Genomic DNA, 142,984 nt, shown 5'->3' with positions numbered 1-142,984 from the left:
TGCAGCTCTGTTGATTATGGACACAAAATTGCTGCAGTTCTTGACCGTTTTTGCATTTCTTTCAGTGGTGGTGCATTTGAATGGAGAGTCCTCAGAGGTGATGGAGGTCTCACATGCTCTCATATTAATCCTCTTCTATCTAAACATCGCCAGCATCTTACAGTATCTCCTATCCTAGCATTTTCATAGCAGCCTGTTGCTTCCACAGCCTGGCAAAGTGCCAGCGCTGGGCAGATACACACCCCCGCCACCATCACCACATCCCCCCTCCAACCCTTCCTCATTAATTTACCAACAGATTGCCGAGGGCTGCTCGCAGTTCACAGACGGGGAGGGTGTTTACAACACTTAAATGACGAACTGACAGCCATTAAAGCCTTAATGTAGCACAGCATCATGGAGCAAAGCCTTGGCTGCCCCCCATTTTGTCTGGCACACACGCGACGATACAACAGCCAGCGCATCGCCTGCCTTGTTGGCATTTCGTCTTAATTGGAAGCCCTGGTCTCCTGCCAACACAAGCAGCCAAGATACAACAGGTCCACTCAACAAGTGAAGTACGCATACCATAAAAAAACCTGATGTAGGTGCAATATTCTAATGCAACCGATTCATAAGGATGTATTTAAATCATTTTTCTAGCTCTCCATTCATTAATACAAACAAAGCACAATTTGCTTTATAAACTGTTATTACTGAAGCAGGGTTCCTGATACAACACAGTCCAATGTGGTAGTGATTTGCAGAGTAAATGTTATTGCACTCACATGCATCAACGCCACATGTTTTTTGGTAGGAAATTTCTCTGAAAGGCCGGGGTGGAGAGTTTTTCTGAGTGGGTGGGGGTATAAGATTCTTTCTCCAAAAAGGGATCATGTTAAATTACTCCAAAGCATTTAGTGTCCGATGCACAATGGCGTTTCACAAACATATGGAACCCTTTATGTAATGTTTTCCTTGTTGATATACAGAATCTGTAACAAATGATAATGATTTGCAGGTGTGGGACGGATGAGGCGTGGTGTCGGCTAACATCTTGATGGCTTCAGCCTGGGACTGATGTCGCTTCTGTCCGCCTTGCTACCTGCCGTGATATAAAGTTTATAAGGTACTTCATTATATATCCAGTTAGGCAGGTTGATTTAAGGTCAAGTTAGGATCAAATCAGTCAAAAATTTGCTTGTGATCTTGATAATTCATGCAACAACTGATTGATTTTTAAGTAGCCCGGAGCTCTAATTAAATTGTGTGAAAGTATCACAATGGTGCAACTATTGTCTGTATAAATATATAAAAAAAAATCGAACAGCTGCCGACCGGAAAAATCACAGATTTATGTGCATATAAATCCTGTTTTCGACAACAAATTGCAAACAGATGGATACATATGTTCATCATAATGTGACAGCTCCTCTGATGTCACCTCGAAGAAGGCGAGATGTCTGGAAGGAGGATAATCAAACTTCCTTTGTCAATCACTTTGAGTGACATTGTTTCTGAGAGGGAAACACGCTGGATGAAAGAGCAAACACTGCAAAACAACAACAACAAAAAGGTCTGCTGTATGTGTGGAAAGATGACATGTCGTCATTGACCACCAGAAAAAAAATGTAAGCAAGGTAGTGACAAATTGCATTACAGGGCAAATGGCCGAGTTTTTCAGAGGGCCCAATTTGTCGTCTCCAATAAAGACCATTGTTTCTCAACAGTCTGGGCTCATTGCCCACTGGCTGGTTAGAGCCAAACTGATTGGATGTAATGTCTGACAGCTGTCGGCTGGGCTACATGAATTGAGTCAACTTCTACGTGTCACGCCAAGTTTCTGTACATCAATATGTATAAGGTGAACAGAGATGCCGACAGGGCAGAAGGAGAGTGAGAGGCAAGAGAGACTGCTTTACAAAAAATGGATGACTGCCTGTTGTGGTAACAAGAGGCCCCATCTGGCGCTGCTTTAGGTTCCCCGGGCTCCATGTGTAGACAGAGAGGAGGTTCGGCAGGGGGGGGGAAGTGGTGGTAGTATGTGAGATTAGGGAGTGTTGTGTGGTTACAGAAGGGACACCCCAGGCTTTGGAAGCAGTTGGGTGAGAGAGTGTCTGGGTCAGGAGGGTTGGCTCTATGGACCAAAGCACCTCGGGCGCCTGGAGTGAATCTGACGGTAGGGCTAATGTCATAATGTGTGAGCATGACATTAGCCCTGTGGAAAGGTGCTTATATTATATCTATTGGACTTTTTCCACTGCAGGAACTTGTGGGTGTTTTTTTTCTTCTGATCCAGTACATCAAGAAGACAGCTGATTCACAATGTATATGTTTTACAGTAATGGTGCCACAATGTTTTGTAGATTCCAAGAGTTATCCCTGCCTCCTTCAGCTGCCATTTTCAGGGTGAAGTTCCTGCACTTGGGTCGGTACCTCAGACTAGGCGGGACTTCACACTGATAGGTTACACTTTTTGGAATTGTGGTATTTGCTCACAAGCTACGGTTAGAACTGTTGTGTGTCCAATGAATCGCACAACACAGTGGAACCAGACAGGCCCTGAGTTCCTGCAGTGGAAAAGTGCCTAATGTCACTGTGTGAAGCCTTTTTTGAATCATCATTTTCTGGATCTTTTGCTATCGTTTCCTTTGCTAGAGCCTATTGTTGTTCATCAAGATGACAAACCCCACCCTTTAAAAACTGGTAGAGGGATTTTCATTAAACATTTAAATCAAAAGATGGATTGAAAATGAGGCAGCAGTCTTCGCTGTAATCTTGTACTGACAGTGTGTTCCCAGGTGTAACACTGGTGCGATAGACCTCTCACAGCAGACATCTTAACTCATAGCAGAAAGCTCACATGTGTAAGTAATAACAATAATTACAGCCTCATTCCATTTAAGTGTCTTAGTAAGCCTTTCCAGTGAGCCAGCGTGCACAAAGCCAGGGCTCTTTACCTGGCTGACCTGAACGGAGGGAAAGCAGCTGTAATTAGTTTTATTAATCACACCTGCAATGACATGTCAAAATGTCTGCTACAGCTGAGGCCTGTGATGATGGAGCTGTATGTTATTACACTGAAAATCCACCATTACTGTTATTATAGCCGTAACTTGTGCTGTTTTTAATGGGAGGCAGGATGCTCATGTTGATTAGGGTTACACATTTATTTCAATCCTTAACCCTGGCTTGTGTTAGTCTTAATTTAAAGGACCTGCGTGCAGGCCATAGTGACATCTAGTGGTGATGTAGTTGCTTCGTCTTGCTAAAAGTTGCCATGCCAATCAATCATAATATTTTATTGCAGTGTTTTTTTTTCCTCCTACATGTGTTTGGAGGTGTTTGTGCATGGATGTGGAGTCACTAGTGCCACACGTCTCATCCGTCGGGTGCGAAGTGGAGCAAACCCTTTGAGCTTTTTAGTGGATTTCTGATCTCCGCCGCTGATCATCCAGTCATTAGCACTTGTCTGTTTGTTTGATTTCCTCTATCGATTCAAAGGCAATCCCCAATCAAACAAGCTTTATTGATGGAACAACACAACCTCCTCGCCCCCCATTGTAAACACGGCTTGGCTCGTCATGGGTGTGCATACCTTTGAAGGGTGGGGTGGTGGGGGCGTTGACACCAATCTGTGCTGGAAAAAAGTCTCCACATTCCATCACGTCTGAACCGAGCGGCAGCACTGTGGTTTCCCATAAGAGACGTGCAGAGGAATTATCTCTGACAGCACAAGCAAAGACGAGTGATTAGATGCCATATTGCTAGTGCTGCCATCTTTAACATACAATATTTATCCTATTGATTTCTTTTGATTAAAAATCTAAGCAGTTAGTGTCGGCTTGTCACTGTGAAAATCTTTCACATTTCCTCTCCTTTGTGAGGGATGTGTGTCGTGCGGATTAATTTTTAAAAGTCTGGTGATTCATTTATGACGGGCTGAGCTTGTTACAGATGGGGAAAAAAATAAGTGTTTTCACAAAGCATATTGAGAAAGAACAACAGCCATGTTGCCGTGTTGATGTGTTCATTTATGTGTTTGTCAACGAGGTGCCGCGAATTGGCAACGAGGGAGTCGGAGAGCGCGATGAAACAAGAACGTGTTAAATAATACAACAAATTACGCTCCAACTTCCTTCCTCTTGTGTCGGGAGAACAGATTTAAATATCTATTATTTACACAACATCGTGTTAGCAAAGGAGTAAGCAGTTTGTTTACTAAATATGTGTTTTGGGTCGCATGAAAACACTGCAGTTGTATTATTCATGGAGCCAGGAGTTGTTTGTTCACGTAACTCAAGCATCGCAAAATGTTGCGGTGTCAGGCACATCCCTGCGCATTAAAAATAGACTAGTGCAACAGAGCAAAAGCTCCTGCTTTCCAGTCTCTTATTCAGACTCGCTTCTGCACATTAATATTGCAGATTGTACACTGGCACGACAAAGCTTGTTGTGTGAGTGTGTGTGTGTGTGTGTGTGTTTTCTACCCCTGCTAATGCGCCTTGTCTTAGAAAACAGATTTTTCTGTTTCTTCTAATTCTTCTTCTTCTTCTTCTTCCCCCGCCACCAACCCCCTAAAATTAATCCTCATTTTAAACGTCTGCTCTGGTAGCAGATCAGGCCAGGTGAGAGATTGTCTTCTCTTCCCGCCTTCAGGGCATCTCAAGCTCCATTTAATCCAAATGCCAATTTGTAGCACACAAATAGGAAGAGGCTGGAGCCAGCTGCCTGGTTGGCTGGCTTGTTTGGGCATTTTGTGCACACACAAAGGTGTGTATCTATCCGTGTGTGTGTTAGCCCACATAAGTTGTCTGTATGAGGGTTTTACACGTGGCCCTCTCAGCTTGGTGCATCTATAATTGGAGAGCAGGGAGCGTCCAGAGGTGTGGGGTTGTCAGTCACTGTTTAGGTTGCCCCGGGGCCCCTGGCACTCCTGTGGGTATCAAAGTGGCGCTAATTAAATGTGGGCCCCGATGTACGGCCCTCCACATCACGGGGGCCAACGGAAAGCCCCCGCTCGGCTGTCCTCCTCGTGCCTTTGAGATTCTGCTGCTTGCACTAATTACCCATTGTCCAATTGACTTGCCCATTCTCACACACAGACACACACATTTCATCCCTCTCTACCAACCCCCATCCACATGACTGAACCCCACCACCACCACCCTTTCTATATTTATTATTTTATATTTTCCCTGCCCACTCTGTCTTTGGCTAGCCAGCCTAATTAATCTTATGGAAATCTCCTCCAGCCAAGGTTGGCCTCCGATGTTTGTAATTTGATTTGGGGATGATAAAAGTGAAAGCCTGGGTTCTGGGATGGTGAGGGAACAGTGTCATTTCTCTGTCCTCTCGCCCGTCCCCCTCCACATCCCAACACTCGGGAGACGCGCGGGGGCTATCAATCTTTCCCACGTGCCCAGCAAACTGATATCCCAGAAAATTAACTTCAATTAATAACAGAAATCCCCTGATGCGGCCGTGGAGGCAAGCCGGGGCTTTGAAGGAGAACCTTCAAAGATGTCTCTCTGCAAGTCTTTTATAGGCCAGCTGGGGAGGGGTTTTCTTTTCATTATCATCAACCACCATTTGAACACTCACTTTTTCTTTTTCTTTTTTTGTCTATGGCTGTGGACATTTAAATAAAACTGCTGTCAACACACACACATAATGAAATCGATTTGATTCCCTCTGGCTAGAAAAGCAAAAAACAAAATGGCTGTTCATTATGAAACATGGCCTTTGCCTTTGTGTGCTCAATAAGTCTGTCCAACATGGCCTTGTTTGTATGAACTGAATAAGCACTAAGGTCAGGCATCACATTATCTTATTGCTTTTTAGAGTTATGATGAGAAGCTTTGGCTGAAGATGAAGGTTTGACTTTAATACAGTACTCTGACTTCCGTGACTGTTCTGGGTATTAACACATAATTTATTTATTATTTAAAAAGCATATTGTATGTGTTTTGAAGTTTTATTATTTATATGGAGGCTAAAGATATATGAGCTTAAATTAGGGTGACTGTTCAGTACATCATAAAGTACATCATAAAATAAGCCATGTTTGGTCGATATTACATCTGCCAGATATGACACTTCATGCTAATGCAACTATGGACATAATGCCTGACGTCATCCGATCATGGGACCAATGCTGCCGCAAAAGTCTGTGAAGATAGGGTACATACAACATGTCACACTTTAACTCAAGAGTCTGGTTTTTAAGTCCCCCTGACACGGCAAGCTGTTTTGTTTTCAGCCGCGAATAGATGGGGGAGGTAAAGATCATCTTACAACACACAAATTCATAACATCGCTCTCAATAGAGTGGTCCCCAGATGGTCCCAGCTCAGAGAGATGCGGCCTGAAAAAGTTCTGTTTTCAAGGACTGATATTTTGACCTGAGGACAGGCCCGATTTGCACCCAAATCTAATTGGACAGAGACAATTCAATCTGTCCAATCAGTGGTCAGATAGATTCTACTGCATCCCTGCTGTAGGTACTGAAAGATGAAGCAGATTTTGCTAACATGCAGCTTATAATTTACCTGTAAACTGTGGGATGTTTAATGACTTTCCATAATGTTTTCTTTGATTTTTTTGCAAGAAGCGTTCCTGTTGTGTTTAAATGTAGCATAATTAGCCAAAATACGTGGAAGTACAAGCCTTAATATTAATTAACGTAGAAGGCTTTTAGATTTCAAAAGATTAAAATTTTAATTCTTAAAATATCATATTTTATCAATAAAGAATACTCTTTTTACTGTGTTTAAAAAAAACTGCTTGGAACTATAAATGGGCCATGCTCTAGTAACAAATTCCTTCATGCTTGTTGTGTCCTCACACACCCTCGTAACATCTTTTCCCACAAAAGCAGCTTTACTTTAAGTGGCACAACAAATACACCGTGCTTATCAAGTCACACTCCCCCCTCTCCTCATACCTCCCTCCCTCCCAGCTCTACAATAAAATACAATTCAGTTTTCTTCACGCCGTCTTCTGGAGTGCTTGTATGCCATGGCGGTCACGTCTGGGGAGAGAGAGAGCTCTCTGCTTATTTATTTGTGGCTGTTTCCTCGCCTGTCAGGATAAAGAGGGCAACACGGAGCCAGTCTGAGAACATAATTTCACTCTGAGTGCCTTAGCCTGAAGCACTGCACACACAAGCAGACACACACACATACTGTACACACAGGCGCACACACGCACACACAATGAGAGTGGCTGTTGACCTGCTGAATAATGCTTTTAGACTGGTGAAGCAGTACAATGTGCGAGTGTGTGTGTTTGTGTGTTTGTGTGTGCCTCAGAGTGGGTGGTTAGCAGCTTAACCCTCCCGCTGACTCCTGTTAAGGGCTAAAGGGATCCATGTCAACAACAAGCAATAAAGAAGATGCCTCATCCAGAGAGATACGCAGGAGACAGAGTACACACACACATCCATAGCACACAAACACACACATAAACACATTTACACACAACAGACTTGTCTCAAATAAAATATAGATAGAGGTAAGAGTGTTTGAAGGGTCTATTAGTGCGGGCTGTAGGGGAGTGATAGGGGTGGGATCAGTGTCACACCAACACGCCGCTCGCTGTGGGGAGCTTGGAGTTCTGCCAGCTGCCTGTTTACAAGCCAGACGTGTGTTTGATACTGGGCTGCTACCACTCGATAGCAGCCAAATCCCCCTTTCAAGGAAAAATAAACTAGAGGGCTTCCTCTGAAGTGGAATAGGCCAGCCCAGAGTAGCTCCGCTAAGCCAGGATGCTGTCTGAGAGCTGCTGAGTCAGAGAGTTTGGCTGCTTGGGTTACCGGCTCATTGGATGAGCGTTTGTTGACTGGTGGATTGACTGAAAAACTGACTTGGCTGGCTTGTTTGATGAGGCCTAATAAGATTTGCATTTATTATTCTCAATGATCAATTTAGAGCCTTAGTTAGGCAACAATTTTAGAAATTTCAGTTTAAGCGTGACAGTTTGTTTATTGCTTTTTAATTTGTCATATTCTTTATACTGCAGCTTGTTTTGTGGATGCTGAATTGTAGTTGGGACCAAAGTAATCAGTAAATAATTCTCACACTTGTCTGAAGTAAATTGTAGTTTTTTATGCTTCCACTCCACACAGCTCCTCACTCTCCTCTCTGCCTGAGGCAGGCCTCTCCTCTGGGATGGTTTACAGGCAGCAGGAGACCCTCTGCTTATTGATCACTTGTATTATGTCTCAATAATTCTTCACCTCATTTTATTGGCCAGAAGCTGTTCATACATTTACTGATTGACACCATGTGAGCACCACTATCAACTGATTATATGAGGATATGAGATTTGTGCAGAGAGTGTCTGCATATTGTACATCTGCATGTGGTTCCTAATCTCGCTCTCTCTCTCTCTCTCTCTTTGATCTATAACCGCTCATTAATTAGCAATGATGTTAATTAAAAAGCCACTTCCTTTACATTCTGTGGAGTAATGGAGGTTTTATTCAGTTACATCTGATGTGCGCCTGCCCTCTCTTTTCTTCACAGTCAAACTTTTGTTTCCTTTTTTCCGTCTCTCTATATTAAAACATGTTATATTGAATTAAAGGGGTTTTGATGTGAAAGCTGCCATCAGATATCAGATTCATGATCAGTATAATTTTAACCCATTGTTGCAGAAACGTAGCACATTGAGCTAAGAAAAAACCTGGATGGTAAGGCCTCTGCTCTCTGTTAGGAGACAGTGCAACACTTTTTTTTCTTCCTCCTCCTCTTCCTCGTGCCTATGTATATTATAGCATTAATCATTTTCTCCAAGCTGAATGTCACAGAGTCTGCCTGCTAGCCCTGAATAAACACTGTCATCCCTCTGCAGGAATAACCTTCACATATTGCCTCTGCTGTGTGTTTGTGTGTATACTGTACAGTATGTGTGTGTGTGTCCTCTAGCTGCACTAAAGGTTAGGAGGGCATGTAAATATAAGAACAGTACATGGCAGGCTCTGTGAGTTTGCTTATGCATCTGTACATTCTCAGCAGCCTTTTATAGCACTGTGTTGTGTTTGATTAGTCTGAGGCAAGACAGGCACACACACACACACACACTGCATTTTTCCCCTTTTTTGTGTATCTCTCCCCACATCCCTTCCTCTCATTCCTTCTCTCCTCCGACTATCCCTCGTTTGTTTTCATTAGTGTGATTGCCTCAATGTCTCCCTGACCTTCAGCCATCTTCAGCACTCTCTCTCTCTCTCTCTCTCTGTGTCTTTCTCTCACAAACACACACACACACCCCTCTGGATGATCACTTCTGATTTTAGGCCTCATCATTTTATCCTATCTCTCATTTTCTTTCTGGTTGGCAGCATGTTGGTAAAAGCAATAGTTCCTTCCTGTTAACTTTCCCCGCTTCTTTTTTTTCGGACGCAAAAGTCAAACAACGAGGGTCCTAATTATGTGTCTTTTGAAGATTTTCTGGTTCCAGTGTCTTCTTCTGTGAAGGTACAGTGGTACGGTGGCTGGAGAAAAAAGAAGGGAGATACTGGAAAGGAGAGAGGAGGGGGGTGGTGGGAAGAGGAAAAAAGAGAAGAGACGAGAAGGACAGGCCAGAGGAAGGGAGATGTATTGCTGAGTAGCCATGACCTTCAGCTGTGATTAGGGACAATTAAGTCCTGAACAGCCATTTGAACCATAAAGCCAGTGAAACAGAAAGACACGGGCAGAGAGAGATGCTGAGGTGTGGTCATTGTCCATATATGACTGCTTTATTTGCTGGCTCTTTTCACATAATCAGCATCAGGGGGACTTGCCAGGCTTGTTGTGTGGTGGTGGTAGTGGCGGGTGGGTGGTTGGGGGCTGGGGGGGTTGGAGAAATGATTAATATTAATTTGAGGGCTGATTGAAGGCAGCACTCGAGTGAAGTGGCTCATGATGATGTCTCCTGAGCTACTCCCACGCACTGCTCCCACCATGAGTGGAACGAGGAGACGAGACTAGGAAGGGAGAAAAGAGGATGGTAGAAGTGACAGCGTGAAGGAAGATGTGCAATGTGGCATCTTCTCGCCACTGTCTGGCAAGTCTTGCCCAGTGATGACCTCTGATGTCAGGGAGAAGCTGCTGTCTTAAGCCTGAAATCAGGTACAGCTTGAAAACAGTGGTGGGGTCTTGTATTTATGAGGCCATTACCTTGTATGTTGACTTCACTCATTTAGCTCTCATAGGAGTCAGAGATTTGAGTGTTGTTCCACTGTTTGGACTATTATTTCCTCTGTAATTGGAACTGCTGGACACAAGTGTTATCCAAGTCCTTTGACATGTTGTGACGACTAGCTTCTCATCAGGCCCCTATGGCTGTGCCTAAAACTAAGATTTAACTAATACATTCTTGAATTTGAAAACTTGTTAGGGACCCTAAACAAAGGAGTCAATAATACTTAATAAACTTTAAAACCTCGTAATGTCCTTATTCATTTATTTCTCCATGTTATGACCCTTTAGAAGAGTGCATTATTAAGCATTCTCTCTCTCTGTAGTGACTTATAAAGGCTGACCAGAGGTGCTGGGTTAAGTTATGTTAATGTTAGAGGGATCATCAGAGTGCACTGTGAGATAACATGTTTTAAAGTCCACATTGCTGCTGGGATGAATGGTGCAGAGGCTTGGGATTGATATTGAGACTGGCAGCATTTCCAGGCCAGGGAAAGACAGGCCAGAGGGGCCGGATTTGTGAAAGCAGTGGGCAAAGGAAGGGCACCCCGAGGTGTTATGTGAAATTAAGAATGATTAAGAAGCAAGAAAAGACCAGAAGCATTGCTGTGGAGCAAGGTGGACTTAATGGACATAACTGGGGGGGAAGAGAGAGTAGCAGAAGTAGAGGCATGCAGAAAGGTTACTCCGCCAAATCAAAAGAGTGATGGACAAACACACAAGTTTCATCAGAGCATTTTAAATACATTTTCCAGTGGCTCTTGGAGATAGAATACTTTGCATAGGTTTGTATCCAGGTCAATATGCTCGGGTATCTAACTCAAAGCAGGTGGAGTGCCTGCTGAGAGGCAAACAAGAGTCGAGGAGGTGTTGCAGCGTCCATCAGGGGCTGACATTTATTTTGGCTCGGACAGCTGATGTAATTAACTTTTAGACCTTCCTGTTCATGGCTGCTTCTCCGAGCAGGTGCGCCAAGGAAAACAAGCCAAAATTACCCACCCTCCCTTTCACCCTTTCGAACACGTCCACATTAATTTGCACGCACACACTTCTTCTCTCAACATTATGCCTCTTTTTCTTCCACTTTCCTTCTCTTCTTTCTACCTTCCAATCTGCCCTCGCTCCTTGCTTTCTTGCTCTTTTTTTTCCCTTCGCTCCCCGGCAGTGCAGCGAGGTCTCTTCAAGTTCTTGTAACCAACCGTAGTGGCTTTCAGTTTCACTCCATCAACACCAAAGCGCTTCCTTACTTTGTAACAATTTTGTACTCTGGGGAGAAGTGCTCAGTAGGCCTACAACTTAACTTCAACAGCCTTGACACTCCAGAGTTGCTTAATGCAGCAGTTTTTTTTTTCATCAGTCTGGCAGTTTTGCATTGAAATGACTGACAACATACAGCCATCAGCCACATGTTTGTACCTTGTAAGTGTCAGGAAAACTACAAGTTTTCCATAAGTTAGGAGTTTTCACAGGTTATGCTCGCCTTAGACTAACTTTCACTTGGCTTTTGTGTTTGATGACATGATGAATAAATGAATAAAAATGAACCAATTCCACATGAGCAGAGCTTAAAGTGCGGCGTGCACCACACCTGTGTGCAGCACTGGCATCTCAGGTGAAAATCAGGGTACATAGACTGAGGTCAGTTTCATCGCATCGCTTTAATAATGACTAATGATGTCCGAGGTCTGCTTTGTTTATTTGTCCAACTGGAAACTGGATCCGCCTTTTTTTTAACAATACGAGGCAGATATGAGGTCGTAATGGTTGGCAGATGCACCGGCCCACGGCGAGCAGGAGGTGTTTGTTTGCACAGGCTGATTTCTCAGACTAAACGGGTATCGCGTCCTACCAGCTGCTTCGGATCAAAACAGTCAAGCCAGAGCTGGAGCGCCATGCACCTGGCAAAACAAAACGGGACAGAGTGTAACATCTCTGCTGACGAATGAGCTGTTTACAGAGATGACACATCTGAAAGAGCCACACTCTTAACTGTAAATGTAGGCACAATTCACTAAGTCGCTAAGAGGAGAACCAGCTTTATCTTCAGATCGGGGCCAGACTGAAATATGGAGGTTAGATGCTATATTTAGAGAGGAACCGTCTTCACCTCCTCTTCTCTTTACTTTGTCTGTCTTTTCTGATACACACCGGGTGATTGTGATGACAGCAGCATGGTCACACAAATCAACTTTTCATGGAGTTTGTTTTCATTCCCTATAAGCGCTTGTTCAGGCATTTGGTTTACATTAAAGCAGGCTTTCATTGCACATGTGAATGCGTCGCTGTTTTTGCTGTCATGCACTGTTGGCCGCAGTCAGACGCCATCAATTCACTGTCTTCAGTTCTGAAAGAAGCAGTAAATCACGTTAGTTATTCAGGTAAACAACTAAGGAACGGTACCCCAGAGAACCGTTGAGTTTGCTGGAGAATGGCACGACGAGAAAGAAAAACACGGCCAATGTGCTCGTTTAATGGCAAGTCATATGTAAATTTTAATGACGGGTTTTCCCGGGGCACAGGTGCGTCGAAGCAGAGGTTAATGTTCTCGCACAAACTTTTAAGTACAGAGGAGAGGAAGAGGACAGGCAGAAGAGTTTGAATGAGCTCTGTGTATTCCAACAGGTTTAAGCATCTCAAGGAAAAACCTGCTGCTCTCATTGGCCAGTGGGCCGTTGCCTCTGGGAATACAGAGGAAATGTCCTCATTTTCTGTGTGTGTGTGTGTTTGCAAAATCACCCAGGTGCAGGTGGAGATTTTTCATTCATTAAAAAATGTGTAATTTGTGCTTTTTCCTTACTAAAGTTTGAATTTGAAATTTTTACAAACATATCAAATATATCAACATGTAAATTTGCATGCTAAAAGCGCTAGCCACTACCATATAACATATTATTCTAACTTCCTTTCAGTCATATGTATAAGTAGGAAGCTAAAGGGTTTGTTTTTAGCGTAGCGTGCACATCTTAGCAGTAAGCATTGCAAGTCATGTACCAGGTTGGTTGTTGGATGATTTCTTTTGCTGTAGCAGCACCTGCTAACGATAAGCACGAACACCAGGCATGCTGAGGTCTGATTCTTTTTATTATTTATTTATGGATTTATTTTTTACAAATTGCTCCTTTAAGTAGTATCTGTAACTGAGGTGATAAATCTCTCACAGACTCCTCCAGTGAAAGAATAATCGCCTCCTTTACCTCCTCCTGCCTCTTTACTTCATCTCTCCTGCTCATCACTCTCAAAATGAGCGCACAACGCCCAATAGTATCAATCTTTTGTAAGCCATGAAGATAGCACAGCTGCAGACCTCGACATGGCATGCAGCTTTACTGCAATCTCCCCCCTTTATCACCTGCCTGTTACTGCTGGTGCCACTTCATAAATAAAGCCATTACACTGGAGAGAGGTGAGGGGATGGAAAGCAGGGGGTGGGGGGTGGGGGGGGGCTGTGTGTTCACATCGACAGACACACACAAACAGCCTGACATGCCCACTCTAGGCAGGTACTCAGTCTCCCGTCGCTGGGGAGCTTTAACCCTGAAACCCTGACCAGCTTAGTTCAGAGGCAAGGGGGGCTTTATGGGACATTGGGGAGCAGCTTGCATGGAGTAAATAGAATATCCAGTGGTGTCTGTCCCAATCGCAGATTAAGCCACCAAATCTCTGCAGTTTCTCACTCTGACAGAAGTGAATGTAAAGACACACAACACACATAAAACAACACCACACACACAAAAAGGCCCATACAGTCTGTGAGAGGGTCCCAGTGCAGCTAAGGGTTTTATGCTGACTCTAAAGAATGTGTTCATCTAGGAGTGAAGGGCCCCTCTCTGCCTGTCTGTTACCTGCGGACAGACAGACTGACTGACTGACTGAAGTGTAGTGTGGAGGGGATCTGACAGGGATCTCAGTGTGATCCGCTGCAGTTCCCAAAGGAGCCTTTTCCCAAGCACATTGGCAAAACGCTGCTCCAGCCGAGCAGAGCCAGCTTGCCGGGTGGCCCAGCACTCAGGCAGCTGAAGAACAAGTCCAAAGAACTTGTGTGTTTTGTCAAAATGTACTTCAGCAAAAGGAAACACCAGTCTTCCTCCAGTCCGGGTCTGTGAAGGTTGTTTTGGATGAAACACTGGCTGGCTTTTCCTCGAACTAGTAAGTGAATGATTCAAAGGCAAGTTAAGAATTGTTTGAAGTGGACAGACCTACTTCGAATCTGTGGATTTCTCAGTGCAGCATTAAATGTGTGCCACTCTCTCGATGTTCTCTTCTGCACTGTCCTGGAGAGCGCGAGGTAGAGGAACATAATTTATAAGTACACGGAGTTCATGAACTGAAAGAGCTGGTGCAAAAAAATAAAAAAAGAGGCAGAAATCACAAAACAGAAAAGAAAGGAAGATCAAGGACAGGAGGAGATAAAGGTAAAACAGACAAAGGACAAAAAAATCCACTAACATCTGGCTTTTGTCAGAGAAGAGGGACATTTGGCAGTCATTCCCAGGTCTAATGACTGTAATAGTTGTAAGTATTTATCAGCTCTTCCTGAGCTTGTCTTTGACATTAAATGCAACAAATAAGACAAACAGCAGATATAAACTTTTTAATTTCAGTTAGATTTTGCATTAGAAAAGATCTGCTAGTTAAGGTTAGGCATTGAAAACAGGGGTAAGGTAAAGGCCATCTTAAAATACACATATTCATAGCATTTTACAAGGAAACACACTAAAATATTAACCGTTAAGTTTCGCTGGTGAGGACGGGGTGTTTTTGTGGTACCGGGGTCATAACATTAAGACTTTACATTTCCCATAATTAGGGACTCCACTAATACTGCTGTTGCATGTATTAGGAGTTAAAGCAGACTATGGTAATGTCAACATGGCATCAACTGGAGCCTCCCTCAGGGGCTCAAAACAACTATACAAGTATCTTCTTCCATAGTTATACTGTACATATTTATATATATATATATATATATATATATATATATATATATATATATATATATATATATATATATATATATATTCTATGGTTGGCACCAATTTCATAGTGTAAGATAACAACTGTACCATACTCGCAGGCCTACCGAGGTCATAATGTTGGGTTTCCTGTGTTTAAAGAGCTTATTATATACACTCTAATTTTGGTGTAAAAACATGGTGTTGTTGAAGCAGGTATGAGGACATTAAATGTAATCTGCCTCCTTGTTAGCTCTGGAAATCTGCTCAGCAGCCATTGATGAGATGTATAGTTTTTACATATGGATGTTGAGAAGCAGCTTGGGTTTCTCTGTGACGTGGATTTCACACAGTGTACGGCCATGATTGAATTCCAGCCTGCACGCAAAGTGTTTTTTGATCTAGTCGGCTTGATCCTTGTGCACCAAAGCGCCACACTTCTTGCCACACACACACACACAGGCTATAAGCACACATGTGTACACACACATACACACATCACATTATACAACATCAGCCAGGCTCAAAGTGGATCATTATTTACTAAACAGGTTGCCTAACAAGAAAAGACGGATTCCCCTGCAGGCTTGTATAAAAACCCTGGAAGCATGGCGGTGGAGCAATATCCATCATAATTGATGTGTTGCAAAGCAGATTACACACATTAGCGCACACTGTTCTAGCTATGACAGCTCCAACTGAACATGACAAATTCCATAATATGGAAAAAGGTATTTTACCCTCTCTGGGTATTAAAAAAAAGAAAGCACAGCAACTAACAAAGAAGCATTTGGAGTAAATGTGTGAAATGTGTGTGTGCATCCATGTCTAACTACGCCTCCTCCATGCTCTCATCTTGCCTTAATTACATTCTATTTGTTCCACTTGGGGCGGAGGGTCCCGTAAACTGTTTAGGAGCTGCTTAGAGACGTGACTAAATTCAACACTGCTAATCCCAACGTAGCATTAGCTTCATTTGAGACCACACTGACAGCTGCAGCATTATTTACTGAACACAGCACAACAGATAAGCCCATTGAAATTGTAGCAGCTTGTTCATTGTGAGCATTAAAAAGTGTCTAGAGGGCCGGATGCTGCAGGAATAAATAAGCTTTAAGGGAAGAGGGGTGGCTTGACTCGCTCGCTCACTCCCTCCTCTTTTTCTGACTTGCTCGCTCGCTCCCTCAGTCACTTGCCTCTAATCAACTCAACAGCATTACAGCACATCTGCTGCTATAGTTCCTGCTGCTTCTTCTATTTTCAGTGCAATGGTTATTAAATTAGAAAAAAGGTTGTAAATAACGTCATTGATTTATACTTTCGAAGTCTATTTTTAATTTTTAAAGTATGTTAATATTTCTTATAATCTTTGCCTGTAATTTAAAATTACAGTTGAAGAAAACATCTTCATATTTGAGCCATAATTCAAATAGATTCTGAATTGTTTAAACTGCAGTTATATCTATATGAATGTAAACCTGAATTTAAATATATATTATATATATAATATTTTCCAGCAGAAATTATTTATGTGTTTCTGCCTTTGCTCACGCAGGTTAAATTATTTTACTTAACACTAATTGTCAGATTCATTTTAAGGCCTTAAATGAGGCTGTGTGTGTGTGTGTTTATGTGTGACCGAGCCACGTCGTTAGCCACACACACACACACTCACTCCTGACGACCCACTAATTAACACCCCATGTTAATCACTCTCAACCCAGCCAGTAACCAGTGACATGCCATCATGCAGATCACTTCATCATAGCACAGCGGCATGTCCGACATTTTTTCCCTTTCTCTTCTCACTGTTGTGTTGTAGAGATCTCAGTGAGTATTTTGGATTTGATGACAGAAAGAGAGCTGGTTTGTCTGTGTTTTTTTTTCCTGAACAGGAAGTTTAGCAGGACTGATAGTGATATGATATAAATACTCAAACAGTGTGAAAGAATCAACCTCACACCTCTGAAATCAATCCTGTATGTTTCCACTTCTAGTAGCACATTTATTTTTGTTACCATACCGAGCGCCACGTGTATTAGATCTAATCCATTTGCCTGATCCTGCTTTACATAGTCTACTGGAAGTGCATGTTGGCTAAATATCTTCTCAGTGAATCTGCCGTTCAGACTGAAATAATGATTTTGATATAAGTTAAGCTGATTTGCCTAAGCTACCGAGTAATTAACTGAACTTAATCATTTCATTTCTATTCATTTCCATTACCTGAATTATTTTTCCTTCTTTTGTAATGTCTGCTTTAAGCACACTGTTGTTTTGCTACAGAGAGAGTCTGAACTCTGTTACAACACTGACCTCTAGTGTCCGTTTGGCCCAGCTCCGGCCCGCTGTGTGAGACATTTCAGCAGGCTCATTGGCAGTCCTATCTAAGGTAATGAATCCGCTTTGGACAAAAACTGCCTGAGTTTGAAGCTTTAGCCTGCAAACGCCTGCAGCGGGGATTGCCCAGGATAGGGCAGAGGTAGATTAGGAGTCAGTGTAATGAGAGGCAAAGCATCTCTTTAGCTCACCCTTTGTCTTTGCCTCCTTCCACCGAGCCTTGGAGGAGAAGGAGAGCGAGACTTTGGCCAGTGGCAGCCGGCACGAGGCATTGGCTTTATTTTTCATCATCCTCTCCTCTTTGCCGACTTCCTTCTTTTTTCCTATCTCTATCTATTTTTTTTTTCTTACTACATGCTGACATTCACTCATGCCAAAGCGGCCTCACGTCCTTGTCAGATCTTCTACAATATGGACTAAAAAACACAGACACTTGCCAGCCACACTGGTGTGCAGCACATGGGTAATAGGCATAATAGGGTCAGGCCTGCATTTAATAAACAATTACCCATCTATAATAGATGAGTCCAGCTCCTAAGGCCCAGCGCCTGGCCTGGGTCGAGAGAGGGAACAGGAGAGGGAGAACAGGAGAGAAAGAGAGAGAGGGAAAGTGAATGAATAATGCAGACGAGTTGCCCATCAGAGCGCCCAAAACGTGGCGCCAATTATCTTCCCCCTGCTAATGATGATCATCTTGACGCCCCCCCCCCCCCCCCTTCCAGCCGCCGCCTCCCCTCTGTGCCTAAATCTGACAGCTGCTCCTACACTGTCCCTCCACCTATAGATTCATATTTTTGTTTGCAGATTTTTTTTTTGGAGGGGCGGCAAAAAAAGGTTTCCTGTCAGCGGGGGCGAGCACAGTGGCCATCGCTCCTCTTTTGAATTACAAATCAATCAGGGACTTTTTTTTCTCATTCAGTCCAAGGTCACCCAGATTACACAAGGTTAAAGTGTGTGTCTGCTCAAATGTGTGCGTGTGCAGAGAGACCTGAGGAAGGGAGGGAATGCTGGTAGTGGTGGTGATGGAGGAGGGTTTGGTAGTTGGATTAGCATACAAGTCTGGCAGAGCAAGGGAATTAAAGGCAGCACAGACGTACGATGGCCAAGCAAAATGGTCCCCCCACTCCCTCTGCTGTGTTTGAATAGACAGTCTAAGATTCGTGAAAACAGAGAGGAAGCGAGGAGAAAGCTCTTTGGCCCCGAGGATCAGAGGGTTGGGTGTGGGAGAGGTGGTGGTGGTGGAGGGGGGGGCCTGTGGTGCTCAAGCTAGACTGCTAGTGAAGTAGATAGAGCCCCAGCAGACTACTTCGTGATGGGCTCTGGGAAAAATACATAGCCATTCTGGCTCCCTCAGGGCCTGGGTCTGTGGTAATAATGGGATCAGAGCCATGACCCTCCCAGGACACCATAGCATTCTATTCTGCAGTGAAAAGAACTCTGTGCTCAGCTACTTTTCTCACATTTGTTTTACCTTAAACAGTGACTAATCAAATTATTTCCAAGAGGAAAGTGCTTCTAATGAAACCTTCCGGTGTATAAAACACTGATGTATGCAGGGATATTATAAGCTATTAATGTACAGTATGCACACAAAAAAGCAAGCTCCGTAATAGTTCCTTTTTACTATTTAATCCCTGCACTGGAAGATACAGCAGAGATCACATTAACATTTACATTTCTGAATCTTCTCCCTGTCCCTTCTTGATATGACTCCAGCTTTCTGCCCCGGCATCTCATCTGCCTTTACATAATATCAAGCCATATTAAAGCTACATATGGCCTCTCCCCTGTCTGTGCTGTGCAGATTTACATTTTTCCTAATGATGTGCTTTCATTTTTCCTCCTCTATCCCCGTGTCCTTCCCTTCACCTCCAGCCCACAGCCCACTGTGATTTAAAACACATACAACTGTACCGCTGTTTTACTGCGGAATAACACAAAGCGTGGACCGAGACACCTTTGGTCGCCCCGGCTCCATCTGTTGCACATCTGGAAGTGGTGTGCGGCACCAATAATTGGAAGTCAATTTGTTTGAAGTTATGTATTTGGCATCTGGCTCGATTCATAAAAACCCTGGAAATCGCATTAATTTTATAGCATCTCAAGAAGGCCTCGTTTTTTTTTTTTCATCATCTCCCTTGTGTTGCGTCGTTAATGCACGTGAGGCCTTTGCTGGTCCAGTGACGTGGGAGTTTGTTGAGAACTGGTTAGGGTGTGGTCCTTAATAAAAGCAGCCCTGGAAGAATGAAGGAATGAATTAGTGTCAGGGAGACAACATTGATTGTTAATACAACGCTCAGACTTTTGGCTCAAGTTTTATAAATTTCACCTTTAACTTTTGACCTCAGATCATTTCGTATTTTTTCCCTGAAGGAAGAGGAAAAAACTCATCCCAGCTAGGGCCTTTAGTTTGCCACATTTCCAGTAGACGGGGCTGACTGATTGAGAAGCAGCATGGTGTTGTTTGTCACACAGCTCTGAGTCATGGCTGAAAATAGATATGACACTTGATGTTTGGTGCCTCACTGCCGGCTGTCATATTGTTATTCCCACTCAAATTTCACCTAATTTGTGCACAAGTCTTGTCACAGTCCAGATCCTGATGAGGGCTTTTAGGTGGTTATTTTTTTCCCCTCTCTCTTCCTTGTGTGAAAATGAGTCACACACACACACACACCTGTGCATGTATGTGCAGGTGTGTGTTTGTGTTTGCACACAAGCACATTTGATTAGGGTTGTTTGTGTGCGCGCAGGGGGCATATGTGTGTGTGTGTGTGTGAGATTGCCAAACTGAGTCACCTCAGCGGGAGGTGATTAAGAGTTGCCAATGGCAGGCTCGACAGGTGAGCGCATTGTAGCACACTGGCAGCCGTGGCATCTGCACAGGTGACAGCTTCTCCTGCTCAGTGGTGGTGTCAGTGTTGGTGGGTGGCAGGGAGGTCTGACAACGTTGTTTTGGTGACAGAACGACTTCGCTGTGAGGTTCACGACATCATTTGCCTTCTTTAGATTTGTCAGTTTATACTGGGGAGTATCACCATGGACTTTAGCATTAACTGCCACGGCACAGTAACACATGTGAATAAGCTGTGTTTACCATACACTTAAAGGCATTACTTTATTGGCTTTCTTAACTAATCCACCACAAATGTTCTCTCTTGTACCACAGACCTGCATTGAATTTCCTCTTATTAGGTGTGATGACAAAACACAGCCCACTGCTGCCACCTGCTGGCGGATATATGACCTAGCAGCTACCTTTTTTTTTAAACCCAGTCAGTGAGGTCAGTCATTGTAACACATAGTGTGGAGTTTTTTGTGGAGTGTTTTCCCTTTTTGCAGCTAATCTCTCCAACATGCATACACACACACACATATATATATATATATATATATATATATATATATATATACGTTTTTATAATCCAGAGCAGGCACATCACTTCCTGTGAGTTTGATGAGCTGTGATATTCCAAATAAAAAGTCGCTTGTTCTGATGTCACTCTTGCCTCATTCGACCACATTTTCCTTTTGAAGCTCGCACATAGCTGGCCTTGAACTTTGCCCACGATAGCGTTTGATATGGAGAAAATGAAGGAAGTTTAATCTCAGACTTTTTTTGTGGCTTTGTCTCTCATGGCAAAGCCTCAAAAGTGTGTATTAAATAAGTGTGTGTGTGTGTGTGTGTGTGTGTGTGTGTGTGTGTGTGTGTGTGTGTGTGTGTTTTAGTATCCTGTCAATACTTTCATTACTTTCATCAAGACTAATTGGATTTGTTTTCCCAAGTTTAGTGCTACAAGAAATCTTCGCTGCTCGTCTTTTTATTCCTAAAAAAAAAAAAATCTATATTTACCTTCCATAACTGCTTTGGCCAATTACCCATAAACATCACTCGCTGCTTTGTAGTTGGAGTGGCTGCTCTCCATGACGATTGATTGGCTCGGTCTTATTTGCGGCTAAAGAGGAGATGCAAGTGGGGAATGTTTCGATTTCAACAACACTCTGAAACATTAATTCAGCAAGGCTTTTGATGAGCAATCCATTTGGGAAGTATTGGCGTGTTTTTATTTTTTTTATTTATTTTTTTATTCTGTTTGTATTATTAATGCATGACATCATTAGAAAACTGCATGTTGATGAATGAGATGTATAAATATAGGAATGCACCTTCTTCTGCTTACCACAAAGGAAACTTTCCTTCACAGCAACTTATCCCTCAACTATTATTCATCCTCGAGGGCTCATCAGCTCACATAAGGCTCATCAGAATTATTACTCCTTCTCTCCTTGTCTTTATTATCCAATTCCCCTCCTCTCTCTCTCTCTCATTCATTTCTGCCACTCATTGCCAATCGGACACATTGTCAACCTTAATCTGTGAAACCTCATGCGTCTGAGGTTCTATTAGAGGGGAAACATGTTATTTTTGCTGGAAATATGATGTAATTTGACTGAATTTGAAAATGATGGATGCATCAGGTGGAGGACACAGACAATCAATCACCATTATATTTTGTGTATGAATGCATGAATAAAATAGGAAATAAGTGATATCAAAAACAGGGGTTTATTATAGTTTTCCCACCCCTTTCTAAGAATAAAAAAGGTAACATGTTAGATAATAATATATATCCTTTTTTATGAATACATGGATTAAAACATATATAAATACAAAAACATTTAAACACACAGACACAGACAATGTTAGGCATTGAGGTGAGTACAGAACGGTCAAAAGGCACGTCATACCATGCAAATGTCTGCATAAAGTAGAATATTTTTCAGTTTTTAGTGATTATTTTTGTTACAGTGTTTGCTTTATAAAACAGTAGTCATTTACATTATGTACAGATAAATGTCTCCCTTTTTCTTACAAGTCTGGTTCTGCTCTGTCTGGGGAGGCAGAGAAATATAATAATTGTCAGTAGTATAAAAAACAGCAGTTGGTGGTTGTGATACTGATGGACAATAACTACACACTTTATACACAGGTGGCACTGGCAGGTGTTGTGTAAATTGGTTACAACCCTGGAAGTGGTCTTGTATGTACGCCCAGAGCTGTGAGTCAGTCATTTAAAGGCTCTGCGTATGCCCTTTACCACTTGGGGATTGTCACAAAAGTGATAACAAGAGGGCGCCCTTATAGGTCATCGCCCTCGCCGGAGCTGAAGCTGCTCCTGCGACTGCTGTCCTTGGATGCGGCTCCGGGCGACCCAGCAGAGAGCAGTGGGTCGGTACCGAATGGCGACAGCGGGTCGTCCATCAGGATCTCGTCTAGCTGGTGCTCCTCCTTGAGAGTGGCAGTGAAAAAGTCTGTGAAGTGGGACAGTGGGTCGGAGAATGTGGTGCAGGCGTCGGCACCGGCGATGTGGTCCTGTGGTCCACTGATGGTGGCGATGGAGGGCACGCCGGTCACCACGGCTATCCTCTGGAGGTAGTCACTGTTGGGGTCCTCTTGGTAGAGGGGCGGCTGCTGCGGTTGCTGGGCCTGTGGAGGTGATTGCTGCTGCTGCTGCTGTTGCTGCTGTTGCTGCTGCTGCTGTTTGAGGAGGTGGGAGGATAGTTCCACTGTTCCCAGGGCAGTCGCCATGTTTGGGAGTCCATGTGCTCGTGCTTGGATCTCAAGCTCCTGGGAAACAAAGAGAAAGAACCCATGAGTTATCTTATGTGCTGAGAAAATGTCCTCGGTTTCATCACCTCTCCTCCACATTACTGAGGTTAGCTTGAGATGGGTGGTGTCAAGCATATGTTCTCCCACACACACTCTCATCATAACCATATAAATCAGTACTTATCAGGGTCATCACCAAGCCCTGTTAGCCGTCCTCCTGTCGTCATTGTTTCCTGGATAGTTTTGTCATCTTTTAAGGTGATTACAGTCACTGTCACTGAGGTAAACTACGTGCAGGTGTGTGTGTGTGTCACTGAGAATCTCTTCATCTTTTTTCAGCCTGCTTTGTTCCCCTCTGAAAGAGCTGACGTCATTGTCTTTATTCATCAGGTAATTAGCTCTGACCTCTGTGAGGTGGAAGGACCTCTTGTAAACAATACTGGCGGTGGGGGAAGGGAGTGTGGCATTAAGCTTGGGATTTTACTGTTCAGTTTTTAAAGGTAGTGTGAAATACCCAGAGATGATGAAGGAGTGGCTGCTAACACGTTAGCATGTTGTTTTTGTTTTTGTTTTATTACCTGGATCCTCAGCAGCAGCCTCCTGTTCGCCTGCTCCAGCTTCTTCTGTCGGCTCTCCAGCTCCCGAGCGTGCTGCTGCTCCTTCTGCAGCCACCTTATGTACTCCACCGAGGCCTTCAGGATGGTGCCTTTGTTCCACCGCATGTCACTGCAGAGAGGAGGAATGTTAAAGATAACCTTTTTATACAAAAAATCTCAGATATCGGCAGAATATCCTTCGCAATAAAAAAAAAAACAGGGGGAAAAGTTTTAACAGAGGTTTTACTCCTTCTTTTATGATATGAATAAGAAACGCAGATTTACATGGGGCAATTATTCATCCTTTGGACATTACATGGGGACACTGAATGTGAATTTTAATAGAATAGTTAAGTAGCTATGTGGAAAGTCCATTCTTGTACCTCCTTGTTCGGTAAAATTAATCCTCAAGTAAAAATAGGTGAGGGAGAAATGAGCTAAGTAGGAAGGCAAGGAGAAAAATGGGAGCGCTGGACTTAAGGTGCTAGAGTGCAAGTCATTCCTTTGCAGATATTATTACTTTAAAAAAAAAAGAACAGGAGGAGCTGTAGTAAAATTGTCCTTTTCCACAGGAGTGAGACGTCGGTCTGATCAGCGCTAATAATCTCTTTTTATCCTGTGTTAATGGCACAACGACAACGCCAACCTCCCATTTAAATTTGAGGCAAAGTTCAACCACGAAAGATGGCCGTCGGATTTCAATTCAGTTCCATCTCCGTGTTCCAATTGTGCTTCAAACTTTGATTCAAATGGCGTGGCCTGCTCCTTTGCATTTGACCCTTTTCCCCCCTCATCACTCATGCTTTGAGCTGAACTGCCGGGGACCCAACGAGGAGGGGATGTACAGCTCTTAGAGCATCGACTACAATGGAAGTTCAAGTGCACCCTTGAAAAATGACTCATTTGAATTCAATGAACAACGTTTAGAGCGTCTTTGTGCTGTGAATTTAATTCCCCGTGCTGTACGAGTTCTTGCAGTAGCATGAAGTGAAGTAAAAGCAGTGGCGTTGCACAGTAAATATAGTTTATTTAGCGACTTACGGGTCATTCGACTTTGGTATGAGCGTCCCCAGCTCCTTAATCCTGTAGTTGATGTTGTATCTTCGTCTTCTTTCAACTGTGCAGAAGAAAAGACATGATTAGAGCACTTGTCAGGCGCTTAAAGGCCAACCATAACTCATTGATAAACTGAGCAGGAGTTGAAAGGCAGCGGGGGGAGGCACTTACTCAAATTATGGTTGTCTTTTTTCTGCCTCTCTTTGGCCATCACCCTTGTGTCGTGTTCTGTTAGAAAAATAAATCAGAGAGGGGAGGGGAGGGGGAGAACGAACGGATTAGCAACGCACACTGATTTAGAAGCTGAACGACAACGAACACAGAACACCACAGACGCTCCAGACAAGGAGACACACAGTCAGTTGTTTTGTGAGGGAGTTCAGCGCTGGGGTCAGAATGTGAAAGTTTGACCTCCTTACACACACACAAACACACACACAAACACACAGAACCCAGATTATCCCCCCAAGCATGTCTGAAGCTCATTGTAAAAAAAAGTGGCCACTTTTAAACTGTAATTAAGACAGTTTAGCAAATTCAGTCCTGGAGAGGGACAAAAATGCCAGTGCTGTCCATATTTGTATTCACATTCTTCCAAATTACATAATTAGGGACCTGATATTGGATTCCCCAATTTGTCTCTGTTGATTCAATCAGGACAATTGAAACTCTGTGTAACAGCCCATGCCAATTTACTTATTTTGCCCATTGAGAGTGAAGAAGTCTTCAGGCATCCTTTCTATTTCCTAAACCAATTAGAATTTTTTTTTTTCCTGCACTGTGATTTAAATAAAAAGTCCAAGAAAATCAGTGACGAGCAAGTGTTTATCAAACGCTGGACACAAATAAGCGCACACTTTGTTTGCCTGACACATTAGATTTGAGCAAAACCAGTTTGCTTTTTTTAGCTAACACAGGTACTCTGTTCCTCGACCCTAAAATAACGCCTTCTAACAAAGAGACCCCGTTGTGATTATTTTACATCAATGCGACAAATTGGATCAGTTAAATTGGCTAGTGGTTTGGTCAATACTATGGTATGAGTTCATACCTGTGTATTCTCTTTTTACAGTGAGCTTTGTAGGGTTAGATGTGGGACTCATTCCACCATTAGGGGCGTTCATACCTTGTTCACCCCCATAGACGTCCAGCATGCTGCTACTGAGGGACACCTGGGGAAGGAGGGAGAGAGAGAGAGAGAGAGAGAGAGAAGGAGAAAGGTTAAAAGGAAGCACATTTGCATTTCACACTCCTTTCACCCTTAAACAAAAGCACACAAAACAAACAGTTTTTTAAGCTGCTGTGTGGCTTTGTTTAGTGTTGACAAAGAGGCGAGTGGAGTGATCAGAGGAGGTTGTCATCAGGCCCCAGGGGGTGGTCTGGCTCTGGTTGTCCCCCTGCATCATCATAGCCACAGCACAGTGGGACACACACCCTGCACTGTGGGCCACGTTCATGACTGCTTGCATGACAAAGAGTAAAAACAACTTAACAAAAATGTAACTGTAACCTGGTCAGATAATGCCTGACCCTGACCTCTGTGCTCGCTGCTCTCTGAGGGAGGGGTGGGGGTGTTGAGGGGGGTGTTAATGGCACCATTTTTAGTTGAAAGTGCTCCCAACACTGATGCGCTCTGTGTTGAAAATAGCATCCCATTAGATGAAAAGGCTAGCTAGGTCAACTGCTTGAACAGAGGCAAAACTGTTTTCCTACGGGTCTCTTCTTGTCTGGGAAAGCATGCACCACTTGTGCAATAATAACGGCTTTTCACGGAGCGCACGGGGGGGGGGGGGGGGTGTCAAGATATAGCGTGCTGACACACATGTGTGTCTAATTCGCATTTGTGTATTTATGGGAAAATACTACAGAAGCCACCACGGATTCCACGATGCGCACGGCCAATTTTATCCATGACATGTGTGTCAAATGTAACTACTAGACTGGTGAATGTGGCAAGACTGCATGTCAAGTAGAGAGATGGGCTGGGAAGAAGTATCAGTAGTTGGTTTGTGTGTGTATATATTTTTTTTCACCATTTTTAAGATGGGTGAAAATGAGGAGGAGGAGGGGACAAATCAAAATGAAAAATTGCAACAATTCCCCAATGATCACTATTGTAATCACTTCAATCCCTCTCCTGTCTGTGTTCCTGAGTGTGTTGACACGGCGAAACGATGTGATGCATTGTACTGTATGACTAATTAGGATGAATTGATCCATTTAAGCATGGTATCATTTCTGAACAAGCCCACAGGGAGTATATGCATTAGCCCAATCCGATGGCTCAGTAACTCTCTCCAACAAAATCTCTGACTTCTATCTACATTACACCAGCTCTCCCACTCCTCCTCCTCCTTCTGTGTCACAGTATCTGTCTGTGTTTTCTGTCTGATTAAGTCCCTGTTCAGACATGTGTAATCAGTCCGAGCGGGATTCAGGTCGTATCCCACTCTAGCCAGATTGATTTTTTCTCAATCTGAACAGCGCAAATCTGCTAGATCCACCTCTTGGACCCCTCGGCCAGATTTTAAAATACCGGTAGGTCTGAACATATCTGGCTTAAAAGCAATCCAGATTGGATTGACTGTCCCCAGTCTGAAGAGATCTTAGATTCCAACACACAAACTCCCTCTGTGTTAGCTTAAGGTGTAGCTATATGTGAATTCCCATAATCTGCTTTGTTAATTTGACAAAAGCTCAAGTGAACTTTGACTCATCTCTAGACTTAAGCTGACCTCGGACTAAGTCAGGTCCCTGTTTTCCCAAGCAAGTCAACCCTGCTCCTAAATGTCTTGGCTGCCTTTTAAAAGAAGAGAAGTCATTAGCCAGGAAAAGTAATCAATAGGAAAAAAAAGCCTGAACAGTGTTTGCTTGTTAGAGCAAAGAGTTAATGTGATTTATACTTACATTGTTTTGCATTATGATGTTAGGCTCCATGCAATCCAGGCCTCCATCATTGAAGCCGGATTCAAGACTAATTAGGTCATCAATAACTTCATCCATTGGAAACTAAAAGAAAACAGTGGTTTCAGTGTACTCATGGACAGACTGATGATGTTTGTACCAGGATGTCAAAACTGTCCAAGGCTTTTGAAATCTCAACATTCAAAACTATTAAAAATAGAAATGGGGGAGTGAAAAAATGAGGGGGGGGGGGGAGGAGCCTTTGAGAGACTAATCCAATAACAGGTCCGAACCGCCATGTTCTGTTAGCAGCGATGGCGGGAAAAATCTGTTACCAAACTAGTTTCCTCCTTTTTGAAAGGGTTCTCTCATCAGAGACTGCATGTCTGAAGTTATTGATGAGCACATCAGAGAGAGAGAAAGGGAGATCAATAATGGCATCACTTTGTTTGGATGATTAGTGGGAGCCGCTCTCTGCATTAAGATCCAAACTCAGGCATAAATGTAGCTTCTGTTAAGTGTGTTAGCTACTCATCCCAACAGAGTGTCAGCCATGATCTATCACTCTAATTTGAAAGGATTTACAATAAATCTCAGAATAATCAACACAGGAGAAGAAGTAAACTAACAGGAATGTGGAGTGTTGATGGGAAAGGATGTTATGAAACCTCCCAAAAAAATTATGACACCACACTTTTTTGAGTCTGTGGTTGTTGCAATTTCACTGTTTTCCCGTCAGCACCAGACAATTTCAGTTCCATATATTCACGGCGTCGTCTCTCACTCACCTCGCCGTCGTGGTTGGCCATGGTGAGCAGGGTGACGGGGCTGTTAGGGTTGCTGCTGTCGCTGACGGAGGGCATGTGTCCGTTCCTCATGATCGGCACCGTGGCCGGCGGCTGGCCCGGGGTATGCGGATGTGGCACGGCAGAGGAGGCCAGCTTTGAGCCCAGCGTCAGGTACTGCTTCACAGGCTGAGTCTGGCTCTGGTGGAGGTGGAACTTGGAGTTCTCCAGGTGGCTCTGTACCTGTAGGAAATATAGGGTAAGATCATGTTGGTGGAATAGGGAGATGGGAGAATGTTTGTCATAGTCAAAACACACGCTGACTCAGAGTTCACAAAAGCAGCTGTTAGCTTTACGAAAATATTGTTTCATACCCTGATATAATTTTTCCCTTGTTAGTCACTTATCCTCAGCATATGACTCATTTTTGGGGGCCTTTACGAGAATTTCTTTGTCAGTAATTACAAAAAAATAATATAATAAAAATAAAAATAAAATTAAAAAAAGTTTTTCCTGGTTGAAGATAAGTTTTGATCCCTTCTACCAACCCTGCCTAATATAAGTGCTGTCATGAAAGCATTACAAATCCATTTTAGAAACAAACTTTTTCTTTCTTACATTTGAAGCTCTGGTTGCATCCCGCATTGTGTAGTAACTGCAGTCACTTAAGTGTGGCATTCTCAGAAAAAAAGTAGGTAATCTTCAAATTGTTGTTGCAGCAGGTCAACTTTAGGAATCCAAGTCTGCTCCTGCTGCTGCTGCTCTGCTGCTTCTGCTATCCTGTTGATCTGCTGACTGCTCAGTGAGTGTCTGTCCCCTCTAGTCCCCCTACCAGGGCCTTATAAAGGGCCCTAAGTGAACTAATTAGACCCAAAGCTGGGCGTAAGCCTTTATGTTGCATAGCATGATAATCACTTCAAACACTGGACTGTCAGATCATCCAGGGTTTCATCACTGCAGGATATCTGCCTTTAGTGTTTATCACTAATTCATTTGGACCGCCCTTTTTCTCTTTGGCTGACCAATCAGTGGTCATCTCCTTAAAGTTCTCTGCAGCCTGCTCCAGGGGTTGTAGCAGCACAATTGACCCTTGTTCCCCAAAGAGGGTTTTAAATAACTCTTCTAATGCCATTTTTAACCACGTCTTTTCATTCATTCACTGATTTCAGTGTAGATGGATTAACATTATCTCATATGATAACTGCAGTAAAGTTATTTTGAGGTCCTTTACTGTTAGTTGAGGGCTATTTTCAGAGGGAACATATCACCTAAAAATGCTTTCTTGTCTTGTGCTCACAAAGAAGCTCATTGTTGCTTTATTTGTTTATGGCCGGCAGAGTATTTTTGGGACAACTTGACTATAAAATATGAAATGTTAGCGATGATTTTACAATGTTAGTCCTCTCAGTAGTTTGCCTCAGACTTTATTTATGTCCTGTTTAATGGGTTAAAATGAAACTGGCTGCTCTGAAGTTTTTCTTATCACTGAACTTTTTTCCATGACTGACCAAAGCTAATCAATTGTAACCAGAAAAAAAACTCTTGTAGTAGGAGTTGTTTGTGAAATATTACTTAATTGACTGGAAAAATGTGACATTAAAAAAAATATAGATTTATCTGTTCCCATATTCAAGGTGACACATTTAAAGAGACATTATAAACAAGGTACACAGTCATGTGTCAGGAAAACAGTGAAAGGCAAATGTTTAAAACTAATTAACAGTCACTACTGCAGGACTTTTAACAGTAAAATTAATATGCATATGCAGAGTTCTTTTGATAGTAGTCTCCCTTTCTGATTTATTTACATCCAATGTCATGAATTTACCTCCAGAAAAAGCTCACAGAAACTGCAGGTAGTATGTAAAAATGCTAATAAACATAGCAGTCGAGAAGGTTGTGGCTACACACATACAACAGAGTAGTGTTTGCATTTTTCTGTCCCCATCGCTTTAACACAGACAGAATTTGTGGATGAGATGGTTTAAAGCTGTGCACGTTTTTGAGGAAGTTTATAAAAGAGCTCAACACGTATCCTAAAGATACTAAAAAGTTACTAAGTAAGCTACCAGAAGAGGTATTAAATGTTAACGCTGCTAAACCACAGCAACGTTTAGCAACTTGACATTGCCATTAAATTCCCCCTGTCAGCCGGACTCGCTGGCCTTATTCAACACTCAGTCGTCTATAACTAAGAACAGCCTCGTCACAATGCTCATCTTGTCAGCGGTGACTGAGAGCTCTTATCTGACTTCTCCCCCGGCCAAACAAGATGCCAGTTGTTTAGCCAATCAACATTTTTTTCCACTACGGATAGCGGGAGGAGATGCCAGGACTGCTACACACCACATCTGCTTTGTGTGATGGCAGATTGTCCTGGTTTCACTTCAGCTTTCTCACTACTGTAAATGCCGGAGACACGCTTGTTATCCACTTAAGGGAATCTGATTAGATTTGAGAGGTAATGGCGCTTCAGTCACCAAGGCCAACCTCCACAATGGCAGGCCTGTGCATGTGTGAAGTGGACATGCTGAAAAATTATCAGTGCCCGCCATACACATGGGACAGGAATGAGATAAGAATCTAATCAATCAAGGCTCAAGTTTGGGATTGTTGTGACTATTCAGTTTTCAGTTTTTTTCCCTCCCCAATATGGCTGCCACACCTGCTACAACAATCAAGGCAGTGTTTGAGAATACTGGTAGAGCAGAGGTCACAGGTTCACTTACTATTTACACACATTTGCACAGTTATACCTGACATGCAAACCTATAGCAAACGGCTAAATGGATTTTCTATATACTATATATAACTAAATGTTTGACCAACCTTTAACATTTATTTTAGTCATATCATAAATCTCAAATTTTGAGTACTTACACATGAGTGCAGCAGGTTGCTCAAATCCAACAAGTACTTATTTGTCTTCTATGAAATCCAATCACATGCATGCACATAACTGCAGCTTAACACAGCAATGCATCTGACACTATCCCCATATACTGCATTACATGACGTTCTCTATATTCCCAATGTTTCATTCACCTTGCAGTTAAAAGCTGTTTTTTCCAGCACTCACAGCACCATTTTAGCACCGGTTTCTCTTCCAAATCTGTTGCCTAACTCAGTTTCAGTCTTGCCCAAGTTCTCCTTTCACTTCAGAAAAATTCTATCAACTTATGAAACACTGGGTGAGGGTGACATTAGGTGTAGCTGTACAAATTATGGACAAAACCTTGTAGGAGGTTTGGATTCATTTCTGCAAAACGCTGCGCTGTTCAGCATGTGGACACAGTTATGGAATGCAGAGCAGCGATGTTAAATGATCTCTCTTTGTTTGATCTATAGAGATAAGATGAAAGTGGAACAAAAAGTCATGCTTTCTGTAGTTTCTTTGGGTTTTTTTTTGCTGAGCCTGCTAAACAGTAAATGGCTGTAACCACACTAGATTGTGAAACATGTGGGAAGATAAGACCGGGATAGCGATCACTGATCACAAAATTTGCATTCCACGGTGGCTACTAAGTTATTCTTGTTGTAAGTGCATGTCTTTTATAAAAGGGCAAGCAATCTGTCTTGCATGCAAACACGCACACAAACACACCACTATATGTACCGAATTTTCCCTGGCCTGTAGATAAGGCATTACCTCCCACTCCTCCCCCCTCGCCCCTACCTGTAGAAGCTGGATCTCTGTCAAGGTGATCACTTTAACCACACAACAACGGCTCATGGCTCTCCCAAGAGTGACAACGTCCCCCACCGCAGGAGCAAATTCTTACAGAAGAAGAACAGCTGTCACAGCTACAGTTGTGTCTCGCGGCATAGACAGGGGGGAGAAGAGGAAGAAAAAGAGAGGCACCGCAGCCTGAGCTTTTGCAGAAATATCAGAAAGGAAGGCATGACACATCAGCTTATTTAGGGACCTGCACGGGCTGTTTCCTGTGTGTTAGTGCGTGTGTGTTTTTTGGTCAAGAAAAGGCCTGACAGAGGCAGAAATACAAATGGCAGCAAGTGTGTGTGTGTGCAATAAGTTGACAGAATGTGAGTTCCTGCCTGTGGATCGCTACACTTTTCCTGCCTGCAGAACATCCAGCCCAGCTCAGCACATTCTCCGAGGTTATCTTCATGACACCCACTCTTCCCCTGGAAGGCCTCCAGTCCACACCACTCACAATTTCAGCACAGAGATCTCTGCAAAAGTGTGCTAAATGCATCACACATGCAGGTACAAACTTCTACTGTATGTCCCAGTCAACAGAAAGGGCAGCACAGGGCAGCTCAGAGAACTCCCAGACACAGCAGAACTCTAATGTCCTCCCTATTGTCCTAAAAACGTTATTATTTTTGGTCAAATTTTTACTCACTAGTGCAGATTACTGATGATCTCTTTGTCCTGTCATGTAACTGACTGCATATTTAAATTAGAGAACCATTGCAAACAGCAGCTGGGAGCTTTGTATCTTTCAATACACTGCAATAAACATGGCAGAATTAATAATTTAGGACATTGAATGTAATAAAGTTAAATTTAATCACAATGATTCAGTTAAATTGAGCCGATTATGACAGATTATGTTTTTTAAAGAAGATGTCTCCTCTTGGCATTAAAGTGCAGTTTGTCCCGCATGTCTCCATACTGAATGATTTCATTACACAGTCCTGATATCGTATGTATAGTAAGACGATTGAGCATTATTCACGCTGCTCTGCTATTCGAAGGTGGTCTTGTTGTCTCGTCTGTTATTATGGCATTAAATAGCACGCCACTTTGGATATAATTTATGTGTAATGCTACAGCTTTCCAAGTATTGGTATTAATGGCATAAATGATATGCTGCTAATCAGCTGAGGAAGGGCAGTCTCAGTGGCACTACACAATGTATAGTAATTACTCCTCAAATAAGTGTTTCCTATAGATGGTTTATGGATCATTAGCTAGTTGTTTTTACTGATGTCTGTTACATACTCTGTTTTATTTGTTTGTATGTAATTAGCTAAATGACTAGCAGCCAAGCAACACAGAAGCGACACACAGTGCTCGACGCTGTGACACTGTGCAGATTTGCTTTTGGGTCATTCTACCAAACGGGTGCCATTTGAGTCCTCAACATTTGATGCAATGTAAAAGTTATAAAAATATATCAATCTGCATGTTCTACAGTTTATATTTGTTAATTAAAGTCTCCTTAATCACACAATATATGAATTAATGCTATTTCAAAACAATAAGATATAATTTTTAATCATTTTTTAATTCATAGTGGCATTTTTGCCATGTCCGCAATGGCCAACATAGACTTTGCATCCAACATTTCAACAAAAACAACAAAAAATAAATAAAACATTTGTCATTTTCAGAATTAAATACATGTCCCTGATACTATAAATGATATAAATTCTTAATAAAAGCATTAATTTTATAAAAAATGTTAGGATTTTTGTGCATCCCTTAGTTTGTCTTACCACCCTGTCACTCATTCCCTGTCTGTCTATAAAAAATGTACTGTTCCTTTAAATGACATTTTAAAAAAAGAGGTGACATCACTTAAGCCTTTGGACCAGCAAAATTCAAAAGCAGGCAAGTTCCCACCTCATTTTTTGTTGATTATTTGTTGCTTTTGTATTTTAGACGGGGTCCGTCGAGCTTAACCTCATCACCACCACCACCACGTGGAATTGATAGGGAAAACTTTCCAGTATTAATGAAAAGAAGATCATATTTCAAGTTGAAAAGTACATATGCTAAGTTAGCTAGCTGACCACATGGTGAACTGCAGCCATTTTAGATTGAAATTTACCACCCTGTCACATTTTTTACTGTGACGGGGTGGTATTACATGCAATCTAAACTAGAAAACTAGTTAATTGGAGCCCACAACCTGTAGGTTAATATGCCATGAATAGGAAATATCAATGGCATATATTATTAGTGTTTTTAATGTAATATAATCACTTTTCTTAACTTATCTGTTTTGTTCTTCTCTCTCTCATCCATTCACTCACTAGCTTTTCACAAACTCACTCAATCAACAACACCAATTCATCAATTCATTTTATTGTCTCACTCATTCACTCACTGAGTCTTTCGCTCACACATTTAGTCAGTCAGTCACTTATTCACACAATACCTGAATCTCTCAATAACTCACTACAGAATAATGATAATAATAAAATATTTGCAGATAGAGATGTCTCCATCATGGCATCACATTTTTATTCTTGCTATTTTATCAATTACCATAATTTTTTTATCAGAGTTTCAGACACTGTTAATGTCACGACCTGGTGTTTATTTATGGTTTAGTTTTCCTTGTTGTGGGTTTTTAGTTTAATCTGTGTTTCGTTATTGTTATTTTCCTGTTGTTCTAGTGTGTTGTTTAGTTGTGTCTTGTGCTTCTTGTTTTACTTTGATAGTCCTGACCCCCTGTGCATTGTCTGGAGTTTTACTTCCTGTGTTTTGGAACGAAACATGGAACGAAACAAACCCTACACCAGACGAGGCAAACTAGCAAAGACAAAGGGGAAGACACAGACTATATACAAAGGGACCAGGGAAGACAACGAGGCACAGGTGGCACACATTAGGACAGGGCAGGTGATCACACAAGGAGGGAAACCACAGGAAGCAAAACTCCAGACAATGCACAGGGGGTCAGGACTATCAAAGTAAAACAGGAAGCACAAGAACTAAACAAAACACTAGAACAGCAGGAAGATAACAATAACTAAACACAGATTAAACTAAAAACCCAAAACATGGAAAACTAAACCATAAATAAACACCAGGTCGTGACAATTAATAGTGCAATACATTTTTCAATTTTAAATGGCCTACATTTCTCTGTTTTAATTGTTTAATTTAATTGTAATGGTTATTCGAGTAGATTATTTTAATCAAAATAACATAGATACATGAATTTGAATGTTTTTATGATTATTTCCACATTGATACCCATAAGAAATCCACCCCGTCACATGAGTTGCCCCCCCGTCACGTGTGTTACCACTCCGTCACAGTGTAATTTTCTTTAAAAAAATGTGAGAGGAGAGTGAAATGCTCTATAAATGAATGTGTCCTAATGCTCTCACGTGTTGGACTGTTCAAATAAATGCAATGTTCATTTGATAATATATAGCGAAATAGTGTTTTTTGTTTAGAAACTGAAGCTCTGGTCATGTCAAAATCATATTTCAAGACTAAAACTCTTAAAATGAATAAATAATAATTAAATAACAAGACTAAACTTATTAGTATCCTTATTAGTATCCTAAAAAGGACAGTTTGCTTATAGGAAAGCATTTGATTTAAAACAACTATTTAATGTATTACAAGTCAAATTGTACACAAATTGTCTGTGACGGAGTGGTGCAAGAATGACCCCCAGGTCTGAATTAAAAGGATAATATTAATAAGGATTATATGCCTGAGGTGGGAAAACACTTTTTTTCTGAAGGTTTAACATGTCTTTTATAAAGAGGATTTCTAAAAAAAACTCTTAGCCTTGATGAAAATTTTACAAATTGCAAAGTAGAATGACCCTTTTGACATTGCTGGGGAATCTAAGATTTTAACAACTGTCTCACACTTGCTATCTCTCATGTGTTTTGATGCTGCCAACCAACATAGCTACACACATGACAGCAGGAAAAATGTAGGACCAGAGCCCCTGATATAACCAAATCAGGATCAGAATATCAAGGGCTGTGGGTAGGACCAGCGACAGCGCCTGTAAGTGAGATATTTTGGCCACATTTTACAACAGGAAGAGGCAGAACCATCCATCTTTATATACAGTCTATGTGCTTTGCAATCTCTTGTGTCTCCACCATTACCCATGTGTATATTTGTCTACTTTTTTGTTTATTTGATGTCTGCTCTGTGTACAGTACATTCTATCAGATCTAGCCAAATTCCTCACTGGACAATTTTTTTATTTGGCATTATCTTGGGGCAAGCCACAAATGTTCACCTTTGTTAGTCCCCCCTCCACCCCTATGCATGGCATGTTTTAAACATCAGGGACTTCCTGTAAGAGTTGGCCTGCTTCTGAGACAACACTTCAAAGTGCAGCTCCCACATCTGAGGACTGTTTTATCCTGCTAGAAAAGGAATGCATAATGGACACAGCACCACTGCACTTTTAATGATTCTCATATGAATTAAATATTACAGCTATTTTAACTGGATTAAGTGTGTGTGTGTGTGTGTGCTTGTTACCTTGATGAAATATTGAATCTATGAAAATTGTTTGCTTCAGCAGTGCTGTAAAAATAATTAAAATTCATACTTACAGTAAAGACACCTAACTGTAAAATTACCTGACCTGAATGTAGGCAAAAAAAAATTTCTTTATCTAAACACTAGTTAAATATTGACTTTTTCTTGTCAGGGTTCAAGCTACGCAGTTCCAGCTGTATAGACCAATGAGAGTCCTGGTTAAAAAACCTTTATCTGCAGCTTAGAGTGTGTTTTCTGTCATGTTTGATGTCATTACGTCCCAGAAAACCAGGCAATCTGCACCTAGGTGACTTTCAAACTTTGCTACATTCATCAATCTTTTAAAGTGACGGCATTCTGTCAGTCAATAATTTTTTTGACTAAAAGTATTTCTGATTTATCTCGCTTATCTTTTCAAATTGCCATCTGCCTCTGCGTGAACTCTGCTCCCTCTGCCTTTGGAGGTGGACATCTTCTCTTTCTTTAATGTCTCTGTCCATGTTGGCCAAAAGCCTGCACAGGTCCTCAGAGGCCTGCTTGATGCATGGACTTATTCTTCTAGTGTTAAAATTGCATTAGTGCATTAGCGTTAAATTGCATCATCATTTGCAAAAACTAACCCTGATGTGTTCAGATCATACACTATATATAAAGATGGAGGACATGATAGTTCTTTAAAAGTGTAGACATAACATCTCACGCTGCGCCGCTTCATCACAGACTGTATATAAATATGGATGACAAAAAGTGAGGCCAAAGCATTTGCATTATAGCTCAGAGGCCCAGCCTCCTCTGTGTTAGTGGTTGTGGATGGGACATGGACCTAAAAATTAAAAGTAGTTTTGTTGTTGTTGACTAAAAAAGGAGGAAGTGACATCATGATCAGCAGCTGATGGAGCAGCTAAGCTTTAATGTTTTAAGTTGTTTCTGCTTGACAGAGACAAATGGAATTTGTGGCTTAGATAACAATGAGTTTCCGCCTAACATATACATACGTATATATGTATATGTGTGACTGCAGAGGCATAAGGGGTCAAATAGTACATCAAATCTGCTTTGGTCAGGAATGTACAGTACAGAATAGAAGAGTGTGTTATTAATGAGGAAACACGTTAATGTGATTACAGGTTGCTCAAATTATGATACCCTTGAAGTTTAACCTGAGGTGAGCTAGGATGCTAAACAGCGATGCACACATACAGTATTTCTACTTCATTACTGCCTCATTAAGCCCCTAATTTACAAAAAAGAATATTATGTTAACATTTTCAGTTGACTGAAGCACTTTAGAAAGCTGAGGGAGGAGAAAAGCCGCAGATGCAGTGCAGCCTGTCCCTTCCATCAGTACAAGCAGATGTAATTAGTCAAAATGGAATAATACGATTTTTGCTTCTAAATCAGTTAGAGCACATTATTCTCTATGTGAGCAGTGAAAAGGAGCCTGTTCACAGGAACACCTGAGAGGTCGTAGACCTTCCAAACGCACGGCACACACACACATGCACCGTGCGTCACAAAGAAACAGCCACACAAGCACTAATAAAGGTTATCTTCTTCTTAGGTATCCTCATGAATGACCCACTGTAAGATACGCTGGTGGTTCCCTCTGTGCAGCAGTAAACTGAGTGAGTGTGTTAACATGTGTCCTGGTCTGCTGTGACACTAGGGGCTATCAAAGACTGCTGATTGGCTAAACCATAACATATAATATAGTGAAGACATCATGCCCCAGGCAGGCATGTACAGAAACAAAACAAGACTATTGAGAGCATATAAACATGTTATACAGTATTTAAACCATTTTAGTGTCTAAAATTAATTTAAAACAACACATTTTCTGTTCACATATGTTTAAATTTGATTAAGATATGCGAGACTTTGAGTGACAGGTAGGTGCAGTCACAGGCCTGAGCTTTAGGGCTGCTAAGATGGAGATGTAGCCCTTACACTGAGCTGTAGTCTCCACCCTTCACCCTGTTTATTCTTAGATATTAAACACTACTGTCTGTGGATATATAACAAAAGATAAAATGGATTCACAAGTAAACAAAGAAAAATAAAGAAAGAAAAGGGTAATTGAGTCTATCCTTAATAGCAGCTTGAAACCGAGGAGTGCAGAGTAGGATTATGGGTAAACTGCTATGTAGTAACTCTGAAAGGGGAATCTCATCCTTGACCCTCACTGCCCAGTGAGCTAGAACAGGAAAGGTTGGTGTTTCTCTGAATGATGTAAGAAAGTCGTACTATAGACAACTTTAATCTCTCACTTTGGCAGACAGTGAAAAGAAGAGAGCCTTGGTAAGCTCCAACTATGAAGATGAAGTCTTATTAAAATTCTGCACATGATTGATTGCCAGACAGCTACCGGCTCACCAAAATAAAAGCTTCACACAATAGGTGAGTGTTTTGTTTTTTTTGTTTTTTTTTTAAAAAAGAAAGTTATTTGTTAAAGTATTGATTCAACAAAGAGAAGAGTGCAAAAACGAAAAAAGAAATGAAGATCCCTTTTTTCCAAACTTTTTAATTCAGTCCTGGCTAACCTATTACACACTGATCAGATTTAGCCTGTAGTATTCTGAGTCAATATAAAAACATTAGACAGCATGATGTAAGAAGTAAGTGGAATATTAGACTTCTATTACTGCTAATGTCTGAAGATATCACAAATAATAGACTGGGAAAACCAAGACTGGATTACATCGTTTTGAATGATGCAATCTGTACTCTGTGGCATGTGGATGTTGAGCAGTGACAGTGGCTGAAGTCTCTGTGTACCTCTGCCTCCAAATGCTCCACATGAATGTTATAGTGTTATTTGTTTTTTTGCAGCTAGCACCATGTAAACTTACCAAAACTTACTTCAACTTGGACATTTCTGTTCACTTGCTAACCAAAATCATCCTATGCATGTAGTCAGAGGAGTATTGACAGCTTTTGCCCTGTGTTTCCCTTATCATCAGCAAGCTTGCCACATTTTAAACTGAAATCAGTGGTGTGCACATCTAGGTTTGTGCCATCCTATGTTAGTGTGTCAGTCATGTTAGAAGAGGTCTGCCTCATCCTTGCCCTTCCCTAAACCTAACCAGCTGGTCCATAAACTTGCCAGTCGTACTGTAAACCATAAAAATATCCATTTCATTGTATGTGCATATCCAATGCGGTTTCATAATAGTCATAATACTTTGAATGCATTGCTTGTAAACAGTTTTTATTGTATTGAATTGTGTTGCATGTCTGCAGCATGTCAGTGATTATGACATAAACAGTTGTGTTTTAATGCTAAGTGGAATTTGAAATGGACATTAATGAAGTGACGGTGCCACAGGGATGCACACCCAGAACCTCTGTTTTGGGGTTTTATTCCACCCAACACCTCCTTCCTTTCCCATAATCCCCCACTGTTTCACCTTTGTATAAAAAAAAACCAGGACAATTTCATGACTGGTGTAGACAATATTAGCTTGAATTACATGACTATTGTACCATTGTGGGATGAGAATTTGATGGTATAGGACACAATGATGACGTTAGACACTCAAAAACAGTGGCAAAGTCAACAAATAATAAGATAACTGAGTCTTCTATTTTCTGCTAGGTAGTTGTCATCCAGTGTCACGTGTAACACAATATTCAGCAAAGTAAATTCAAATCACTGCTTTCTAAACAATAAACAACTTTGAATATTACATAAATAAACGAAATGCTTAATGACGGTTTGGTAGAAGACTCTTGCAGGAAGGTCCAAAATATTTCAATACACTTCCTCCAACGTTTGAAGCCTAGTGTGACATCAAAAAAGCAGATTCTATCCTGTCCCTAACCAAGATAAAGTGCATTTGTGGGCTAAATTTGCAGTCCACTGTTGAAAAGCCTTTGGTGGATATATATTGATTAGCCACCCCTCCTCCAACCCCCACCCCCTCCCTTTTGCTTAACTTGATTGTGGGAAATTAAATAATGCAATAGCTGTTTAATGAGAACTAAGCAGAAAATTAAATCAACTTTGACCTTAGCCGAACTAATAATATATGGTTTGTGCTGCGGACAAAGAGCTGTTTGTTTGCTCTGTCTGGCCGTCTTTGTGCTCTTGCCGTTTGAACCAGTAAGCTGCTGTGACGGAGAGAGGAGTGCCAGAGCTCCTCTTCCCAGCAAGATAGGAAGACCGAGAATAAAAAGGAAGAGCAAGCAGCGTGCAACTCTGATCAGACACAATGTTCACTTAGATCACATCCTACTGTACTTCCTATACTTATTTCCATTTCAGCTGGATATTATAGTGATAAATTCTTTAAAACTAGAAGAAAGTAAAGGCAAACCGTAAAAAAATGTGGCTTCACCTAACCTGAATCAGCATGCTAATCTTTTTTTTTCCTTTTTGGTAATAGAATTCCAGCTCCTATTGGTCCCTGCTGCTCCGCCAGCTGTCCTCTCTCATCTTTCCAATTGCTAGTCTTTGGTAAATTGACTAATTAGTTGTGCGTGAGTTCAATTTCTTTCCTCCATCATTTAGGCACTGGCAGTTCCAAGTGTGCTTGTGTCACTGCCAACCTTTCACATGCACCATCTGCACCACACATGCCAGCTATTCCTCCTCAACAAACCACCGTCAAGAACTTAGGACATGAGACCTGAATGTAAAGAATTCGACCTGAGAAAGAAACTACTAGCAGCTATGGGGCTCAACTACTGACATGCTAACTGCATAGCTAGCCACACTGATGGTTTGCAAGACTTCAGAGTTTGGTAAATAGCTGCTTGTCTTTTGGAGCTTGCCACACTGAAGGTGTGGTTGGTTTGGTTTTCCAAAGAACTCTCAGGGATGACTTTTTTAGATGTTTATTGGTAACATCTTCAAACTATCAGTTTCAATCCTAAAGTTGCAATTAAAGACACTGGCTAATAAAGGAAGTCATGGTAAGCAGCTAATGTAGCAGTGCAACATTGCTGAAAGCTGAGTTAGCATGTAGTCAGCATATTGACCCGTACTACTGCAATAACAGCGATGCCATGATGACCTCTCTATGAAAGATCCTCCCAGTTATAGTTAATAATTCTTACATTTCATTTCATTTCTATTCTGAATGAATATGCATATGCTGACTATTTCAAAACTTTTAACTGCAGGGTGCTACATATTTCTATGGTGAAGGTCAAACATCCAAATGAAGTCGAACTTTTCAGTTTGCTAAATTGGAATCCAGAAATGGAATTTAATGAAAAGCTTTTCTTTCTTTCCTTCTTTTTTTGAATTCTGCTCACTCTCTTCCTCTCTCTCCCTCCCCGTTCCATGCATTGCATTTATTCTACTTATGCTCTGGTAATTCATGCTTGAAGTAAAACGAATGGTGTTTCACTGTCTGTTTCTTCTTTCTGTCTGTGAAGCTTTCCCGATGATAGATCCCATCAGCGAATCAAAAAACGTCCGTGGAAAGTTGTTGTAATTGTGTAATTGGTAATCACGTCGGATCACTTTCATCTCAGAGGCATTAGGGATTAAAGGGTTTGGCTGGAGGTTGTGGATGCTTTTGGCATGTTTTTTACTACCTTTTAGACGACTATTTGTCACACATCATGCAGCATGTTATGAAAGGCTTGGTGAAGATACACAAAACATTTTGGGGTCATGTGGTCGTGAGCTCATAGATCAGAACATCCTTGAACACATCACCACACATACAGTTCATTGCAAGAGGACGATGATGATAAAATATTGCAGTAAACTGCTCACTTTGTTCATTTATAAGTACTTTTTCACTCCATCCCTCTCTGCTTCTACATATGTCCCTTTCCATCTCTGGTTATGCCGGTGATCTGCACAGGGCTGCCTGTGCGAGGCTAACGTGAGACGACACCGGCCTTTTCATCACAACTGGGCAGCCCAGAGACTAAAAGACTCACTTAAAAGGAGTATTTCAGGGTCTTAATTACTTGATGTGGCTCACCCAGGTATGGGAAACCTTTGCAATTATAAAGGACTAAAAAAACAGAGTGAGCGAGAGAGAGAGAGAGCACCATGAGGATGCGTGTGTGTCTAACAAAGTCATGACAATTGAATTAACAAACACCCTCTATTTTACCTCTTGTGTTACAATACAGCTTTTAATAGCCCACATTTATGTGTGTTTATGTTTTTGCAATAATAACAGTGATGGTTTTTTGCTTTGATTCAGTTTGTGTTGTGTAATCAGAGTTATTTATATACAACTCTTTGATTTGATTAAGTGTGAAGCCATTTTAAGTCCATATTATTCAGCCTTAAATAGAACCTGTATATCTTCTATTTTGACAGTCATCAAAGTTGCCTCGGCCCTAAACAAGGCCCGTCTTTATCCACCTCATTCAAACAGGCACATGACACGAGCGTATTGTTTGAAAATGCGATTTGAAATAACTGGAAGTCTGCCATATTTGCCATTGATTTGATTAAGCTACATTTCATGCAGTTCATCATATAAACCATGCTAGGCTTGTTCTGATCATCTGCATTATTTTCACAGTGCTCTGCAATATTGTCATTTGACATATGTACCCCCCCCCTTTTAGCGGACGCAGGTGCATCAGAAGAAGGTTACAGTTTATAAGCAGGTGTGTTAGATTGGCTTACCTGTCCGTACCAGTTATATTCCAGCATCATTAAAAGTGTTAAAAGTCGCACATACACAGAGAAAATCTTAAAAATGGCAGCCTGTTGCTCTCTTCCCAGCACACTCTTCCAGTGTGGATGTTGTCAGGACTTGGGGGGGCGAGACCTAAGCCATAACACACATTTTTGTACACATGGACCAGCGAGCCTATGCACACTCACTAACTCACACACCCCTTGAATTTTGGCACTCCCAGGGCTTACGACCTGTTGATAATGAACCTGAACCCATTATTTTGAGTCAATGAATTGAAAGAAATAGGGCAAAGAATGAAAGCCACAGGGCCAATTAACGGCATTCTTTGATGTATTACCCTCGCTCACCACTCAACCAGACCGCTCTGCGCCTTTTGTCTTTATCCCCTCTGTTATTCATTAATTATTCTGAGCGGGGTCAGAGTTCGTGTGGCTAATTGTGCAGACCGTCTCTCTTTGAGGATGGCAAAAGATTCGCCCAACACTGACACTCCCCCTGACTGTGCCCAGCCACCTTGAATTATGCCAATTATTCCAATTCTTTGATTTCGTTCCCCTCCCTCTCTCTGTTCTAACTCATTTTTTGTCTTCCTCACAGTTAAGTCACTGGAATATGTCTCTCAGACTCACACACCCACACACACTCACACAGTATTTTGGTGAGTAGCGTTGGTATTTGAGGTGGACAGTTAAGGTCTTCCCAGGTTAAGCTCTGAGCTGATTATTACATTACACACATTTCAGTCAGCAGTCACACTTTAAAATGCAGCGTATCAGCGGTGCACTCACACAACCTGTCTGCTATCATACCTAGATGTGTTGTGTGTTGTGATTTGACGACAAGCAAAGACCACCTACCCCTGAACTTATAGCCTTAATAGCCACGGCAAACTATGCTAGGAAGTTGGATAGTTGGATGCAACATTCCTGCTGATTCCTGAGGACTAATAACACAAATAACCCTCCACACAACCACATACTGTCAAACTCATTGAACTATTCAAATCTTTGTGCTAAGACTAGGCTACCCAGAAGAATGCTCTAGATTAACATATTCCTTATCAAAATATGATATTTAAATGTATCTTTCCACAGGAATAGGTACCAATCCACACAGTAATGTTCACTATTTTACTTTTAAACGGACCCCCTTCCTTTTTCTAAGGTTCCCATAACAGCTGAAAAGAGTTTGTGCCTCCTGATTTTTCACAGTCAGAGCCAGTTTTAACGGGCCATTGGAAACGCATTACTTAGTTTAAGATTAGGATGGACTAGTCACGACATTCCTACATTTTTAAATAACTCATAACCACAGGACATATAATAATAATAATAATAATAATAATGTTGTTGTTGTTTTGACGTAGGACATTTCATACAGATATTTATGTATATCGCTTGTTTATAGGACATAAGTCGCTCTGCTGTGTGCCTGCGAAACAAAACGTTTTGACATTTACAGCAGATTCCATACAAATAAAGGAAACAAAGACAATGCAGTTCTGCAAGTGATATCAGAAGAAAGGGAAGGAAAAGAAATGTAATCAGATTAGGAAACGTCTGAATGAAGGCAGCCCCTCTTTAACATGATTATATGAGAATAGATAGCATGTAATGGTTTAATTATCTGAAGGCAGTTTATAACATTCATCTGAACCATGAATATGGAGAATTGTATCACAAATGATTGGAAAGGTCTCTTGAAGTAGACTACACAGAATACCTATACAAGTCTAATAATGGAAAGATAAACACTTAAATACCTTTAAAAATGATCAGTGTCTGACAGTAGAGTTCTGAGTGACCGTATAAGATGTGTGTCAGTGCTGACTTAACTTTGCATGTTAAGTTTTAACTTTTTTAAAATCAAAATTCTGAGAACAAAACATTAAAAGTACAAGTTCTGGGGTAAATTCTGGATTTACGTTTTTTGTTTTTCCCCTATATTATCTAGAGTTTTACAGTTACATAAAATAAAAAAATAACTTTTAAAAACTCTTAAAAATAAAAAAAAATCAAATAAAATCAAAATTCAAGATAAAGTCATAATTCAAATAAATTAATTAATTAAAAAATGTGAGGAAAAAGTTTATTCTATAATTTTTTATGCTGAAAAAATCACATTTTAGAGTTCAGAATTCAAGAAACCTTTTTTAAAAGAATATTTTAAACACTTTAAACATTTTAAACACAGTCAATTCAAGTATTCCCTTTTTGTGGATGTCTCACATGAAATATCTATAAATATACTAACTCAATTCAAATCATCTGTCATCTGTCTTAATGATGAGATTACAAATGTACACTAGATACAGACTGATGATAATTAAATCATAATAACTCTTGGGCTAGACCTGTGTTACTGGCTGCCATATATGCATTAAATATGTACTGTAATTTGTACTGTAGCGCAGCTTGTTGTGGTCTTATGCTCACTGCTTTGGTTACTATGATGACTACATTTTATTCACAAAAGGCAAATATATATCAAATAGATGATAACTACTATGAGGTAGTAAAATTAACACAGCCCTCTGAAGTTAATACCATAAAACAATGATTAATCTACTATTGCTGTAAAAGCCTAGATTATATCTGCTTTATTACTTCCAGTTGAAAGTCAAGGATCTCCTTACAGATCCTTTGTTTTTTTCTTCATAAAATAACCCCATTGAAGACAGCCTGTGCTAACCTTTTGTCTCTCAAGTCCTTTTGGATGTGTTTTCTTCAAAGGGAGTCCCATGTATCACCTCTGGCTACGGTCATCCCTGAAAGGATAGATCCTCAGGCCATGTCTCTGTCACTGACACCACTGGCCAGACACTGCGTCCTATTCTGAGCTTTGCCTATCTCAGTTGGTCATCTCGTCAAAGGGGCAAAGAAGGAAGAGGGGGATGTTAACAAAGGGCCTTGATAATATCATGTAGTAGCCACAAGCCCAAAACAGAGAGGATTCAATGAGATGACAAGCTTTTTGATTTTTTGTTTTAAAGGGCCTACTCTGGTGTTTCCTACTGTCTTTTAGCTGGAGGATGCCTCAGTGTAGATTATATCTTGTTATCTTCAAGCAGGAAGTTTTTGATGGCAGCGCAGATATAAGTTAAGTAACAGTGACTGAAAGTCCTGATTTAGCTGTCAAATCAACATTCAAAGACAAAGTACATAGAATTGCACGGTGCAGTGATGTCTGTTTTGTGTGTGTGTCCCATATTCCTTATTTTAGAATGATGCAAAAAAAATAAAAAAAAATCACATTATCCTTGTGACAAGCATAATGGGCCGTAATGTAATGTGTCCCCCTGCACAAATTCCACTGCATGTGCTGACATTCAGATGCATGTCCGACAGATTAGGATCTATTCTTATTATTGCTTTAATGCTTTTAAACCACATCAATTTTTTAATTTCCTCTTTTAAAACTTTGTTGCGGACAACTACGTGACAGCGCTCATGTAAGAAGAATGTGACACTTTGCTCGACCCAAAATCAATGTATTCAGAACAAAAAAATAAACACACTGTATTTCCTCATACATCACATGGATCACAAACACACACAAACACACTGGGGGTTCATGAATAACAGTAATGTTGCCCTTGTTCCCCCCCTCTGAGCTTATCTAGCCTCCAGGGAGACCTCCAGCCCAGTCCCTCCCTCTTCCTTTAAGTATGTATCCCCAAACTCAGCAGGATGCTTCTACTGGTCCCCACACACAGACCCTGCCTCAGATGTCCACTTCCCTAGCCACACACTAACACAACTACTCACTACACATTGTACCTTTTTGTGTCCCCTTTTGAATCCTATTAGTGCATGAACTTAGTTTAACTGAAAAAGACTGTCGACTTCACTCAATTGGGTCTAATAGGATTAGGCTGCTGGTATGGGACTGGAGGTTTAAATAGGAATGGAATTTTGGCAGACACCTGCTCAATCCATCGCGTTAATCTTATAAAGGTTATGGAGTATGCGGGGGCCCCAGTGATGCTCGGAGTAGAATGATTGCATGAATGGCTGAATTAGGTGCATGGGTTTCAGCCATGATGGCATCAGTACCAGAGGAAGTGCCAGAAAACCAATAGAATCTGAGGTCGCTGCATATAACCAGCGTTAGGTAAACAGTAGCACAGAAGCTGGTTGTACAGTGCTTACTTTTTTCCATGTTTTGCTCCAGACTGAGGGGACTTGTGGCTAAAAGACACCAAAGTATAGGAGGTGTTGCTGTCTGTCAAGGGAAGACCAGATGTTTCTTTTTGTCCAGTGCTTTTCTGTCAAACACAGCTAATCCTGCTGGTTGGACAGCTTAGCTTTGCACTTATACAGCTCATCCTCACAGCTCATCCTCACCCTTTAACATAAGGTTGATATTTTAGTCCTTGAAAACAGCATATGTGTGCTTGTTCCTCTGTCCGCACCTCTATGTGTTCACGGGGGTGAGGATTTGCATTGATGGCAGCCGAAAACAGTGACAGGAGAGGTTTGTGTGTTTTAAGACCATCTTTGCCTAACTCCCGTATCCTTCTCCTATATTTTGTTTTTGAAGCCTACCTAGCAAAATACTTAACCCTGTGGTGTTCACTGCATGGCTATACTGTATGTAAATGACATTTTTCTCCCTGTTCTACTGAATCCTTATCAGTGCAAACAAAATCTTTAAACCCAAATCTGTTTAAAAACAGTGAGAAATTCCAGAAAAAGACGGCCACAGGCGAGCACTCACAGTCAAGGGGAAGGAAGGTGTAAATGTGAAGTGATGGGGACAGATACGAGTGGTTTGATGGGGCTCATGCTCTTAAGATAATTACCAACAGGCATTGTCTCTTATTGCACCGACAACAATGGCCTTTTACTACGTCACTGATGACTTTACTGCAGGATCTTATCCACACAAAACCTCATCACTTGAACACTTACAGTAGCTCATTGAGTGATGTGAGACATAAAGAAAGAGAAATCTTCCAAGTGTCATTTTAGATTTTAGTGTAAAGGAGAGCAGCAGATGAATAGTGTTCAGCATTAACAAATGTCTTGACCTGATTTCAATAAAACATATAATAGGTTAAGAAAAAGATAAGGAGCATGACATTTAAAATTAGATCAAGCCTTAATGAAAAGGGGGCATTTGGGGTTTCCATCCAAATAAAAAAAAAAAAACAACAACAAAAAGTCACTTGTGGTCAGGCGGAGGACCCAGATTGGCCCTGGAGGTAAAGAAAGAACCTTTAATGTTCCAAATACTCAGGACAGTTTTCCATAAAATGAGGTAACAACTCATCAGCCTTAACTGATTGCATCTATAGAGCAGTCTGGTGGTCTGCATGGACCCCTGACTAGGGCACTAGGTGAAGATAAACACAGCATCATCAGTATGTTTGTAGTAAAGATCTTTAAAATTTAAGGATGTGGCCCTTTCCAGAGTTATAATATCTTATAATATGTTGCATTTATACTGAATGAAAAAAGCTGTGCACTTCACCAGGTGACTACATGAGGTCTTAAATAAGTCCAGTATTATAGTACATCGCTTGGCAAGCTAAACGCATTCTGTACTGTACAGAGGACACGGCATGGAGGAGATTGATTGACAATGGTCTGCAGCCAATCAGGACGCAGAACACAATGTGCCATACAAAAAAAAAGAAGCATGCAATATTGCACTAAAAACAATCAACGAAATGTGAACTGTGTTACAGCGAGGGACCACTGTACTGAGAGACTTTCTTCATCTCAGTCAGTCAATCCCTTTTGGTGCAAGATCTTTTACTTTCTTGGTGCCATTCTTCAGGATCATTAGTCAATGTTTTCACATGTATCACCAGATGGTAACAAAGGCCCCGGACCGCAGTTGATCCTCTTCCTTTCTAATCACCATTCTTCCCAGGGGTGTCATACCAGGTCTCATACCAACACTTAATGTCTTTCCCGGAGGTCCCTCCACATTTCTGGATGCTGTGAATAGCTTTCTTGGTGGCCTTGAAACCCCCGGCACCACCACCACTGCCTCCCCACCACTCCACCTTGAGGGATTATGATATGGTGTATGTGTGTGTGTGTGTGTGTTTTTGCTTGATCCCTGAAGAGCAACCAGCCCAGGAGGAGGTCAGGGAGCGAGCTGGACAGGTGGTAATGTGTGTCTGTGTTTATGTTGGGATGCAGTTATGTCTAATGTGAAACACTAAAGAACTGAATGTGAAGAATTTAAAGGGACATCTTGTCTAATCCTATTAGTGTCTTTGGAAAGACCTCTGCCTCTAAGACTAATTCCAGTCATGTAAAATGACGTAAAAAAGTCATTTATTACGTTAAAAGGACGCATCCTTTTTTAAATCCTGTGCTGCATGTTGTTTGAGAGTAAGTTACCTGAGTTACTCAAAAAAATATGCGAGTAGCTACTATGTTTGTTCACAAGTATGAAATGCAATTTAGGTTAAAAAAAAACAACAATACCTGCTTTATTTGTGTTAATACTTTCGTGCCAACAACCTACAACTAAAATACGTTACCTGTCTCCGGTTCTGTTTTTATACAAGCAGAATACAGAAGAAACAGTGAGACTCTTGTCCCTTTAGGGTTAATTGTCTCAGGTCACATAGAAAACAGAATTTAAAACCAAGCCTTCATTTGATTAGCTAATTTCATTTACAGTATACTGTGTAAATCAGCTAGCTGAGCATGGAGAAGGGGTCAAACGCTGAAGTTAATGCAGTTGGCCTGTAAAGGCTTCACTGCTTCATTATTAATATTCATTTTTTGTCCTGCCTGTCTGCATGTTGTATTTTGTGAGGTATTTTGTAATTATATAAGCAAATTTTTGATATAAGGGTAAACACTATATATGTATACAAGGCATGTTAGGATGTGTTATTAAATGTATTCAGTAGCTACAAAACTATACGTCTCTACTATGACAATCCTGCGCTCTGGTGTTGAAAATTGAAGATCCGGCTAAATCTTAACGTTTGCTGTTTCCAACACAGTGTTTCATAAATCTGAATTATTACACAGGACCTTCTCTGTCTTGCTCTCTCTGCATGCATGTGCCCACTCCAGTGGGCAAACAGCAGTCCAGCCAGCTCAGGCGCTCAGCCAGTCCAGATGGGTGGTCTACGCCAATCACTGCTGTCTGCTAATGTCCCAGCTTCAGTGATAACCTTCTCTAACTCTTCCTCCCTCCGTGCACTCTCTCCCTGTCACAGTCCTTCTATTTCCTTCATATTTCTTTCCTCGACATCGAGCTTGAGATCAGTGGAAATCAATAATCAAACCTTTTACAGATGATGTCTCTAAATGATATTTTGCAGACACAACACTGAACTGCTTGCACGGCACAAAAATAAATGTATCTTTGAGTACCACATCAGTGTGCAAGCTGGCTAGATTTGTGGAATTTTTGTGCACGGCTTCTTCATCCCCCCCCCCACCCAACCACCAACCCACCCTACAACACACTGCTGTTGTGTGTCTGTTTCCACCGTGACTCACAGGCTCGGCCATGGACATTAGACAAACAAACCTTGACTTGTAGTGTGTATAGTAAAATGCTGAAACCAGAATCTGTTCCAGTGCCACCTTGCAGTTTAAAGGAGGATTTTATATCTCAAGTATTGAAGAAAAAAAAAGAAAAATCTGTTACATCTTTATAATATGATTTTTTAAAATCATATTATAAATGACGGAAAACGGAAATGATGTAATATTAGATCTTTTGTTGGCTAACTTGTGGTTTTAAAAACACCTCCAGCATCTTTCACCAAACCTGTCTTCCTCAGGTGCAGTTGAAGTGATTAGCTCGTACCTCTGGGGCAAGCATCAACTCACAAACACCCACACGCATTTGCACATGCACACAAACACACACATCACACACCAGAGCAACTTTAAAACATGAAAGGCCTCCTACCGTGGTGAAAAACATACTGCAACAATGCTTTGAAGTCTACCAGTCATCCATCTAATGTAGGGATGTTTTCTGTTCCTCCTCTTCTAAAAGTCTGATTCATATATCCCCTTCCCTTCCTAAAGCCAAGAGAGACTACTGATCTGGGAGCCATTCAACTCTTCTCACTATAATACCCACCAAACATCCAAAATTCAGTTTGCATCAAAGCAAAGCAGGAAAACAGATTTATTTTTCCTAATCCCAGATGAGACCTGCAATCTTTGTGCAATCTAAAGAAAATGCACACATGAATACACAACATATTCATACATACAGCGGCACAGTAATTGCAGAGGCTGGTTACGGCTCAGCGATCTGTCAGCTCATTGTGTGTACGTGTTTTTTTGTACTTGCCTTGGACAATGGTGCTACAATCTGCAGACAGAATTCCAAACAAATGACCCCTAAAACACACAGGTCATTCAGATAGTGTAGATACCAACTCTGCGTGTGCGTGCGTGCGTGCGTGCGTGCGTGCGTGCGTGCGTGCGTGTGAGTGCGTGTGAACAACAGTGATACAGGCTAGGTGTTTACACACACTTTTGGTTTGAGGCGATTAATATCAATAGATTATCAATAGTAACATTGGCTGTTGTTTTGAAAGGCCTCTGAAAACAGAAGCTGTGATGATGTCATTGATATTTACATGCAGCAGGCTGGAGAACGTTCACCAAAAGAACCCCACTGTGTTTACGACCTGGCTGGGTTTCACAGTTATTTGATGACACTCTCTAATTATACATGTGACGACATTTGTTTTCAACCTAATGGTCCTGTAATTACACACCTGTGGTGCTACATGGGCTTTTTTTAAACTTGTTGTGTTGTTGATGTTGTTGTTGTTACCATTAGTGACATGTAAAATAAAGAGGCTGTAGTAAACAAAGAAAGAGTAATGCATGAAGAACAAAGGTAGCAACCGCAGACTGTAGGGCTATGTGAATGTCTTTAAGATGTTCCTGAAATACTCTGCAGCATTAAGCGAACATAAGAAAATTAAAATTGCAATATTATTCATGAACAAAATGGCACAAAGACAAAGAGAAGTAATGGCTGGCTTCATGCTTACAGCTGGCCAATCATGGCTGATATAGATATGAGTGGTGCGTGTTATTGCTATATAATTTTTGTGTGCAGTGCCTGCATAAAATATGTTTTTCCACAATTCCACGTAGAAGTTTGAACAGCTTTCTCTGTCCCAGCAGCTCTTATCTATATTTAAATGTATTTCGACATAATTTAGGGACATTCCATAGAAATGCTGCATTTAGTTTGAAAGTTGGAGCTGAAATAATATGTTGAAAAACATACTTGCTAAGCTAGCTGTTGTTAGCAATATCAGTTCATAAACAAGGTATTAATAAGTGGCACCACATCGTGTCCACAGATGCACTGTGTATGTATGATTGAGGTAATATGACACAAGCAAATCAAAGTGCTTATAAGAGTGTACTTTCTGATATAGTTGATGCACAAAACAGCCATCTTGGATTTTTTTTTGAGGTTCTTCACCTTTCAGGGTTTGAAATTTGGGTGCTGGAAACTCAAATAAAATGCACCAGACGTCAGCATGCTAACCCAAACATGATGAAAATATACATGCTAGATGTTATATGAATGCATCCTTTTGCTTAAATGCACCGCAGAGCTTCTAGCTCACATCTGACTCATGCAGCTTCATTGTGATGTTCTGTCATGGTGACCTACCTTCCATGTGTTTCTGGATTGCCACCAAACAGGTGCTTGTTCTCTGGCGTAGGCTGCGTCATTGGGACACTGTGTGGAGCGAGAGTGATGGACGGTGCCGCTGGGGCATCGGGGGCAGAACTGGGGCCAGCTATGTGGGTGCGTTCCAGGCTCGTACAAACTCTGTCCGTCATCTCTCTGACTAATCATCCACTGGTTGTTTTGGCCGTAGCACGACTGGAACATTTCTGACAACCCTGGATCTAAGCAAAAAAAAAAGGGAAATATCAATTAGACAGTAAATTAACCAATTATGTAATGAAATTGTTATATTATCCTTATTAAATCATGATTTATAGTTGGATCTCTTAGTTAGAAGAGGGAAGCAGGAGGGCAGGAGGGGTGTGTGTGTGTGTGTTTGTGTGTGTGTGTGTGTGTGTTGGTGTATATATAGTGAAAAACGGACCTGTTAGACATCCATGCAGCTGATTCTGGTGGTTTTACTGGTTGCTAATCTCAAATGTTGAGCTATTTTCTAAATAAACAGCGACGTTACAGCATTTATTTGCTTTAACTCACATCTTTTGCATCAACAGATACTCAGACGTTCTACAGCTGTTGCCTTTCTGAAGGTTTCTGCCAGTTTGAGGACTATACCCATAGGAACAGCAACATCTCGCTCAAGTTTATTTGAGAAATAATAATAAATGACTCCCCTTTTGATTTGTAGGGGGGGTTAGAATTCCGTCCACTGAATGGACGAACAAACTGGATTACTAGTGGGACTGAAATAACAACAAGCAGCATGCCTTACATCAAAGCATCTCTGAAACCCTGGCTTAACCAGAATCAGTTGATGTTTAATCAAAAGCCAATTTGATTGGAAAAACATTGCTGTTGACCATCCTTTGTTATGAATTTGGAATATTACCACCCATTGAGCAGCTAAATATATGGTTTGAGGTAAAATCATTAATAGACCTTTTTTCATTTTTATTATTATTATTATTACTATTATTTGTCTGGTAGCAGTCTTTCCCTTTTTTTTGACCCACAAAAGACGCAGGAAAAGAGACTCCCAGCGTGGTAGGAATTAATATGTTCCACTTATTTTCTGTCATTGAATGCTGGAAATAAAGGTGATGGGGTCTCCGCTGTAACACACAGGGGAGACCAGCCCAGAAGTGGGTTAGACGGCATCAATACGATGGTCCCAGAGGAAGCCGAGGAAAGGGTGCAAGTTTGAAAGTTAAGTAAGCACCTCATATCTAAATTACAATATTTGAGTGCAAATTAGCTGTCACTTCCAGAGGAGTGGTAACGGAGAACACATGCAAAATAGGACTTGTTACAAAGCAGAACTAACTGAACACAAAGTAGAAACGTGTGTGTGTGTGTGTGTGTGAGATGAGAATCTCAGAGTGTCTCCTCTCTCCTTGTGTGGGAGGTTAATTGGCAAGGCGTATGGCTGTCCAAGCATGGTGCAAACAGTGTTTAATTGCCTTTATTCTGTCGCCAACATCTCACAATACCTCTGCAGCAGAATTTGCCAAGCAGTTCTAGGCACTATGTGTTGATGACGTGGGCCCTGGCCGGCCTGAGAAAACAGTAGAGAAAGGGTTTTGTCCACCTAGCTGCATTCCTGCAAAAAAATGTCCATCTGGAACAACTGCTGCGTTTGTGTGTTTAGCCCAAACCTTTGTTTGGGATTTGAGGGCTTCTCTGTTAGCCCATGAGCAAGGCATCTTTCTTAAATAACAATAATTATCTGGCTTGACTGAGAGGTTTATGGGTAAGGGAATGCCAGTCAACCAGGGATTTTTACATCGACTTACCTGTGAAATGTGTATTTAGGTCACATAGATAGTGGGAGTAAAGCGGAACTCTGCTAAAGCACAAGATTTGTAGGTGTACTTTCCCATGGCCTCTGCTGGTTTCAGCTTAAAACGCTAGTTGCTGTACCTACCACTGTTGAGTGCTATTGGACATGTGTAACATTACATTAGCATTGGTGCAGACTTTAGTGCAACAACTGCACCTCCCTTGACCAACATTTGGAAGTCTGTAATTTCATTTTTTAGTCTTGTAATACACATTTAAGTAAGTTTTTTCTTGTCTATTAGCACACATTACACATTTTGAAATCACACTGTGCTGTTGTAGAAACCAAAGCATTTATATGATGCAATATATTGGATACTACTTCTATCTCTCTATGAGATATATATATATATATATATATATATATAGTATACATAAGTATAAGTACAATTGCCCAGCAAAATATATGCTTAAGTAAAAGTAGAAGTGCACCAACAATCCTACTTAAGTAAAAGTCTTAAGTACTTTTAAATGTACTTAAAGTATTAAAAGTAAAAATACTCATGCACTGAATATATATATATTTGATTTCCATTGCAAAGGATATCTGAACAGGTTAAAATAATCAAAGAAATCATCTTAAAATTAAAATGGACAATGTAAAATGTGTAATTATTTTACATTTTCACTACCCAGAAGCAGCTATGGACAGGTATGTGTGTCATGAGGCAGGCTGTGGGCATCAAGTAAACAGAGAGGCTGCTAATAAAAAACAGGCATTCAGCATTTTTACTGTGTAAGTATTCCTGCTGTAGATTAATGTTATGATTGATGTTAATCAGACATTAATGGATGGACCTGTGTTAGCAGACAGTAGCTAACTAGTTAGCTAACTGAGCCAGAGCACCGGCATCATGACTGAGGCTCATTATAGAAACACAGCTGGTAGCGTGACACCACCTCCATGTAAAAGTATAAAGTATGGACTATTATTTTTACTTAAGTAAAGTATAAATACATACAAATTTACATGAGTACAGTAACGAAGTACAAATACTTAGTTACATTCCACCACTGTATCTGTGTTAATAATTGTAGCATCAAGGCTAACTATTCAAGATCCAGAGCCCCATGTGTAGTCCCCAGGAAGCCAGTCTTGAGAGTATCAGGTGTTCTTTCTATTTTCTTCCTAATTAGCTTACCCTTGTTAACGTGGCTCATTATTGATTATCTGTTGAATGGCTACGTAACACTATAAACGGTGTGACTGTGATGTGCTGATCTCATGAGACCACCACCTTATGATCTCCTGGTTGTTCAACAAGTGTTCCTCCTATTTGAGCCTGTTTGACTCTCTTTTGTTCCAGCTGAGAGCTGACAGTGGAATTACAGGCCTCCTGCTGCTCCCAGGATAGGCTCTGCAGATAAACAGCGCCTCTGGGGCCTGCTGGAAAACAACAAGTAGCAGCGCTGCACTACTTGCACTTATTCACGGCTCCAGGCCTGGTTTCTGTGAACTGAGTGATTTAATCAGCACATCCATATATATATATATATATATATATACAGGCAGTTTTTTATTAAAAAAAACTAATGACTATATTGTCTTGATATCATCATAAGATATTGTCTCTTTACTATGTAAAGGTTTTTATACAATAATAAATATGTTCTTTAGATACAACTCAGGGATTTAAATGCTGTCTAGGCATTTAGACATTTATTATATATTTCTATTTCATATTTCAGTTTATCTTTTCTTCTATTTGTCTGTAACAAACAAGAATTTCCCCTCGGGGATAAATAAAGTCATTTCTAATTCTGATCTGATTCTGATTCTGATCCTATCCAAGTATTTATGTGTCTGTCTATCCCTGCTACACACTTGTACAGATCCTCACCCACCCACGTGGAGACAGGAAGTTTGTGTGTCTGTCACAGATGAAACAAAAACACACACACACACCGACACACCAATGTCTGCCTCATTAAAACCTTTCCCATAGATCTGTACAGCTCTTCACTCATCATCACCTCCAATCCGCTCAACCCTCGCCTCCCTTTGAGCTCCACTACTTATTTTCATCAAGGCCTTTCTCTTTCTCTCTCTCTCTCTCTCTCTCTCTCTCTCTGTCCCCCCTTCTTTCTCTCTATCTCTCCCCTTCTTATCCACAGTGGGCTTTGTTGCTGGGCTGTCATGTATTTAGGAGCCTATTTATTTGCTTTCTTCACTGCTAATTCTCTCTTATTGTCCCTCTGGGCGTCCCATTGCGTCAGGAACAAGTCCTCCGCCAAAGTTTTGTTCCCTGTGTTCAAGACATGAATCATTGAGCCAAGATAATGATGAGGAGCTCAGACATGCAGCAGATCCAGCCTCTATCGCTGATCACACCAGTAAAGGCTGAGCTCACCGTTTAGAGCTGTGTTCATCAACTATTTGGTGTAATCCACTTAATTTAAAAAAAATCTAAATGTGTATTTCAACGTGTCACTTTGGTTTAAGTCTCATAAAAACTCAATAGACTGCACTGCATGCTGAAGTACAATACACTCATTAAAAGCGAAATAATTATCTTTTTACCTCTGAGTCTGCCCCTCAGGCAGTGATAATATTAAATTATCTAATCTTGTATAATCCTAGAGGCCCAAGAAAAATTTTGATTGGGACTGCAATCCGTCTGTGAGCTGGAGGAATGAAGACATGTCTGGGGCATCTTTAAATGGGGCAAAATGACATAAAGAAGCTCTGTAAATATGGCACGCTACATTATAGGCTAATTGGTTTAGCATGCAGCACTATAAGCAAAGTCAAAACAGGGGAGGACGTCGTGTCAGTGTCTTTTAATCTTGACCCATTCAGTGGATCAAAAACACCTCACTTTTATTTTGAAAGGGCTTACATGACAACAAGCTGACAGCCCGTCTGTGTGGTGTTCACATTTTACTACTGCACAGAATCAATTACTGTATGTGTGTGGGCTCACATGGATTAAAGGCTTGTGATTGTGTTGATGCATACAATTTTAAGACATAATCACATCAGCAGGAACAATTAATGAATCAATACATCCATCATCATCTCCATATTGTGTCCTTTGTGGCCAATATGTAAGTGAATCTGTAACATTGTGCCAAAGCACATAATTTGTGATGTTGCTAACTATGTTTTGTCATAAGAAATAGCACCTATGTGTATATTTGAACAGTTTTTGTATGAATATTATGATGGAAGTTGCATCATAATTATTTTGTCGTGAAACTATTAATTTTATATGACAATAGTTTAACAAATACTTCCTGTATTTTGCAATAACAAAATAACTTCAGTAATTTCCCTTAAAGTAATCTTAAGACAATGTGTGTGTACCCATCAGGACACATGATCATATAGAAACATGATCATAAGAAATATAAACATCCAGCACTGACCAGTGGCAATTACTTTCTGCTGCCTTTCTGTTGTTTTGCTCACATCAGTGTGAAACCACTGTGTACAAATTTAAAGAGCAAAGCATGAAGGAGTCCACCTCTCCCCTCTCCCCCCTCAAGCAACACACACACACACACAGCGAGTCCATATGCGTCCTCTTCACAAGTCAATCAGATCCGTTTTGTGACATCAAAGAGAGGTTTCAGGAAGAAGCTGCAGACCGTGGATGAACATTCACTTTCGCTTTTCATCGGTCAAGGGTCTGCGCCACCGCTGAGAGGAGGTTACCAACGGCTCACTTTGAAGTCAGCCCTCAGAGCAGACAATGTTTACATTCGTCCAGCACATCACACACAACCACTTCTTATATGCATCTCTCTGTTGACTTCTAATGTAAAAATATTGATTAAAAAATTGATGACTGATATTAATATTATTATAATAAAAGGCTCAAGAAACACTTTAGGACACATGAATAAATACAGAGGGCCAAGTTGTCAATCCAACAGTGTCCACAAGATGGCGTTGTACACACTCATTTAACCAACTTGCATTTCCTTCTTAAAACTGCAACTCAGGCCTCACAAACCATTTGAGTGGGTGTGTCAGTTTCCAAATGACATTACTCACAAGCCATGAGTCACACAAGTGATGACTTCTCACAATTGCAAAACTTGTGAAGTGCCCTGTGCATAAACCTTAATGTCAAAGCACCACGTCCATAATACTGCACACTCCCCCTGAATCTGCACCACACAAATGCACACAACACTGCTGCTGCACACTGCACACCACAGACACACGTCTGGGCACATGTATATAACTATAAAATACATACAATAGGCAAAATCTGAGCTTTAATTACACATTTAAGCTTCCTAAATGCTAAATGTGTGCTTGTGCTTTCTAGGATTATCATTATCATTTGGTCAAATTTAGGCATCTTGACTCATGGTCTCGTGCATCCTTTGCACACATCTCTTTGCCATTTACCCACACGGTTTTTCCCTCCCTGCACACGCTCGCCTCTTGACAACAACATTCCCGTGATGCAAGATTGGAGAAGTTCACAGAGTTTTTTCTGAATATATTGTAAATATTATCAGATGACTAGAAAAAAAATGAGGAAGCCCTCCCATGAGGAACTTTTCCCGCTGTGTCATTCTGATGTCTCAAAGCAGACATACAACACACAGGCGAGGCAAGGACAGCAAGGGGATGCTATGAGGTTTAATGCGGCGTGCTAACCTCATTATACAAGGACGGTTTAAAGATAAAGCAGTGTGAAAAAGATGCACACAGTAATGATGTTATATCAGTAATAAAAAGCTAATTTTAATCAATCAGATTGGAGAAACAATTTAATATCTGTGTTTCAGTGTTAGATAATCAGTTAGGATACTTTAAAAACAGTTATTACACACATGAACTAATGTGGTTACATCAAAAGCTTATTTATGCAGACCTTTCTGCTTTGTGATGACCTGAAATATAGTGTTATGTATCTAGCAATTCATAGATAAAAGTTACATTCTTGTGTGTATTAATCACGTAAAATCATTGTAATTTTAGAATTTGTCGAGGGTGAGCAACAGGAATGCATGATACACCAGTCATCATGGAATAGCTGAATGTCAGTTTATGATTTTTTGCCACATTTCAGATATTGTTGTTGTTTTAACATAAAAAGAGACTCTGAAATTTCCCATTTTTTAACCACCACCCAGACACTTCTAGTTAATCAAAGTAGTCTTTTTTTATAATTTATGTTAATATATACATATATACAAGCAAGAATTCTATGTACTAAAAAGGCAAAGTTGCTCATCCTAAAGCATTCCTACCTGTCTGTGAGAAACCTCCTGCTGAACAGGAAGGTGAGGGAATTCCTTCCCGTCTTTACCCGTGTCAACAAGAAGAGGTTTTTATAGAGCAGCGTGTTTTGTAAAGAAATGATGAATTCATTACCTGCTGGTTGAAATCTACTAGAAGACAGGTCCCTCTTCACTGCTTTTCCAGCTCCAAACTATAGTTGATCTACCTCCTGATTGATGTTTGAATCATTCTTAGGAGCACAAGTTAGTGAAAGGGCCCCACATTTAAACCAAGTTGTGTTTCCTCTTTTCAGCCAGGAGCGGGGTGCAAAGGGAAGCTTTTTTTTTCTTTTTTTTACGTCAACAGCCCCTTGCACCCAAGACAGAAATAATCACAGATTCTTGCAAGTCATCGTGTGGCACAATCACGGCTGAAAGATAAAAAATAGAAACTGTTTTGAAAGATTCTCGACCAAACGCGGGTAAAATTGCAACAGATACGGCCGCCGATTTGATATTGTTGTCAAGGTCGATACTAAAAATAAAGGCTTGACTTTCAAGTATGGACTGAATGCTGTTAATTTATTCTTGAGACAGTTTGTCCATAACTGATCAGTGCTGCTTAAACTGTAAGAAGAGAAGTGTTTTTGGTCAAATTCCTGGAACTAGTGAGAGAAAAAGGGCTCCGATATTGCTTTCACGGTCACACTGTAATCTGCATAATGAAACTGATGAACAACCCATCAGGGACGATTTGAGAGAAAAAGCCTCCAAATCCCCCTTCAGATGCATGTTGATTGTGTTTATTCACGACAGTTAGGTTGATGAGGGAGCAACATGGAGGAGGCTGGATGGACACTTGTTACGCGTTAACCGTTAAAATAGCAGACATCTCTTGACGGAGAACAAACAGCAAAAGCAGGCCGAAATCAAGGCGTCTGCGAAAGCTCTCAGGAATGCAAATTCAAAAGCACTTCATTACTTGCTTTTTCCCTGCAATCTTGTGTCTGAGAGACTGAACTAAGTGTTTAATCAAGCCAAAAACCAAACCATGTCTGAGGGGCCAGAGAGGAGACACCTCTGCTCGCAAGAAAACGGCGAGGCCACGCGTGCGTTCAGAGCTCACAGTCCTGTTTGAAAGTGTGTTTTGAAGCCTTTTTTTTATGACGGAACATTTTTTGTCCAAAGTTTTTGTGTCTTATTGAACTCATTTGCAGGCATGCACCATGCTGTTTCCTGAAGAAACTGAACTATTGCAAACCACAAGCTGTGAAGAACAAGAAAATGATCCATAGATTGTGCACATGCTTATTTCTGCTGTAAAGTTGGACATTTTAACATTGAAGAGTGACTCACTCTTGGAGGCTGCCCCTAGAGGCTGTGTAGTAAACTACAATTTTCTCTAATAATGACACAATGCTAACGCTAAAATTTTGCATATAGCATTTTGCACATCAGTAGTATTTTAGTGTAATGTCTTATTTTTAATTAGCAAGTGCGGTTGAAGTTCAGTTCCTTAGGTTCATACACACTGATATTCTGGCCGTAGTGCAACAGATGACGCAGGAGCATTGTTACGAGTCATTCTGAGGGACAATAGTCAATTACAATAGTTCTGGAGAGTCCAGGCAACTCAGGTGATCACCACCGTGAAAGGTAGTCTTATTTTCAGTGCATGTGTGTTTATGTCGGGACTTTCATTTGTCTCTCATGTACACAAAAACAAACCACACACATCATTGTATGCAGCTCTCCTCCACCAAAAGGAAAGTTAGCAAAAACTCCATCTGCTGCGGGGGTTAAGTTAATAGAGGGGGACCTTTTCACACCTGCATTCCATAACATTAACTGAACAAATTGTCTGAACTATTCTGGTCCAGGCTGAAGCTTATTTTTCTTGCTTAACGTAATTTTAACACTGTGTGGCTATTCACACACCGACGGCAGGCACAAGTCTTCTGTTGTCTGAAATTAGAAGCGTTAACCCACTGAGGAACTTATAACTGACTCAATGGATTTAGCACCATAAAAGCATTAGAGTTATCAGTATGCAGTGAGCTAAAAGGACACATTCTGTTGACAAAATAAAGCACAAAAAGTACAAAATATTCACCATTTCTTGGTTCTTTTTTTCCTGATTGACTAATCAATTTGTTGAATGATAAACTAAATCTGTTTAGACTGTCTATCTGTATACCAAACCTAATTTTCTACGATGTCTGCAGGCTCAAATCAGCCTGAATAATCTCCCACGCCTCCAAGAACATGCACTGTGCACTTGACAAATGACCATGATTTACTTATGACGTAGGGATTTCTCTCCTTTATCTTGTTATTGTTCAACAGCCAGAATGTGCGGAATGCAAGTGTGCGTGAGTGAACTCAGTGAGAGCTGACATTCGACATTAGATTTATGGGTGGAGATTACAACCCCAGGGCGCTCTGGCAGAAAACAGAGAAAAAGCCAAGGCCGATGGGAGAGACAGGAGATGGAGAGAGAAAGGCAGGGAGAATGGAGCAAATGCCATGAAATGAAATGAGGTGTTTGATCTCCCCAGGACAGGTCAGGTCTTACCAGCGGAGCGTCTGATCTGATGTAGAGCCGGTGAAAGCCTGGACAACCACCATCTGCACTGAGCGTTCGTTATATAGCCACACATAATGGAAAAGGAGACAGCAGCTCATTGTGATCTATATATTTATTTGTGACAGTGCCATCCTCTCTGTGTCTGTTCTACTCGCTGGGCTCCTCTCTCTCTTTGAGAAACATCCTCCTCAAACACAAAGCTCACACTGTCTTTGTCCAGAAGTTTCCTTGAGAGGCGCTTGGTTTTAACTCGAGGCCTCTGTTGTATCTTCAAATACCTACTGCTCGTTCTTCTTCTTTAGTCTAATTGATGCACTTGATACAGTGAAGCGATCTCAGCCTACAGATGCAAAATAAGAGGCTGCGAAATGAAACCGGCCCTTTTAGGTGGCAATTGTGTGTGTGGCTGCGTCTTCATCTGGTTTACCTGCGGGTCTTTGATCCTGACAGCGTGCGACGGTGTTTGATTCCTGGGGTACTTTGACAGTTTGCAGGCTGGCAAAAGGCCCTCCACTGTCTGAAGTTAGATCAGAGGATGGAGGGCCTGAAAAGCAGGCGTCCAGCTGGGAGAAGATCAGAAGAGACAAACTTTTGCGAGATCCATTGTGAGGTACACAGCGGCTGCTGGCTCCCATAACTTTCCCCTTTGTATGTTTTTTTTCTAGGAGGCTATCTTCTCCCTCTCTTATCTTCTGCTCAGAGTGTTGAATGGCTCAGTTAAAGGTCTGTGAGGTTTTATCTGATTTTGCCAAAATAAGTCACTTTGTATTTGTTCCCTCTGTCAGTTGCCTCTCTTGGGCTTTAAGGCTCTTCTGTGTGTGCACATTGATGCACACCTCACCATTTTAATATGGCACCAGGAAGTCAAAAAGACTAATGAATAGAAACATACCAACAACAATCAACAGTATAATCCCTATGTATGACCAACAAATTTAAGCATTCAGAAACATTTCACGTGTCTCCTGGTTACATTTAAATCACCTGGTTATGTAAACTAATACATTCTAAACACATCTCCATACTTCCTCCCATGTTGCTTTAAGAGAATGTGTGTCTACTTTTACACTAATAAGATTGATCAGCTTCTGTATTTGTCATATCTGAACTGCAGTGATGTTAATAAGGAAAGCCATACTACTTACCATTGTCTAATGAATATGAGCTTTTCTATTGATTAGTATAGTACATGAAGCTTTTGAGAGCTTCAACTGAAATGATCAATCATTTACCGGCTGTATTAGCTAATGTGTGAATATTCAGCTCTAGTGGGTGATTTTATAAAGCGTTTCACATGTTTGGAAAGGGTAATGATGCCCTCTAGTGGATCAATGAAGAAACAAAGATAGGCACTGTTGTAGGATTAAGAAATAACCTGTCCCTAGCCCAGATCATATTTCAAGATATTTAAATGAAATTATCCAAATTATGTGTTGCAGATCTGTACTTTAGTCAATTAAATTTGATCTGTTGTGTTAATTTTTTTCATAAACATCTGATTGAAAAAAGCTAGTGTTTATATATTTTTTCTGTGGATACTGCAATATTAAAAAAATAACACTAATTCAGCCTCTAAGCAGATCCACACGCTGAAAACTGTTGCATCCTAATAAACAGATTGACAGGAGCGTGTGGCCGCCTGTGGCCTCAGTCCCTTCAAAATGAATTAAAAGGCATCATTAATCGATCGACGATGCCAGCGTTGTTTGCCATCTCTGCGCTCGACACTTGCTGTCCCTTCCCCGCCGTGTCAGCAGCTTCAGCTCCGTGCTCGTCCTCCAAACAAATGGCAGCAGCTGTGAAACTAAACACCGGTGCACAAATGCCCATTGTTGGACTGGGGACGTGGAAGGTGAGTTAAGTCTTTACTTACTTTGTTTTCCAAAGGTGCATACATTAGTTTGACCCGTTGAGCTAGCTGGACGTGCTTACAGAGCGCATGAGTGGATAGGATAGAACTTTCTTGAAAACTGCAAACACTTCAACACAAGAGTGAGTTTTTTAAGCCGTATATAAACAGTTGTAGACTTTGGGTGTTCACTGCTGGACCCCACCTTTACGTCTGGTGCTAGCATTGGCTAATACACTCTTTACAGCGAGCTTCTGCAAACGTAACCGTGTGCAAAGCAGCAGGCTCAAATTACACAGAACTTCACTTTCATCCACCCCAGTCAATAAAGATCACCATAACACGTGTTTACTCTTTATGAGACACACCAACTATTATGTAACGTAATCCTTAAAGTGCTGATAATGCCTTTTATCAAACAGCTTACCCGCCCAGTTTGTTGATAATAGTGTCACCAACATTTTCTGCACCTGTTAAGAACTACTTTATTAATCCCAGTAGGGGAATTAGGTGTAGTATTAAGTAGTGTATACTTTTTTGCCACTTATATAGTAGTACAGTATTTATTTTATTTTGCTGGAATTGCTAAGACCTGTCAGTAGGCTTTAACTCTTTAACTTTATTTATTCACCTATTGAGAATAATAAATGTGGGCATTTAACCACCCTAACAGCTGTCTGCTGCTCATTAGAATGCAAAACCCATAATAACAGTTAAAATAAAACATAAACTGCCATTTTAGCCAACTTGTTAGGGTGGTACACCTGCAGAGGGAACATAACCCTAGAGACAACGTTAAAATGTGAAAATATTCCATTTGTAGCAAAAAACACTGATACATTTATGAGGACTTTTTCTGTCATTACAATGCATCATCCCTGTCTCTGTTCAGTCTCCACCCGGTAAGGTCGCAGAGGCGGTGAGAGCAGCCATCACAGCCGGGTACAGGCACATCGATGGGGCGTATGTCTATGAGAATGAAGCAGAGGTGGGCGAGGGTGTGCAAGCCATGATCAAGGCTGGTGTAGTGAAAAGGGAGGATCTCTTTATTGTCAGCAAGGTGAGTACATATTGTATGCAAGAACAGATCAGTGTCTGCAGCACTAGAGCGTGCTTGTTAGCTCCTTCACTTCTTTGCTCTTCCATTTTGTAGCTGTGGTGCACTTATCATGAGAAGTCCCTCGTAAGGCAAGCGTGTGAGAAGACTCTCAGTGACCTCAAACTGGACTATCTAGATCTCTATCTAGTGCATTGGCCCATGGGTTTTAAGGTAGGAATGTTGCTGTGTGTGTGAAAATGTTCCTCTTTAACAGTGTGCTAAGTAAGACAACAACCCTGAACTCATTCACTGTGCCATCTGCACTCCTATTTTTGACAGAGGGTTTGAAGGTAATTAATTCCTCTGTCACAATACAGGCTGGCAGTGAACTCTTTCCTTTGGACAGTGCAGGAGAGACGATCAGTGACAATACTCACTTCCTTGAGACATGGGAGGTAAGTTAATTGAACACACATTGAAACTTTATTTACATTAATCTGGGCTTATCAGTTAAAAAGAGCTTCAACTTCTCATCTGTTGACATAAAAACAAGATGATTTTGAAATGTCCTGATTTATTCCATTGCTAGTAAGAACAAATTAGGTTTGGTACTTCCAAGAAGATAGAGCAAGGTTAATGTGGTTTATTTTCTCAGGGGATGGAAGAGCTGGTGGACGCCGGTTTGGTCAAAGCTATTGGTATCTCCAACTTCAACAAGGAGCAGATTGAAGCCATTCTCAACAAACCAGGTCTCAAGTACAAGCCTGCTAACAACCAGGTTAAACAACTCATTTATCTCAGTAATGTTTTTTTGATGCTGGATATTTATCCTTGAATGCTTTTTTTTTCTGTAACCGCTATCTGTGTCAAATATATAGTTGTTTCAGATATGACATCTTGGGGTCAAGCCTATTCTGCAGATGCATTTCAAGCTTGTGGTTCTTAAAGGGCAAGGGGCCATAATGGCATTATCTGTCTCCTCCTATCAGGGGAAATAAATGTCTAGTTAATTCATAATGGGACACAGCAGTCCCTTCAGGCTACACCAATTAGCTTGGATGACCTTATATTTTTGTGCTTTTTCAGAGCCATTGTTCAGCATCAATGTCCTGCTCTATCCTGCTCTGTCTTCTATTAGATTTAAGCACCATTCTCCTCCTGCTTGTTGTCATCATACACAAAACAAAAGTCATTTGTATTGAATATCAGTCCATTTATTCCTTAGTCATATAAGTGTACTCAATTTGACAATCTCTTGCTTGACCTAATGTCTCTGTTCTTTCTGTTTGTTTGTCTCACTAGGTGGAGTGCCACCCATACCTGACACAGGAGAAGCTGATCAACTACTGCCACTCTCAGGGCATTTCTGTGACAGCATACAGCCCCCTGGGGTCCCCTGACAGGCCATGGTGAGGAGGCAGAACAGCATGACAAATGCCAAATCTAATGCTCAGACTAAACCTGTGCACAAAACTGTTTACTCCAGTTGCACTTTATTCAGGGCAATCCATACATATATTAGTGTAAGGTTTGGTGTGCACTTTATTATGAGTGATGGCTGATGTCGTCCTCTTTACCGCACATACAATTTTATGAATATAATTTACTAAAAACACAAAATGAGAACTGGATTTAGAAGAAGATTGTCAGAAGGATACAAATGCAGAGGGTGTGTTAACCTAAGGCAGAACTGACTAACATTATTTAACCTTATTTACCATTATCCAAATAAATACGCCCAATAATGAAACTTGAGCTGCTACTCTAATGTGGATATCATTTGGTTTCTCATTACTGTTCGTGTCATCCCTGTTTTTGCTGTCAGATCCGTTTGGTTAGTTTCAACTTGTGACTGTTGTTCCTCATTGTGTATGGCCCACATTTTTGTCATGTGTGCAACATTAGGCAATAATGACCTACTTTTAGGATTTGTCATTAGTTTATGCAAGGAAAACTTGTCTATAAAACTGTCTATTCAACTCTCCGACTGGAGAGTGCTGAAGAACTCACATATGAAGCTCATCTTCAGATCATTTTTTACAGTTCCTGTAACTCTGACCTTATCAATAGCAGATGGATTTCTTTCCATTTCTGAAGCATTGGCATAAAAGGCTCATACTGGCCATTTAAATGTGTAATATTCATCTTTCATTTTTTTTTCATACTGTTAAGTATTTTCTGAAGTGCTTGTAATTATGTTGACCACTGTGTGACACTATTAAACAATCACGTAACTGCAGGGCTAAACCTGACGACCCCTCACTTCTGGAGGATCCCAACATCAAGGCCATCGCTGAGAAGCACAAAAAGACGTCTGCTCAGGTACACTGGCTCCATGAAGGAGTCATAGTAAATAACAGATGCTATTTTTCTAGCCCCTTGATCACATTCTTGTGATAATACTTTGCCCCCCCCCCTCAGGTCCTGATCCGCTTCCACATCCAGAGAAACGTGATCGTGATCCCTAAGTCGATCACACCGCAGCGCATTCAGGAGAATTTCCAGGTGATTAGATGAGGAGACTGTCTTCCCCTCTCTTTTCTTTGTGCATGCACTGAAATGGCTCTTTGATTGTTTGCAGGTGTTTGACTTTGAGCTGACTGAGGAGGAAATGAAGACTATATTAGGATTCAACAGGAACTGGAGAGTCTGTCCAATGCAATGGTGAGACTACATTGTTGTATTTTGTTATGTAACATTAAGGTTTGGAAGGTTGGGCATCCTTTATTCATTTATTTTTCTCTCTGCAGGAGCACAAAGCACAAGGACTATCCATTCAAAGCTGAATTCTGAATGAACGCCGCTTATTCTCAGGTTTACAGTGGGTGCTGAAGTCTGCTTCTCTTTTTTCTTTCTGCTCTTTTCATTTTCATGTTACATTTCTGAGGAGAAACAGCTTTTGTTACATGTGAAGTTTTCCGCACACACTCCAAAAATGATCTGATTATTTGAGATTCTTATTGGTGTTTATTATGCATGTGAGTTTTATCTTAGCACAATGTGTTTTTGTTTAGTCCCAAATGTGGCGTTAAATAACTGAAGAACCAAAAATCTGTTCCATAACAGTATAACTGTATAGTTCTGAACAATTATAGAAAAGTTCTGAGAATAGAATAAGCAAACTGCCTTTGTAAAAATACTGATAAGTCTTTAGTATTTGAGGTTAAAGATATTTTTGTAGCACAAAATATTCAGAGATGCACTCCTCACTTGTTAAACAAATCCTTCACCAAGACATTGGCTGAGGTGTTACCCACTAAAGATATAAGCACTGGTAATCTCCTTGAAATGCAGAATATGTTACATCAGCTTATCTGTGGATGAGTCATGTGACACTTTGTGGTCATGTGTAATAACCTGTTACAAAATCATCACTTTCACCTTGTAAACCGTTACAATAAAGTCCTGTGGGAGACAATGAAACACGTTGAAGCATGTTTCCTACTAGACCAGACCAGACCGATCAGAAGAGTTTGTAACCCTTTAGGTAATGAATGTAAGGTCTGTCTAGCAGAAATGTGTGAACCTGGCCAAACCATATCCATTCACTGCAAAAATTCACTGACATCGGTCTGGTATCTCTACATTTCAAATATAGTTCCACTTGGTAGAAATGCACCCAGGGTACAAAAAAAACCTTAAATATGAAAATTATTTTTATAAACCTGCTGTTTACAAAGATGAAACAGTGTCTTGGCAGGCATGCAAGTTCATGTCAAACACTTGTAACCTTACAAAGTTAAACCGCCGTTAGAAAAAAGAAAACACATGAGACAAACTTATACTTGGTCATTTATTTATTAAGGACAATCCTTCAGTTTCACAGGAGCAAAGGCAGTTGAGCACCTCTATAAAGAGCAATAGATTTTTCCTTGCAAACCTGCCTTGCACATGATGTTGGCTGACCTCTCATGGTCCATGAAACTGTCATGTGATGACAGTAAGAAGTTATATGATGCATGTATAGTTTTAAAACCTCACAGCAGGTAGTTGTGCTTTATGTTGTAGTGTTTAAGACACATTTATCCTATAAGCAGGTTTCTAGCAGAACAAGTTGCACAACCTGTTCAGTTGGCTGGATGCTGGAAATATAATAGTGCAATAGATTGATGGTTGTCTCTCTAACTGTCAGGATAATATTTTCTGTAGTCCGATGAGTTAATATTCTGTGTTCAGGGGGAAGTCTTTGTGCTTTGACGCCCTGTGAACAGAAGACAAGATTAGGATGGGTTACCTGAGAACCCGTTGTATCCCTTTATTTGTCTGTACTCACCATGGCAGTGGGAATCCCCTCCAGTTCTTGTTTAAACTCATCATGGCCTTCGTGTCGTCTTTGCTCAACTTAAAGTCAAACAGCTGAAAGTTAAAGACAGTGTTAACTTGAGTAGAACTGCAGAAGTTACCCATTTAACCAGATGCTGCATAAGGGTTTTTAAAATTACAATACCTCAAAATTTTCTTTGATTCGTTGGGGCGTGACTGATTTAGGAATGACGATCACATTCCTCTCAATGTGGAACCTGATAAGAACCTGGTGTGGATAAAGTAGTAAATGTTTGTTTCCTCTTTTCATCTTTTCATGACCACGATTTAGATGGGTCAACACACAGTGCCGCACTGTTTAATACAATTTTTAAAACATAATCCATCATATGAATCTCTTCCTGGTATCTAATAATAATCATTGTTTTGAAGGAGCAGTCAGCAAAAACCTGCTGAAGCACAATACAGTGTGTGGTCACCTGGTTGTTTGACCTTGTGGGACCAGGTGGTCATCATCATACAGATTTATTTTACTTATTTTACCTGTGCCGGAGTCTTGTTGTACTTTTTAGCTATGGCCACGATCTTCGGTTCTTCCAGCAAAGAAGGTTCATCTGACGAAGCCCTTTTTGTAAAAAAAAAAAAAAAAAAGCGTTCAGGCTCTGTCTTCTTCATCGTTGTGATTTCGATGGTCTTACCAGGGTCGGTCAGGGGAGCCCAGCGGGCTGTAACCTGTCACGGAGATGCCCTTGGAGTGGCAGTAGTCGATCAGCTTCTCTTGGGTCAGGTACGGGTGGCACTCAATCTTAAAAACAAAAAGGAAATAAATATTTTTTCTCTACTTTTTTATTGTGCTATTCTAAAAAACCCATTTCCCACCTGGTGGTTGGCAGGCTTGTATTTGATGCCTGGCTTGTTGAGTAAGGCTTCTATCTGGTCTTTGTTGAAGTTGGAGATGCCGAGAGCTTTGACCAGCCCGGCATCCACCAGCTCTTCCATAGCCTTTCAGATGAAGTGGATACTGTCAGTGAAGCAGTTTACTTTCGCAGAAAATATTACATTTTATTTTTTTCTGCTTTATCTGTATCTTACTCATTACTACATTACTACCTATTTGCTTTAGCAGCTGCAGCAAGAACTGTAGAACTGAAAACATGTAACCTTGCTGTAAGTGAGACAATTTATCTTCAGTTAAAATTTATTAAGTTGTATTTGAATTAGACACTATTGGGAAACCTACAATTGTGATATTAATATGTACTGGCATGAAGCATCCAGAGAGACTAGATTACAGAGAGAAGGCCCCATATTTATGTGCTAGTGTCAGTTCAAATGAGAAGTTAACACCTGGATGTGTGCATTGAGTCACTTGGATTACCTCCCAGGTGTCCAGAAAGTTGCTGCCATCAGAGATGACCTGTCCATGTTCATCTAAAGGAAACAGCTCATCTCCTGGCTGCAAAATAATAATAATAATGTTGCATTCAGAGTATCAAGTTGGACAAATGACTTTTGTCTGGTAATAAAGCCTATTAAGTTATTGCAGATATATAAAGTAGGTAAAAGTTGTAAACACTATAACACAGTGTTAATAGATAAAGACCTTGGCTCCCACTGGGAAATGCATGAGGTAAAGGTCCACATAGTCCAGTTTCAGGTCACGCAGAGTCTTCTGACATGCTCCTCTCACCAGTGATGGAAGGTGAAAGGTGCACCATAACTAAGAAGAAACATGTGAGTGTAAACTGAGAGAAGAGTATGACCAAAATTTTACATTTTGTTACAAATAGTACCTTGCTGACGATAAATAGATCCTCCCTCTTTACCACTCCTTTGTCAATCATCGCATGGATTCCAGCCCCAACTTCTTCTTCATTCTGGTATACATATGCACCATCAATGTGCCTGTAGCCACAGCTAATCGCTGCCTTCACAGCCTCGGTGACCTTTCCTGGGTCTGCCTGCAGGACAAACGGGTAGCAGTAAATGTCTTGCCGCTGCTACATTGACTTGTCCTAATCTCTTTTAGGCAGAGGCCAGCGTGCAGTAAAGTGTTAATATTTACCCTCATTGAGCAGGCCTTTAGAAGCCTGTGTCATTTTGACATGACACGAGTTAAACAACAGACAGAATGTTCATTTTGTTAGAATAAAAATACACAATAGGGATTAATTGAACCACTGAATGACAATTGACAAACATTGTAAAAGAACATAGGCAGGGTTAGCATGGACAGAAGCTGTTAAAAGCATTAAAATCTTACCCTCCATGTCCCCAGACCCACAATGGGCATCTTGGCTCCATTGTTAAGTGTAACTGCAGGTATCATGTTGGTGAAGCTCTCAGTCTACCAGGATCGGTCAGCAATGTGACAATGGAAAAAAACATAAAGCAGGAGGAGGAGGAGGAGGAAGAGGAGGAGCAGACAGCCTGTTACACAATACACACACAGAGGAGGGGTCAATAGGCAGAAAGCAATCTGCCTTGTGTTCCTTGCATCCACACACATGGAAATACCCCAATAGACAAAGAGGCGTTGCACAAGGAGGAATGCATCGGCACAAATGATGTGATTATAAGGAAGATTTGTACAATATTGCATAAATTCTAATTCTGAGCAATATACTGTGAAGCTGCGTGAAGTGAGGATTAACTAATTTTTTGAATAAAGAGACTAACAACTTTCTTACAAAGTAATTTGCTGCTACAATTTGAGGTCTGACATATGGCACTTAATGTCAAAGGGTATTCTGAATGATTTCTGCATTAATGTCATCATTATGTTATCGTCATGTTATTGTCATCATGTTATGAGTCACTGTTCAATTATGATGGTTTAATCATAAACGTATGCAGATACATGACTTTCAGGAGGCATTTAAAGTGAATCAGCATCACACTGGACACACAAAGTGTGTTCACATTGGTGCTTTGGTGTCCAGTTTTACTGGACTCTGAGGAGATTTTCTTGAATTTTCTTTAAATGTCATTTATATCTGACTGCAGGTGAGGTATCCCGATCAACATGCTTGATCAAATAATGTCTTCCCTCTTAATTATTGGTGACATTGATCCACTAGAGGGCATCAGTGAAATGTAACACCAAGTGGGTTTAAACAATCAAGGAATTTAACCCTCATGCATTGTTCGCAAACACTACCCTAATGTGTTGTTCGGGGACAAAAACGTCCCCTAACTTTAACGGTTTTAAAAATATATTAGATAAATATTTTTTTGAAATTTTTTTGCATAGACCTTTTAATTAACTTCAGTTCTAATCAACAGTAGTGAAAAAATCATTTTCCCCCAGGATTTTAACCCTTTAATCACCAATTTTATAAGGGGTGGTGCTGAAAATTGAAAAAAAAAAACACAAAATGGCTCATTTTTAATAGAAAAGGTGAATGTGGACTGGATTCTTTTTAACCTTTATTACAGTCTTGGTCATGTCAAACATCAGTAAAAAAATTGACTTGATTGCATTATTAGTTTTTGCACAGCACTGGATTCTAAAATTTGCCCACAGTGTACCGTTGACCTATGAAAAATTTTAAAATCATATTAACAAAATTTATGTAAAATTAAGCTTATTGAGGAAAAATGATTCAATTTGTCCACATATTGACAAAGTTATGGCCAAAATAAACAGAAAAATTTCTCTCAGAGGACAAAAATGTCCCGAACAACACATGAGGGTTAAATTACAGATATACAATTTTATTCAGTTTTATTTATATAGTGCATTTTACAATCAGAAATTGTCTCAAAGCGCTTCACAGAAACTCAGAGCGTAAGACCCAGAGCCTGAACCCCCCTAAGAGCACTGTGGCAAGGAAAAACTCCCTTTAAGAGGAAGAAACCTTGAGCAGGACCTGTCTATTTAAGGAGGAACCATTCCTGCTGCTAGTCGGCCGGGTAGAGGAGGAGAAGAAGAGGAAGACAGGACAGAGAGGATGAAGGAGAGAGAGAGAGCAAACATGGTACAGTACAGAGCACACATGACAAGCAAGATGAAACAGTGATTATATTATAATGGATATCTATCGTCAGTCCATAAGTAGTAATAGTAATTTGATAGTAATCAAAGCAAAGATGAGCAGCAGGGGCTAATGAAGTCAATGAGCACAGGAGAGTTCAGGGGCCGGACTGCAGGTCAGCATGCAGGTCTTGAGACCTGCAAACAGAGAGAGAGCGAGAGCGAGGCACAAAACTACGAGGAAGACAGTAAACACAGATTATGAGACGATATTACCAGTATGGGCCAGGCTGTTCCATACTCCGCGAGACAAAGAGGGGAGAACGCGCTCCACCGGTGGTAAGAGATAAATAAAAAAGGTCTTTTCCGCACTGAGGTACCATACTCCGCGAGACGCGTGTGTGCAGAACTCCTCATACGGCCCGTCCACTAAACTGAGTTTTTTAACACACCACAAGGACGTGTGCCATGGCAAGAGGGCATTATACAGAGAGGCTGCATGCAACAGCGTGAGATGTCCGGTGATGAGTTGTAAAAATGCGACATTTAAAGTAACAATAGCAAAGATATACAGACATTGTTAACGAGCCTATTATGCCCGGGTATGTAGGAGTATATAGAATGGTAATAACAGTCACCATCTGGTATGTGTGAATGGCTGTCTGGAGTTATTGGTGACAAATCACCTGACTTGCCTTTCTTTCTTTTATTGCTCATCATGCAAAACCGGTATGGTCTTATCTAAATCTACTGAATCAGTGCTGTTTATACACCTACCTATATACCTGGAGAGGCTCTTGCGCTTCTCCACTTTCATCACGCCCACAATAAATTCCGACCAATCACAGCATGGTTGCCGCACAGCCTTGTTCGGCCCGGACCCTGTGCACAAGAGTGCGGATCAGCGGGCGGTCAGAGACAAAAAATGACGTCATTTTGTGGGCGTAACGTCTGCACGGGGGGAAAATATCTTTGTCTCGCGGAGTATGGATCCAGGAGAGTAGAGGAGAGGTCAGAGGGTGAGGGGGAAACTGCTCAGTGGATCATGTTTGTGCCCCCCAACAACGTAGGCCTAGAGCATCATAGCTGTGCTACACACTAGGTCTAAGGCTAACTGTACGCCCTACTAAACAGAAAAGTTTTAAGTCTAGTCTTAAAGTTGGAGGCAGTGTCTGCCTCTCGGACCCAGATTGGTAACTGGTTCCATAGTAGCGGTGCCTGGTAGCTAAAAGCTCGTCCTCCCATTCTACTTTTATGAATCCTAGGAACTACAAGTAAACCTGCACTCAGAGATCTGAGTGTCGTATTAGGAACATATAATACAATCAGGTCCTGCAGATACAATGGAGCAAGTCCATGAAGAGAGGATCTTGAAGTGTATTGTCGAGTCCACTGGGAGCCAGTGAGATATGATCCCTTTGGCTGCTTCCTGTCAGAACTCTAGCCGCTGCGTTCTGGATCAGCTGCAGACTGTTGATGGAGTAATGTGGACATCCAGACAATAAAGAGTTGCAGTAGTCCAGTCTTAAAGTGACAAAAGCATGGATGAGCTTTTCAGCATCACTCTGAGAGAGGATACTCCTGATCTTAGCAATATTACGCAGGTGAAAGAAAGCGGTCTTGGAGACCTGCTTAATATGAGAGACAAACGACATGTCTTGATCAAAGATAACTCTGAGGTTCCTCACAGTCATACTGGAGGCCAAAGTAATTCCATCCAGAGAGAAAGTATTATCTGATAAACTAGTTCTGAGATGTATAGGTCCAAAAACAATGACCTTAGTCTTGTCCGAGTTTAATAGTAAAAAGTTGGAGGTCATCAAATCCTTTATGTCCTTTAGACATGCCTGTAGTCTGACTAGCGGCTCTGTTTCTTCAGGCTTCATGGATAAATACAGCTGGGTGTCATCAGCATTAACAATGAAAGTTTATGCCGTGCTTCTGGATGATGTTTCCTAGAGGGAGCACGTAAAGGGTGAACAGGATCGGTCCGAGCACCGAACCCTGTGGAACACAGTGATTAACCCTTGTACATGAGGAGGAAACATCATTAACATGAACAAAGTGAAATCTGTCAGATAAATATGATTTAAACCAGCGCAGTGCTGTTCCTGTAATCCTGATCTCGTGTTCTAATCTGTGTAGCAGGATGCGATGATCTACTGTGTCGAAGGCAGCACTGAGATCCAGTAGAATGAGTACAGAGACGAGTCCACGGTCCGATGCCAAGAGGAGGTCATTAGTGACTTTAAGCAGTGCTGTTTCTGTGCTGTGATGGGCTCTGAATCCAGACTGGAACACATCAAACAGACTGTTCCAATCAATGCAGGTGGTCATTTAACTGACTTACAACAGCTTTTTCAGGTATTTTAGAAATAAAGGTGAGGTTGGAGATCGGTTTGTCGTTTCCTAAGACGTCCGGATCCAGTGAAGATCACAGCAGTTTTAAAAGCCTGTGGTACATATCCTGTTTCCAGAGACATGTTGATCTGTCCTAATATAGAGTCTCCGATCAGAGGAATAGCATCCTTGAGGAGCCGTAATGGGATTGGATCCAAAAGACAGGTAGTAGGTTCAGACTTGCTGATGCTGGGGGTCATATACAAATATAGGATTTAAATATTTACAATAAGAGGAAAAAATGATGTAAAATGTTTGTCTTTGAAGGAAGCCGCAGTCATGAGGAAGACTGAACAGCCTGCCAAGTCTGATTCAGCTGCAGAAGTTGTGTCTTACAACAGGTTTCATCTCATGAGAAATCAGTTGGGTTTGCTATAGGGAAGATTCTTCCTCTTTGTCGCGTGCAGTTCAGTTTACAAAAAAATGTTTCCGCTCTGATTGGGAAAAGTCTTTACCCTTTAACACTTTATCATTTTTTTTTTCATCAGATTCAGTAGTGTTGATTTAAGAACTGTCTCACTGCAATGAGTCTGTTGTTTTCTCTCACTGTTTTGATTAGGTAGAAGTTTTTTGTTGTTGTTTTTATTAATCTGATAGCTGTCAGTGATTTTGGTTGTTTTTATCCAAATAGAGATAAAGGCACTTTCAGTACTTGTGAATACACATGCGGCAGCTATTGAATGTGTAAGCGTGTTACATGTATATGGAGTGTGTTCCCACAGGAGCTCATCTGTAACTTTGAACTCAATCTTGAGAAACTACACTCTCTGGAGCTTAATTAGAACAGAACTTCTCAAAGATGCTTTTTTGACAAGAGGCTTGTATATATGTTGATGGACCAACTACTAATCTAATGCTAAATTTCCATTACTGTCTGGATCACAGGCAGATATAATGTATCAGTTTATTTTCAGACAATTCTATAATTACGACAAAAACAGATAGTTGCTCTTGTGACTTTTTATTCAATATCCACACATATGCACCCCAATCAACATTCAGGTCAGTCTCTACACACACACACACACACACACACTCCACAAACATATGCATTTACACAAAGTGCAGACATTAGACAATGACATGGACACAGCACTGTCTTTGCAAGATAGGCAACATGAAGAGCAAAAGGTGCTAAATATTGCACAGTATGATCAGTTCAGGAACCATTTCAGACCAATTAGCTTCACTGGTGGATGAGCCACAGGTGTTTGTAGCAACCTCTGCCAGTACTTGTCAAAGGACTGATGTTCATTTCTGACTGAGTGAAGGTAGATGCAACTCTGTAGGAAGAAACTAAACAAGAGGTAACAGTTGATAATGGCCAACTTGCACTAAATTGTGAAGCATCTGCAAATGCAACAGTTTGATGCAGGTGCTAAAAATACAAACAAAATGTGCAAAACCACAATGCTAAGTTCAGCAAAGCTTGGTGTGACATTGTGTTGCAGCGAGCACAATAACAGTATGGCCTGACTAACTGCAGAATCTTAGGGCCTCACACTCGTAAATTTATATCGTAAGCTAAGGCCATACCTGAGTCTGACAGATTGTACCATCATACAAATGAACACAAGTAAACATAATGAACCTTGAAAGCTAATAATGGGGAGGTATGTGAATTATCCTTATTATTGTGATATATGTAATGATGTGTATTATGAGTTATTGCTTGAATATTTGTTCTTAGAGGAAATTACAAGCCACACAAAACCATTTTCTATTCCACCAAGTGATAAATTAGCATTCAATTTCAAAATGACTAAAAAAAACAGCAGTGTCCCAAGAGGCTGAAGTGCACCAGGTTCACCGTGTCTCAAGAGCAGTCAGTGAAGGTGGTCACCATGTTTCCCCGGCGCTGAGTCACTGTCCTGCAGTGCTGCTTTCCTGAGCCCTGAAACCTGCCTTCAGTCCTGGAACTGTGCACATTAAAGGAGAACATCTTCTCCAAGTCCTCGAACATGTCATCAAAGAGTCCTCCGCCGAAACCTCCCTGCTGAAACCGCTTCCTGTGTCCATTCACAGCCTCCCGATGAGCCTGGAAGTGGCTGTCAAAGTGTTTTTTTTGGTGGGCTTGATTATGGGTGTGGGAGTGGGAGTGGAAGTGGTGTTGGTGTTGTTGATGTTGGTGTTGACCAAAAGGGTCAGAGTCTTTGAAAATGTCATCAAAGTTGAAGTTGAAGGACTGGAAGTGCTGGTTGAAGTTATAGTTGCTGCCACCACTGCCTCCTCCTCCTCTATAGCCCTCCCCTGATGATGAGCTGTGGCCAAATTGGTCATACTCTCTCCTCCGCTTGTCATCTGACAACGTCTCGTATGCTGGAAGAGACACATACATGAGCTTTGAAGGATTACTGATCTTTTGAACTCCACTAGGTGAAAGGGTGTGTTTGCAAATAGCAACCAGCTGCTGGTGTCATGACAACACAAACAAGGTTAGGTGTGTCAGGAAAGAGCTCAAAGATTCTTATCATGAAGATCCACTCTAATGTAAAAAAATGTACACACATATTACCTAGCCAATCATACTAATTTGTGTTTATTTTTTTATAATTTGTCTCTGTATTTAGGTAATAAACACTATTAATGATTTAATCTTACCCTCTGCTATTTCTCTGAACTTGGCCTCTGCGTCTGGGCCCTTGTTTCGATCAGGATGGTACTTCAGGGCCAGTTTATGGAAAGCCTTTTTGATCTGCCGTTCAGTGGCATCTCTGGGCACCCCCAGTATGTCATAGTAGTCCCTTTTTGCCAGGATGAACTCCGAGATGAGCAGAACATGCACTGCTAGCAGCAACACCGACTGCGCTGTAGCCATCCTTCTGGTTAGAAGCAGAGAGTTTGACAGCTACGTTATCAACATTTCACACACTGAGATACCTCAAAACCCGATACAATCATCAAAATTCACTCGATAACTATTAAAAACACAGGTTAAACAGCGCTATTAGCTTGCTTTGCTAGCTAGTTTTAATACAAGAAAAGGACAACTCATTGTTTTTAATAGAAGAAAAAGCTCTGCCTTAAAACAGCTTGTCTTACAGACATTGTTGTGAGCTCTCAGTTGCAAATAGAAATCCCACGATAAATAACTTTCACTAAAAAAAGAGGTATTACCTGCAAACGAAGTGTCAAACAGCCTAGGGATTCTCCTGTCTGCAGCCGACAGCTCCAGCTGATGCGAAACGAAAGCTAACAGTCGTTGACTAGCTGCATTCCTGAGCCGTAGCACACGACTCGCAACGCCATTGGTCCATTTCCGAGCGCAGTGATTCAGATCGTTGTGATTGGTGGAAACAATGCGCACGTGGAGCGTGTAGAGAATGTGATGGGTAGAGGAGGAGAAGTGACTGCGTGTACTTCCGCCTTCGTTTTGTAATATAATATTATAGCGACGGACACTAAACAAGGTTCAGCCCAGTAGATTTTATGACAGCGTGTTTAGAAGTTTTTATTACTAAATTAAGTACTGTCCTAAAATTGTATTTTGTCGTTACTCTTTGTTGTTTTGTAACAACTTCTAAAGAACCTTCTTGAAAAAAAAAGGTGAAAACGTCACTTCCGCTAATAGAGCTAAAGTCCGGAAGTAATTCTTTACGAGCTGTTTTGTGTTTTCAACAAATTATCCCTACACGCGTGTCTCTGAGAGGCGTTTTAATGTGGTTTCACTGCAGAAATGCCACGGTATTGCGCTGTGAAAGTTTGCAGAAACCGCGGGGGAACAACATCAAAGCAAGACAACAAGAGAATTAGCTTTTACCCGTATGTTTTCTATTTTCTATTTTTTCGTATCTGTGAGGGGGACTGTTTTGGTGCTGCTACATGTGCTGCTTTTATGCTGTTTATAGCTAGCTAGTCATAAAAACAGCGGGTAATAGTAATGATATATTAATACGATGCTGTATGTGTCATGGTGTCTGTAAGGTAGACTGGGGTTGGACTGAATGTGGGGTAATAATATATAAAAGGCACATAAGCTTCCATTTTTAAATGGTCCTGTCTTCTCCTCTGTTCTCCAAAGGTTTCCTTTGCAAGACAAGCCCCGGCTTCAGAAATGGGTGGACAACATGAAGAGGGCGGAGTGGACACCCAGTCGACATCAGTATCTGTGCAGTGAGCACTTTACAGAGGACTGCTTTGATATCCGATGGGGCATCCGTTACTTAAAGAACACAGCCATCCCCACCATTTTCCCTTCAGCTGAAGATGTATGTATATGTTAGCACACATTAACACTTTTTTAAAAGAGAGAAGTTTTTGGGTGATCCAAATATTACTTTTCTTTTTAACGTAATAAATAATACATTTTTAATGAGCACACTTGCACCTTTGACAGTCGGTTGATTACATAGTTTTGCAGGTGCTTGATTGCTGTAATCTGATGACATTATGGACATGATTATGATTTGGGCACATGTGACATGTCAGAGAAATCTTGCTGGGAAATCTCACAGCAGATAAGCTTCTGTAGGAAGAGAAAGACCTTTTGATAAGCACAACTTACACACAAAAGATGAGAGAAGGACACAGCAGTTATTCTCTAATTTACCCTTTCTGTATTCACAGGATGGTGAGAAAAAGGCAACCACCATTAAAAGAAGCCCCAAAGCCAAACCCAACATTTTAGACTCTGACACTGAACTCAAAGAATTGGACTCCCCTCTCAGTAAGAGGCCACTCATCTTGAGCAGAACGTGTAAAAATGTCCAGTCAGGCACAGCAAAGAATAATATTGTGGAACATACACAGATGATATTTGAGCTACCTCTGGTGTTGGACGCTGGCATCTCTTGTGGTTCGAATCCTTCAGAGGTACAGACTGCTGCTTTTGAGATGACAGGTGACAGTGGAATGCCAGCAGCGTCCTGCATTGCATTGTCCTCATGCAGTGAACTGCAGCCAGCAGAGCAGGCTGACCCGACCGTGACTGTGTTGTGTTGTGAGTCACCAGGTCCTTTCTCTGATGGAGAGACAAATGTGCAAGAAGCACTGATGCAGGGTTTTAGCTTTGTCCCTGTGGAACTTGTAAAAGACAATGCCTGTTTGCTGGAGGAGAGAGGACCCAGTGAAGGAGAGAACATTTTTGTTTACGAGCATTCATACTGCAGACCGGACACTGACAAAGATCAGCTATGGAGTAAGATCTTGAGTTTGCATGCAAAGATTTTGGAACTGGATCGGCGGGAGGAGACGACTGTGGCTAAAATACGTGCTCTGGAGAGCGAGATAGCCCTTCTGAAGAGGGATGGTGCTGTTTTTAAAGAGAAGCAGAAAGTTTTAGAAGATTATATATCATCTGTGCTACTCTGATGATGAGTGAACTGTTAATATATATATGTATTTTAGTAGACTAATTATTGAGTCAGGTTGCTCATGCTCACATGTTTAAAAAGTCACAGCAAAACATCTGGTTTTAATTTGTTTGCAGTGTTATGCAATACTGCTCCAACATCTTGAATGGAAAATGAACTTGGAGTCCTACATCAGGTTAGGTAACCTACAACAATAATTTTATAATAACTGGTAAAATGTACATTACCTGGTACGGCCTATTTAGCTGCCAGACTTGTTTTATTGTGAAAGTCAACAACACAAATCTTAAAACATTGTTTATCAGAAAACTGTAAGTTGATTCTCAGTTGCTAAAGTTAAACCCTCAACAGTTCTAGTTGGTATTTGTTGTGCTCCTATGGATCCTATGGATCCACATTGACAGCATGTGTTGGTTTATATTAATTTATTAATTAATTCACGCAATTAGTTCGCCAGTGTACGAAATTACACATTTCTCTGCATATTTTCAGCAGCAGGCCATCATTTTTAGACACTTGTTTTGCATAACGTTGTTGACCCAAAGTAAAAAACAAGGCACTTAGTGACGGAGTAACTCAATGAGTCAAGGTAACTGTGGGTTCAGTTCAGGTACTGAGCTTCTTTCGTGCACATGGATCAATCAGAGTTTTTGTAAGGACTGTGCAGGACTTTGAACTGAACTTCTTTTTTTGTCCACATGGTGGCGCTGTGCCTGTGCACACCCGTACACAAGTTCTTTTTACATGTCAACCACAAACATGAAGCCATAAAATACTCCTCCATGACAGAAAGTCTCAGAAACATCTCAGACACACTGTTCACTGCACTTTGTATGAGCTTAATAATAACAAAAAAACTATTTATTTAAAAGCACTTTTAGTTTCCAAAGCTTGTGCACAGTTTATTCAGAAAAATGATTTCTTCTGCAGTACTTACTTATTGTTTGATCTGTCTTTGTTACTCCACTATATATAACCCAGTGGTTTTTGCAGTATTTGTGATGTCTTGCTTTATCTACATTTGATTAGCATTCCAGGTACTTTGTGAATAAAAAGGGAAAGTGCTTCTTATCATCCGAGAGTCTTGCTGGATTTTTCAAAAAGAGTCTAAAAGGTGGTCGTGTTTCATTTATGCACATTCTGATTCTTCACAATGGCTGTTCGTAGTATATGGTTTTTTCCCCCCCAGATTCAATTACAATGTTTTAAACAAGTTGAGAGGGTTGGTGCTACATGGCATTTTGAATGCAGCAGGTTGTTAGTAGCTAGGTAACGAATTAGGTCCAAAGAAATTATAGAATAATGGCATCAGGAAAGAGCACTGCAATACCTTCAGGCTCAGTGAATAATTTTCTCCTACTTTTTCCTTTTTATTTTGACTGGCACCACTGCTGCATGCACAAATCAAAGCATTCCACTGCCACTTTAAATGAATCGTCATTCTTTACAACAAACCATTTTGTTTTAATGTATGTACGTTTTACTGTTGAAAAACTAGCCATCTGTTTGAGGCCTGTTCATCTCCTCTTTGTTTGTGGTGATTGTTTTAAACCCCACAGTTACATGAGCATGAGCCAGCTGCTGGTTTTTATCTCCCACCTTTCCACCCTTGGGGCCCTGAGTTAGTCATCATCGCATTTTGGCCATACGAGATACCTAATCGTATTTGAAGCAGCCTTCCCCAGAATAAAATTATCCATATAGGCGGTGCGGTTACAGAATCAGCTATATGAAAATGGGAACCAGCAGGGGTGAACTGATGAGGCATTCATCCAGAACGGCATAACAGCCGCTGTGACATAAACAAACCTGCTGTGCTTGTAATGAAGTGTGCTTCATGTTTTCCTTGCAAGACTTAAATTATGGTAAAATTGGATATTGAATTGATGTAAATATGATTGATTGTACATACGAAAGGATTTGTGAAGTGCAATTTCAGATGACTGCAGGGTGTTGTGTTTAATGAAAAGGCTACAAGATGACACATTTCCTGGTGAGGAATGACACGGGCTGTGGTGAGGATGAAGAATAGATTGCTGAAATTAGTATTGAAATGGAATTATTGTAATCCTGTTGCTCTGGAATGAGTCCTCCTCTTGATCTCATAGTAGTAACAGTACTGTATTGATATAGTGTGCAACAGGTTAGAGGGTGCAACTTGTCTATATACTGTTATATGTTGGTGTGTTATATTAGCCAATATTTATAGATGCAGATGGTCTTTGTTGCACAGCTCACCCAGCTCCAACTCTATTGTTTACAGTACTCTCATCAGTGTCTGCAGCACACAGAGCACAGTACAGATCACTTCACAGGATCACCTCATAGTGAAATTATAGGTAGATATAGAGAATCCCATAAAAAATGAAATTTTATTTATATGTCTATCACAAAGACATACACCATGAAGTGATACAAGGAGAGGAGAGTAAAACGATATGCCCGCATGTGTACAGTTCACATATATGCGTAAAAAAAAGTCTGAAGTGAATGGTAGTGGGTAAATAATAAGAATTAGTTATTTTTAAAAGCTTTAATCTCGACATGTTTTTAGTGCTTTTAACTATCTCCAATTTACCATATATGTCATATATGTAGAAAGATGCCAGCACTTGGACATTTTACTGTCACTTTCCTTTACCTCTGCTAAGTATTCCATTCATATAAGCAGTTTTATTTGTCACAAAAATCATGAATACAACAAACTGAAAATTCCGTCCCTATAAGAAAGTATTTGACAGCACTTAATGTATAACACATGTCTCCTTATTATGTACAGTTTTGGTATTCAGCTGTAGTAGAGATATATCCAGGGATTGGTGCAGCTGTTCAGACCCGCCAGCAGCATTATGATGGCAAAAACTGGTCCTGAGGGACACAAGGAAACAGAAATATGTCAACACATTACACATATTGCACCTTTTACATCCATGTGAGTAAAAATGTGATGGCATTCTCAGTCCTGACTTTCTCACAAACCTTTAGTAGGTGCGCTGCTGGGGCTCCATGCAGACCATAACTGCACAACAAAGAAGGGGCTCCAACACACTGTGTAGGCCATAATAATTACAAAAGTCATTTTTACAGTTTTAAGCATCGCGTTGGATACCCCCTTGTTGGTCCCTGTGCGCCCTGACTGCAGAGCCTTTCTCTTCATATTGAAGTAAATGGTTGTGCATATCCTTAGTTGGCAATACAGCAGGATTACAGCAGGCAACGCAAACACTGACAAGGTGATCCAACTGATGTAGATCCTGCTCCCCCAGGGTTCTATAAATGTCGCCCAGCAGTCGTACTGGTTCACCTCCACCTCCTGCAGAGAGAAGATGAAAAGCTGCGGAGCGCTGAAGGCGAGGGAGATCATCCACGCTGCGCCTATTGAGAGATACCTCCTACATGAGCCTTTCAAAAAGGAAACCATCGGCATGCATACGGCATGGTACCGGTCTATGGTCATAGCCACTATCATGTACGCGGAGGCAAACATTCCAACCACCTGCAGGTATTTTACGGAGCGGCACAGGAAGTCTGTGCCTCTGAACCTGTGCGTAATTTCAATGGAAAACTGTGGTAGGACTTGGAAAAAGGCCACCACTAAATCTGCCAAGCACAAGTGCAAAAGGAACAGCTGCGTCCTCGTGTTTCTTTTTCTCTTCTTCCAAAGTGTACCCAAAAAGAAAAGATTGCCACATGTTGCAAGCACAAAAACCAATCCCAAAACTCCGGCTCGGATGAGCGTAAAACGTTCGTGCGCGTCTCCATCTCCATCTGTTGTTTTCCCAGAGGTGTTGCTAATGGCATCCATTTTGACAGAGATTCCCGGTGTTGCCTTTAAATCCAGGCTTCAGTCAATGTTTCTGTTCATTGTTGCAGTGTGCGCGTAGAGACATGTCATCATTCTCTGCGCTTGGCACGCTACAAAGGGAAGCGTTGCAAGTGACTGCGGTGGGTGAGAAAAGGGAAAGCAGATCTGACGAGGAAATAGAAGGGGTGGGTGGGGGTGGGGGGGTATAGTGCTTATAAAAAATAAAGATACAATCCATAAAAATATATATATATAAAATAACTAACAAATCCCGTTTGCATGTCTTTTTTGTCTTTTAAACGAAAAAGGTTATGAGTGTTTAGGTCTTGACCTTCTGAACTAATGGTGATAATGTGAGGTTGTGTGCTTTGCAGCTAATGCACTTGGAGTAATCATAAAAGCTCTGACATTTAGGCTGAGGAGTAAAAGTAAAAACAGGAACAATGGCAGTGGAATACTGTCACTGCTGGATACAGATGTCTTCTTAGATGCACAGAAATAAACAAAAATATTCACTTTTAGAAAATGCCTTTATTAATTCTATCTATTAAAGTACCAAATTATCATATAGCCATTTTTTAAAAAGTCAGCATAAGTTTCATATGTCCTCATAATGTGTATATAAAGTTCAAGTGTTCAAAATGCCACAGATCCATCACTTGAACATGAAAGATCTGTGGCATCCTCCTCTTGGTGTCTGTGGCTTTAAATCCAAATAACCTAGCTGACCACGCCCCTTTCTAGAAGAGTGTGTGTGTGTGTGTGTGTGTGTCCAGGTGCCAAAAATGGAAACATAAACAGAAGTTTAACTCATAGACATACCTATGGACACAGTGTTCATGACATCACCTGTAGGTCTCTGAAGGGCAGTTTTGAGTCTCTGTGTGAGGCTCTGGCCATTTTTACATACATAGGTGTCAGTGGGGATTGACTCACTTTTGGTGCCAGTCCCTATAGAGGCTGCAGGGGGGAACTATAACTTTGAACACTTCAATGCTTCATGTCTCAGCCCTGGAGGTTGCTGCTTGATTTAAGATTAAGATTAAGAAACCTTTATTAGTCCCACAATGGGGAAATTGCATTTTTGCAACAGCAGATACAGACAGCAAAGGATAAGTTAAGAAAAGATATATACATTATAAAATAGACTACCCATAAAATATTTGCCAGCACAAGTTCAAACTATTTATGACTTTGACAGCCTTATACAGCTAGCTGGACTGTTTGTGATCTATGGATGAAGGTACAAAACAAGAATATGGTCTTGTTTTGGTGGCTCTAGCTGTTGCCATCTTGGAGGTGAATATCTCCACCCAGCTGCAGCTAATCCAGTGGCTGATCTTGGCAGGTGTTCCTTTGACAGAAAAATGTGACTCCATCAACGTGCCACTCAAAGTGCTCATGACTGCAAATGATGCACAATTTAAAATGTTAATACAATTTACACAGCTGAGTCATCTTTAGGTTGTAAACATGTTTATATGGGATAGCTTTGGACGTTGCTTCTTGTTAGTTCAACACATCTTCCTCTTTAAAGATGGAAGAGAGAACCTTGACAGATATTGTTTCTTAGTTGCAGCTTGGCTCCACATACACCTTTTTGAACGCAGCAGCATGAATGCAGCATAGTAGCGTAATTAAATGCATTGTCACAGAAAGGAGTGATTACATACCAGAGTCCATTCACCATGTATGAGCCGTCATTACTGAAACCACCACTTTCAATTGCACAGCAGGAGCATTATGTTATACAACAAAAGGTGTAGGCATGAAACAGGATATATATATATATATATATATATATATATATATATATATATATATATATATATTTATTTCCTATAAAATAATTAATAACTACAACACAAAACTCCCTACACCAGCGCATGACGCACAAGATAAGTGGTGCTTTTGATTTAACATTCATTGTTTCAAGATGCTCAGCATACGACTGCAATTATGAACAATAGTAGTGATTAACAGTGATTGCATGTCAATCAAGAAAGTAAGAGAGTTGGGTCACTAATGAACCTTTGTTTTATACTATTATTCTGTTCAAATCAGACAATGTTAAATATCCCCAGTGGGAAATTAATTTGCTTCCAGACAGCCAACCAGTTACAGTACAGTACTTGTCAGAGTAAATGAACAACAAAATATCATATAAATTACTCTGTAATATAATAAGCGTTTCAGTTGTCTGTCTGTGTGTCTGTCTTGAGCAGCCTCATAGGAATAAAGAAATAATATTGTACCATCTGTCCAAGACATTATGTGTATAAATCATTTACAGTTAAATAAATAAATAAAGTTTTCTGAACTTAATTGAACTAAATTGAACTGAATTGGCTGTTTTTGTTTATAATGTTTTATATTAATACATTTTATTTATATGTTCAGTATTTTCTTCATTCAGACTGGCTGCAGCCACTTTGTGCTGCCATGGTTAGAATGAGTAGCTGCAGTTTCAAAAAGCAAACACTAGGTGGCGGTATTTGCAAACAGTAAAGTACATAGAGGTCAGGCTTCTGTTATTTCTACAAACGTGCACAAGTTGTGTAGAACTAAAGAGGTTTCGGTGGTGTGGACCGACAGTCACAGACTGCGTCATGGACTTCCATGCTGTTGGATTGGAAACCCAGCATTCCAGTAGAAATGAAGCGTTTCAGTGTACAAGCAAAGCCCTGTGTACAAGGCAAAGGCTATACGTCACTTCCTGTCCTCTTCCTGTTTATCTTTTCCAACTGGTTCTCGTACACGTACTGTAACGGTACTACATTGAATTAAATAGTTTAGTAAGTCGGCCTATGGTTAAGGTAAGAACTAGTGTTTATGTTTTGACTACGTGGGTACATCAATAAACTGACAATATGTTTTCTTTCATTCGTAAAACTAGCATGTTTTATTTGTGAGCTGTCAGTTTAGCAAGCTAGCTTTACAGCATCCTGCGGTCAGATGTCAAACCCTACAACATTATATAACAAAAGCTTCGTTGTCTTTAAATGTTAGTATTAGATTTAAACTGCTAGCGTCAGCAAAAAAACATACAAAGTAGACCCAGGTATTAGAGACCGGCTGATAGTTAGCTGTCTATTGTGTCTCATAGTGACGCTCACTGGCCTTATGGTATCATAAGCATGTAGTGCTAGCTCGTAGCTAACTGATTAGCTTCTGAAAGTTCAAAGGTCCACCATCCTCCGGAGTAAAGTTTTGCTCTCAATTACGTCCACTAGCCACTTCTCTCTGAACCTGGTCCTCCCAGGTGTGTGTACCAGCCTGTTTGACTCCACTATAAAGTGGACCTCCACTGGCAGAGTTTGGGGTTTGACTTTTGATTTGACTATGATGAAGTAGACGCTAGCCGTTCCTTGTATCGGCTTCCGCGATGTCGGGGTGCTGAAGCGGGCCCGGTAGTGGTAGTAGGTCCTGTATTCATCCTCGGTTGTGTAAAGATAGTCCAGAGAGTAAAGCCAGCAGGGCTGAATTTCCCACGTTTGTATGTACTCCGCAATCTCCTGTTTCCCCACTTCGACTGTGAAGTCTTTGCAAACGGTCCAGTGAATCTTCTCTGTCCCGCTGTCAGAGGAGTCATCCTCCTGCGCCTTCCTGTGGCGATGTAGCTCCTGCACTGTTTTCACAAGCTGAGCAGACTCTGCTGTATAATCAGGATCTGGAGAATTTAGGTCCATTTTTTCTTGTTGCAGCGATTGACAAGACATACAGGTTGTTATTTTGTTAAAGCTGTTGTCAGCATCAGTTTTGTTGCTTTGTTGCCATGGTTACCAGGATGGGAAGAAGTCAAATGGAGCCCTCTGTGGGCCCAATTATTAATTGCAATACAACGTTGAAATTGATAATTCTGGGTTTTTTATTTCTTTATTTATTTTAAATGTTGGCGCTTTCCCTTCCCTATCTTCTAAACTATTAAGTGTTCTGAGTTTGTCCAATATATACTGAGAACTGCAAAACAACTTCAAAAGCTTACTACAAGTGTTTGTTTTTGTTGTTGTCCTGTTATGCTTTCATATGTGTTAAAATAGCACATCAATTTGTCACCACTTTTAGAAAACCTCTCTCTGTGCTCACAACTCTGTAACATTACCAATCGTTTTCAGGAAAAAGTGAAACAAGCTGTATATTTCTGACACAGTTTCTGCCAAAAATGGATCTAAAGCAATTTATTGAATCAAATATTTTATGGACTGTTGGATGTATAAAGTACAGAGAGATATATTATGATCTGTTTTACTGGACTCTGGAATTGGCAGAATAACGCTGCGATGCATGTTAAATCCATCTGAAAACCAGCCAGGTTGTGAAAGCAGTCCTGGATTTTATGCGCATACTTCAAATCACTATCAAGCCTGACCTGTGGGAGGCAGCAATATGCCATAAGGCATCTAGTCTACCGGAAATGAAGAAGAAGACTTCCTGTCCTCTTCCTGTTTGTCTATTCCAACTGGTTCATTGAATGACATAGTTTAGTAAGTCGGCCCATGCTTAAGGTAAGAACTAGTATTTATGTTGTGACTACGTGGGTAAATCAATAAAGTGACAATATGTTTTCTTTCATTCGCAGAACTAGCATGTTTTATTTGTGAGCTGTCAGGTTTACAAGCTAGCTTTACAGCATCACATTAATTGTTAGCGTCATCCAAAAAAAACAAAAAGGTCTAAAACCCATAGTTGATAGTTAGCTGTCTATTGTGTCTCATAGTGATGCTCACTGGCCGTACCATGAAGCATGTAGCGCTAGCTCGTAGCTAACTGATTAGCTTCTGAAAGTTCAAAGGTCCACCATCCTCCGGAGTAAAGTTTTGCTCTCAATTACGTCCACCAGCCACTTCTCTGTGAACCTGGTCCTCCCAGGTGTGTGTACCAGCCTGTGTGACTCCACTATAAAGTGGACCCACACTAGCAGAATTTGGGGTTTGACTTTTGATTTGACTATGATGAAGTAGACGCTAGCCGTTCCGCGATGTCAGGGTGCTGAAGCGGGCCCGGTAGTGGTAGTAGGTCCTGTATTCATCCTCGGTTGTGTAAAGATGGTCCAGAGAGTAAAGCCAGCAGGGCTAGATTTCCCACGTTTGTATGTACTCCGCAGTCTGCTGTTTCCCCACTTAGACTTTATTTATTTATTAATTAGAATATAATAATATATTACCGGTATATAAAAATAAATATTAAAATTAATTAACTTGGTGCTTTTCCCATCTTTTAAACTATTAAGTGTTCTGAGTTTGTCCAATATATAGTGAGAACTGCAAAACAACTACAAAAGCTTACTACATGCATTTGTTTTTGTTGTTATCCTGTTATGCTTTCATATGTGTTGCCATGTCTATATTAACATAAGTCAACTACCACTCGTCATCAGTTTGCAGCACAATTGCTCTTTGTATGTCACTGTCCACCAAAAATTACACATCAATTTGTCACCACTTTTAGATGAAAGAAAACCTCTCTCTGTGCTCACAACTCTAACATTACCTCGCGTTTTCACTTTCTTTTTCAGGAAAAAAGTGAAACAAGCTGTATATTTCTGACACAGTTTCTGCCAAAGATGGATCTAAAGCAGCTGTAGCTCATGGCAGATACATTGCCCAAATGCTGCATTATTCTACACAAACACTATTGCCTCATACTTCTGCTTGATAGTCTACAATTAGACACAGACGCATGTCGCGGCTCAGGAACACGCTGGACAGTGTCACAAAGGCAGTAGGCAGTACAGACCTCATCTCCAAGTTCTCCCGTCTTAAGCCTGGCAGCACTACAGTTGACAGCGCCCATGCAGAAAAAGTTGTGGTCAAAGCTGAGACCATAGCCTCTAACAGCACAGCTACTGCCTCACCACCCGAAACCACAATGAAAGAAGAAGAAGAAGGTGAGAAGAATACAGCAGAGGAAGTGCCAGAGAAACAAAGACAGCCAGTTACAGAAAAGCCTTTTGTTGTCACAAAAAAGTCCACAACTAGTTTAGCTTCAGCTGCAAGTGCATCTGCACAAAGCTCAAAACAGACTACGCAGCTGCTCCACCCAGCAGCTCTGTCCACCAACATGGATGAGACCTACAAAACTCTGGCCCACCATATCAACAGTTACTTTGGCACTAATGTGCAGGGAGAAGATGGAGAACGCAGTCACAAGCAGCTGCCCAGAGAAGGCAATGTTTCTAATCCCATTACTAACCCTGCGCCTAAGACAGGGGGACCACAAGGGTCCACAGGGGACCACATTCCTGTCATGTCCCCAGTGTCGGAAGCTAAGAGTATTGAAGCACCCACTACATCTACGGCCCTTTCCTCTCCACCAGAGAAGCCGGTAAAAGAGGTTCCCTCTTCTGAAACACCTGTGACTGAAGGTGCAGCACAGTCCGTCCCTGTGTCTTCTACCATCTCCACTAAAAAAGGCTTCACCCATTATCTGTCCTATCCCAGACCCAGCGTTCAGGCATTTGTTGGCAGCTACATTGCTCCTCTGGTCCCAAAATTTAGAGGTGATTCCAAGAAGACAGCAGCAGAAAAAGACAAGCTTTCCGTCATCACTGTGGAGGAGCCCACAGTGGACAGGAAAGCAGAGGAGAAGACAGAGAGCGAAGAAGACAGAGTGAAGCAACAGCTGCTAACTCAAAGGGAAAAGGTGGGATGTTAAATATGACACTAATGACCATTTAATGCACAGAAGGTTTGTAAATGATCATAGGGAATTTATAGAATCTAATATGTTATAATTGCCTTGCAGATAATAGCCAGGGTTAGTGTAGACAACAGGACCAGAGCACTGGTCACAGGCCTGCAGAAGGTCACTGATGTCAAGCTCCTTACTACACGTGTGGAAGAGCTCAGCTATCATCTCCTGGAATTCCCAGAAACACGAGGTGTGGCCATTAAGGTATGTGTTGCTGTTTTTTTAGTATACACAATCTGCACACTCCTGAAATGTTCTGTGAGGTATGGATCCGAGTATTTTTATGACATTTAGGGAAGCGTGCTGCCCTGCCTGCTGCGTTTCCGCCAGGCAAGAGATCTTCCTCTTCAGGCTGCTGTGAGAGAAGCCCTGGCTGTGGTTGGCTACACTGACCCAGTCAAAGGCAGAGGAATCAGGGTGCTGGCTATAGATGGAGGAGGAACAAGGTGCAGCTTATGACAATCTCATTTTATATAATAGCAGAATATTACCATCAAAGGCTGCTGTATATAAATAAAAGAGTGGTATACATCTCTTGTTTGTGTTACAGGGGTCTGCTGGCCCTGCAGACTCTCCACAAATTGCAAGAACTGACTGGAAAACGAATCCACCAGCTGTTCGACTACATCTGTGGAGTGAGCACAGGTAAACTCTTGTCTCTTCCTAATACTATTAATTTGATCCAGTTAATTTAATTTCAGATAGGATCCCTCATGTTGATAATATCTGCTCTACTTGTTCCTTTACATTAGGAGCCATCTTGGCTTTCATGTTGGGGATTTTTCAGATTCCCCTAGAAGAGTGTGAGGAGATGTACAGAAAGCTGGGCTCAGATGTGTTCAAACAGAACCTCATTGTTGGGACTATGAAGATGAGCTGGAGCCACGCTTTTTATGACAGTGAAATCTGGGAAAATATCCTTAAGTTAGTCTGCAAGAGCATGCTTTCTATTCTTTCCCTTTATTCTGAGTTTTAAAGAGACTGAGTTCTGATTTTGTTTATTGTTTTTGTTCACTGTAGAGAACGCATGGGTGAAGGGCGTATGATTGAGAGTGCCAGGGACCCACACTGTCCCAAAGTAAGTGACTTCTATAACTATATATATAGTTATAATGATGCTTTTTTAGCATGCTAATACATCTATATGCTATCAAGTATCCACACTCCTTTTTCTGGAAATTTTAGATAGCACAGCACTGTTAAAAACTTTATATGTTTACCATTTTTCCACTAGGTGTCAGCAGTAAGCACCATTGTGAACAGAGGTTTGCCTCTGAAGGCCTATGTCTTCAGAAACTACAGACTCATGCCTGGTGTGAGATCCCACTACCTTGGAGACTGCAAACACAAGATGTGGCAAGCTATCAGGGCCTCGTCTGCCGCCCCGGGCTACTTTCAGGAATTTGTTCTGGGAAAAGACCTTCATCAGGTACAGCATGGAGCCGAGACAGCTGGGAGATGTCTTTGAACGAGTTTAGGTCTGATAGATTTTAAATCTGGTGCTTTAAGAAAGGAAGAAAGGACACACACACAGAGACAATGATTCAAAGAGAAAACCAAAACACATTGTTTGGATTGATTTTGCTTCACAATTTTTGACAAACCTAGGTTATTATATAAACTGGGAAGTGAATTTCCATAAGCTGATCAATACACTCTTTCTATGATGCTGCCTTTCCTAGGAGACCCACCAAGGACAATGGTGTGTGTAAATTTCTTTTACTCTTCCAAATGCACAACCCTGAAATGGTACCTTAATTGGCTCAGCTTCTCTTCTGGCTGTCATGTGTTTGAGGGATGAAAAGAAAGTTAATGGAATGAGATGGAAGTAGAGAGATTGTCCTTAGACCTGGACTCTTGCTCCCTAAACATAATTCACAGAAACACACAGAAATAGGCGCAGAGGTTGAATTCTGGGTTTAAGATGGAGGTCAGTAAATGAGTATCAGCTTGGGTTAAATTATCTGATTAATTACTGGGGTCTTAGTGGCATTTACTTCTTGTGTGTGCATTTTGGGAGCTGTCTAAATAGTGTTGTTATTTTATAGAGTTTGATTATTAGGCCAGATATCTTTAGATTGTCTTTATGGGCAGCAATTATGCTTAAGGCTTAGCTTTACTTTGATAACTTAAGCTAAATTAGCCTTATCCGTCCTTTCCTACCCTGCCATTTACTAAAGCAACAGCCCTGATGTTTCAGTTTTGGTAATAGATCCTAATCTCTAAATTCACTGTGCATATTTGCCGCCCTAAGCCTTGATCCTTAAACAAATGACGATAGAAATGTACAAAGAAAACACTCTATATGATATATGTGCTGGTTTCTGTTTCCTATTGGCTCTGGGATGACATCAGGGATGGAAAAAGATGGAGACTGAATGAGTTGTGTGTCTGTGTGTGTTGTCTCGACATTCCTCTTGGAGCTGTATAGTGTTTCATGAACAGTTTGAGGTACCGTTTCCACCCACCGGTCTCACTCCTACTCGAGTTTTCAGCACCAACAGTGGTATTTCTCGGGAGAATTTGGCCATTGCAGGGGATCAGAAAGCCTTACTGTATTTACTCGCATAAAAACACTGCAGAGAGAGAGACAGTCAATGCAGAGGTAACATTTGCATAGTTCACCTTTTGATGCAGGACTCTTTTCAACTGAAGTTGGATGCTGTATAAGGATACCTAAAGTACCAGTCATCCATAAAATAAGCATGCTTTTAGTGTATTCCTCAGCTTCCACACTTCTGCACTTCTTGTTTGAGGCTTTTTGGACACCTTCCTACTGTCTTCCTCTAACTGTAGAGGTGTGGAAATAACCTTTACCTCTGCTCTGCTAAGCAAGGCGGAGTACCACACACTCTCCATCTCTGTTACTGCCGGCCAGGATCACTTCAGTGCTTGGATAAAGTCCAGAACTGGACTTGCGGGAAAGAAATCGGTCCAGACAGCCATTGAGCCCGAGTGTCTTCTTTGTCTTATTGTTGGCATCATTTAGTGAAGAAAAGGACACCATGTGTGGGATGAAAAATAGGAAATGATAAGCTGCTAACATATGCCAGTCAGGATTAGAGTACAGCAATGCAGTGTGGCTTAACAGTTACACTAAATTCAGAATAATGCAGCAATATATACTTATTATATCTATAGTTTCTGACTCATTTTAGTTTCAGGGAGTAGCTAATAACACTGCTTTTCCTACTTGTTTACTCCTGAATAAGCAGGGCTGTTTGCCAGTGCAGCACATCTTTGTCCCAAAGCTGTGTAGCTCTGGGACAGCTTGTCCACTTCACCTCACTTGTCCCCAACTGCCTGCCACAACGAATATATTTAAACTAAAGATACATGCCGTAGAAACAAAGTGTCCACATGTGACTCAAGCAAAGCTGAAGGTGTCTCCTGTCTCTTATAGGATGGAGGACTCCTCATCAACAACCCCACAGCTTTGGCAATTCACGAGTGCAAGTGTCTGTGGCCAAACACACCTCTGCAATGCGTGTTGTCTCTAGGAACTGGACGGCACGAGACAGTGGGCAAAAACAACACGACCTACACAAGCCTCAAGACCAAGCTCACCCACGTCATCAGCAGTGCCACAGATACAGAGGGTACACCACAAAATGTGTTTGATATCCTACAAAACCAGTGTATGTGTGTGAGGTGTATGATAAAAAAAGTCTGCCTCTTGTCAATATTTCAGAGGTGCACACCATGCTGGATGCCCTGCTGCCACCGGACACCTATTTCCGCTTCAACCCTTGCATGAGCGAAGATGTCCCGCTCAATGAGAACCGCATAGAAAAGCTGAACTTCCTCAAGGGCGAGGGGGAGCGCTACCTGGAGCGCAACGAGGCCAAGCTGAAGAAGGCGGCTAGCGTGCTGGGCCAGGAGAAGGGCACCATACAGAGACTGGCTGAGTGGACCAAACTGAAGGCCGACATGTATGACGGGCTCCCTTTCATCTCCAAGCTGTAACTGTAGGACTGTGAGACTACAGTGTTTTTAAGGTACGAAGACAAAGAGAGAGAGAAAAAAATAGCATCAAGGAAATGAAATGAATTGCTAAATGTTTACATGGTTTACAACTCATCTGAATTAGATGATTCAAGTAATGGTGTAAGGATGAGATTATTTAAAGGGACACTTCACCCCAGTTTAAATATCACATTTTTCCAGTGACCTGCATTTGTATTTATCCATCTCATGTGTTTCGGTATGAGTTTTGAACATTTCTGCCCTTGCTCTCTAATATAAAGGAAGTGAATGGCACCCCAAAAAAAATACTGTGGAAGCAGAATCAAACATGAGGTCTTTCATACGGTAATGTGATTGTTGTGATTGTTCATACAGACATTTCAGACATTTGCATTTCAATAACTTAAATACATTAAGATGAGATTGTGCAATACAGGATTGCCACAGTGAGACTGCCTCTTTCTAACACTGTACAGAAGAAAAACAAAAAAAGCACTTTGAATATAATTCTAACCCTTTCTGCTGGGGGGGTTGTAAATAATATTTAATGTAGTTATATGAATTCTTTTGTGTACTAGAATATGAAGAAATAAAAACCACTTTTAACACCGATATATTAAAAAAATGTGGTTATTATAATCATGGTACAAAGCATGAGAGATGTGAATGATGTGAAGTGAACAATGTTTTTGCGTTAACTACACGTGGTCAGAAATGAATTCTGGCCCCGTGTAGTTAACACAAAAACATTGTGAGAATCCTAATTGCCTTGATTCCTTGCTTCTTTATTGCACAGTGAAAAGCAAAAACATATAAAATGTCATGAGATAATAAAATGTGGTTGATTCAAATGTCGTCTTTTGACCTCTCTCCTCTTTGAAGTTCAGCCTTTTAATTGAATTTGTCACATTTATCTGCTTTTAGATTCTTCTGCCACAATGCCAATTAAATCAAATTACAAAGAGGCACACAATCGAGCTGTCACTAAAGAATGCCAAGTGTCTGCCTTTGATGAATTGCCTTTATTCCAACTGCACACTCTGATTTTCTGCTTTTATTGTTTGGATCCCATTGTACATCCACTAAAATTCCATTCCTTCCAGCGAGGCTGTCGTTTCCCCAAACAACACCAACAAAGAGCCGTACCTACAAACCTGCACGACAATGACACACATCAGATAGAATAATATGTCATCTATTCCACTTGACTGATGCCTCCTTCCTGCTTTCAGAGTGGTATGACTTATAGATTGATGGACCTTTTTTTTTTGCAATACCAGCATGAGTTTCACCGTGTCTTCTGCCACATGTCACAGCCTGATTTATGGGTGTGTTGCCTACACTTGGCCTTGCTCTGGGAGGGTCTTTTCATAAAGTAAACACTGATAGTGGGGTGACAGATCCTACAGGAGGGCTGGAGTGTATTGATATATAGATTCTGACCAGACTAGTTCTTTGGCCCCATAGTCACCAAGTATAACACTGGAAATACCCTCTCTATTATATTGCTAAATATGGCTGCGAGCTGTGTAAATGTAAAAAAAACAGGACATTTACTTTGCAATACTGTGTTCTCAACATATTCCAGAAAAGAGCTTAGTACAACCAATATATTTTCTTAAGGTCCTATGAAGGAGCTCTGTTTTCATTATAATTTCCTAATTTTGAGCACTTTAGATATATTTCAATCATGAGAGACTCAGCAAACTGAATGAGAAAGATTTATTAAGTACAAAGTTTGAATGTGCATTGACGTCCTAGACCCCATCGTGAAGACCACATCCGGAAAGGGGGGAAAAGGCAAGAAGAGAGGCTGCTGGATCATAAGATCCCCCCGGGGTCTAGACCTGGTGGTGGTGGAGAGCTGGAGGGCAGGAAATAGGAGGCCTTACTGGCGTGGATCTGGCGGTGCTTGGGGTGGAGGAGGGTTGCCGGGTTCGATCAGAAGACAGCTGGAGAAGAGACGAAGACTTTTAAATTTCGTGCTAAGCTGTGATTGGTCAGGAGAGGGATAGAAAGCGACAGCTGATTGGTGAGGGAGGTGCTTTCTATTAAGCACCTGACTAAGAGAGCGGAAGAGAGGGGGAGCAGAGGAGTGAGGGATAGAGGGAGAAAGATTAGGAAGCGGATAGGGATAAATGGTGAATGATGGGAAATAGAGTCTTCCTGATTGAACTTACGCTGAGAGCTACATTTCTGGATTTCTCTAATGCTCTTTCTTTAATTATATCTATTATAACTGGCTTTTGCAACATGTAAAAAGCTTTTTACAGCTTTTAGTACCAAACCTTAATTTACCTGAGAAAATCTGCTGTCAAAAAATGTTATTTAGGTTCTCCTGTCAGGCTCTGTGTAGACTTAGTGTCTTTGACAAGACAGATAAATGAGGTGAACATGAGATTAACACTCTGGCGATATTCATCCTGTTGGAAAATTTTCTTTTGGCATGGATGCCAAAGGAAAGTGAGGTCTGCCAGGCAATGTTGATACCATATATTTATAGTTCATACCATTGCACTATTAGTTGCTCCTTGTGACAGTAGCTGTCTGTCTCTCCTCCTCCTCCTCCTCCTCCTCCTCCTCAAGCAGAACTGGATTGTGTGGTCTTATGGTGTTCCCTAGCAACCGTTATAGTTCTTATTCTCATTTACAATCTTCTCAATATATGTGTGCCCACGTTTGCCTAAAAATCGTCCCAGATCTGGCAAAAAATAGTGTTACACAATCAAAAAAATGTTTTTTGTCCTTTAAAATTGCTCATATTTCAACATAATTCTGTCTTTTCATTCTTGTTTTCAAGCCGCTTTAGTTGGCACAGATATAAATCAGCTTAACGTCTGCCAGGATGTGCCATTTTCTTATACAAACAAGCTAGAATACATTAGCACAAGCTGTCACACCTTGTTTTATCAAAACTCCTTAACTTTATTTTTGAATGAAGGGCTGCATCTAAACCTCACCCAGTGGCCTGTAGCTACACATACACATGTGATCGCAATCTCTGTGGTAACAAGTGAGCAAACAGGTCCTGCCAGTCAGAACAGAGGGGAAAAAAAATCACCCAAATAACTTACTTTCAGTACTTTTGAGCCCCGTCTTCTTACCTGTGTCATCTCAGGATAGACACTGCTGGACATCAGTGTTTGTCGGACCGCGTTAGAAAGGCTGTTGTGTAAACAATAACAGTATGGAAGCACTGCGGTATGTCATAGTGACATTGTTTTGCCAGTATATCCTGGCCTGTGTAAACTGCTTCTAAAGTACACAGTACTCAGAAATGGATCCCAAAACGTGCTGTCATGCTAATGACAATTTTAAGCCCACGATGCTTGTTGGTGTCTTTACAGAGCTACATAAAGGAGAAGGAGTGTTTTTGACACTCACACAAAAAGTAATGGAAACCTGTTGAAATAATATTTCACACTTGAGAGCAGTATGTCTGTAAAAAAATAACATCTGTCTGTCGTCACATGTCTTCTTTAAGCAGTTTACACAGTGGTGTGGCTCTCCACATATCTCTGCCAGTCCGTTAGAGTGCACACACCTGTGTACATACAAACACACACATCCTATTTACCCTGTATAAATGTCAGACAGGATTCACACTACCTGTGCCCGTCAGTCCTGTATCTGTAAACTCAACATAACAGATCTTTAAAAAAATAATCCGAGTCACAGACGCATCCGGAACATACATGCACAGACTACATATTTTTATCTCATGTTTTGTGACAAATCCTTTGTTTGGGTGCAGCTTTCCCCTCAGGACTTGTATGGTTCACATTAGCACATTACTCAGCGGTTGAAGGCTATCGCCCCTCGGCCTGGATGAGTGTGATACATGCACATATCATGTGGAGAAACTGCACATGCATACCCTGTTTGTTCACACCGTGCTGATGACCCTGAACATGCCTTATGGGGAGCCACACACGTGTGAACCACAGCAGCAGGTTGGTTTACACTTTCCATAATAAATGATGCTGAGTTAGTTTAGGAGGAGGGCTGCCCTGGAATTGATGGCAGCAGCTCGGCCTGCTCCAGAATGATGTGGAAATGTGAGGGGTGAGGGGTGTTTGCACACAGCTGTCGTGTGAGAAGACAGGTCTGCGGTTCAAAATGTGATGTGGATTGGTGGCTCAGTAATGATAATGTAAAGTGCAGTGGAGTGTTTGACAGTACCAGAGCCTGCATAGGCCACCTGTGCAGTGGTGATGATGGAGAAGCACCTGTGATGTCAGAATACAGCTAGAACCAGTGTGATATGATAACACACACTTTACATGATAGCTGGACACACACGCATACTGATTTTAAAATCAGTACTTATTCTAGTTGAACTCTTCCTGCCACCTTAGCAGAAATGCAGCCTGTTAGCATTATTAGCAGAGTGGATAGCTTTGTAAGCAGATCTATTTAACTAATCAGCCACCAACAGGGAAAGAGCTACTGTAAACCTTTTTCTGCTACATTTTTGAATGATATGATAAGATTGGGTCCTTTTTGCTTAAATATACCCATCAGAGACCATCTGTGTTCAGCCTATTATTAATTTATCCAGTCACTGCCAGTGATGAGGAACCTTTTTATCTTATCTTTATCTTTTCCAACTTTAAATATCCTAAATGAAAAGTGATCTCAGCAGAAATAAACCCAGACTGTGGTGATTAGTCTGTATAGGCAGACTGTGTGGATAAAATAAGAAATGATTACAGCCTGCTCTGCAGGGTTCTTGTTTATTTCACACATCTCTGTCTGCAGGTCCCTCTCATTAAAAGGGGGCGCTGCAGTTCTGATGTTTTTTTCTTTCCGCACACTGAATGATAGGTGTAAAAGTAAAGATGACTCACTCTGATATTTTTTTCATTTACCAGAGGTATTGTTAAAAGAAAATGCTTGAAAACTATTTTCAGCAACTTATAATTTTCATTATATTATAATTTTAATATTTTAAAGCAATATTTAGATTATTTACTAGAATAAAGACATTGTATTACATGAGAGGAAAGTGGATAGAACTTAAATTACTTTAATTCGACAAACAATTAAAAAAACATAAATACATTGAATTATGGAATTATTTATCCTAAAATGTTTTTTTAATAAACCACATTTATTTCACAGCACATTTCACAACGCATTATATATTTCTTTCATTGCACTTTTATTGCATACTTAGGCTATGTGATGTCTTGGACTTTTGCCAAATGTGTCAAAAAAATAAATACATTAATTACTTTAATATTAATTAAAAAATAATATTTCTACTGGTATATTTATTTCTAGGTATATATTACAGCCATTTGTATTTGTTTATGTATTTATTTTATTTGTTTTAGGACGCTCACTCCCACTGACTGGAAAGTGAGTCGGGTATTTTCCTGAGGAGTGCGTCCTCTTCTCGACTCCTCGACGATCTTTTTCGCTGCTGGTTTTTGACAGCGGCAGTGGGGAGCTGGTGAGGAGGAGAGCGGAGGATCCGTGTGGACCACAGCTTGCTGTTGCAGCGGCTGAAAGGGGGGGACGTAACACACCAGCCGGGCACGGTCCCTCAATCTCTCTGTCTGTCTTTCACACACACACACACACACCTCATTTTTCAGCAGCATCAACACACACACAAAAACACACACGGTGAGAGTGCCGGAGGAGGAGGAAGCAGCAGCAGCAGGAGCAGCCGGTTTGCAGCAAACGGTGAGTTTGAACGCGCCTCTTCATTTGTTTCCTGTTGTAAAAATGAGATCGTTGCATTTCCACGCGTTGTCGTGGAGTATCGTGATATGTCGCCAGAGAATAATGGTGCAGTGATTGTGTCAGTCCGGTGCTTTTATTTATTTATTTAAAAAAATGCCTCAGCATCACACTGCTGGTTGGTTGTCTGGGATGACCAGGTGCAAATAATATAGCAATATGGAGGAGCCAGACGCCGACTGTCCTGTTTTTCTTCTTCTTTTCTTTTGTTGTGTGTTTTTTTTTAATGTATGAGGACGGACACATTCATTGCAGTGTCTGTGCACTCACCCGCACTGCATCCCACCATCTAAAAGACAGGGAGAGGGAAAGGCAGCGTGTTGATGGTTGTGTTGAATGGATGCAGGGAGGGTTCGTGCTGCCGGCCGGTGCATGCAGGCAGGCAGGCGGGCAGGCCCCACAGCGCTGAGCGGATTATTTGATGTCCGCTGGTGATGCTGCCAGTTGTAGCTCGGCTCCTTATTTCAAGTGTTCAGACTTAAAGGAATTGCAGCAAAGGCCTGCAATTCCTTGAAGGCCTGTCCCATTCTTCTGGGACAGAAGAGAGAAGAGAACAGTCCCATTCTTCATTACTGATCCACACCACAGCCATCTATGATGGAGGATCATATGGCATTTCCAGGCTTGTCTCAATGTTGTTCAGCTGTCTCTCACAGAGAAAAAGACAAAGATGACAATCAAATGTTCATTTCGGTCATTTTATACACAAAAGTTTTTTTCTTTTTAAGATTTAAGCCTTTTAATTTGAGGGACTCAGGGTGATGGTTTAGAGTTGTACTCTTTAGTGCATGGTGTCCAAATCATTTTGTCCACTTACAAATTGACTATATTATTGTGGTAATGATCATTTATGCAAGTTTCAGTCACCTAAGCCCATGTGAAGTGTCAGTAACTGCAGTTTCCCCCATGACCTCTGGGGGGACCTCCCCATTTAGTGCCATGTTAAAATGTCAGCCTATCTTCACAAGCAAAACCGAACATGAAATTAATATTTCAGTCCTTTGAAAATGGAGCATGTGTGTGTATTTCTGTGGCTGCAGCTCTTTGTGTATCAAAACCGGTTACCATGGTAGCTGAAAATGGTGGAAGAGAACTTTTTTTTTCCTTGAAAAATGTGTTTAATGTAACCCACCTTGCTTTTTAATGGCTTAACTAAAGCTTTGATGCCTAACCCCAACCATGGGTAATTGCAGTGTTTAGTGCAGCAGTGTTGGGGTGCACAAACCTCAGACACATGGATCGTGGTCCACCATGCTGCCTGTCCCACCACCACCATTCCATTTAACGTGGATTGATTGGATTGTTCTATTGTCGACGAATGTGGCATTATTCATAAGGACTGGTTGTACAACCTGTTTATAAATATGTTTTAATGAAGTTCACTTGTTTAATGCATAATAATGGGCGTGACTGCTTTCAGTGACAGTCAGGTGTCGACTCATATTGCAGGCGTCCAGCTATTGCAACTCCCACCTCAGCTCCATGTTCTTTGATTGATTGATGACATCATCAATATGGTGACAAACCTCTGGATCATTGCTGATATTTCTGGTTGAAGCATGCTCAAACTAGGGTAGCGCACCATGTCAGTTAGCCAAAGCCTCTTCTCTGCTTTATGTTATAAAGAAAGGCTGATATTGATCTGTGAGGCTCATCAGTGGGGTTCTTCATGTTGTGATTGTGATGCAGGGGCATGCATGCAGAGTGTGTTGCAAAGTAAAGGAAATGGTACAACCACATTCTTTGCATAAGTTTGAATACTGGTAATAGTCCACAGGTGACCTCAGGTCCATCCATGTGGATTAGGAATCATTGTGATAACATGAATGAGTCAGTGTGTCACAGTGGAGTTGTTTCATGCAGCGCTAATATTTGCAGGCAGGATCTGCTGTTGTGGTAACACTCTGATGTATCAGATATGGCATGCAACAGCGTGTTCAGTCTGACCATAGGACGACTCTATTGGCTTCTTATTTATTGCTGTTGCAGGGTGGAAGAAAGCAGATGCCAGAATGCTAATATCAGCCTGCTAACCTACATTTTTTAAAAGTTGCAGTCAGCACTTCAGTCTTTGTTCCTGTAAAATAATAAGACTGCACAGATGACATGTCTCACTGTGGCTTTGTTTTTATTTCTTTTACCGGAAAAAATAAATCAAATCAGGGAAAAAAAAACAAACATTTTACACAGTTCCTTACTGGAAAGCGCTCATTCATTCCACAGTGTTGCTTTGCATCAGTGCAACTCCACAAAAGAACAGGCTGAAAATATTTTGACAAGCCACAGCAGGAAAAGAACAGGTGTAAAAAGAAAAAATGGCTAAGTTCCATTAAGACACCTGAACAGAACGGAGGAGGAATTCATGTGGTTTTCCCACAGTGACAACTAGAGAATGGCCCTTAGTGCGTTCTTCTTATTTTGATATTAGCAAAAACCATCATGCATGACATGTTGGCACCGTTGGCGCCATGTTTTTTTTTTTCCCTCCACCATGAGACATCAGCTGACACGACTTCAGTCTCCTGTGACATTTGGGCACTCTGTCAGAGCCAGCACAGAGCCATTACTCATGGCAGATGCAGTGTCGCCGTCACTCTCCCGCTCTCCCATTTATCCACGGCCCATTAGGCGAGAATTCGGGTGATGGAGCTTATATGGGCGGCTTAGGTGCATTCTGCCCACCATCACCTTAAGTGATGGCACAATCCGGAGACAAGGGAGATGTGTAATCATACATTGTGGGGGGATAAGGGTTCAGGTCGGCATATTTATGTTTTACTAGGACTAATGTAGGAACATCACAGTAAATTTTATGAACCAGAAACGTTAACTTGCCAATAACAGCATGTAAACACTACAAAAAATGGTATTTTTTATTTAGATCTTATAATAGGGCACCAATACTGTAGATGTAGCATTTTGATTTCTATTTCTAGTCAAAATTATCCTGACCAAACAGTATTTATTAGCATAAAAGCCCTGCTAATACAATGTACTTTAAAAAAAAAAGCTAGGCCATCCTGAAAATATGGACATTAGTGTACAAATCCCAGATAAGAAGCCATAGCAGGCCCAAATTGTTGGCTAAGTGTGGACTAAAGCTAATGTTGTTTACCTAGAAATATTTGCTTCATGTCAAATTAGCTAGTGAGTATATTTTGTAAGGCTTTTCTAGGACAGATTTTTTTTTGGTAACATTAGCACCCGTAGGCGGATCTTGGCATGTAGTCCATAACATCCATACCAGACTGTTTGTGTTTCTGTAACATTGTCTCACACCCTGCATTGCTTCAGGCACCGGAAGGAAACATTGCCTTTTTCTTTGTGGTTTAATTCATCCCGAGCAGTTGTAAAGCTCATCCCTAGCCTGAGCAGTCATCAGTATGCAGGTACACATGTTAATGAAGTCATAACAGGAGCATCCTGGGCTTTTTTGTCCAGATTTATAAACTCCTTGGAACATATCTCAGCCGCTGTGGAAGCTGCAGCCAAATAAATGCACACAATTAGCATCATAGATCCTTCTTTGAGCTTTGGGTTAATAACGCCCTGCAGCGATGATGGCAGGTTTGGCGTGGGAGGAGGAATGAAAACACCATCACCACCACCACCACCACCCCCCCTCACCCTTGCTGCTGCAGCCCCTTTGGCTCACAGCCGAACATGTTTGGGTGGCCATTTTCATTAAGGCACGGAGACACGTTAAATTAGCACGAGTGGCTGAAGATTGATGAATTGGAAAATGCAGACGGGTTAAAGCTGGAGTGTGACATTTGGGTTCACCCGTAAGAGCAGATGCTGTTCTTCTCCCAGCTTTCCATACCAGACAGATGGTTTTTAATTGTGTTTTTTTTAGAAAATGATGTTATTGCCAGAAGCTGCAGGAGACCCAGTTTTTGCACAAAAGATTTCAGATGATCACTTTGGTATCTTTTCTGATACCTTTCACAAGTTGTTAGTTCATCTGAGTGAAGAGAAGACAAATGGATTTAATAAGGAGGAAAGTAAAAAAGATAACTGAGATAAGATAAACTAGAATGCTGCTGTGATCGCCAGCTGTGCCAGGGCACTGAATTACACACATAGGAACATAAACCAGATACAAAGACCATAAATGAGCTTAAAAGGTCACCGTTCTTTGCTTCTTTTATCTCACACTGTCAGTCCTTTCAGATAGAGTGGCATCAATGTGTTGTTTGTGTGGATCAGGTGGACAACAGATGGGTGAGTGGGTGAGGGCAGGGGAGCTGCCAGACTGGTAGTAGCTGTTACTAGCTGAGTGTAAAAACATATCTGTCAGAATGGCTGATTTGATTTAATAACCCGAGTCATATGCAGGAGCATTTGTTATCACTGCGGCTACAATAGACTGCCAGTGCAACATGGCAGATGACTGTGACAGAAAGCGTCAGGTTTTGGCATTTTGAATCCTATGGAGGCCATATGGTTGCATATCCTCTTGTTTTAAGGAAACAAAGGAGGAATGTTTAAAATCCCAGCGGTGAAAGCTTAATTCATTGTACAGGAGGCTTAAAAATAATATTACTCCCCCCCTCCCACCTCCATCTAACAGAATCTTTGTCACAGCTCTAAAATGATTAGTGAGGATTTAGGTCAAAAAACCCATTAAAGGGCTCCTCTTATCACACCAGACATCCAATTGGTCCCAGGCACCGGCATCACATGACTAGTGTGAACCAACCAGCCTTAACAGCGATTATTAAACATTGTATAATTGAATCAGTCAGAAATGAGTGATTTTTTTTTTCAACTTTATACTGAGGAGATCTGCATCATCACTGTTTTGTTATTTTTTTTTTTACCTCTAGTCATGAGAAGAGATTAGTCTGATGGAAAAATTATCTTAAAGGTTGTCACACATGATTTACAGAGTGTGTAATTATGTATTGCTTTTTACGCTGTTCTCTGGCCCGAAGCAGACTGTATTCATACCACACCTACACATGTCATCATAAAGGCCAGGATGCAGAGCCCTGCAGGCATGGACAGCTCAGATAGACACTCGTTTTTGTGTGTTGATTGAAGCTACCGTTCTCAGTTTATGCAGAAATCAGGAGACATTTCATTAGAAAGGCACTGACCTGGGCTGCAATGATTATTCAGGTATTCGAGTATTATTCGAGGGCAAAATGCATCGACAATGTCATCGAGAATGATTCTCTGGCTCTGGCTCGTTTTGGGTACAAGAGAACCTGGGTTTGAAACCCGGCTGAGCGGTTTGTAGGTGCACACACAGTTTTGGCTCCGGGCATGGAGGCGGGCGCAGATTGAAGCAATGACAAAGCAGCGGCCCAAAGCAGGCCGCTATCCGTATTATGGGAAAACTATGACATTTACGTGTGATCCAATTACTCGAATAATCGCAAAAATAATCGGTATTCGATTATTAAAATAGTCATTTGTTGCAGCCCTAGATCTGACTTATTTGAGTCTTGATAATGATACACATGGGCTTTGTGTATCAACCTATAAACATTGGCAATCTAATACCATTTTGTTTGCAGTTTTTGCAAGTAGCCATTGAAGTTGTTGGCTAAGCCACCCCGTTTTATTACTGTATATAGAAATATGTGGATAAAGTGTGTAAATATATTTAAAGTGAACAGATTGGCCCTATCTATCTGCCCCATTGTCCCACTATAGGATATCCAATATTAACATCAGATATGGTCAGCCATCACAGTTGTCCAATATTTAAACTGCCTATGAAGCTGATTACCTTACCTTTAACGGCCATGATGTTCATGGTTCTGCTGGGTTACAGGGACGTCTGTGGACATCTGTGGAAGTCTGAGATTACACTCCCTTATGGACGTATGCACCAAGGATACAGCTTTTCTGTACCAAATATAAGAGTTCTAGAACTGAATTACACCATCTGATGACAGAATATGTTTCATATTGACCTTGCAGAGTTTAACAGATGCCCCCTATGGTATAAGTGATGTCATTTCTTACACCTTAGGGCACATCTTTTCCTAAAATAACTGCGTCTGTCCCCACTTGTTTCAGGGACACTTCATCTTGAGCATCTGCTAATCATCAATATGTGCAGGAGTTTGGGGGAAAAGCGACTCTAGTTCAATGGAGCCTGTCCTCGATCCTACTCGTCTGACCCCGGACCGAAGGCCGTTCTGAGGCCAGTCCGCCTTCAATGAGAGCCCTCTGCTCCCACTGAAAGAATGTCTTTGTATAAAAAAGATAAACTGTGCAGCGGGGACAGAAAACAGAAGCAGTGTAGAAGAGCCATCTATCAGCTTAAGATGCGTCCGTTAACTGATAAACCAATTAAACACACACAGAGCCTCATGTTTGTGGCCCTTAAACATGCTTTTATATGTCTTTACTTCAGCTTTTAATGTTATTTGAGCTGAAAAGAGCTACACATGCTTCAACTGTGCAGCGCAGGGTGGACGGAAACCCCCGTAAAATTTCAGCTCAAATCCTCCATTGTAGTAAATATGTGTGTTTGCCTCTGAGCTGTCCTCTGAGCGGCTGTGATGTCTTTGACTTACTGGAAGAATATCCTTTGTATTCTTTTTACTCTGCATCATTGCATGCATCTGGATGTCCGCTCCTATAAGTCAATGGCATTTCACATCAGTGTAAATGCTGCACCCTGCCACTCCGGGTGATCTGTCTTCCAGCTTCTTCACCCTCAAAACTGCTGAGCTGGGAATTTTTTTTTGGTGGCTGCCAGATCCTCTGCATTGTCCTATCAGAGCTGTAAGCTGGGTTATAGCAGCTCCCTGCCATAATGCACCCCTTGTTGTTGCCGTAGCACTTACGTTTATTGCGGTTTGACGTGAGGCATCCTTCACCTTGATAGAGTTTGTGCAGCAGGGTACACATAGGTTATGCTTAGTGTGTTCTGCTCGAGTGGACTGGTTGTTTCCAAGGTTTTTTCTGTGGCTGCCACCGATTAGGAGAAGGAGCAGATTGTGATCAGTCTCTACTACACTATCTGTCTGTGCTTCCTTGATCTCAGCTCTGTGGGAATGAGATAACCCTTCTGTCTCTGCTCAGATTGCAAAAGATATGCAGTGACTAACAAGATGATTGAAATCAGACTACAGAAAGGATGTGGTGAGATATACCTTAGCTTCGCAGACAGTTAGGGCCTTGGTCAACAACGGACTTCTCCATCATTTTATCAGCTTTATATTGTCTACATCAACCAGCAGATATTAAACACACTATATTGTCAAAGTGTCTGTCGCCTGGTTAAATGGTTAAATTGCATTTTGATAATGGACAAATGAGACAAATACCATCGGTTAATGTAAATTTGCAATATTACAAAGGCTAACTGTGTTTCAGGAGCAAATAAACACATTATTGGGGCTAACTAAATGAGTGGTGGTGACTCCAATTTAGGTGGGATTCATCACCATGGTTGCCAGGAAAATGGCATAGAAGCTTGTGCTGTAACCACTGACAGTAAAACGTTATAGCACCTGTCACTCAAAGTGGTCAAAAATTCCTGGCTGGACTGCACATTATGCAATGCATAATGTGGTATTCATCTTAACTGTTATTTGCTTATAGATTATTCATTGACCACATGGAAGCAACAATGTTATTCTGCCACAGATACTTGTTTATAATAGGCACACAGATAACTGACTGTTTAATGACTTGGCTGTGGAGCAGTAGCTGTAGTTTTTTTTTCTTTAAATTGTAATTACTTTCCGTGCCTTGGAGGGCAGCGCACAGCTCGGCACTACGCCTGTTTGCCCAGCTTTCTTTTCCCCTGCGTCCTCCCAGCATTTTCCCACCGTATGCACACTGCTGGTATTGACCCTCAACCCACTCCATTTCTCCTCCACTCTCCGCTCTGATCCATGACTCACAAAGCCCATTTAACCTTTACCCAGCTAACTGCAAGCCAGAACTGCCTGCAAGCAGCAGATATCTTTCTCTTTTTTTAATGAAAACGTTGAAGAATATTATTGTTGTTTGTGTTATTTTCAATGTTTTTCAGACTACATATTTTCAACTAGAGGCATTTGTGTTATAGATGACTTATTTATTAGTACAAAGGAAAGGAAAGAGAGCCACAGGTGTTTGTTGACGGTGAAAGAAACCCCTTTGCTTTGTCGAGCCAGTCAACCATGACAGCTATGTGATATATTACCTGTGAGATATTCACTCTACAAAAGGCCCATTAATAAGTGGAAGAGCAGCTACTGTTCTAAAATAGGTATCACCGACTTTTCCCATGGTAGTGTAGCGCTCACATAACCAGGTAACACAAGCCATCAGGTGACAAGGGAGTGTCCTGCAACTGTGAAATTACACTAACTGTCACTTGTTTGCTCCACAATGATACAGTTAACATCTTAATTCTCTGTTGGTACGTGTTGAATTTCTCTGTCTTTATAAGAGATACAGTGGTGTTAGACATAATGTCTTTGCCATCTCATCCAAGACTGATTATTTATCTCTCCTTCTGCAGAAGGTTGGTGTTAAATGCATAGCACATAGCACGTTAATCACTTACCAGCAGATGGTGTTTTACTTTCCACCAAAGGTTCAACCTCTTAGATATTATCTGCAGGCTTGCTGCTAATGTTAGCCAATATACAGTAGCTAAGCTAAATGTTCATATTGTCAGTACTGTTAGGAAAGATAGTGTATTAATTTGTTGGAAATTGTGTATCTGATGTGATTTTTGACAACAAAATAAAATACTGATATAAATCCATGGATCGTGGACAGGCTCAGTGTAATGTTGCAGCTCCTGCCCTAAGAGAAAGGCCAGCTGAGGCTAGATAGGAGGCTATATCTAGGCAAAGACCCAGGGCTGAGCTAGGACCAGCTATAGGGAGTATGTCGCATGGTCCCCCAGAAGCAGCTGGAAGAAGTTGCCAGAGATAGGGGGCGCTGCTCCCCCTGTTACGACCACGACACGGATAGTGGTTTGGACAGTGGACAGATGTGATTTTTTTGAACATTATATGTCTGGTAACCTTTTTTGTTTCAGACATTAAAGGACCACTGTGTCAGGTTTAGTGGCATGTAGTGGTGAGGTTGTACATTGTGATGACATTGTCTGTTGTGAGTGAAGACACTGTAGCCTGTAATATTCTTGACTAGCTGGGACCACGGGGCTTTTGCTGGAAGCTACCTAGCCAGGTTGACTGGTCCCCTGTGAGATGATTCATGTTTGAATAATTGATGTCTTCTCACATATATATATGCGGACAAATATGTCTCTTTATATTCTTGCTTAGAAGCACTGCCACTGCTTTGGTGAATAAAAGCTCAGTCACAAAATACAATACTGACTGATGAAGTATGGCATTTCCTTTCCTGTTTCTTGCACTGCTGGTACTATTGACTTCTCAGTGAAAGGGCTTGTAGTTATTCCATTTCTGTCAGTCTCCTTGAAATTCACTCACACACTGGCTTTTCTAACCTTACATTTGCAGTAAGACACTGATTGATAATGTGGATAGGGTATCACTAATCCATGAGTGTCAGGACATGAGGTTGTATTGACACTGAGATTATCGATCCAGGGATAAGGGTCGGGGACCCCGAGGGCATCATAGCTGCTCAAAGCAGAGCCCCTCTGTTTTAGACAGCGGTGTGATCCTTAACACAGCTCGTTAACAGGAGCTGAGTGAGTTAACTCAGTTTATCTATCTATCCAAAATCCCAGCAGTCGTTTTTTTCAGACGGAACCTCCTCCAGCCAAAAGAAGGAGGCATCAATTCTAACTGGAGCCAAGTGATTTTCATGGTCAGACATGTTTTAATATGCAAGCTGTTTTTAGGCTGCACAACACATTGCTGAACCTAACATGATAATAAAAATATAAGTAAGTTGTTAATATAAATATCCCTCAAAGAGGCATAACATTTAATAAAGCAGTATGGAGGACACATTGGCACAGACAGAGATGTATACTGTTCCAATGTAAACCCTCAACTGCTTTGCTGCGAGCTACGCTCATTAGTTCAGACAGCATCTGTTTTTAGAGTACCAAAGCGCTGACTGGGGCCTTTGTATAGAGACGGCTACAGCCTCTCTTTTACAGCTGGGTCCATGTTGTCTGGCTTGCTACGGGCTCAGCACCACTAGCCAAGGCAGCAGAGCCCTGTGGGCAGCAGTGAATAGAGATGTGTGTGCTCATTGGCAGATGGGGTGATAGTGAGCTGCTTAGGGTCTGCTACTTTGATAGGTTTATGACAGAGTGTAGCCTTACATGTATTGTGAGGACTGAGAGTAGCTGTTATTATTTTTGTATGGGTGGCAATGTTGGGTTTTTGACAGTCAGCTGACTAGGTTGTTGTATTCTTTTGCATTCTTTACCTTAGCAAATTTAAAAAAATGCAGGTTAGGTCTTTCCAAAAGAGGGAAAGGTAATATTTTCTTAGTTTCTTAGTTTATCTGTATCAGTATCATCATTGTACTGTATGCTCAAATAGGACCACACAATAACATGTAAACAGATCTAAGAGAAAGAGAATGAGATTAGCTTCGGAGATACATTTGTTAGCTTAATTCAGGTTCCAGGTTTGATGAAGTGATCTGATTGGTTGAAGCTTTCTAGTGACAACTTCTCTGATGAATCTGGAAAGTCACCTTTGATTCATGCATTAGTCTATCAGCCTAGCATTCACATTACATGTAGTTGCATGTAGCTTTTTTTAACTGTATGTAAATTCTATCTGTCCATTCTCTTAACCCTGCAGAGGGTCAGCGGGCAGGAGGCAGGGTACACACTGGACAGGCTGTCAGTCTATTACAGGATCACATGGCGACAAACATCTAGTCACACTCACGTTCACACCTAAGTCTAATTTAAGGTGTTAAATACCCTAACATGCATGTCTTACAAATGTGGGAGGAGCACTGAGGAGAACATGAACAGAACCAGCAGGTCTGAGCCATCTTGCTTGGGAGGCAAGGCATGTAAAATTGGAAATCCAAAACAATACGCTGAAAGATGCTAAAATGCTCGACCAAGCTAAAACTAATTAATTTACCTAAACTTGTTTAAAGTTATGTAGACATTGATTTGTAATAATTTAAGAAGCCTGAAGTTTTGAAACCACAGACAGGGTGAAGCTGATTTTCTGGATTCTATTCTTTAGAAAGAAAGCGTGTTAAATGTAGTAATTTGAGGAAGGAGTTGAGATTGATAGGTGTGAAAGAAACCACACTCGAGATATTGATTTCATTCCTCTCAAAGGTGTCAAAGGACAGATGAAGTCGGTTCTCCTTTGTTCTGAGATTGGTGTCAAATAATGAGGAAATCAGGACACACACAGAGACTCTTTTCTCAAAGGATTATTAGAACATTTTTATCCAAGCAGTTTAAAAATGGCAGCAGTGTGATATCAGTGCCTGTGAGTCTCTGGTTTGTTTTGTCTTCTGAATTTGACTGCAGGTCAGTGTTGTTTCAATGAGAATTTGATTAATGGAAATGAAGGCGAAAGATGGGAAGCAAACACAGCTCCATGGCTATATGTGTAGTATACCACATCCCTGGATTACTGAACCAGCATAGCATCCCAATAACTCATACCAAGCTGCTCAGGTGAGGTCATGTGACATTAAAAGCATCTTTTGTCATCCCACTAAACACAAAGCTGAGAGCTGCAGAGGCAAAAACCCGGAGAGGGGCATCTGATTTATTTGACCTCAAGGCCTGTAAACAAATACGGCGCTTGTAAATGCAAACGCAAAGTGCACAAAAGTTAATTCAGCCGACACATAAGAGCCAGAGCTTAGTGCATAATGCTGCTGTTTATATGGCGCTCTGTTTTGTCTCCATTGTAGCCTGGAGTCCTTGTGCAGAAGTGGACTGTTAATGTCAAGTCTAGCCGGTCTAGTGAAGCACATGCTTTAGAGCTTTCACATTCAATGAAGGGCAACCGCGGAGTGGAGTGTAATTAGTCACTTTGTGTTAAGCGTGCACAGACAAACAGATGATCATGCTTAAAGCCCTACATATTATTTGACTGGTGCCCCAATTATTCTTTCTTTCTTTTCTTTTTTTATACTTCTCTTGCACACACTTTTTGTCTTTGTCAACTCACTGAGATGAATGTTACCACCTGGAGAAGCGTTCTGCAGGTTGATTGTAGATTTAAATGCATTCTGAGGGGCAATTAGGTTTGGATCAAGATCACGATCCTTAGACTTTAATTAGAAAAGTAATTTCAAACAGGCTCAGAGGTGCCTGCACCTGTGTCTTGTCGGTCGTATGCTAATCTATCTATGCATAAAGGTCACACTGTTTAAAAAATGAGGCATTTCCTCACAAATAGCTGAGGTGTCGGGGTGACACTGACACGAAAATACCATGTTTGGTGTTGCTGTCAGCAGCCCGATCCATACCCTATGCATATATGCACAAAAAAACCCAAGCCAGGAGGGAAGCATACTTTAAAATGGAAAGCAAGATGAAATGCACACATTCCTGATATTTTCTAAATATAGCAAATGCAGCAGTGTCATCTCCTGTCATCTCACATTTCCAGTAAATATTTTTCTTCTGAGAGCGTTTTGTTGCTGCAGGATGCACAGCTGTGAGGGGCTGGCAGAGGATGGTGCTTTAAAGCTACAATCCAGCATCATGCTGTGACTGTGTTGAGCCATTAGGAAAAAGTGACATTGCCTTTACTTTAATCTCTCTTGGTTACAGATACAGACAGAGGTAGTGGGTGTAATGTCTGCGCTTCACTGTCACAGAAAGCGCCTGAGAACAAGGTTTTTGTGAGGAGTCCTAAATTAATGAAACCACAGAGAAAACCCTCTCCACTGGTGTTACTATTATTAGAAGGCCTCAATCTTCTTCTTCTTTCTCCGCTGTTCCCTCTGTCAGGCGGAGGATATGCAGGTCAATATTAGGCATCTCCCGGGCATCCTATAGGTTCAGACCCTTCGCTGTTTGCGCACCCTGGTCAACAAACCTTTTGTTCCTCACTCCTTTAGTCCCACTCTTCTCCTGTCTCATCACCTTCCAATCATTTTCACTCTCATTGCTTTCTGCTACATCTGTCTCCACCATCTTTGCTTTCCCTTACATTCTCTCTTGTGTTCTCCATGTTTTTTCAGTGGTTTTTTTGTCATGTCATGTCTGCTCTGTTGAGCTCCATGGCGATAATGTCTCATACAGTCCTATTTCTCTCTCTCTTCTTGTAAAAGATGGAGACATAAAGTGCTAATAATGTTGGTAAAGTTACTTGGACCACAGAAACCACTAAAGATTAAATTAAAATGATAAAAATTAACGTAAATATTATGAAAACAATAGCAATTTGGCTAATGTTTATTTTCCACTTTCACAAGAATGCAATAGTCAATGTGAAATTTCATTATATTTGTGCGTCTCTTGTGTCCACAGGGTGGACAAATTGTAGCCTTCTTGCTACATAGATTGTTAGAGAAGTTAAGTGTGTCACTAGCTCTCTTAATTGGTGAATACTAACCAAAAGTAGCCAGTAATTAATACAATGAAGTAGCTTTTTTCATTCTACTAGTATGATTAACATGTGAAATGACGTGAGAGTCAAACAGTGCTTTATTACATGGGTCTGTGTTGTGTAAAACGTTACAAAGGTCCTGTGTGTAGCAGTGCATGTTTGTGGTAAATGAGGTTTTACAGCCTTCCAGACACCCTTCCATTCCACAGCCTGCAGAGGTCCAGAAATTAACATCGAAATCAAACTCCATGGCAGCTTCATCCCACACTGTGCCTGGCTTAATGGAGTCAGACAGACATCTTTGTTGCTCCAGACCTCCTACTCTTCTCTTCATCCATGTCATGTTGGTGCTGCTAGTCTTTTATATATATATATATATATATATATATATATATATATATATATATATATATATATATATATATATATACTATACTCTTCTCTTCATCCATGTCATGTTGGTGCTGCTAGTCTTTTTTATATATATATATATATATATATATAAGACTTCTGCAGAAAGCTTAGCAAAAGATCAGAAGCAGAAAAAATGCAACATCCTACTGTTCCTTAATCTTGATTTATCTTTTCTAACGCTGCTGTGTCAGTGTGTGAAATCCTTGATGACTCCATTGTGTGCGCTGTGTGGTGTCGAGTGGGAAGAGAGCGGATAGAAGAATCGTCCCTTTAACCTCTGAAGGGAAGTGAGTGAGAAAAAACAACTTCCAGGAGGCAGTAAATCACTCTGATTAAACCCAGCTCTCTTTTTGTGTGGGACTAGACTGTGTGTGTGTTGTCTGTCATCTGAAGGATGCTCACACACATAAACACACTCACTGTTAAAATTAAAAACCCTCGGAATAGTCATGGCAACCAACCCTCCCTCTCAGTCTTGGACACACACACACACAGAAACATTACACAGGAATGATCTGTTCTGTGCTGGAAAGGCCAACCTGACACTAGCTTGTGACATTTTTCAGACTTTTATTTATTTACGATCTTACCATTTTTTTGTAACTGTAAACTGTTTCCAGAGCTTAGCGAATGTGTGAAGAATTCTTAGTATAACAGTGCAAAATATGAAGTGTAATTTTAACCTTTAATATCAAGTTTAGTGGAACTGGACCCTAAGGGAGCCATGTGTCTATATGACACAATGGACATGGTGCACTAAACCCAACCTGGCAACCATCTTAATAAGGTCATTTGTCATTCTCTGTGTCTAAATGAACATGTAAGCATGATGTATAAGGTCATAGTATACACACACATAGTAAACAGCCATGCACCAAATCTTACCATACACAGATGGTGTGTCTGATAGTGAACAAAACAACCTTCGGGCTCCTACAGACAGTTGTCACTACCCAGGTGCTACTGTCTACAGAGCTGACAGCCTAGTCACTGTGGATACACTTCTTGTCCCACATGTACACAACCCTTCCTCTTCAGCCCATTCCACCCATTAACATCTGTTTGTTTGGCTTAAAATCTGTGTGTTTGTACTGTACTATACGGGAATGACATGAAGGTAGAAGTAGGTAAGGAGGCCAGGCAGTCATAGTGTGTTTTTCGGGCAGCTGCTACTGTCGCTGATTGTTGAGGCCCTTTAGCCTGAGGGATTACAACGAACACACACACACATTTTTTTTCATGCCCCGGGGTCAGTTATTTTAGCACAGCCTCAAAAAAATGTATACACACCTACAATTCCAGACACACACAGTTTACCAGTTCCCGGTGGATCCATAAACTCTGTAGGCTAATTGAAACGGCTGATAGATAGTAAATCAAAGTGGTATTGTACCGGCCTTGGGGCGCACAGCTTATTCCTAATCAGACATAGGGATCATGTTGTATTTGTTGTGAGGACACAGTGGCCTTCAACTCCACTGGTTTCACATACACACTGTTGTCATAGAGATAGTTTTTACTCAGATCAGATCTATTTTTTGCTTCATGACTTCTTCTTTTACTCAGGAGTGTACTACGCAGTGTAGAGGTTGAAGTACCATTACAAATAAACCCAAAAAGTTAGCAGGAATCAGTGTATTTTATGCTGTGTCTCTATTTTAATACAAAATTAATAAGGAAGGTAGCTTCACACTTTGTTCACTGATGCATCTTCCAACTATTGCAATATTAATATACTGTTACATAATGTTTTTTTAAATAAATCTGTGTTAAAGACACAGAAGTATGCCCCTTTTCACACATTAACATGCCTCCTTTCTGTTCAATTCTCAGCTTAAAAAGCCACACAAGTAGTCTTTATAACATGACAACACACCCCTGGTTTTAGGTGCTCTGTAGCTTTAAATGTAAATGTACTGTTCCTGACCACACCCCTGTCTGGAGGAAGGTATATACTCCTATTATGGTCTGATAGTTAAAAAACACAGTCCAACTTTACGCTTTTGAACCTGCCTTATCTTATCCCCTCGTGACATCATAAGGGGCTGCTTGTGTATGTTGCATGTTGACAGCTAGCATACTTAAGATGAACTCCCTGCTAGCAAGTTAAATGTTGCCAAATGTTGTACTACCCCTTTAAAAAAAACAAATGGCATTCTTTCCTGTTGCTTGGTATCCTTGTCTCCATGGTAACATTCTGGAGCATGGGGTCAGCTGGGCTAGGTTTGCTCTTGTTGTCATTTCCCAGCACTCCTCTTCTTCGCTTCGCTTCTGCTCTGATGATGAAGCCCTTTTAGATTTGCCTGTTAATAATGCATGTTTCTGATCCCCGCTCGCTCTTCATTTTTTCATGTCGGTTTGCCGTTTCTCTCCCTCTCACACACTCTTTCTCCCATCATCCTCGCTCTGCCTCTTATGACCACAGTTTTCGGATGTTTTGGTGCGTTCCTGTCTCCGTTTATTAACATCTCACACTTTTCTCCTCACCCCACACTCACCCACCCCCTCTACTTTCTTCTCATCTCCGTCTGCCCCCTCTGGTTTTTGTTTCAATTTGGTTCAGTGCAGCTGACATAAGATCACTGCATATCACTTCAGATAAGTTCACATTATTTAGTTCAACCTGAGATCATTCAGTCACAGTACGTTAAATTGTATTGATGTAACTCTCAGGTGCTGATTCTTTCCTCTTTCCTTTTTTGTCTGCATCCCTCTGTTTCTATGGTAACAGGTCATGTGTCAAGGTTGGGTTCCGTCTCCATGTCATCGCTGGGGTAGCGACACTCCCTCCCCTCGTCTTTTTACATCACCCGATAAGTTCAAACAGCTCAACCCCCGGCTTTATTAATGGCTACTCACATAATCCTGCGCCGTTCTTCTCGGAGCTAACTACAGTTTTAATGGCTTCACGTCTAAATGGGCCGGTGTTCTTTGTCTGTCACATTTGTTTTGCTAATGTGAGATGAATGGAAATTCTCTCTGGAGATTATGATAATGCATTCGCGGTCACGAAAGGAGGCATGTTTGCTGGAGGTGGTGCGGCAGAGAGTGTGTGTGTGTGTGTGTCCCCTGCTGGAGGTAAAAGTATATATATATAAGAATAAAAATGACAGGACACATTTTGGTTATTGATCAAAGGCCTGGTGTTGTGCAGTCATTTACTGTGTGTTCCCTGGAGAGAGAGGAGGACATGCTCATGTAGTCATGCAGTGCTTGCTGGTGTGTGACTTTGGCCTTATGTGATGAATGAAGTTAGCTCTAAAATAAGTTAATTGTTGCAGCTTTCATTCATGTCTTCATACATTATTATATGACACCATCAGATTAAGGCATCAGTGTGTAAGCAGCATGTTGTGGTTGTATGTTAACAGCTAATCTAAGCTAAAACCATTCATGGATGTTTTTTTCCACTTTGTTCCAGGTTTGACCATCACTTTAGGACAGGCAGCAGCTGAGATTTAACCCTCACAGGTGAGTCGAAGATAGTAAAGTCTTCATTTAAAATCAACACCTTTGCATATAAACAACACTGCAGTGCAAATGGATCAGAAAGGCTCAGCAGAGACAAAAACTGTGTATATATTTGCTCCCTCATCATGCCTCTGCAGCTGCTTTCTAAATGCATCTTGATTTCTGCTGATGTCACGTCTGTTCCTGTGTTTATTTGCCTCCTTTTGTTGAGTATTACCCTCAGGAGGTTAAGGCACTATATGCACAGAACCCTTTTTTTGTCATGACTTTTCAAATCATGGCTTGAATAAGAAAGGTCAGTTTGTGAGGATGAAATTGCTGAGTGTTGAGGCGTGAGTCACAGCTGGCAGCGACTGATTTATAGCCTCCGCGCTCGTTGCTGTGCCCTGTATGTATCTGCAGCATCAGCAGGCAGCAAGTTAGCAAAGCAAATGTAGCTTAATGTTAGATGGAATCTTTGTGTGACCATGAGGTTGTTTAGATGTGTGTGTGTGTTGTGTACTCCCTGGTGCTGAAATCACAAGGAAAGCATTAGATTATTACATCAATGGATAAAAATCACACCCTGCTACTAGCATTAGCTCTTAAGATTACAGTGATGGAGTTCACAGCATTTGTGTAATATCACTGATGTTGGCAGCATAAAAACCTGCACAGATCCTCACTTAACTGTCCTTAACTTATATTTTCAGGAATATACATACAAAATATTAGCTTCTAATTTTTAAAAATGTCTAAATTCTACCGATCATCAATGACTGACATCCCCATACTGCCCCTACTGCGCATGTATAGCATCTTACGCATATGCATAGTATTCATTTCTGATGCTCTGGACCAGACAACTTTTTGAATGGTTGTTATCACTTGTTATTAGTGAGATTCCTGGAAAACTAACATAGGTTGTGTGAATGTGTGCATGCCAGCTGTGCCACTGGGACTTGTTACCATGGTAACAGCATGGGTAGAGGAGTCGCAGGAGTAATGCATGTGGATGCATTTCTAGGGTAACGTACACTGTAAAAATATCATGTTTTTATGGTTAAAAATCTGGTGGCTATGGTTGCAAGAATAATTAAAAAAAAACATATTAATAAAAATACAAAATACAGTAAATATGTAAAGAAAAATAACAACCATCCATTTTTAGCTGTTAAGGTATTATTACTTGACTGTAATTTACCAGTATTTTTAACAGTGTATGAAGCAGGTGCTCCGAGCATCTATCATCTAGCTGTTATTCAGTAAATAAATAAAAAAAAAAAAACAGCCATCAATATGTCTGCAGCCTGAAAGGTGAAAGGACAATGTGATTACTCAGCATGTGTTTGAATAGGATTGGGTAAAAAAACTTGAGCCACATGTCCTGGTGTCACCTGCTGCTGAACACACAAACAGAGAGGAGGGCGGGCAGCAATGCCACTTAACTCACTCAGGCATACACACACACACACACACACACATATTTTGTGGAACATCAGGCTTGTAATAATGAACACAGAGGCAGCCTGTTGTTTAAAGCTGTAAAATATATTTGTCAGCAGGGAGCAATAGTGTTAGTAAGTAGACCAGCAGTGTTACATAACACATCACTACAATGTTTCCACCTCTCATTGCGATCATTGTTACCTGAACAGTCCCATGAGAGCAGTCCACTATACTGCGTGGAGCCAGAGTCATTTTCAGAGCAGTTTATTTAACTGAGAAGATGTCAGGAAGAAGTGGTTTGATTTCACATGTTTGCGATGATGGATTGCTCCTCTCCTCTGTGAGTAATCCTGACGAACAGATGGGAGGAGGAGGAGGAGGGGGAAAAAAAGGGGCCAGGCCTGCTTGTAGCATTGCTATAACACCGTCAATCAGTCCCCTCCCCTCCCCCTTCACCTCCTGCCTCTTTCACATCATGCCCTTTTCATTCCTGTCAACATTTTTCTACAGTCCATCTTTCCCTGTTTTTTTTCATCCTGATTGGCATCTGATCCATCGATGACCATCCATCAACAACAACCAGATGTGTTCTTGAAACAATAAAAGTCCCTCCCTTTGAAGGACAGCCACAAATTGAACACAGTAACTCAGTCACGTACCAAGGCCATGTGCATCTATCTGCTCATCAATACCTTTTACCTAGCAAAGCAACCAGGAATAGCAATGAGACTCGGCTCGTTTACAGATGGATTTATGTGTCCACTGCCACACTCTATTGGAATGGGACCATTGATTTTTATCCAGCGTGCATGCTGCTTTATTTCAAATACACATTTTTTTTACACATTGTCCCACCTGGGGGCTGCACACGATGCGGCAGGTTTCATTACACAGCCTGTGGCAGTGTTAAACCGAGCAGCCAGTATGTTTTAATAAACCACATTTTAAAAAATAGAATTCTGTGCAACTTGCTTCCACTTAGTCGTCATCACTGTCATGTTTCCATCATTTGACCAGGGGTCAAAGTCATTGGACCCATTCCCATTGCAGACATGCAGCCCGTGCTCACCAGGGAAACATAACATGAGATTGATTGATTTCTTTGTGTTCATGGTGGTCAAAAATGGTGACTGTCATTTTAATATTTTGGCTTTTACTTATTATATTCCTTTGAATGATCACATCTAGTATCTTTCTTTTTAGTCCCCTTTATTTGTGCTTTATATATTTTATATTCAAGTATACTTTTAATTGCTCTTATGTACTCTTTCTAAATGTATTTTTCCCTTTTTATAGTTTTTTGGCTTCTATTGCTATGTAGTACTTGTATAACTCAAACTCTGCTATTTGAATCTCTTTTTTAGTCTTGTCCTCATACATCTGTCTCATTAATATTATCATTTTCAGCTGATGAAATGATCTGTGAAGCATCTAACCATCAGAAAAAGTGCTCTATAAATAAAGTTTGTTTGATGGTTATGACACAGGAACAGTTTCAAGAAGACTAGGAAATAGACTGAATCAAATAAAATCCACTTGTATTCTTATTGAAAATGATTCAGCATCTAGCATTAGTTAAAATGTAGGAATGTGTTGACTTAAAATGCAATGCAGTTGTTCAATGCAATTGTTCAAACATTACAGCATATTTGAATCTATTCCTGTTAAATTCACATCAACCCAAACCCAACCCCATTTATTGTGTGGCTTTTGTTTTTGTTTTGTTTTTTCACAAAATGAAGACAATCCTTTGTTCCACAGTGGAAATGATACCTTCAATGTTGTCCTCAGCTTCCTTATTTTCTCACCTTCTGAGAGAGGATCCCTCTTTTTCACAGGACTGTGCCTGAGGCAGAACCATTGACAGTAAAAACTATGGACAGAGCCTCCGTGACGTCACCCGTTTGTTTCTGAAGAGCCGTTTTGAGTCTCAGTGGGAGGTTCCGGGACGTGATGACCGCCGCCATGTTGGCAGCGTCACGTCAACTAAAACTCCGAATATGGACAAAGAGGGGGGGCACGAGCGGGGTTTAGGGGGGCGGGCGATCGTGGAAGCAGGAAACTCACGCTGTGATACGTCAACTGTATGTCACTCAAGCGGCAACGCCCATAATTAGGCGTAATTTTAAGTCCGAATACAATTGAAATGAGTGAGTTGTAAAAAAATTCACCCCCCCTACAATTGACACTAGAAGAGAACCTATCATCTGAGACCACAGCGATTTTTTGTACCAGGCCGTAAACATGTTCTTTTCTGCTGTGAAATCGGCCATTTTAACATGGGAGTCTATGGGAAATTACTCGCTTTTGGAGCCAACCCCCAGCTGTTGCAGCGTGAATTACAAGTTTTGACACTTCCGCATGGGCTTCCACTTTGAGCCCCGAAGGTTGCCGCTTGGGCAGAACTCATCTGCACTTCACTACATGTGAAAGTGAGGCTGCTCACATTCCATGAACAGGAAATGACAATAATATGGCCAAGTCATTCATACCAGGGATTTATGAGATGTTTGGGAATCTACTGCAGCAGGGTTACATTTGAAAGTGGTAGGCCTGAAGTTAAGCCTAATTTTCTTATTCATAAATATGCTTTGTAGCATTATATGCCAGTCATGTACTGTGTGATGTAAAGGAGCTTTAACATTAGAGTAATTAAATTACATAGATATCCCTTTATAATGCAGTGTATACCCTTTATAATAAGGATATGATTACTATAACCAGGTCGGTTGAACACAGTTGACCTAATTATAATGATCTACAAGAGTTCATGAAATCATTATTTATATATAAATTTGAAAGTGTATGAACTTTAAGCTTCTTATATTCTAGAAGTTCCTTTTATCAATTACAGGTAACACTGTCCTTTTTTTATTCCTGTTTTGCATAAACCATGCCCTGGTGGCAGCCTAGCCACATGCTGAAGGTGTCACCTTGGCGCGCTGGAACACCCCTGCCATTTCAGCATTATCCCCTGTGGTAAACAGCAAGGAAGGACAAAAGCCCCCCGTGGGTTGGTGATAGAGGTGTGGATAGGGGGGCAGACATGGCCCGGTGCATGCTGACCATCAGCACTTCACAAAGCCTCAGAGAAAAGCAGGCGCAGTAGGATTGTGCTGGTGGTGCTAGAATAACTGAACCTAAAATGGGAAGGCCCTGTGTGTGTATGTGTGTGTGTGTGTACAAGAGAGGCTGAGATAGTTTGTTTTGATTAGGTGGCTGTGTGTGATCCGGTTTGGGGGCTATCAGAGACAAAGGGATGGCCAGATCTGTATTTTCACTGAAAAGAAGTGGTGTTAGCGTAGCAAAAGCTTCTCTTACGTTAACTTCCAGTGTGGCGGATGGCTTGTGATGAAGTCAGCATATTAATGATGGTGCTCTCTGAAAGCTTTTGTAATCCTTGATTAGTTGCTGGTTCCAGATTTGACAAGGAAACCTGGATAGAGCGGGTCAGTGGGAGAGCATCACGCATGAACTCTGGCAGCTCTGATGAAAAGAAATAAAATGTTCAAACTGATACATTGGCTCATGATGTGTAAATAATATTTTCCTGGAAACGCCATTACATCAACATCAATAGAAGTTACTGTCTTCTAGCAATAAGCTCTTGTGCATTTCCCAGTGTCGCTTGCAAGTCAAGGAGTCCACATTCCATACATGCACAGTCAAGCAGGGTCATAGTCTGCACTAACAGACATTCTCTGGCTAATTAGAAAACATATCTTACAGTGTTTAAAAACAAATGCACAGATGGAAAAAGCTCAATTTGCTAATAAACACAATGTACTTAATGTGAACTGTTGCACACTCAAAATATAGCATGCATTTAGCATGTAAGGGTGTATAGCATCTAGCTAAGGAATCTATATCCTTCTCAGGAGAAATGGAGCTACAAGGAGAGACAACATAAGACTTTTATTACACTCTCTTACTCTTTTTATGTTGTATAAATGTTACCTTATACATAAAAAATGCTATCACCTACAGTTCAGTTTGTCTTGATTGCAGGATCTGTTGTGAGTGAACTGCTAGCCAGCGAGGTAAAGTTCTAACCTCAGGCATCAGTAACACAAACGTGGTTGTTTGGTGTTGTCTGCACTGTTTTTTGTTTGTCCTGATTTCCTGTCCCTGTTGTCTTTTTAGAAGCACAGTCACAAGTGTTTTTAGTGTCATTGTTTCATGAGGGTTTTTAAAGAAAATCGGATGCACATTCTTCCTCTGGGGGACACATGGTACCATAATGTGAATTAACAGTGATATGGGGGGCTGCTGTTCATTTCCATGTGTTTGTGGGACTGTCTCGGTTTAGCGCTCTTGTTTTGGTGACCTGGTTACCAGAGAAATAGTAACAGTGCAGTGCTTAATCTGGTTATATATACGATGTCTTTACAGACTGGTATCAGTACAGAGCTACAAATGAGAGAAAGACTCCAGTCCAGTCTGGCTGACAGCAGTCTGACTCAGTCTATTGTCCCGGAAATATCTCAGTCACCATTATTTGATGTGACTGCACATGATTTTGTTTTCCATCCCTCCCTCTTCCTGCCTCCTTCTTCTTCCTCCTCCTTCTCCTCCCTCATCTGTCTCGTCAGGCTGTCATCCCTCAGTGAGACTGAAGGCTGTGTAGTGACCAACTTAGCACGTTGCTGTAGGGTTTGCAAACTGAGAGGCAGAGAGACTGTTAGGTTTGTGTCAGCTGGCGTCACGTCATGTATCGCAGTGTTGAGAAATGTTGGCTGCAGTTGTAATGATCGACCTTTATCCAGGGTAATTTCACTGAGAGTGAATCAACACATAAACAGTTAAATGGAACCAGTTTCACTGACAAGTCAGCAGGTCACTAAAGATTACTAAAGATTATCTACAGAAGTAAGCCTGTGGCACATTGACTCATATGTTAATGAAGGCTCCTGGTTTGTTACTGTGCACTGTCTGAGAAATGATACTCTGCTGATCTGTTAGTGACAGCATTCAGGTGGGGTTTATATCAAACATTTTTCACGCCTTCAGTGAGATACAGCCATGATGGCGAGAGGCAATCTTCACACTTCCATCACAGATGTCAGAACTTCTTTCCTGGTGCTTTCTTGTGTGTTTCTATCAAGCAGCAACCTCTGGTGCTGAGATGGGAAGCAATAGAATGCCTTTTATTATTACCATAGTGCAGAAGTGTCAAAGACTGTAGTTCTTCTGTAGTTCTAACCCTAACCCTAACTATTTGAAAGGTCCAACATCAGCCATTTGGAATCTCCATGCCTTCCCACCGGACCTGATTACTAGTGGTCTTTGTTTATGAAGGCTATCAAAGAGGGAGACAGGAAATGAGTTAAAGAGGAAATGATAGATTCATCAAAATGGGAAGGGCAGAGCCCGCGGCTGACTCCCTGACCTCTGGGCTTTGACCCCTGAGTCAGTAAGAAGAGGACAGAGAAGGATGAGTCATGACCTGCCTACTAGCTGTCCTTCTTTGAGTCCTATTTGTTATCATCATCTTTGTTTTGTTTGTAGCCTGTGAGGAAAAATGAGCAATGAGAAAATATTTTTGTCCACTTACCTCCAGGATGAATATGTGTGTGTTTGTGTGTGTTTTCATTAGATAACATTGCTGCTGGAGATATGTCTTCCACCACACTGCACAGTACATCCTCATAGCATCGCCTTAAACTGACAAATATTCACTTAACAGGCTTTATAAACACATTTGAGTGTGTCACACACAGGTACGAGGGAGTGTGTGTCCTCTACTCTTACAGTTCATGGTGTGTGATCATGCATATTATTCTCATGATGCATTACCAACATGGAGGTCCAGGCAATGTGCTGGTTAACACCAAGTGACATTCTGGCTGTGAAAATATGGATATGGTGACATTTGCACATGGTAGGAAATTCTGTGTGTGCGTGTGTGTCATCTGTTTGTGTCTATGCTAAAAGTGTGTTGCCTACTGTGTTTTTTTAAGCCTCTAGGCCATCTTCTATCTAGACATTTGACCTGGGTCTGGCACAAAAAGATGAGAGCAAATGAGGAATGGGGATTTGTTTGATTCAACAGGAGTAATTACTTGGCAATTATCTCTGTTTTATAAAGTAGTTCATTCTCTTTCCATTACGGATGCACCAATCTGGTTTGATTCTGGTACATAGTCTTTGAATATTGGCCAATATACCAGTGACATTGTGCATAGCTCTTAAACTTGTTGCCATTGTAACAAGGAAATACCTCCCTACAGCTGAATCTAATGCTCCATATTCTTGCTCTGTGTTCATCATGCTACAATGTAGCAGGTGTCTTTCTGCTACATGATTTTCTGTAAGCAGTAATACACATTTAAAGCTACATGCATGTCATTTCTGGCTAAAACACAAAAGTCAGCATAAGGAGGAAGGATAGGCTGGCGATTGTGGTGGTCATATAACGGCACAGACTGTCTTGTTTACACTCATAGTTAAGGTTTACCTCGCTTATAGTTGGAGTGACACTCGGAGCTGTTCTTCCTTCTTCTTTTTGTGTCTTTGTGTCAGAGAAATCTCCCTGAGGTCCAGTGCAGCCTGTTATCAGGCCTCTATCACTGTGCTGGGGGAGGCTATATCTTTCTCAGCCGCATGAAGCATTGCTGTAATTACTCTGAAGATGGGCTAATTCATTTGTATGATCGTATTGCCTTTTTCACATTGAGATCAGTAGATTTGGCACGCATGGGCTGCATCTGAAGCCTTTTCAGTTGTGTGGCTCTGTGTCTCCCTCCCTGTTGTCTTCCCACTCGATTAACCAGTGAGAGTAATATCCAATCGGACGTGTCAGCGTAATTAGCAGCGTCCCGGGGTTATATTAGCTCACACTCTCTGCCTAGGTCTGCTAGATAAAATCTGACACACTATACTTTCTGAGTGTGTATTCATTACTACACTCTCCCTATCTCATCAGACACACTTGCTCTCCTGCAGAATGAAGATGTAACCAACCATTTCACCTTTAGATGCACATCTATCTTTCTGTTTATCTCTGCCACACATGGTTAGCTGTATACAATGTGTGTGTGTATGTGCATGAATGATGAAGGAGGCAGGGACACCCAGGAGTCAATCTTCATTGTTTAAGACTCCAGAAGTCCAGTTTTCATCATCTGCTTTTACCTGAAAAATACCATCAGTGTGTTTGTTGACATGCATATTAGACAGTTTTGTAGTTGTTATAATCAAAAGTCTCCTATCAGAAATGCTGAGGTGTGTAAGTATCTGTGAATGATGGACAGCAGCTGCCAGAGTGCTACTACTGGACTAAAAAGAAGAGAGAAAGAGTAAACAAACCTGCAGTTACACTGACACTCTGTTAATTTTACTGCAAGCTGATGTAAGCAGTGTAGTGTTGTGTACTTTCAGCAAGGTGAAGTGCAGGACAGGATGTGGCTAGATTGTCTCTGACATGACTGAAGAAGTGTTTTCACCTGTTAAGCACAGTGAATGGTTCTTCCAAGGCGTTCTACCAATTTATTAAGTATTTGTTCACAAGGATAACTGTGTCTTGCCCCAGGGTGAAACCAACGTATAAATCAAGTAATTCCACAAATTGTGCCAAACACAACTACACATATAGCCTCACTTTTCTCTCAGGATCTTTATGTAAAATGTACAAATCACAAACAGATTTTTTAGGGAAAAAGATCCCTCATCCATTTTCCACATGTTTCTGTTGAAAGCAGTGTGTATGTGTGTTTGTCGATCTGTTTGTGAAAAGCTAGGAACAGTGTGTTGAAATACCGGAATTAAATATATGTGTTTGCCCCGGGCAATGACATGATCACAAGGCTGACAACAGACACCTGTCCAATCATGAAAATAGATCAAAAATCTCAGAGGTTGCCTAATCTGCAGTTTGGCTCCATATGAAAGTCTCACCGACAACAGACGGTAACAGTGTTTCACTGATTTATTGCAAGGTTTGGTGCAAAAATAAATAATTAAGTGATAGTCAACAATGCTATTTACACCCAGGTTTGAATAGCCACATTGAACAGGGGAACAAACATAAGTAAGTGTCATTTTGATGACCAGGAAGTTTAAAAATGTGTTCAACGTGGTGTATAAATGTCTTGTGATGAATGTAAATGCTAATAAATTCAAGCCTATTAATGCCCATATGATATAACTGTATGCACACTGCAGGACAGAGGCCATAACAGGGAAAAACAAATCATCATTTCTTTCTGTCTGTGAGGCAAATCACATTGTGTAAGAGCTGTACACATCAATTTGCATCCCTCTGTGAGGCACCACAATACAGCGCTCGTTTGATCCATACGATGCACTGACTTCTGTTTGTGCGTGCGCTCGCTGCAGATGTAGCTGGAAGAGGAGTTGTGATCGTTCCGGCCGAGCGCACTCACACGTCGTATGTTTACAGGCAAGCACGTGGTAGGCAGAGGGCATGCTTCGCAGCAGTGCTCATGGAGAACAAAGCAATGAAGTAAATCAAATCTACATTTAGAAGCTACAGAAGAGGAGAGAGAGGACGGGCTCGTCCACATCGCTTTAAGCTGTTTAAGTTACTAGAACAGGAATCAAATTTGTTTTGACTTCTCTTCCTGCTAAGTCCTAATGTTAGCAGAATGATGGGCTCTTCACGACACAAGATTCCCCACTTTGGATATCAAGGTCAAGAGAATGGCATCAACGTAAACTTTCCATTGTAGCTCAGACTAAATATTTATACCGGTTTGCCTATAGTTCATTTTTATAGACTTCTATGTTCTGTACACTACACTCACATATAAACAGAGCGGTCTTAAATTGCGTCAGGGTGCACTGACACACCGATTTGTAGGCTTGTGCAAAATTGTATCATGTGCAATTAATCATCAGAAAAAATGTCACCGATTAATATTTGCCACTTATCGATTATGGCGATTAGTGCCTCGACATGATGACGCATTTCTCACCATCACCTGCAAGCGCGCACATGTGAGCCCACAATAACAATAATGGTGGAAGGCAGTGGTATTCAGTTAAATGATGTCGAGCAGCACGTTCCTAACATAGCTTCAACGTCTGTCACCATAAGCCAGAGTACGAAGAAAGCCAAAGAAAGCGCAACGAGGCAACAACAGCTACAGCTGTAGTATAGTGCGCGGATGCTACGCGACATGCATTAGGTGTGGCACGTTGGTTGTTGCCATAGTAACTGGACGTTCGCTCGTATCAATGAACTCCGACTGGAGAAGCTGCCTCCCGATCTTTATGGTCTCCACAGCAAGAAAACATTACAACAGCGAAGCCTCCGCCAGCAGATATTGGAAAGAATTCCACTCAGCCGAGAATCCGCGATACGTTTAGTCAGTTTGCTCCTTACCGCCAAACTAAGCGCTGGAAGGAAGTAATGCAGGTTGAGTTCCACAGACATACATTTAAATGTTTGTTTGTAATGTTTTTTCTGCTGCTGTTCTACAGTATGAATGAAAACATGCACTAGTGTGGGACATATTCCAGTCACAGGTTAATTTGCACAGACACATTTTTTTAACTTGAATAATCACTGATGTGACTTTTCTGAACTTATTTGTCCTGTTTAGTTTTAATGTTGATATGCACATCTCTGTGACCTTATGATAAGAACATTTGAAGGACAAAGTTACTTTAAATGTTTGCTTCAATATTATTTTGAAGCAGTGTGCATCTGTTATCAATAAATATTTCAAACATGGCTGGTTGGTGCCTAATCACTACTTACCAGCTTAACCTGTTAGAATGAAGGAGGTAATTTGACTGATGATTTGTCAGTATCATTTTAGAACAATGTGGCGATTTAGAGTCAAAAACATGTAAGCGCAATTGTCATCAATTAATCGTCAAATTAATCGTTATCGGCTAAATGCCACAATTAATCGTGATTCATTTTTTGGCCAGTATCGCCCAACCCTAGCGATTTGTAAAAATAAAACAAAACTTGTTTTTTTCTGTCCAATCAGACTTCTTCACTCTGCGGAGAAGGTTTCCACTGTGACCCAAGCATGGACAGGAACAGGAAGTGGTGGCCAGCTGTGTTATTGGTACTCCTTAGTCACATGAGTGCAGCGCTTGAAGTACCTCTTGATCGTAAGTATTGTCTTCATGGTAAATAGGCTACAGATTCAAATCCTCTGTGGGGAAACACCTGGAAATGTAATCCAATGCTTTCATATCGTGGGGTATAATGAACTTTGTTTGTATCCTCCAAAAGGGAGGCTCCAGGCTTTTCTTTGCATGTTTCAGCATGGGATGGTGATTTTCACTTATAAAATGTAATAATGTTCTTAATGAACTGTTATACCACACATGATGTGTGAGATTTCAACTACTTTTCATGCATTAATTGCACCTGTTTCACAAACGCTGGGTGAGCAGGCTCAGTCGAGTGCTTAAAAAGTACCTGAAAGAGCCACTTTTTTTACCTGTTATTTACTCCTTGCAAAAACTAACACCTCTCCTCAACATTCTGTTACTGTGGTACGGCATGTCACAATGGACAAAAAGCTAAAGTACTGGAAGGATGTAAGTTGCCCCAAACTACTGCTTCTAGTGTGGATTTTAAGCTACAGAATTTACCTCTTTTTTTTTGCATGGTTTGAAGTGTGGTGTGCATGCAGTGTGTGTGTGCTTGGTTTGCAGTGGTGCTTATTAGACATCGGTAAGTGGGTTGAGGTGGCTTTGTTTCTAGCGTAAATGCTTGCTGCATGTTTTTCTCTTGATTACATACTCTCTTTATTCAGTCTTTGTGTTTACATTACCACCTCATACATGCTCCCATTCCCCTCTCCAGTGCCCCAACCCCCCACTATAACGCTACAGTCCCCAAAGGACTACATCTTTGATCCACGGGAGAACATCGTCATCCACTGCGAGGCCAAGGGAAAGCCCCAACCCAGGTGAGTGAGAGTCACTCCGAATGACTATATATTATGGCAACCTAACCTGGAAATATGTATCGCCATAGCAACTGTTGCCTCAGAGAAGGGGTACTTGAGAAACACACCTGGAAATGGGAATTAGCAGCAGCATATATTTAGCAGCAGCTGATGAAAGTGATTTAAATCGATCTGCATGATGATATTGAAAGTAATACTTATTGTTGTTTTTGATTCCAGCTTTTCATGGACAAGAAATGGGACCCACTTCGATGTTGAGAAAGACTCCAAAGTCCTGATGAAGCCCGGTTCAGGCACTCTAGTCATTGACATCAGTGGAGAAAAGGCCGAGGCCTACGAGGGGACGTACCAGTGCACGGCTCACAACGAGCACGGCACTGCTGTTTCCAATAATATTGTCATCAGACAGTCCAGTAAGACATCTCATTAAATTCAATTACAGTGTGTGTGTGTGTGTTCTGGGAAGCATTCAGTACCTTTGCTTTGTGACTCACAGGGTCCCCCTTATGGTCAAAGGAGAGAAATGAGGCCATTGTGGTGCAGAAGGGGGTGTCCCTGGTACTGCAGTGCCGACCGCCCGCCGGGCTGCCCCCTCCTCTCATCTTCTGGATGGATAATTGTGAGTCATTTGCATGCACGCGTATCTGCACATTTTCCCCTCAAGAGCCTGGCTAAACAAATGATATCACTCTTTCAGACTTTCAGAGGCTGCCATTGGATAAACGAGTGTCTCAGGCCCTCAACGGAGACCTGTACTTTTCCAACGTTCTCCCAGAAGACACCAGGAGTGACTACATTTGCTACGCTCGCTTCCCTTACACACAGACCATCCAGCAGAAGCAGCCCATTTCGGTCACGGTGCTGGACAGTAAGTCAAGACTCAGGTTGAAATAATGTTTTGTATTATACAAACACTTGTTTACATTTGTAAATGCACTTCTGTGTCCTCTTTTCATAAAGGGCTTCTAGCAGTAATTGATTTTACAATGGTGATGTAACTGTAGGTAAAAACACATCTAAAAAGCCACTGTAAAGTAAATCATTGCCTGTTTATATCCTAGTTTTGCATGCTTATGATTTTGTGTTATATTACAGTGGAAACAATGAATGAGACTCTGGCTGCTTTATACAATGTCACTGATTTCTATAGTGGTGAGTGCTGCTAGTTTACCCCCCTTCTTCAGTGTGAAACCCAGCCCCTGTTTTACTCCCTGACATAACAACATCACTCTGGTCACCCTGGTCCCCTTGTCTGTAATCATATTAACACAAATACACACAAGCACATACACACACACACACATGCATACACACTCCCAGTCCACCCTCTGAAGCAAAGATTATTTTCTGGCTACCTCTGAGGAACTTCTAAAGGATGTATGTGTGCAGCTTGAGGGGTTGTTCTCTGCATAGAGCCCCTATGTTGCCATAGCAACATGCAGACGGCTATCTCTCTCTCTCTCTCTCTCTCTCTCTGGGAGATCCTCCTCTTGCTCCCTGTGATACTCTCTTCATAGCATATGTGAAAAACCAACAGGCTCATCCCTCACTCATTTCCATCCCTTTTACCTACAAATCACTTGAATGTACCTGATGAACTTACAGTTTAGATGTTTTTTTTGCACTGATTTGATGCCCTTATGTTTTCAGACAGCCCAGAAGGAGAACGCCAGCCTGGTTTTATGATGCCTCTTGGCAAAACCAGCACCAAGATGGTTCTGACAGGGGAAACTCTGGAGCTTGAATGCATCGCTGAGGGCTTGTAAGTTGGCAGACGCTGCAACCATGTGTTTCAGCTTCAAGCATCACAGCAAGGTTCTGAAACTCTGTTCTCTGTTAGGCCGACCCCAGACATCTCCTGGGTGAAGGAGGACGGTGAGCTGCCGAGCAGCAGGCTGAGCTATGTGAATTTTAAGAAAACATTGAAGATCTCTGATGTGACTGAAGATGACGGCGGAGACTACCGCTGCACGGCTTCAAACAGCCTGGGCTCTGCACACCACATCATTAAAGTCACTGTCAAAGGTATGACAGTCATTCACTGGTGTTTTTTTATTTGACTGGGGGAGGAAACGTATTTACTTCTTCATTGTCCCTCAGCGGCTCCTTTCTGGGTCAGCGCTCCCAGGAACCTGATCCTCGCTCCGAATGAGACCGGCATCTTGACTTGTCGCGTCAGTGGAGATCCAAAACCGAAAATTAGCTGGTTTGTCAATGGAGTTCCCATAGAGAGTAAGTAAACTGAGACCTTCCTATACAGCAATGTCTCCATCTAATGCACACAAAAAGGTGAAGTACTAACTGAGCAGCCGTTGCTACTCTGTTCTGTGCCAGACGCTCCTGAGGACCACACTCGCAAAGTGGAGGGCGACACTGTGATTCTTAGTAACGTGCAGTCAGGATCCAGCGCCGTGTATCAGTGTAATGCATCCAACCAGTTTGGCTACCTGATGGCTAACGCTTTCGTCAGCGTCCTTGGTGAGTTACGGCATATTTAAGCGAGCATGAAGGCTGCCCAAACTGTAACAAGGAAGTGATTCAGTGGTTTATTCTCCAACAGCTGAACCACCAAGGGTGCTGACTCCACCCAACAGAGTGTATCAGGTCATCACCAACAACCCTGCACTGCTTCACTGCTCCTCTTTTGGCTCACCTATACCAACCATCACATGGTAAGAGTGATCAGATCAGTACTTCTTCTCAACTGTAAATGCACAAAACTACAGCCATGTTTCTGCCGCAGGTTCAAAGACAGCCAGATCAGCATTAAGAATGGAGATGCCTATGTGATCCATGAGAACGGTACTCTGGAGATCAACGTGGCCCAGCCGTTAAATAGCGGAAAGTACACCTGCATTGCTTCCAATAACCTGGGGATCAAAGAGAACCATGTCTTCCTGGAGGTTAAAGGTCAGCATGATCTAATCACAGCTGAGATGAAGCGGCTCTCGAGCTGTTTTATTTCAACAGCATCAACTTATTTCTGTCCTCCAGAGCCAACCCGTATCATGAAGCAGCCAGAGTACAAGGTGGTGCAGAGAGGAATGAGTGCCGTGTTCGAGTGTAAGGTGAAACACGACGCTTCCCTCATCCCCACCATGACGTGGCTTAAAGACAAAGGAGAGCTGCCAGATGATGAGCGGTACAGTAAACAGGCTTTGAGGTTATGCTTATAAAAATTTCCACTTACATTACTGTGTGATTATTCAGGTTCGTGGTGGACACGGACAGTCTGACCATCAAGGACGTGACAGATGAGGATGAGGGTACGTACACCTGCATCATGAACACCACCCTGGATCAGGACTCGGCCAGTGCCATGCTGACTGTCGTCGGTATGTTCACAGTTTTCAACTTTGAGTGAAAGAAACAAATGATCTGATAAATACTTTTCATCAGTCCTCTCTGCTGTCCTGCTGATTTTCTGGTCTTTTGAATACACCTGTTACCCACGCTGTGATTTTTCCGCTCTTGTGCTTCTGACATCTAACCCTCTTCTTGCACTTTACTCTTGCTTCTTGCTGTCAGAGGCAACTCCTACTCCTGCAATTGTTTACGGTAAAAACAACAATGTGGCATATTGTATCTTTCCCTCTCTTCACTCAGTCATTTCTTTTGTTGTAGTAAATCTGTTTCCATTTAGTCTAAACATTTATTTTAGGTGGATTTATATTTATTTTACATTACATATTGTGTGTGAGTTGTGTGTTTGTATTATACACAAATCTGCATGTCCTGCACACATACAGGTATTTTCACTAGACTTTCATTAGACCTCAACAGATTCCTGGGTGTTATTAAATGTATGTTAAAATGAATATGTCTACTCTTCGTGTTTGCAGAGAAACCGGATCCTCCCACTGACCTGGAACTCACTGACCAGACAGAGAGGAGTGTTCAGCTCACTTGGACCCCGGGAGACGAACACAACAGTCCTACACAGAGTATGAAATGCTCAGTGTTTTTTTTGCTACTTGTTGGTTTGAATGTGTTAAGCAAAATAACACAACATACTCTTTGGATTGTGCCATGAGAAACTGATTGAGACTCTTTTTTTTCTGTCTTTCCCAGCATTTTTGATCCAGTACCAGGATCTGCTCCACCAGCAGGGAGTTTGGAATAACCTGACAGAGGTTGTCGGTACCAGCACCACAACTAAGTTACACCTCTCTCCGTATGTCTATTACTCTTTCAGAGTGCTGGCTCTGAATCACGTGGGGTACAGTGACCCCAGCCAGCCCTCAAACCAATACAGGACCAACCCTGCAGGTAATAAATGGGACCAGATAAGAAATGTGTGTTTTAAAAAGCTGAAAGGCTAAGCTGTTATGCTTTGTTTTTTTCACAGCTCCTGATGTGAATCCATCAAATGTTCAGGGAGTAGGAGAGCAGCCTGGCAACCTGGTCATCTCCTGGACTGTAAGATTTACTTTGAGCTCTGGTTGATGTGTGAGTGTTTGTTTTGCAAACTGATCAAAGTGACTGTGTGTGCAGCCTTTGACGGGATTCCAGTCCAATGGGCCCGGTCTGGAGTACAAAGTGCAGTGGAGGCAGAAGAACACGGAGGAGCAGTGGTCATCAAAGAACGTAGCCAATGTTTCTCAGTTTCTTGTGAAGGGAACTTCGACCTACACTCCCTATGAAATTAAAGTCCAGGCCCTGAATGATTACGGTGCTGGGCCTGAACCTGAAGTGGTGATCGGATACTCAGGAGAAGACGGTGAGTAAAATTCAGCTGTGTTCACTGACACTGACTTTCAGAAGCAGCCCTCCTAAACATCACAATCATGCTGCCAGAGAGCCTGAAGTTCATGAACATTCAAGAACCAATATATTGATTTTTGAATTGACATTTGCATTTTTACCTTGAGAAGATTACTCCAATAATTATTCAACTATATTTCCTGCACATGTTTTCAGGGTTGTAAATCCTCCCCCCTTTGCAAAACTAGTCATAGTGCCAATTAACCTGATTAGCTGTGAGGTGTTGTCGCAGGTGTTTTTTGTTTTGCTGAAAAACATTTCATGTGCTGTCCTTGTTTTATTTTAAATTTTTTACACAGTGGAAACAGGATTGTCTTTATAATTTTACAGGATTGTTCTGTCAGTGATCCTCACCTGTCAAACTGGACTGATTAACATTATGGTGTGTGTCTGTGTGTGTGTGTTTTGCAGTGCCTATGTCTGCCCCTGATAGTGTTCAGATTATGGTTCATAACAGCACTCTTGCAGAGGTGCACTGGGATCCCGTGTCTTTCCCCTCAATCAGAGGAAAACTGCAAGGATACAAGGTCAGCACCGCCACTGCAATAAACACAAATTCCACAATTATTTTGTTAGTGTTTGAAGACCAGGCTCCTTAGAGGTTGACTGTTTATGTGTGCACCTCTTGTTGAATAATGAGTCGGCCATTTTGGTGCATATGTGTCTAAAGTCTGTGCTTTTATTCGCTCTGTAAGGCTGTGGTTGTTTTGCTTTGGTTATCTGTAAATATTCATTTCACCTAATCTCATCATAAAAAGCAAAACTTTCTGTTGGCATTCCTATATGTATGTAATGTGGGTCACATATAGTAAAAATGACCTCCAACAGTAATAGTGGAAGCACCCAACTGGAGAAAAAAACATGACCATTGAGCATGTGTTCAAGACCAAGCTGTAAGTGAGAAATTTAAAGTCTGGTGTGTGTCCCCAAGGTGTACTACCTTCGCGAGCGTGGCTTACAGGAGGCCGAAGGGGAGGCTGAGCAGCCGGAGCAGGTTTTAATCTTTAGTGGGAACCGCAGCGAGGGACGCCTGCCAGGCCTGCAGCCCTACAGCATCTACAAGCTGTTCGTCACAGTGCTCAATAACAAAGGAGAAGGACCTCGCAGCCCCAGCAAGACATTTGAGACTCCTGAGGGAGGTGTGTGAGAGCAAATCTCCTCTAACAATAAAACATCACATAATGCATTGATTGATTAATTAACAGACCCTGACCCTTTTGTTCTCAGTCCCTGGGCTCCCTTCTTTCCTAAATGTGATCAACCCCGCTTTGGACTCACTCACTCTGGAATGGGGCCCGCCAGTGAGTCACAACGGCCGCCTCACTGGATACACGCTCAAATATCAACCAGGTAGCAGAAAACTGTTGGACACACCTTCAGCAATCCTGCAGCATTCCTAACTTCAACTCTTTATCTGTGTTATCAGTCAACAACACCAGTGAACTGGGACCAGTCAAAGTCATGAACTTTCAAGCCAATGAGACCACCATCACCCTGGGCAACCTGAACTCCAGCATGCTCTACAAGTTCTACTTAAGCGCCAGGACAATCAAGGGTTCTGGCCCCATCATCACAGAGGAGGCCTTCACAGCCATGGACACAAGTAAGCATTTAGTGTGTGTAGCACAACAGGAAGGAAAAAGGTCAAAGTTGTACATCAGCAACCATAATAATGGTGACAGGAGGCTCCAGTGCATTCTTCACTCAACACCTTGCACCTCTTATTTCCCTTTCTCTTCTCCCTGAAGCTCATACTAAGCCCACCGTAGAGGCGGGCAAAGGTAACACGTTTGCCACTGGAAGTGTCTGCATGCTAGTTAGATCCTCAGAAAGTAAACAGGCCTGAGTGTAAAGATTTCCCTGCATGCTAGAGCCAGGGTTGGTCATTTTACCTGGTTTATTTTATACTTATTATATTCCTTGAAATAGTCTATACACCACAACAGCATAAAATAACATCTGGGCTCTAAAACTTGACACTGATTAGTTGGCATCCTCTACCTGTAACATGCTTTCCATCCTTGTAAACTTTTGATTCTCGCTGTGCACCAGCTACATGCTTGTGTGAAAAACAAAATGTGATAAAATGGTTGTAATGAGTGTAAGATTATTGCACAAACACAACACTGGTGACACTGGCAGGCATTGCTTGGGCATGTCTGTGTAGGAGCAGCGTGGCTTTGGAAGTAAAGCCTGGAGGTGATGCTACTGTCTTCTGTCTTGCTAGCTTTCCATAATAACCAACCCTGGCTGTAAGTTAGAAAGCTTCCTGCTTAAGTGTGACAGACTTCCAATGGCACCTGCAAGCAACCGTGCTTGCGTCCTATTCGGAAAGAATAGGCTACCTTTAAAATAATTTAAAAGTATGGAATGCATTAAAGTTAGCTGTGCTTGCTTCCTTTAATTTTCTTAAAATAAACACATTTTATTAGAATCCTCCTGCTTGGTGCATGAATGACTTTGTTCTGGCGCTAACACTTTAGCTGCTAATGCTAAAAACTGAATGAAAGTAGAAAATCAGTAGAAACAACTATGCATGCAGCAGTGTCCTTTTTTGTTATTTTTTGAAGATTGAAATGTTTTTAACTCTGCGTGTCAGCTATACTGTTCTGTGCATTTTCTGTCATGGTGTGTGTGTGTCTCACTCTTTTCCGTGTCCTTTCAGGCCCCACAGAGCCCCCTCACCCAACTTCCCCCATCACTCAGTCTCTGCATATCCCGTTTCACAAGGGTACAAGCGCTCCCCGTGTCCCTTACTCTACACTACCCCTCACCCTGAATATTTAAATATAATAAAGTCAGTGCAGGGCTGCAAAAAAAGTCTCAACAAGAGTTTTGAAGGTTTGCTCACCAGATTGGTGCTATAATGTAATATTAAAGAATGAAATGGGCATTTTTTGCAGCATCTAACTGATCTGTTTTCTTTGTTTGACACTTTTTCTGATCAGTTGAACACTTTTTTTTGCTAATTTACAGGCTTTATGGTTTATTCAGACTAAAAATCAGACCAAAATATAAAACAAATGACTTTATGCATACTGGCATATGAGATGTTGATGAAACACCTTTTTTTTGTCTCTCTTGTGTGCTCAGTGCCTCCTGTAGGCCCTGCGTTCGGCACAGTTAACACATCTGTATCAGAGGACGGTGCAGTGATCAGTTGGGAATACTTTGGACACCATAAGAATGTATATGTGGAATATATTGTAGAAAACAGTAAGGTTACATTTGTGTTTAATTTAAAAACATCAGTGCATACCCAGACTTTCTGTAATTAAACCCAAATCTGATCTTTCCATCCGTAACACCAATTTCCAGGTAAAGAGGACTGGAAAAAGGAGTTGGTAAACGGTTCGCACTCGCATATGATTAAAGGTTTAAAGCCGGGGACGTCCTATAGGGTGCGTGTGGTAGCTAGAGACGCAGCTGACCCGACGGTCCACAGCACAGACGAGGTGTTGGTTGCGGTACCAGGTGAGGCGGGCATGCCTCAGGATAGATGTTTTTGTATTTGTCAGCATTGTCTTCATCATCAGACGTACGGTGTTACATCAGACATGAGTAGTTAGTGTCCTAGTTAGAGTCCAAGCATGTCAAAAGCCGCCCTCAGTCGGATGCATGTGAGATCACCTCTAAAAGTTTCATTATTTTTCTTTTCTTTGTGTCATATTAACTCATTTTAAAATCCCATTTTCAGTGTTTACAGCCTCTTTTAATCTCAGCATGAACAGAACAGTTCCACCAGCCTAGATGTGAACTTCTAGTGACACCTATGCTGAATTTGTTCCTGTCTTTTTTCTTTGTGTCCAGCTGTACCTAGCCGGCAGGTAGACATCGCCACCCAGGGTTGGTTTATTGGACTCATGTGTGCCATTGCTCTTCTCATCTTGGTGCTCCTCATCGTGTGCTTCATCAAGAGAAACAAGGGTGGCAAGTATCCAGGTAAAATACTTGCTATCAGTTAAACGTATTGATGTAAAAGGGTGGAAGTGGAATCAATATGCTGTGTAATCGGCAGTGAAAGAGAAAGAAGATGCTCACCAAGACCCAGAGATCCAGCCCATGAAGGAGGATGATGGGACATTTGGAGAGTACAGGTGAGACATAAACATCTGGCTAAGTCCTGTATGAGAATTTCTTCCTCTTTTTTTAATCATTGTGTCCCAACTGTTTGTATGTAGAACATTTTACCAGGCTGCAGAGACACTCTCTCTACCAGACTCCATTACCAAACACTCCGTAGAGGCAAGGCAAAATCCCAACTACACCATGTTTATTTCTACAGTGACCAACTCACCAACACACTGGCCATGTCCTAGCTTTCTATAATGCAAAATATGTCACACATTTTTAACAAGTACTTTCATCTCTGGCAAATTTAATTGTGTACTAACTAAACTAGAAACAAATTAAAGATTAGTCTATTTACACCCAGGTGTAAAGATGCGAATAGCATCTGCCAAATAATTATTTGTAGCTTTTTCATTGCTTTCACCTCTTCTATGCTACCAAAGTTGACCCAAATAGAAATGAAGAAGTGTGTCTACTACATCTGGGTGAGAATAGTCCCATGGCTGCTATTTACATGGAGAAGGATAGAGTTAACATCACATACCCTACTCTACCACTGGTTTCAATTAAAGATGACCCACATACATGTCGAAGCTTTTTTGCTGGGTGAAAATAGCATCATTAGCTGCAGACACCTGGTTGTATGTCTCAACCCAGGTGCAAAAAGACACAATGCTGCAAAATAGCGACAATGGTTACTTCTCAAATCCGGGTGCAATCTGCATTTCTGGAAACTGGCACTGAGGTGAGAATAGCATGTGCCAAAAGAAAGTACCAATAGCTTTTTTTAAATGTCAAGCAAGGATTAAACTCAGCCCAAAGCGAATGGGGGAGAAAATGTGTTTGTTCATACCTGGGTGAGAGTAGCAAGAGCTGTCAAGTGGCCACTTTGGTTAAAATCAACATCTTAATGCTTAATGAGAATAACTTTGTGGGCTTATACCTCTTGTTGCTTGTCTCAGCCCAGGTGTAAATAGTGAAAGCAGCTATTCCACTACAGGTATAAATATTAGCTTTAAAATCCCATGTGTGGGTATAGAGGGCTACGTGTGAATAGCATAGCGATACTTGTAGCTTTTTCGTAGCTTTCACCTTCTCTAGAAATGTCAAAGACTGCCAGTAGAGGTGTCAAAATTAGATTTGTTTTTCAGCTTTTAATGTCATTGTGCTTTTCCACATGCATGCTCCATGTTGTCTTAACAAAGAATAATAAGCACATCCAAAAGTAGCTCATGAATTGCCTTTCATGTGTCCTTCCATTTTTATCTTCCTGTTTTGGGGGGATTTTTAGGTCGATGGAGAGGTAAGACGAGATGCGGCAAAACCAGCATGCAAATCACGCAACTTGTTCTTTGAACTGTGAAAATGAAGGCACATCTGGTTTACTATTTCATCATACTCATCGACATAGTCCAGATTGTAACTGCAGTTACAGTTTAGAATTATTTAACATTAATATTACTGCTTTACTGACTCTAGCTTCATAACTGTAATTTTTCATTTTATTAACTATTTTAATCAAGCTTGAGTAGTTCTGATTAGAAAAGAGTATTTTTAGTCATATGGAGCATAGAAAGATGATTTTTGGAAGAATCGTTGCATTTTTGATGACTGCATGTCAACAGAAAGCATATGATCTGAAATCTGATGCAGGTACATTGACTGAACAGCACGCATTTGCAGAATCCTCTTCAGCATTGCACCCAGGCTTAAACCCCTGCAGCACTAACACTATTATTATACTGTATGTGTAGCAGAGCTGCTCCACTGTACAAATACAGCACTGAGAAGTATAATGCACCAGGCATTAAGAACCCTTCACTTCTCATGTGTTTATAGTGCACTTGAGAAAACAACCATGTACCATGACCATGGGTCTATTTGTGCAGTGGAAAAGCCAGGTTGCTTATGTAAAATGCTAATGCTTGAAGAGCCTGATGGAGTTTATGACACAGACTGCATGAATTTTTTCTCATTGACCTGCCCTCCAATGACATCCCTTTCTTCACCTTGTAGTGACACGGAGGACCACAAGCCACTGAAGGGCAGCCGGACGCCATCTAATGGTACGGTGCGCCGCGACGAGAGTGACGACAGCCTGGTGGACTACGGGGAGGGCGGGGACGGACAGTTCAATGAGGACGGCTCCTTCATCGGCCAGTACAGCGGCAAGAAGGAGAAAGACACACACGAAGGCAACGAGAGTTCAGAGGCCCCGTCGCCCGTCAATGCCATGAACTCATTCGTCTAACGAAAGGGGTTGCGGCCTGGCTGCGACAGGTTACCACTTCTTTCTTGTCACCCTGGCAAATGTGACCACGGAGACCGTCTCTGTGGTGGCAGTTGCCAAGGTGACAGTCTCTGTGTGGACACCTACTGTTACACCCGTGGTGGTGGCTGTCACCCTGGTGGCCGTGGCTACCTGTCACCAAGACTTCTGACACGTCCTCATCTCCTCCACGCCCGCCAGCCCCCAGTCACACTGTGACCTCCCAGTTAACACACTCAACAAGACTTAATTCACCCCCACCCCACCCCCTCCACCCATGACCATTGAAAGAAGGTGTGTAAGGAGGGATGTGATGAGGGAAGAAAGGAGAAAGCAATATGAGAAAGCAGAAGGAATGTACCAGAAAGGGTTTGACCACTCAGACTGAGCACGTGAGGCCAAGTGTGTGTGTGTTAATGCCATTCGATCGCACACTAAATATCCAAATATATACATACATACACACACACACATATATATATATATATATATATATATATATATATATACAGTGTTGGGAAGGATACTTCTACTTCTACTACTTTAAGAAAGTATTTAGTTACAGAATACAGATTACATGCCCTGAAATGTACACATAACATTGGATTACTTAAACATTAAATTACAT

The 142,984-nt window shown here is 41.3% G+C and overlaps 8 protein-coding genes across 17 annotated transcripts; 4 read left to right on the top strand and 4 right to left on the bottom strand.

The window, feature by feature from the left end:
* Positions 1-22,080: 22,080 nt before the first annotated feature.
* On the bottom strand, positions 22,081-60,187 carry tfec (transcription factor EC). 7 transcript variants are annotated; one of them, XM_028393843.1, is made up of 9 exons: positions 60,095-60,187; positions 52,897-53,138; positions 28,414-28,653; positions 27,629-27,730; positions 25,773-25,893; positions 24,893-24,949; positions 24,707-24,782; positions 23,648-23,795; positions 22,081-23,087 (listed from the first exon to the last, which is right to left on the bottom strand). In XM_028393843.1, exons 2-9 carry the CDS (start codon positions 53,119-53,121, stop codon positions 22,599-22,601), a joined length of 1,458 nt encoding a protein of 485 aa, XP_028249644.1. In that variant the 5' UTR covers positions 53,122-53,138; positions 60,095-60,187; the 3' UTR covers positions 22,081-22,598. The 7 variants fall into 7 exon arrangements, with proteins under 7 accessions (XP_028249644.1, XP_028249651.1, XP_028249662.1 ...); XM_028393850.1 differs by having other exon boundaries at positions 25,848-25,893; XM_028393861.1 differs by lacking the exon at positions 27,629-27,730.
* Positions 60,188-64,246: 4,059 nt separating this feature from the next.
* Positions 64,247-68,838, top strand: LOC114451566 (aldose reductase-like). The gene is made up of 10 exons (XM_028430308.1): positions 64,247-64,379; positions 65,269-65,436; positions 65,530-65,646; positions 65,793-65,870; positions 66,071-66,193; positions 66,718-66,824; positions 67,656-67,737; positions 67,837-67,920; positions 67,997-68,079; positions 68,166-68,838. Exons 1-10 carry the CDS (start codon positions 64,314-64,316, stop codon positions 68,206-68,208), a joined length of 951 nt encoding a protein of 316 aa, XP_028286109.1. The 5' UTR covers positions 64,247-64,313; the 3' UTR covers positions 68,209-68,838.
* A 356-nt stretch (positions 68,839-69,194) lies between these two features.
* Positions 69,195-72,212, bottom strand: LOC114432653 (aldose reductase-like). Its single transcript, XM_028400806.1, has 10 exons — positions 71,942-72,212; positions 71,472-71,639; positions 71,282-71,398; positions 71,057-71,134; positions 70,558-70,680; positions 70,377-70,483; positions 70,222-70,303; positions 69,863-69,946; positions 69,689-69,771; positions 69,195-69,616 (listed from the first exon to the last, which is right to left on the bottom strand). The coding sequence occupies exons 1-10, from the start codon at positions 72,005-72,007 to the stop codon at positions 69,574-69,576; spliced, it is 951 nt and encodes a 316-aa protein (XP_028256607.1). The 5' UTR covers positions 72,008-72,212; the 3' UTR covers positions 69,195-69,573.
* Positions 72,213-76,999: 4,787 nt separating this feature from the next.
* Positions 77,000-79,305, bottom strand: LOC114432655 (dnaJ homolog subfamily B member 9-like). Of its 2 annotated transcripts, none has more exons than XM_028400808.1 (3): positions 79,172-79,305; positions 78,656-78,876; positions 77,000-78,373 (listed from the first exon to the last, which is right to left on the bottom strand). In XM_028400808.1, exons 2-3 carry the CDS (start codon positions 78,870-78,872, stop codon positions 77,871-77,873), a joined length of 720 nt encoding a protein of 239 aa, XP_028256609.1. In that variant the 5' UTR covers positions 78,873-78,876; positions 79,172-79,305; the 3' UTR covers positions 77,000-77,870. The 2 variants fall into 2 exon arrangements, with proteins under 2 accessions (XP_028256609.1, XP_028256610.1); XM_028400809.1 differs by having other exon boundaries at positions 78,656-78,873; positions 79,172-79,266.
* Positions 79,306-79,632: 327 nt separating this feature from the next.
* Positions 79,633-82,251, top strand: LOC114432652 (THAP domain-containing protein 5-like). Its single transcript, XM_028400805.1, has 3 exons — positions 79,633-79,816; positions 80,076-80,262; positions 80,621-82,251. Exons 1-3 carry the CDS (start codon positions 79,731-79,733, stop codon positions 81,362-81,364), a joined length of 1,017 nt encoding a protein of 338 aa, XP_028256606.1. The 5' UTR covers positions 79,633-79,730; the 3' UTR covers positions 81,365-82,251.
* A 1,903-nt stretch (positions 82,252-84,154) lies between these two features.
* avpr2l (arginine vasopressin receptor 2, like) lies at positions 84,155-85,171 on the bottom strand. The gene is made up of 2 exons (XM_028400807.1): positions 84,346-85,171; positions 84,155-84,234 (listed from the first exon to the last, which is right to left on the bottom strand). Exons 1-2 carry the CDS (start codon positions 85,169-85,171, stop codon positions 84,155-84,157), a joined length of 906 nt encoding a protein of 301 aa, XP_028256608.1.
* Positions 85,172-87,882: 2,711 nt separating this feature from the next.
* On the top strand, positions 87,883-96,439 carry pnpla8 (patatin-like phospholipase domain containing 8). 2 transcript variants are annotated; one of them, XM_028400803.1, is made up of 10 exons: positions 87,883-87,987; positions 90,687-91,813; positions 91,916-92,065; positions 92,156-92,307; positions 92,412-92,506; positions 92,614-92,785; positions 92,882-92,939; positions 93,096-93,290; positions 95,265-95,460; positions 95,553-96,439. In XM_028400803.1, exons 2-10 carry the CDS (start codon positions 90,851-90,853, stop codon positions 95,825-95,827), a joined length of 2,256 nt encoding a protein of 751 aa, XP_028256604.1. In that variant the 5' UTR covers positions 87,883-87,987; positions 90,687-90,850; the 3' UTR covers positions 95,828-96,439. The 2 variants fall into 2 exon arrangements, with proteins under 2 accessions (XP_028256604.1, XP_028256605.1); XM_028400804.1 differs by lacking the exon at positions 87,883-87,987 and adding an exon at positions 88,595-89,676.
* A 4,877-nt stretch (positions 96,440-101,316) lies between these two features.
* nrcama (neuronal cell adhesion molecule a) lies at positions 101,317-142,782 on the top strand. Of its 2 annotated transcripts, XM_028399397.1 has the most exons (30): positions 101,317-101,521; positions 118,877-118,926; positions 130,317-130,443; positions 131,147-131,252; positions 131,472-131,665; positions 131,749-131,871; positions 131,950-132,120; positions 132,903-133,014; positions 133,093-133,277; positions 133,353-133,484; positions 133,587-133,730; positions 133,813-133,924; positions 133,996-134,162; positions 134,247-134,394; positions 134,463-134,587; positions 135,095-135,196; positions 135,324-135,521; positions 135,601-135,671; positions 135,747-135,972; positions 136,428-136,543; positions 136,948-137,155; positions 137,244-137,366; positions 137,443-137,634; positions 137,765-137,820; positions 138,693-138,747; positions 139,110-139,232; positions 139,335-139,490; positions 139,827-139,958; positions 140,035-140,113; positions 142,104-142,782. In XM_028399397.1, exons 3-30 carry the CDS (start codon positions 130,359-130,361, stop codon positions 142,336-142,338), a joined length of 3,876 nt encoding a protein of 1,291 aa, XP_028255198.1. In that variant the 5' UTR covers positions 101,317-101,521; positions 118,877-118,926; positions 130,317-130,358; the 3' UTR covers positions 142,339-142,782. The 2 variants fall into 2 exon arrangements, with proteins under 2 accessions (XP_028255198.1, XP_028255197.1); XM_028399396.1 differs by lacking the exons at positions 137,765-137,820; positions 138,693-138,747; positions 139,110-139,232; positions 139,335-139,490 and having other exon boundaries at positions 137,443-137,619.
* Positions 142,783-142,984: the final 202 nt, after the last annotated feature.

The sequence above is a fragment of the Parambassis ranga genome, chromosome 2 (assembly GCF_900634625.1).
Source record: "Parambassis ranga chromosome 2, fParRan2.1, whole genome shotgun sequence".
Taxonomy (NCBI): domain Eukaryota; kingdom Metazoa; phylum Chordata; class Actinopteri; family Ambassidae; genus Parambassis; species Parambassis ranga.
The sequence above is the reverse complement of the archived record's forward strand: the minus strand, read 5'-3'. Positions and strand labels throughout refer to the sequence as shown.

Bases quoted from the DNA above. Each gene is read 5' to 3' on its own strand.
- avpr2l (XM_028400807.1), bottom strand. From the start codon at position 85,171: ATGGATGCCATTAGCAACACCTCTGGGAAAACAACAGATGGAGATGGA. The intron at 84,235-84,345 runs GTTTGTGAGAAA...TGTGTCCCTCAG, and splicing joins CAGCAGCGCACCTACTAAAG to GACCAGTTTTTGCCATCATA.
- nrcama (XM_028399397.1), top strand. From the start codon at position 130,359: ATGGACAGGAACAGGAAGTGGTGGCCAGCTGTGTTATTGGTACTCCTT. The intron at 136,544-136,947 runs GTCAGCACCGCC...TGTGTCCCCAAG, and splicing joins GAAAACTGCAAGGATACAAG to GTGTACTACCTTCGCGAGCG. The intron at 137,156-137,243 runs GTGTGTGAGAGC...TTTTGTTCTCAG, and splicing joins ATTTGAGACTCCTGAGGGAG to TCCCTGGGCTCCCTTCTTTC.
- pnpla8 (XM_028400803.1), top strand. From the start codon at position 90,851: ATGTCGCGGCTCAGGAACACGCTGGACAGTGTCACAAAGGCAGTAGGC. The intron at 92,507-92,613 runs GTAAACTCTTGT...CCTTTACATTAG, and splicing joins CATCTGTGGAGTGAGCACAG to GAGCCATCTTGGCTTTCATG. The intron at 92,786-92,881 runs GTTAGTCTGCAA...TGTTCACTGTAG, and splicing joins ATCTGGGAAAATATCCTTAA to AGAACGCATGGGTGAAGGGC.
- tfec (XM_028393843.1), bottom strand. From the start codon at position 53,121: ATGTTCCAGTCGTGCTACGGCCAAAACAACCAGTGGATGATTAGTCAG. The intron at 24,950-25,772 runs GTATGAACTCAT...TTTTTCTAACAG, and splicing joins TGTAAAAAGAGAATACACAG to AACACGACACAAGGGTGATG. The intron at 23,088-23,647 runs GTAATAAAACAA...TTTGTTTCCCAG, and splicing joins GGCTGCTGCTGAGGATCCAG to GAGCTTGAGATCCAAGCACG.
- LOC114432652 (XM_028400805.1), top strand. From the start codon at position 79,731: ATGCCACGGTATTGCGCTGTGAAAGTTTGCAGAAACCGCGGGGGAACA. The intron at 79,817-80,075 runs GTATGTTTTCTA...TGTTCTCCAAAG, and splicing joins AAGAGAATTAGCTTTTACCC to GTTTCCTTTGCAAGACAAGC. The intron at 80,263-80,620 runs GTATGTATATGT...CTGTATTCACAG, and splicing joins TTTTCCCTTCAGCTGAAGAT to GATGGTGAGAAAAAGGCAAC.
- LOC114451566 (XM_028430308.1), top strand. From the start codon at position 64,314: ATGGCAGCAGCTGTGAAACTAAACACCGGTGCACAAATGCCCATTGTT. The intron at 65,871-66,070 runs GTAAGTTAATTG...TTATTTTCTCAG, and splicing joins ACTTCCTTGAGACATGGGAG to GGGATGGAAGAGCTGGTGGA. The intron at 67,738-67,836 runs GTACACTGGCTC...CCCCCCCCTCAG, and splicing joins ACAAAAAGACGTCTGCTCAG to GTCCTGATCCGCTTCCACAT.
- LOC114432655 (XM_028400808.1), bottom strand. From the start codon at position 78,872: ATGGCTACAGCGCAGTCGGTGTTGCTGCTAGCAGTGCATGTTCTGCTC. The intron at 78,374-78,655 runs GTAAGATTAAAT...TGTCTCTTCCAG, and splicing joins GTTCAGAGAAATAGCAGAGG to CATACGAGACGTTGTCAGAT.
- LOC114432653 (XM_028400806.1), bottom strand. From the start codon at position 72,007: ATGATACCTGCAGTTACACTTAACAATGGAGCCAAGATGCCCATTGTG. The intron at 71,399-71,471 runs GTACTATTTGTA...GTTTCTTCTTAG, and splicing joins ATCTATTTATCGTCAGCAAG to TTATGGTGCACCTTTCACCT. The intron at 69,617-69,688 runs GTGAGTACAGAC...TTCTGTTCACAG, and splicing joins AGGGGATTCCCACTGCCATG to GGCGTCAAAGCACAAAGACT.